This window comes from Vulpes lagopus, chromosome 7 (assembly GCF_018345385.1).
Source record: "Vulpes lagopus strain Blue_001 chromosome 7, ASM1834538v1, whole genome shotgun sequence".
Classification (NCBI taxonomy): Eukaryota; Metazoa; Chordata; class Mammalia; order Carnivora; family Canidae; genus Vulpes; species Vulpes lagopus.
In genome coordinates, this window is record NC_054830.1 from 116,644,379 (window position 1) to 116,771,910 (window position 127,532).

Genomic DNA, 127,532 nt, shown 5'->3' on the forward strand with positions numbered 1-127,532 from the left:
AAATTCTGTGTCTCCATACCTGAATTAATAGTGATTTAACAAAATCAATTTTCTGGTTTTGATCAACTACCCTAGTTATATACGATAGGATCATTGTGGAAGCTGAGTAAAGAGTGCATGGGAACTCTCTGTATGGTTTTTACAAATTCTTGTGAGTCTGAGATAATTTCAAAGCATAAACACATTAACAGAAGAGTGAGCATGTGTATATGTGCGTATGTGTGTGTGTGCAAACTGCCCAAGACTTGCCACAGGAGACATATCTTAAAGAATAAATGGCATACTTTCTCTTTGTGCTGCCAGAGAGCAGAAAGGACTCCCTTCTATTTAATAGCTGCTTGTCTTTTGTCCATTTTAAAAATTAATCACCAATTAAGTGTAGCAGAATATGCCAGCCCCAAATATGTCACTTTGGCGTAAGGATTATTTTGAGCTAAAGGCAATTGAGAAGATGTGGATATAAGAAAAGCTATCTGCCTTCCTACTATTTGCCTAAAACAAGAAATCCGTTTTTAGAGGTGTCCCCATCTCCCATATCTACCAAGGGACAGAAGTTAGTCATCATAGACAACTCTATACCCTTATTAGCTCAGAGGAATCTAGATAACAAACCTTGCTTAAACTAGCCCTTATCTACCATTGATTTCTTCATATATTCCCTCCCCCAACCTGCAACTCCTATAAACTTTAAGTCCTTCTGTTTGTTTTGCCAATTATTAAATTAAATTAAAATTATTATTATTAATCCAATATTATGCCAATTAGAATTATTATTATTATCCTTCCGTTAAGATGCTATAAGGCCCAAGTTCTACACACTGTTTTGAGTTACTCATCACTGGCTACTCCCATTGTATACATGATGCATGTGTTAATAAACTTCTGTTTGTTTTTCTCTTGTTAATCATTCCTTTGTCAGTCTAATTTACAGGGGTCCAGAAGAAGAACCTATGAAGAAACATGAAAAAAGTTAAAAATTCCCTTCCTTACCCTCATCTTTTTCTTATTTATTTGAAGAAGCTCTGTATACATTCTGAATGCAACTCTTCAGATTTATGTATTTCATCTTCTATCAATGTAATTCAGTTGGTTAAGCATCTGCCTCCGGCTCGAGGGGTGATCTCAGGGTCCTGGGATCGAGCCCTGCATTGGGCTCTCTGCTCAGCAGGGAGTCTGCTTCTCACTTGCCCTCTGTATGCTCTCTATCTCAACTAAATAAATAAAAAATAAAATCTTAAAAGCAAAAACATAAACTTAACATTCATCACCTAAAATAAGTATCTCGTAACTAATATATGCTCAAGAAACATTTGATGAATAAAAGCAAGAGTGTATGGGGATGCCTGGGTGGGTCAGCAGTTGAGTGTCTGCCTTTGGCTCAGGGTGTGATTCCACAGTCCTGGGATTGAGTCCCACATTGGGCTTCATGCATGGAGCCCGCTTCTCCCTTTGCCCATGTCTGTGCCTCTCTCTGTGTCTGTCATGAATAAATAAATTAAAATATTTTTTAAAAAGCAAGAGTGTATGAATGAAAGCAAAGGCCAAATAAAAGACAACAACGACACTTGATCTTACTGCTTTTCATATATATATATTCAGTTGCCCACATGTATTCCCCATTCTCCAGTCATTAAAGCATAAAGTAAAGGTCTGTGAAAAAAGCAAGTCTAGTTCACTTGTAATTAACCCTTTTTAAAAAATGAATTACAAGGATGCCTGGATGGCTCAGTGGTTGAGTGCCTGCCTTCGGCTCAGGGCCTCATCCCCGGATCTGGGATGGAGTCCCATATCGGGCTCCCTGCACGGAGCCTGCTTCTCCCTCTGCCTGTGTCTCTGCCTCTCTCTCTCTTTGTGTATCTCATGAATAAATAAATCTTTGTGAAAAAAAAAAAGAATTACAGATTTAATGTGTGATAATTGGTTGGAATATTTTAAGGTCTTTGTGAAAAGAATGTTGTTATCTGAAGAGAAAATTTTTTGTCTAATTTATATTTGACAAAGAGTCTAGTCCTCATTTGTGGTTAAAGCTCTTTGTCTTGTGATTTTATTTTCTTGCTATTTAAGAGTTAAATTTTTCCCCTATGTAAAAATGGCCTTTATTGGGGGCACTTGGGTGGCTCAGTCAGTTAAGCATCCAACTCTTCATTTTAGCTCAGGTCAGTTATCTCAGGGTTGTAAGATTAAGTCCCACATGGAGCCCTGAGTCAGGCTTGTTGCTGGGCATGAAGCCTGCTTAAGATTCTCTTCTGGGCAGCCCAGGTGGCTCAGCGGTTTAGTACCACCCTCAGCCCAGGGCCTGATCCTAGAGACCCAGGATCGAGTCCCATGTCAGGCCCCGTATGGAGCCTGCTTCTCCCTCTCCCTTTGCCTCTGCCTCTCTCTCTGTGTCTCTCATGAATAAGTAAATAAAATCTTTAAATATATATATTTTCTTCCTTGCAGGGCACCTGGGTGGCTCAGTGTTTGAGCATCTGCCTTTGGCTCGAGTTGTGATCCTGGGGTCCTGGAATCAAGTCCAGCATCAGGCTCCTTGCAGGGAGCCTGCTTCTCCCTCTGCCTATGTCTCTGCCTCTCTCTCTATGTCTCATGAATAAATAAATAAAATCTTTAAAAAAAAAATTCTTGCTTGCTTTCTGCCCCTCCCCCAACTATCTCTCTTAAAAAACAAAACAAAACAAACAAAAAGCCTTCTTTTCCACTATGGTCAAGAAGTCCAGAGTCCATTATTAACCCAGACAAATCATTTACAATGAAGTTATATATTTATAATAAAGATGTTGACATAATATTACCTTCTGGCAGTGCTAGAGGCAAAGTTATATTAAGGATGACCATATATTCTTCCAAGATTACTTTCCTGGAAGGTAAAATATTGCTTAGCAATAGTTTATTCAAAAGATAATGGTGCAGGGATGCCTGAGTGGCTCAGTGGTTGAGCGTCTGCCATCGGCTCAGGGTGTCATCCTGGAGTCCCGGATGGAGTCCCACATTGGGCTTCCCCACAGGAAGCCTGCTTCTCCCTCTGCTTGTGTCTCTGCCTCTATGTGTCTCTCAGGAATGAATAAAAATCTGATAGATAGATGATACATAGATAGATAGATAGATAGATAGATAGATAGATAGATAGATGATAGATAGATGATAGATAGATAGATAGATAGATAGATAGATAGATAGATAGATAAATGATAGATGATAGATAGATAATGCCGTGGAAGCCCAGAGCAAGGGAGGGATTACTTCCAACACGAGAGAGGTAAGAGTGAAGGCTTTGTGGACAAAATGCAGTTGAGCTGGACTTTGAATGGATGGATAGATCAGGACATGGTTATATTAGACAGGTTGGGAGGCGGCAGGGTGGGGGGTGGAGAAGCTATATCCAGGACAAAGCATGAGCCATTCCCAGCGAACGTGGAGGGAGGTGACTTCAGAGAAAGGACAGTGGGTGCAAGTGTGTGGGTGGTAGCACAGGTGTCATGGGCAATAAGATAACCACCATCCCTCCTTCCATTGTCCTGGATGCCAGACCTCCTGCTAATGAAGATGACCTGGTTTGGATCGTGATGGTCCTTATCTAACATTGTGCTCTGGTCTTTGAATCATTAACATGTTGTTGATGTGTCTGTAGTAGAGTAGACATATCAGAAAGCTATTCCAACTCTTTAAAAAGTATACATTTCCAGGGGCACCTGGGTGACTCAATTGGTTAAGCATTTCCCTTTGGTTCGGGTCCTGATCTCAGGGTGCTGGGATTGAGCCCCACATTGGGCTCTCTGCTCATCAGGGAGTCTGCTTCTCTGTGTGCTAGCTCTCTCTCGCGCTCTCTCTCTCTCTCTCTCAAATAAATTTTTTTAAAAAGTGTACCGTTCTAGCATCATTGAGTACATTCACACTGCTGTGAAGCCATCACCACCATTCATCTCCAGACCTCTGTGAATGACTTTTGAGCGGGAGAATGAAGGAATCACAGAGCGCATTAGCAAAATTACTCTAGAAGCAGCTTGCGGGACCGCCTGAGTTGTCCTCACCTATTTATGCAGAAGGTGAGAAAGGGGAGACGGAACAGGAGGTTGTCGGAAGGAACTTGGTGCAAGGACAGCGACCCCTGGAGGGCGGGCAAGATGGCAGAGGAGCGCGAGTCCTCAACTCACAGGCTCCCACCAACGTGCCTAGATAACTGTCAAGGCCTCCTGAACGCCCAGGAATTCGCCCTGAGATTTAAAGAGAGAACAGCCGGGACTCTACAGAGAGAAGAGCTTTGGCTTCCAACAAGGTAGGAAGGTGGAAGGAAGGAAAGGAAGGGAAGGAGGAAAGAGGAAAGAGGAAAGAGGGAGAGGGAGAGCCTCCAGGCTCCCGGGGTCCCCAGGAGGGGAGGGGCGCCCGGGGAGAGCTCCCCCCACCCCGTGGCCGACCTCGGGGAGGGGCTGGAGCGCCGCAGCCCCGGGGGCATCTGGAGGAGGGGGGGGCAGGCGGCGGCTGCGGGGGAGGCGGGGAGGGCCCAGGGCAGCGCGGCCTCTCCTGCCGCCGGGCGCCCGGAGCTGTGCGGAGCAGCGCCCCCGCCGCCCCGGGAGCACCTCAGCCAGGGCGGGGGAGGGGGGGCGGAGCCTGCGGTGCTGCCCGCGGAGCTGACTCCAGGGCTGGAGAGCTGGCCGCCGCCATCCTGCTGGTTCCTCCTCGTTCCCCTGAGCCCGGGAGGGGGGGGGGCAGGGGGACAGAGGCCTCGCGGGGGAGCAGCGCCGGCGGAGCCCGGCACCTGGCGGGGGGCGGGGCGTCTCCCCCAGGTGCACACACCTGAGAGTCAGCGGCAGGCCCCGCCCCTGGAAGACCAGCTGGAAGGACAGGGAAGAGCAAGTTCTGGACCACGTGGCGCTGGAAAGCTCCAGGACCAAGAGAAAATCGAGGGAACATAGATGGTCCCCCCTCTTTTTTTGAGAACTTTTTCCTTTTTCCATTCAACTTGTTTTTATATCAGACTAAAAACTGCCAATATTTTTTCTCTTTTTCCACCTTAACTACCATATGTTACCAGCTCTTCATTTTTAAGTTTCTTCTCTTTTGACTTTCATATTTCTACAATTACATGTCTTAGATATATTTTTTCACTTCTGGATTCCCTTCAACATACTTAATTTGGAGAGATATATGAGATTTGGGTTTTTGGTTTGTGTTTTTTGTTTTCTCTGCCTCTTTTTGTTCTACAATGACGGAAGTTAATACCTTCTAAAACATGACCAGCATGCAGCCAGAACCAAGTGGAATACCTTGCTGGTTCATTCTGTGAGATTATATTCTCTCTTCATTCCCATTCCTCCCCCCCTTTTATCTTGTATATGTTTTGGTGGTCAGTGTTGGGGCTTTCTACAAGTATTGCTGGTTTATATAAATTTGGGAATGAGCATCTTCTAACAGAATAAAATACACTCAGAACCAAGAGGATCTGAATTGGCTCTCTGACATCAAATTGAAATCCGTATCTTGGGGCAGTCCCGGTGGCGCAGCAGTTTAGTGCCGCCTGCAGCCCACGGCATGATCCTGGAGACCCTGGATCGAGTCCCACCTCAAGCTCTCTGCATGGAGCCTGTTTCTCACTCTGCCTGTGTCTCTGCTTCTCTCTCTGTGTGTGTCTCTATGAATAAATAAATAAAATCTTTTTTAAAAAATCTGTATTTTGTAACTGTAGCAGAGAGTACTGTTTTTGATTCTTTCTTTTGTGGTGAATTCTTCCTTCTAGTCATTTTGTTCAGTGCAGAGTGGCTATATGAATAAGCTGAGTCAAGAATATCAACCACAACCTAAGTAAATTTCACCCTAGATGATTCTGACGAGGTCAGAGACCAGAAAATGAAAAGGAAGATCAGAACAAAATAAAACAAAAGGACCACTAAAGTGAAAAACAAATTTTAAAACAAAATAGTGAAAAATAAAAGGCCAAAAATTCCAAAGAGAAAAAAAGAAAAAGGAGGGGAAAAAGTAAAGAGGAAAAAGAGAAAAAAGGAAAAGGAAAAAATGGGGGGACTGGGAGATGGTAGTGATAAGAAGTGGTAGTGGAGGGAGAATGTAGTCTACCTGAGGTGTCCTAGAGGGTGATCCTCTTGGTTCTGAGTGTATTTGCATATTTTCAGACCACAATGCTTTGAAACTAGAACTCAATCACAAGAAGAAATCTGGAAGAAACCCAAACACATGGAGGTTAAAGAGCATCCTACTAAAAGATGAATGGCTCAACCAGGAAATTAGAGAAGAATTAAAAAGATTCATGGAAACTAATGAAAATGAAGATATAACCATTCAAAATCTTTGAGATACAGCAAAAGCAGTCCTAAGAGGGAAATACATCACAATACAAGCATCCCTCAAAAAATTGGGAAAAACTCAGATACACAAGCTAACCTCACACCTAAAGGAACTGGAGAAAGAACAGCAAGTAAAACCTACACCAAGCAGCAGAAGAAGAGAGATAATTAAAGATTTGAGCAGAATTCTATGAAATAGAGACCAGAAGAACTGTAGAACAAATCAACGAAACCACGAGTTGGTTCTTTGAAAGAATTAATAAGAAAGATAAACCATTAGCCAGCCTTATTACAAAGAAAAAAGACTCAATAAAATCATGAATGAAAGAGGAGAGATCACAACCAATACCAAGGAAATACAATGATTTTAAGCACGAATTATGAGCAGCTATATGTCAACAAATTAGGCAATCTAGAAGAAAAGGATGCATTTCTGGAAAACCACAAATTACCAAAACTGGAACAAAAAGAAATAGAAAACCTGAACAGGCCAATAACCAGCTAGGAAATTGAAGCAGTCATCAAAAACCTCCCAAGACATAAAAGTTCAAGGCCAGATGGCTTCTCAGGGGAATTCCATCAAACATTTAAAGAAGAAATACTACTACTACTAAATAATACTAGCCTACTAAAGCTTTTCCAAAGGATAGGAAGAGATGGAATACTTCCAAACTCATTTTATGAGGCCAGCATTACCTTGATTCCAAAACCAGACAAAGACCCCGCCAAAAAGAATTATAGACCAATATCCCTGTTGAACACGGATGCAAAAATTCTCAACAAGATACTAGCCGATAGGATCCAACAATACATTAAGAAAATTATTCACCATGACCAAGTAGGATTTATCCCTGGGATGCAAGGTTGGTTCAACACTTGTAAAACAATCAATGTAATAGATCACATCAGCAAGAGAAAAAACAAGAACCTTATGATCCTCTCAATAAATGCAGAGAAAGCATTTGACAAAATACAGCATCCATTCTTGATCAAACTGTTCAGAGTGTAGGGAGAGAGGGAACATTCTTCAGTATCTTAAAAGCTATCTATGAAAAGCCCACAGCAAATATCATTCTCAATGCGGAAACACTGAGAGCCTTTCCCCTAAGATCAGGAACAAGACAGGGATGTCCACTCTCACCACTGCTATTCAACATAGTGCTAGAGGTCCTAGCCTTAGCAATCAGACAACACAAATAAGTAAAAGGCATTCAAATTGGCAAAGAAGTCAAATTCTCCCTCTTCATAGATGATATGATACTGAACATAGAAAACCCCAAAGACTCCAACCCAAGATTGGTAGAACTCATACAGCAATTCGGCAGTGTGGCAGGACACAAAATCAATGCCCAGAAATCAGTGGCATTTCTATACACTAACAATGAGACTGAAGAAAGAGAAATTAAGGAGTCAATCCCATTTACAATTGCACCCCAAACCATACAATACCTAGGAGTAAACCTCACCAAAGACATAAAAAATCTATACCCTAAACACTACAGAACACTACTGAAAGAAATTGAGGAAGACACAAAGAGATGGAAAAATATTCCATGGATTGGAAGAATTAATATTGTGAAAATATCTATGACCCAGGGCAATATACACGTGCAATGCAATCCCTATCAAAACACCATGGACTTTCTTCACAGAGTTGGAGCAAATAATCTTAAGATTTGTGTGGAATCGGAAAAGACCCCAAATAGCCAGGGGAATATTGAAAAAGAACCCCAAAGCCAGGGGCATCACAATGCCAGATTTCAAGCTGTACTACAAAGCTGTGATCATCAACAGTGTGGTACTGGCACAAAAACAGACACATAGATCAATGGAAAGGACCCAGAAATGGACCCTGAACTCTATGGTCAACTAATATTCAACAAAATAGGAAAGACACTCCACTGGAAAAAGGACAGTCTCTTCAATAAATGGTGCTGGAAAAACTGGACAGCCACATGCAGAAGAATGAAACTGGACCATTCTCTTACACCATACACAAAGATAAACTCAAAATGGTTGAAAATTTTAAATGTGGGAACCCTGGGTGGCACAGCGGTTTAGCGCCTGCTTTTGGCCCAGGGCGCGATCCTGGAGACCCGGGATCAGATCCCACGTCGGGCTCCCGGTGCATGGAACCTTCTTCTCCCTCTGCCTATGTCTCTGCCTCTCTCTCTCTCTCTGTGTGTGACTATCATAAATAAATAAAAATTTTTAAAAAATTAAAAAAAAAGAAAATTTTAAATGTGAGACAAAAATCCATCAAAATCCTAGAGGAGAACACAGGCATCACCCTTTTTGAACTTGGCCACAGCAATATCTTGCAAGGTAAACCTATGAAGGCAAGCGGAACAAACACAAAAATGAACTATTGGGACTTAATCAAGATAAAAAGCTTCTGCACAGCAAAAGAAACAGTCAATAAAACTAAAAGACAACCTACAGAATGAGAGAAGATATTTGCAAATGACATATCAGATAAAGGCTAGTATCCAAGATCGGTAAAGAACTGATTAAATTCAACACCCAAAAACAGACAATCCAACCATGAAATGGGCAAAAGACATGAACAGAAATTTCCCCCAAAGAAGACATACACATGGCCAACAAGCACATGAGAAAATGCTCTGCATCACTTGCCATCAGGGAAATACAAATCAAAACCACAATGAGACACCACCTCACACCAGTGAGAATGGGGAAAATTAACAAGACAGGAAACAACAAATGTTGGAGAGGATGTGGCGAAAGGGGAACCCTCTTGCACTGTTGGTGGGAATGGGAACTGGTGCAGCCACTCTGGAATACTGTGGAGATTCCTCAATGAGTTAAAAATAGAACTACCCTACGACCCAGCAATTGCACTGCTGGGGATTTACCCCAAAGATACAGATGCAGTGAAACTCTGGGACACCTGCACCCCAATCTTTATAACAGCAATGTCCACAATAGCCAAACTGTAGAAGGAGCCTCAATGTCCATCGACAGATGAATGGATAAAGAAGATGTGGTCTCTATATACAATGGAATATTACTCAGCTATTAGAAATGACAAATAACTACCATTTGCTTCTAAATGGATGGAACTGGAGGGTATTATGCTGAGTGAAGTAAGTCAATCGGAGAAGGACAATCATTATATGGTTTCATTCATATGGGGAATATAAGAAATAGTGAAAGGGATTATAGGAGAAAGGAGGGGAAATGAGTGGAAAAAATTAGAGAAGTTGACAAAACATGAGAGACTCCTAACTCTGGGAAATGAACAAAGGGGTAGTGGAAGGGGAGGCGGGCGGGGGGATGGGGTAACTGGCTGATGGGCAATGAGGAGGGCACTCGACGGGATGAGCACTGGGTGTTATATGTTGGCAAATTGAACTTCAAATAAAAAAATATATATATATATGTATATTTCATATATAAAGGAGAGTGACTCCTCACTGGGAAGGAAAGAAAAGCTAGCTGTGTCTATACCACTATCCACCTACAAGAACAGATGTAACTCAGCGGTTTGGTCAGGAAGGTAGCAGAGTCCAAAGTGACTTCTGAGACCCAGAAAACTGAGAATATAGGTATGCTATTGATTGATGATATTTATCAATATTAAATAATTTCAGGAATAGGCAATTCAGGAGAAAAAAGTAGTTCCAAAAAGAAAAGAGCAGGGTGGATAAGGAGCTCCTCTGTTGAATCTCAAACTCTTGGTGAGATGATTATTTGAGACATGCAGCTTGGAGTGGAAATCACAGTTTAGCCTGTTAAAAAGATTAGAGATGTGAATTTTTTGGTTTTCTCTGAGGTGAGAATATTTGAAGCCAAAATAACACATAAAAAAATGTTCCTTTTCTTGAAAAAAAAAAGAAAAATAGAAAAATGTTCCTATTCTCATTTTCTGGGATTTTCTATTTCCTGAATTCACTATATTATTCTTCCCAGAAAAAGCTACTTTGTAACTAAGTCAGCCATAGCACGGCTAAAATTTAACTGGCAACCTAAATTTTGCCCATCCACATGACCTCAGAATAATAGGTACAGGGTACTTAGTGTCATGCTATGGACTTTACAGGTAATCTAATAGACTATTTACAACAACCCTCTGAACCAGCTGTCGCTAGGCCCATTTTCCAGTTGGGAAAGCAAAAGAGAGGTGTTCGGGATGTGGAGCTTGCCTTAAGCCACACAGTAAGTAGTGGCATCAGATTTTGGCCCAGGTCAGTCTAACTATAAATCCCTATAAAGTGCTTCAAAGAAGCACTTCCCTGATTGATTTTATTTTATTTTATTTATAAAGATTTTATGTGAGAGAGAGAGAGAGAGAGAGAGAGAGAGAATGAGAGCATAAGCAGGGCAGAAAGGGGGAAGCAGACTCCCCACTGAGCAGGGGGCCTGACTCAGGGCTCTATCCTAGGATCCCCATCAGAGGACCCCAGGATCATGACCTGAGCTGAGGGTGGACGCTCAACCGACTGGGCCACCCAGGCTCCCCTTTGATTATTTTCAATTTGTGACTAGAACACATATGTTTTCCTGTTTAAATGTGTATCCACTCCCTTGTTTTCTCTTTTTCTACTTTCTTTTTTTTTTTGCGGGACTTAATTCCAGGGCCCTGGGATCACCCCCTGAGCCAAAGGCAGATGCTCAACCACTGAGCCACCCAGGTGTCCCTCTACTTTCAATTTTTTACATATCAGATAAAATTCCTCTCTGACTCTATCAGAAAGTGCTAGATACTAATGGTGGTGGTTCTAAGGGTTCAAGCTTCCCTTTGTTGATAAAAAACTGTTTGGAAATTTGTTACAGAGACTCTGAAGAATTTTTCTCTCAAACTTCTCTAATATCGGGATCCCTGGGTGGCGCAGCGGTTTGGCGCCTGCCTTTGGCCCAGGGCGCGATCCTGGAGACCCGGGATCGAATCCCACATCAGGCTCCCGGTGCATGGAGCCTGCTTCTCCCTCCGCCTGTGTCTCTGCCTCTCTCTCTCTCTCTGTGACTATCATAAATAAATAAAAAATTAAAAAAAAAAACAAAAAAAAAACTTCTCTAATATCATAGTATTACCAACAGGTAAGGACAAAACTTTCATTCATGAAATAAACTTTTTTTTTCTTGAGCAATGCAACAGAGACCTCTTCTGGTCAAGAAGCAGAAGTCTTAGGTAGAGAACCAACTGGGAAAAAGCGTGGAAAGATGAAGTATGAAACAGGTTTTGTGTAAGAGTTGACATTGACTTTGGGTGTGGAACTACAACAAGCAGAATACAGAGGGGTAATGTGTACAAATGTGGAAGTGTTCCTTCTTTTCTGATGATAAAATACACATTTTATCATCAGAAAGGTAGATAATTTATAAAGGTACAAGTATGTAAATAAGAATCATTTATAATCTTACCATCCAGAAATTATACTATATACACATTCTGATGCACTGGCTTTTTGCATTGTTTTCTGGTGACATTCTTTTTTGTCCACAAAACGGTGTAAATTCTGATTTTTCATTCAGGGTTTTATCACATCTATTTTTCCATATATCTTTTTTCTTAAGTAGGCTCCACTGGGTTTGGAGTCCAACACACAGGGCTTGAACTCAAGACCGTGATATTAAAACCTGAGCTGAGATCAAGAGTTAGAAGCTTAACCAATTGAGCTACTCAGGTGCCTCTTTCCCTATTCTTAAAAGATGTGGGACGCCTGAGTGGCTCATTGGTTGAGTGTCTGCCTTTGTCTCAGGTCCTGATCCCAGGATGCTGGGATCAAGTCCCACATGGGGCTCCTTGCAGGGAGCCTGCTTCTTCCTCCACTATGTCTCTGCCTTCTCTGTGTCTCTCATGAATATAGAAAATCTTTCAAAAAAAGAAAAAGATGTATTCTGATAGCCAAGCTTCTCTTGAGAAATCATGTAAAAGCCTGAGAAGTTTTAATGAACACTTTTCATATGGTCTCCATATTGCCAGGGCCCTCGTTAATGCACTGAAGTGCACACAGCATGGTGAGTCGATTTGCTGACTACATTCCAGCTGCTGCTCATCTTGTCGGCCAGACTCCCCTTCTCCACCTTGGTGGCAGACTCCCCTTGGTGGCACCTCAGCCTCTCAGGAAGCTAACTAGTAAAGATCAAATATGATCACCAATGTTCACAGAATGTGAAAGACCTATCAAATGGCTTTTTTGACCTTGGGAATCCCAGAGATTTTCAGACCCAAATTGGAGATGCTCCGGCCCAGGGTGTCACGTCAGCAAACCAAAGCTCAGATAACTGCCATGTCCCTGAAAATGCCCTGCCTCATCAGAAATGCAGTATATCCAGCCAGCCAATACCCAATGCTAGCCAACTATGGTGTACTTCCTTCCTTGTTTCTTATTCTTTATCCTATAAAAGTTTCTTGCCTTCCATCGGATTCTGCATTTCTTCTAGTGGAGGCAGCCCACTTAAAGTGTTTGTTTGTAACACCTAAAGTTTGTATCACCTTAATTGTCTAATAATTTTTAACACCTTGTGTGTGTATGTATATACTTATATATATGTATATATATATATATTACTTTATTTATACTTTAGCGATCTCTAGGTTGATGTCAGATAGACATCTCTGTCCATTTTTATTTTTATTTTTTTTAAAATTTTTATTTATTATTTATGATAGTCACACACAGAGAGAGAGAGGCAGAGACACAGGCAGAGGGAGAAGCAGGCTCCATGCACCGGGAGCCCGACGTGGGATTCGATCCCGGGTTTCCAGGATCGCGCCCTGGGCCAAAGGCAGGCGCCAAACCGCTGCGCCACCCAGGGATCCCTCTGTCCATTTTTATAAGAGTTTCCTTACTGTGGTAATCTGAACACTTGGCTGGGTGGAGTGTGGCTTAGATCTACTATGATCTTTTTTTTTTAAATTGTGGTAAAGGCCTCCTGACTGGCTCAGTCAGTAGAGCTGTGACTTTTGATCCTGGGTTGTGAGTTCGGGCCCCATATTCATTGTAGAGATTACTTAAAAATCAAAAAAAATTTTTTCAGATTTAAATTGCAGTAAAATATACATGGCATAAAGTTTACTTTACCCTCTGTTTTTTTAAAAGATTTATTTATTTATGATAGACATAGAGAGAGAGAGAGAGAGAGAGAGAGAGAGAGGGAGAGAGGCAGAGACACAGGAGGAGGGAGAAGCAGGCTCCACGCTGGGAGCCTGACGTGGGACTCGATCCCGGGACTCCAGGATCGCGCCCTGGGCCAAAGGCAGGCGCCAAACCGCTGAGCCACCCAGGGATCCCCTACTTTACCCTCTTTGAATGTACAATTCAGTGGCAGTAAGTACATTTACCTTGTCATATGACTGTCCATCTCCAGAACTTTTTCATCATTTCAAAATGAAACTGTACCCATGAAATAGCAACCCTATTCTCTCTTCCTCTGTAGCCTTCAGTAACTACTACTCTTTCGCTAGGAATTTGACTATCTTATATAAAAGAAATCATACAATTTTTGTACTTTTATGTCTGGCTTATTCATTTAGCATAATATTTTCAAGATTCCTCCATGTTGTAGCATGTATCAGAATTTCAGTATATTTTATGGCTGAATAGTATTCCATTGCATGTGTATACCACATCGTGTTTATGTATTCATCTGTCAGTGGACACTTGAGTTTTTTCCACATTTTGACTATTGTGAATAATGCTGTCAAGAACATTGACACACACACACACACAAAAAGAACACTGACACAAAAATATCTGTTTGAGGGACAGCTAGGTGGCTCAGTGGTTGAGCATCTGCCTTTGGCTCAGGTCGTGATCCCAGGGTCCAGGATTAGGTCCCAGCAGGAAGCCTGCTTCTCCCTCTGCCTATGTCTCTGCCTCTCTCTCTCTCATAAATAAAGTCTTTAAAAAAGTGTTTGTGGGCAGCCTGGGTGGCTCAGCGGTTTAGTGCTGCCCTCAGCCCAGGGCCTGATCCTGGAGACTGGGATTGAGTCCCATGTCAGGCTCCCTGCATGGAGCCTGCTTCTCCCTCTGCCTGTGTTTCTGCCTCTCTCTCTCTCTCTCTCTCTCTCTCTCTCATGAATAAATAAAATCTTTTTTTAAAAAAAGTATCTGAGTCCCTGCTTTCAATTCTTTTTATTTTTTAAGTAATCTCTACAGTCAGTATGGAGCTTAAACCCACGATAATCCCGAGATCAAGAACTGGATGTTGTACCAACTGAGCCAGGGAGGCACCCCCTTGACCCAGCCTCCCACCTTCAATTATTTTGGGCATATACCTGGAAGTGGAATTGCTGGATCCTAAGGTAATTGCTCAAGAAACCACGACAGCCTCTTCTACAGTGCTGCCCCATTTTACATATGGTCATTTTTTTTGGTTGTTAAATTATGCTCATCCATTCTTTGCTGCAGGAGATTGATACTTGGATACACTGAACCAATACAAAAAGTAGACTTTAGCTGAAATCATGCAGTGAGTGTATCATAGAGGTATATGCCAAACACTTAAAATTACCATGTTGAATAGTTGCCGGGACTCACCAGCTATGGTAGGGGAGGTGTGTTGGTGAGGTGGGGCAGAAAGATGATGTTGGGGCAGTCAGAGAAGGAGTAGAAATAATTCCACATCCTGCCACTCATTCTCAGTTTGGCTCATCTGACACTGAGCTTTGGAGGTGATGAGCAACAAAGGAGGGAGGAGAAGACAAAGAGCAGCACAGTGATGATAGATGGTTGGTGTGGATCCATCAGTTAAATGTCTTAACTAATTGGTGTGAAATTTCAGTGAGAGTCTGTCTTGTCCCCTACTTCATCTCCAATGTTCTTGGAGCCCGTTTCCTTTCAAAAACTTTAATAATGTACAAAGAGTACAACTGACTCATAGCCTTTAAAAAAGTTGAATCTGGAGGTGAAATACAATTGTACAACGGCCTTAAATTTGTGGGGAGAGAAAGAGACTGAGATCAAAATACTTTGCCACTTTATTCTTCCATCCTTAGACCAGTCGCCTCCTGAAGCCATGGGAAATCACAGTGCTTTGGTATCTGGAGAGCGGTGAATGCAGAGGCATATCTGCAATTTTTATTTCTGGTGGGCCTTTGTTCAAGACAACTTTTCGATCTTCCCCGTGGCAAAGCCTTTCACTGTGATTCAAAAACAGAGAGTCTTCTAAAGGGCCAGCATGGATCCCACGCACTTCTGCATGCTAAGGGGTTGGGAAAGAAAAATTCTCTGTAAATCACACCAAACAGTACTTGACTAGATGAGGGTGGAGGTTCCCCAATAGCTTTTCCTAACTACCCCTGTTGAGAAGGAAGGTCTAGGGGCATCTGGGTGGCTCAGTCAGTTAAAGCATCCAATCTGATTTTTGGTTTTGTCTCGGGTCACAGTCTCAGGGTCAAATCCCCGCAACAGGTTCTATTACTCAGCACACAGCTCAAAGTCTGCTTGTGCTCCCTCTGCCTCATCCCTGAGCACATACCACATCCGTTAACTCTCTCTTTCTAATAAATAAATAAATAAATAAATAAATAAATAAATAAATAAATAAATATTTTTTTAAAAAAAGGAAAGATAAGAGAGGTCTAGTGGAGAGAACAATATAACATTCCTTTTTTTTTTTTTAAAGCTTTATTTATTGATTGATTCATTATAGACACACACAGAGAGAGAGACACACACACATACACAGGAGGAGGGAGAAGCAGGCTCCATGCCGGGAGCCCAATGTGGAACTCGATCCCAGGACTCCAGGATCATGCCCTGGGCCAAAGGCAGGCGCTAAACCGCTGAGCCATCCAGGGATCCCAACATTCCTTTTTTGATTTTTATTTTTAGATGTTTGTTTCTTATCTGAGAGAGCGAGCTCAAGAGAGCAGAAGCAAAGGGAGAGGGAGAAGCAGGCGCCCCGCTGACAGGGAGCCCAACATGGGGCTCGATCCCAGGACCCCGGGATCATGACCTGAACCACAGGCAGAAACTTAACCATCTGAGCCACTCAGGAGCCCCAACAGCCCCCCCCCTTTTTTTTAAAAGCAATGGTCTATGGCTTGCTTCTAGACCACCAGGAAGAGCGACATGGACTACTAATTAATCATGTACTTCACTGCTTATGTGACCTTGTACAAGTCACTTACCCCGCTGTGAGACTCAATTTTCCAGAATATAAAATGGGTGTTAGTCAAGGATTGAGTGTTAAATAAAACATTACATGTGAATGAAAAGATTTTGCCAACTATGAAATATAAGATCAATATTAGCTCTGCTGCCACGGCAACTGGGCCAGGAGAAAGAGCAGCTACCTGAGCTACTGTCTTGTCTGTTTCTGGTTCTTGGGTTCTGCTGAATTGCACTAGGTAGGGGGGTGGGGGGTGTTGGGGAGGTTGGGGTGCAGCCCCATCTCCACTATGCTGTGTTCTCACTGTGATGTTGTTGCATAGTTACATCCTCTCCGGTAGAAAAATGAAGATAAGTAAAAGGAAGGAAAGCACAGCTAGTATTCACCCAGTGTACATTCCTTTCATTCAGTTCTCACTTAATTTTCATTTGTATCCTGTCAGAGAGAACTTTCTCTACACCAGTCACTAATTTTATTTTTTAAATTGTTAGGAACACTGTCAACTAAATTGTGCGAATGAAATAGCTATGAGAAAATTATGCCAGATTATAGCTCTCAAGAGTGAGGTCAAGATACATACAAGACAGTTTTTTGTTGTTGACTTCAGCTCAGAGTTTATGCCATGTAGTTCTGGCAAATGAAAAAGAAAAAGTCAATGCTAATATTGTCACCATGGTAAAGCTATTTAGGACAGGCAAAACGACTTGACAAGCCACTGAATTACAAGAAATACAACCCAATATTAAGCCTGCAGAAGTCTTCATAACCAGATAAATGTGATGTTTTGAATCTTGACTTACTCCATTTTATATTCGTTTTCAAAGTATCAGATAAAAGTACATACAAAATAATCATCTCAGGGCAAATAACAGCTTCATTTACTATATTGTGTTTCTGTAGTTTCTAAGAAAATAAAGCCATGGGATGTCTGGGTGGTTCAGTGGTTGAGCATCTGCCTTCGGCCCAGATCGTGATCCTGGGGTCCTGAGATGAGTCCTGCAGGGGGCCTGCTTCTCTCTCTGCCTATGTCTCTGCCTCTTTCTGTGTCTCTCATGAATAAAAAAATAAAATCTTAAAAAAAAAAGCAATATTTTTGTGATATATTCTGTATATCATATATATTCATATTATATTAATATTCCTATTATATTAGTATTCATATATTAATATTCATAATAGACATGATATGATACTCTGTCTTTGTAAAGTATATTCAACCTTAATTGCTTAGCTGCTAGAAATTTGCATATTTATGGAAACCCATTTCTTTCTAGGAATCCTAATTTGAAATCTCCTGCTATAGTCTATTACAATGGATTCTCTTCTCCTTTATTTTTTTTTATTTATATATTCATGATAGACACACAGAATGAGAGAGAGAGAGTCACAGACACAGGCAGAGGGAGAAGCAGGCTCCACGCCAGGGGACTCGATCCCAGGACTTCAGGACCACACCCTGGCCCAAAGGCAGGGGCTACACCGCTGAGCCACCCAGGGATCCCCTCTCTTCTCCTTTAAAGAAACAACTTACCTTTTCACAAGTGATCCCATCTGTCTGAATTTGGAAAATGTTTTGAAAATACTGACTGAATAGCAATGCTTAATGGGAAGCAAGTCTTATCTGTAAATCTAGCCAAACTATTCCCATAGTTTTTAACCTGTATATGCAGTATAGCTTTAAAAATGCATGCTCTAAAAAAAAAAATAAAAATAAAAATAAAAAATAAAAAAAAAAATGCATGCTCTGTACTACAACTTGAATGTTAATGGCACATTTTGTTAATATTAATTAATTCTTTTGTTAAAGATTTATTTATTTTAGAGAGAGAGGGAGAAAGCATACACTAGCAGGGAGAGGGGCAGAGGGAGAAAGAGGGAGGGATAGAGAGAGAGTCTTAAGTAGGCTGCATGCTTAACTCGGAGCCCAATTTGGGGCTCTACCCCGAGATCATGACCTGAGCCAAAATCCAGAGTCAGATGCTTCCTACGTGCCCCATTAAGTTAATTCTGTGAGTTGGTATTATGCAGAGAGAAAGGTAGGCAGAGATTTCTGAAATAAATATTTTATCTATTTCAAGATTGTCTTTAGGTAATTTGAATAGCTACTGCTATTTAATTCTTCCTTGCAAGTTTACGTAAAAGTGCATCAAATAGTTTATAGTTTTTGTTAGACAAAAGAATGGTGGTTGCCAGGGCCTGGAGGGAAAGAGAAATGGGGAGACATAGGTCAAAGGGCACAAACTTTCAGTTCTAAGACCAAGGTTTTTGTTTGTTTGTTTGTTTAAAGATTTTTTTTTATTCATTCATGAGAGACACAGAGAAGAGAGAGGCAGAGACACAGGCAGAGGGAGAAGCAGGCCTCATGCAGGGAGCCTGATGCGGTTCTCGATACCAGGACTCCAGGATCAGGCCCTGGGCTGAAGGCAGACGCTCAACCGCTGAGCCACCCAGGTGCCCCTAAGACCAAGTTCTGAAGATCTAGTGTTCAGCTTGTTAACTATAGTTAATAATACAGTAGTGTATACTTGAAAGTTGAGGAGAGTAGATCTTAAGGTCACCAGAAGAAAAAACGAGTTAACTATGAGAGGTGATGGATGTGTTAATTATCTTGATCCTGTTAATTATTCTACAGGGTGTATGTTTATCAAGTCATCACTTCGTTCACTTTAAATGCCTATGTTTATTATTCCTAATAAAGCTAGAAAAATATAAACTTAAAAATAGCCTTTGTACAGTTATCTATGCTTATTCAGAGATATATTAAATTATACCATTTAACTATGAATTTTTTATGATGAACATTTATAGGAAAATACCTTCAGATTCATATTCCTGAATATCATGTTTTCTTTCCAAGGCATAATGTAATGTCGTGGGATCATCCCTTGCTTTAATGAAAACCGTGGCAAATGAACCTCAGTAGACCTGAAAATGAGGAAGGAAGGATATATATCTGTTGAGTTAAATACAGTCATTTTAGCGTTGTTCGTGTGTTGTGTCCATGTTTGGACCCCCATGACTGTAGGACAGGGAGCTATGTCATTGTTTGATGCTCATCTAATAATGAACCCATTAAAACTCTAAGTATCACCAAGATCAAGAGTCAGGCTGGATATATCTGTCCCTGTAACTTCATGCCATCCTTTACAAATTGCTCATGATGTTCACTTAACCTGATCCTAAGGAAGAAGGCAGCACACCATGATTTGCCCCAGGCCTACCCGTGGCCTGAGGAAGTCTCTGGCCAGCCACAAACAACAGCTTCTGAATTTAATAGTTGCTTTACACTCAGGAAAGAATTGCTTTTTCTGCACACATATTGTTTCCCTCTGGAACATAAACCTTTCTATATAGATGCCAAGGGAAGCACAAAATGTTTGTCCTCATCTGTATAGCTCCCAGATGGCTAACGAAACAAAACAAAACACTGGGACCCCTAGGTGGCTCAGTGCTTGAGCATCTGCCTTCAGCTCAGGGTGTGATCCCAGGGTCCTGGGATCGAGTCCCACATTGGGCTCCCTGCATGGAGCCTGCTTCTCCCTATGCCTATGTCTCTGCCTCTCTCTCTCTCTCTCTCTCTTCATCTCTCATGAATAAATAATAAAATAAAATCTTAAAAAACAAAAAAATGAAACAAAACACAACCCTCCCTCACCCCAAACCCAGAACCCTCAAGTCCTCACTTATTAGAAGGCTTATGTGAACTCTCATCAGTACAGCTGTTGGCAAGTTTAGGTAGGATAGGACAAGTGTCTTTCCCTGAAGCCATCACTGCCAGTAGGGACAGAATTCTCATCCAGAACTTCATGAACTCACTCATCTAATTGTTGCCTCAGACAGAACACTGGCTAACTTCATAGCAACCCATAGCAGTTACATCAGCAGTTGATTAAGAATGTGGAGTTTAAAAAAAAGAAAAAGAAAAAGAATGTGGAGCTTAAAGGGTGTCTGGCAGGCTCATTTGAAAGAGCATGGGACTCTTGATCCAGGGTCATGAGTCCAAGCCCCACGTGGGCTGTAGACATTAAATAAATAAAACTTACAAAAACAATTTTTTTTAAATGTGGAGATTAGAGCTGTTTTTAGTGTTTTTTATACCCCTAGGATTAAAATATCATTCTTCTCGTGGACAACTTAAAAAATGGGGGCACCTGGGTGGTGCAGTCAGTTAAATGTCTGGCTCTGTCTGGCTAAGGGCATGATCCCGAGATCTGGGATTGAGATCCGCATCAGGCTCCTTGTATGGAGCCTGCTTCTCCCTCTGCCTGTCTCTGCCTCTCTCTCTCTCTCTCTCTCTGTGTCTTTCATGAATAAATCTTAAAAAAAAAAGAAAGAGAAGAAAGAAAGAAAGAAAGAAAGAAAGAAAGAAAGAAAGAAAGAAAGAAAGAAAGGAGCTAAGTAGCAAGAATTATTGCCAGATAGTTTGGTGAGACTATGGAGTATATACCTAACAATAGTTTGGATAAGCATTTCTTTTTGTCAAGTGATCTCCTCACCCAATGTGGGGCTTGAACTCATGATCATGGATCATGGATCAAGATTGCATGTTGTACCAACTGAGCCAGCCAGGAATCCCTGGATAGACATTTCTAGATTTGGATAGGCAGAAAGGTTTACAGAAGAGTAATTTTAGTAGACAAAAACATAAGGAACCTTGTAAGTTGAAGTATTGGGGAGGACTCCAGGTTCTGGCCTGTGCCCCAATGGGACTCTCAATCCACTCAGACCAAGTTACCTTGCTTCTGGAGCATGTCTTTGAGCAGAAGACTGTGAACCCCCAAACTCTGCAATCTTAAGAGGACATGCCACCTCCTTCAGCAGAATGCAGAGGTTTGACATCAGTCATGTGAATCACTGTTCAGCAAAAATATAGAAAAGTGTACAAAGATGTGGAGAAATTCCTTCAGGGGATCTGGCCATACACCACTTACAGGGAGCTGATGGTGAGCGTGCAAGGCAGCAACAGGTCACCTACCAGTGCTTGAACTAAGGAGCAGATAGGTAGATCCTTAGCTGAGGAAGGGGCTAAGGTGCCATTTCAAAGAGGAAAGATCACAGTAGATTCTTTTTCCTACATCTACTCTTAGTCCTGGTGTGACCTGGAGGTTGAAGGTCGCCCAATGAGGCTGCTAAAGCCATCAGCCAACAGCAGTACCCATGTTTTGGTGCTTCTTTCCAGAGGATGCCCTGGGGTGACTTCACAGGGCTCTGTAAGGTGACTTTGTTCCCCACCTTAAAATTCTCACCTTGATACTTGCCCTGAATTGGATTTCTTCTGTGAGGTTAAGACAGTTCTTTCACACTCATGATTAAAGCTATCTGGAACATATCGAAAATCCTACTGAACATTTTGCATCAATCCCCTCAGCATATGGTTTCAATGAGTATTTGTAGAATTCCAGGAAGTTAGAGTTTCTATTCACTGGTACCAGTGAACACCATCTGATGCCCTTCTCTGGGTCATTCAGGAAGATTCTGCAAAATTATTATTTGTTAATATATTCGAGAGAGCCAGTGTGAACTTGAGCCCCTGGGGGTGGAGGGGTAGCGGGAGAGGGAGAAGCAGCCTCCCCACTGAGCAGGGAGCCTGAATGAGGCTCAATCCCAGGCCCCTGGATTATGACCTGAGCAAAAAGCAGACGCTTAACCAACTGAGCCACCCAGGTGCCCCTGCCACTTTAAATGCCACACATTCATGTAAATTCTGCTAATTTTTCTAGTGAAAGTGATGGGCATTAACATCTGAGGCTACTTCATTTTCACCAAATGGTCCATCCTGGTTCATTTTCACCAGTAGCTGTTCCATAACCATTTGGAAACCATGGATTTCTGGATTGTGTTAGGATTACATCCTAATGTTAAACAGAAACCAACACAAGGTGTTTTTCAGCAATCTATAACGTATCATTAACACATCTTGTATTCTTTTCTTAAAAAAAGATTTTACTTATTCATGAGAGACACAGAGAGAGAGGCAGAGACATAGGCAGAGGGAGAAGCAGGCCCCCTGCAGGGAGCCTGATGTGAGACTCAATTCCCGGACTGAGATCACGTCCTGAGCCTAACGTTCAACCACTGTGCCACCCAGATGTCCCAACACATCTTGTATTCCTATCCTGTACTTTTACCAAACAGTAATAAAATTTTGAAAATATCTAAATAACAAACATTAAACAAAATAATTCTGCAGAGGGGCACCTGGGTAGCTCAGTGGGTTAAGTGTCTGTCTGCTTTCGGCTCAGGTTATGATCCCAGGGGTTCTGGGATTGAGTACCTCATTTGGGGGGGAGGGGCGGGGGGGATTTGTGTGTGTGTGTGGGGGGGTCCCTGCTCTGCAGGGAGTCTGCATCTCCCTCTCCCTCTGTCCCTCCCACCCCTGCTTGTGTTTCTCTCAAATAAATAAAATCTTAAAAAAATAAAGTGGCAATTAAAGGAATGTTATCTTTCCCAATGTATTACACTTTTAAAATCACCCTTTGTGGGATCCCTGGGTGGCGCAGTGGTTTGGCGCTTGCCTTTGGCCCAGGGCGCGATCCTGGAGACCCGGGATCGAATCCCACGTCGGGCTCCCGGTGCATGGAGCCTGCTTCTCCCTCTGCCTGTGTCTCTGCCTCTCTCTCTCTCTCTCTCTCTCTCTCTCTGTGACTATCATAAATAAATAAAAATTAAAAAAAAAAAATCACCCTTTGTGAATAATTTCAGTAACAATATTCAGCTACCTATTCAAAATATTTTTCTTCCCTTGGTTATAGCAATTTTATACAAGAATATCTGAGATTAAAAAAACAGTCACTGGAGGGATGCCTGTCTGGCTCAGAGAAGCATGAGATTTGTATTCTCTGGGTCTGGAATTCAAGCCCAGGATGGGTGTAGAGAATACTTAAATAAATAAATGTTAAAAAAAAAAAAAAAAAAAAAAAAGTCACTTGAAGCTCATTAAGGACTGCCCAAAATCCAATTTTATTTGTGCATTCTTTAAGAATAAAAAGCAACCAAAAGCCATTTTCTTCTTATTTTCCCACTTACACCCTTAGATCCAACTTCAATGACTATATATTCCAGGAACTACAGAAAGACTTTAAGTGTGGTCTGTAAAGAATTTATAATTGCTTCCTACATATTTTTGCTTAACCTATTTTATAAACTATAGTGAACTCTCAGAGCATCTTCACTACCTTTCTGTCCTTCAATAAAAACGAGTAATTTGACACTTCAGGCAGATGTAACATTTTTAATACCCAACTTCCTTAACATAAGGTAAAACAAACAGTCTTAGGCAGGCAACCACTGTCAAGTTTTTTAACGTCCATGGTAATTGCACAGGTATGGATCACATTCAACATTTAGTATATGATCGAATAATTAAAAAGAAGTAACAAACAAAGTTAAGAGCCAAAACTTCTTTGAAAAGCTTCCAATGTTAATTTACTTCTGGCTAAGTGGTAAGAGCCATCAGTATAAAACTATTTTAATTTTTAGTCTCTGTCCTTAAAACTGCCTAAAAGTTCTTATTAGAACACAGAAAAACTAAATTTGAGCACATCTGTAATCTTAACAACTTATGTGTCTTATTAGGATCTTTTAATGGAATGTTTTGAAACCAATCATAATTCACTTGCGAGGATTAATCAGAAAAAGGGAATAAATTTTTGAATGGCATGTCATAATGACCTAGACAGAAATAATTATCAACTAGTAATAACTAACACATGCACAGACTGAGAAATTAAATTCTCTGCTATATTATAAAGTATTTTGTGAGACATGAGAAATATTTCTATCAGTAACATTCATCGCCCCACAAATTCAACTTTAAACAAGACAACAGTTCTTTCTCTCCAGATTTTTATGTTTATCAGTGCAAAGTAAAACAAAGCAATCTCAGTAGAAATGGCTTATTACAAGTAATTCTAGAAAGGCTTATTCCTCCAAATATACTAAAAGATGTCCAAATCATTAGAATGATCAACCTCAATGGCTTCTTCTGGGTCCAATTTTGTCTCCCCGTGGCCTTCCTGAGGCTCGTCCAGAGAGGCCAGGGCCTCATTCGTATCACTCGCGAAAGTTTCTCGTGATGTATCATCATCTTCTTGAAAATTTAGATTTTTAATAGCTTGTTTCATCTTTTTTCCCAACACTTGTGTTCTCCGCTTTCTAGCAGCCTTTTTATTTTCATACTCCTTTTGATTTTCAATGTAGAAAATGTCCTACAATAAAGAAAGGATTTGAAGTAAAAACTACCATTTACTTAAGATTTATTAGAAGGCAGGTCCTAGATTTATGTTCATCATCTCCATTTCTCACAAAAAAACAAATATTAGACTCCTAATAAGACACTGAATCCAAGACAGCAGTTAAGTCTCCACTGCAAATAGAAGATGAAGCTGTAATTCAAACTCAACCTCATGTCAGTTCCAGGGCCCATGCTTATTCAAGCATAACCCATCTCTATATATCCAGGTTTCCTAAATGGGAAGATACAGTAGAGAAATCATGTCGCTCAGGATTTAAATAAAATATAATTTGTCACAACAAAATGAAGTCTTTGGTTTACTAACTTTGAAATGTCATCATAAGCATACATGACTGCACATGCTAAGAAACCAAGCCATGCCTGAAGAGTGTGACTAAGTATGATCACATAACCTACACAATGAAAAAAAATCCATCCCTGAAAAAAAATTACTGTAATTAACATGAAGACTGTAAATCTGTCAAAAACTTATACGAGGAGGCATAAAAATAATATAGTCAGCATTGGGATATATCCCAGGATGTAGAAAATGGATTTTATAGAAGAAAAATGAAATTGTTAGTATAGTATTTGCACCTTGGCAATCTGAAATCTCCAGCTCGATCACTGCTGTGGCAGTCTGCTATGTGCACTGCAGGATGCTTAGCAGCATACTTGGCCTCTATCTATTAGCATAGACCCCTCCCCCCCCAACTGTGACAACCAAATACATCTCCAGGCATTGCCAAATGTCCTCCAAGAGGCAAATCACCAGTGGACGAGAGATGCTCAAGAAAATGCATTTCAGTAAACTACTACATGGAAAAACGTAAAATGACATCTGGGAACCTTGATATGACAGAAGTGTAATTTCAGACGGTACAAAAAGAAAAGGAGGCCAGGAATCTAGAGAGAAGGCCAAAATGACTATGCTAGGGCAGAGAAGGTTCAAAGGCTTATAACAGAGGCCAGGAGAGACAGAACACACTTCTGACAGTCTCTGATCTTCTGGGAAGGGACTATTAAAAGCTATAACGAGGTCAGTCCCTCTGATATTCTTAAAGTGCACAAATCACAAATCCTTCTTGTTTATAAAAAGCAATGTGGAGGGATCCCTGGGTGGCGCAGCGGTTTGGCGCCTGCCTTTGGCCCAGGGCACCATCCTGGAGATCCGGGATTGAATCCCATGTCGGGCTCCCCGTTCATGGAGCCTGCTTCTCTCTGCCTGTGTCTCTGCCTCTCTCTCTCTGTGTGACTATCATAAATAAATAAAAAAAGTTTTTTTTAAATCCATATTTAAAAAAAAAAAGCAATGTGGAGAATGGTGAAATAAAGGGGCCCTCCCCTATAATTTATGCTAAATAGTTACAAGCAATGTACAGAATCAGCAGAGGAAGGAGTAAGAACACTGAAACTAAGAGGACAAGGGAAAGTTTCAGAAGATGAATGCTTTGATAGAAGGAGGAATAGAAGTATTTGCTAAAAAAATGACAAGGCTGGGGGTGGAGAAGGAGGGTACATGTGTAAGTGGAAGAAGGACAAAAAAAGGGACTTCAGGGATCCCTGGGTGGCGCAGCGGTTTAGCGCCTGCCTTTAGCCCAGGGCGCGATCCTGGAGACCCGGGATTGAATCCCACGTCAGGCTCCCGGTGCATGGAGCCTGCTTCTCCCTCTGCCTGTGTCTCTGCCTCTCTCTCTCTCTGTGACTATCATAAATAAATAAAAATTAAAAAAAAAAAAAAAAAGGGACTTCAGGTAGGTATCATTTACTGAATGAGCACATTTATATGCCAAGCATTGCACTAAAGATTCTTCATTCTCACCAGAACCTTATGAAGTGGGTATTACCCTTCTTCACAGATGAGGAAAGCGAGAGTGCCTGCTTCAGCAGTGCGTACACTATAATGGGACAAGGAAAGTAAGGCACAAGATTGCAGAGCTAACGCGTGAAAAGTAAAAAGTGTAAGCTCATATATTAGTTCTCCAAATTCACATTCTTAAAGCCTACTGTGTTGCCTTCACAGAAGTATAACAGTGCACAATTTTTTCAACACAGTCTACTTACCCTAACAGAGGAGAGATCCAAAAGAAGCTGCAAGGGGAAGTATTTCCATCTCATGGGGAAGCACATCCAAACATCTCGATAAGAACAATTCTAAGTAGTACAATCCTTGGCAATACTAAGCAGAATTATAATGTTTCTCTTTTCCCTCTAAAGACATCAAGCTCTATTAAAAAGGAGTGGCTTTCCATAGGTTCTCAATCTGCTCCAGGGGATTAGAGTTTCCTCTAATAACAAAAGTACTCAATCCATGCACATGAAGAAAATTTGGAAAAACACAGAAAAATCTTATAAGCCAAAACATTTATAATCCCCTGGAACAGATTTACGTATCAATTAATTGTCCCATGCTTCCTTTTTGTTCTAAATTTGTACTTTGCCTTTTTAAAAAATTTGACATTATTTCATTTTTCTCTTTTTCTTAAAAGTGCTTCACAAAAGTAGAGGCTACAACATAGTCATTTTTAAAATGTCCCCCTTGGTCAACACTCCTATATTACTAGATTTCCAAAAGTTTGTTTGTTGTTATAATGCAAAGTTTCTGGTAGCTTAACATAAACTACTAACATTAAAACCTTTGGGACACCTGAGTGGCTCAGCGGTTGAGCATTAGCCTTCAGCTCAGGGTGTGATCCTGGGTCCAAAGATCAAGTCCCACATCAGGCTCCCTACTGGGAGCCTGCTTCTCCCTCTGCCTATGTTTCTGCTTCTCTGTGTCTCTCATGAATAAATAAGTAAAATCTTAAAACAAAAAAATACCCAAATTTTGAAAGTTAGAGAATTCTTTTTATCACATCATGCTATTTCTCTGAAAAGCATGATATTTTACTATTAATAATATTTAATATTACCTAGAATAATGCTCCTTTTCAGTGTACACTTTTTGTTAGGGATTATACCAGGTGAAGAAGGAGAAGTAAGCAGTAAACTCTGTTCTACTCAATAGGTGTGTCCCCACAGAAAATTACATTGTTACATATTTATCAAAGTCATTGTTCCAATGAGGAAAAAAGGGCAGTTGTGGACTAGAGATTTCAAATGTGCAATAACAGTAACATTTCCTGTAGGAATTTCAATAAAGATTTAAAAAAATAACTAGAAGTGGACAGCCTGAAAACTCGAGGGAAAAGAACCTAACATTCAGCAGCTGCAAAATAAACTCACACAGAATGTAAGCTCAAGAGAAGTGGCTTTTATTTATTTGTCTTCATTAGCCTTATAAATGGCTAAACTACATTCTCTGTCCTATACTACCTACTTTTATAACACAGAGAATAAAGCTGCTCACAGTATCTGTGTTGTCTTCGTACCACCTCTTTCCTATGCAAGAAGCAAGTTCTCAATCTTGATTGTATCTGCTAAACGCAATCATGTTCCTTAATTCACAAATTCAAAGATAAATTCTGAGCTGTGAAAATCTCACACTGTAAAAGAACTCCCATATTGGACCTTCTAGTAATGCAAAAATGATTAATATTGTCCAATCTAGCTTCTAGCTTCCTTTTTTTAGCTTCTAGTTTCTAAGAACTACTGGAGACAGAGGAATGAATAAAACAAATTCATGAGGAGACAATGACCAGAATGTGGTACATTCTATTAGGTAACCATCTCAGACTCTTCAAAAGGTCTAAATCATTACAGAAAATGGGGAATTAAAAAGCTCAAATAAGATACAACAAATGAAATGTGGAAATCTAGATAGTATCTGGGTTTGGAGGAGGCAAAAAGGTAGACAACACTTTCTTGGGACAACTCAGGAAACTGGAATAAGGTCAAGGTATTAGATGATACTATGAAATTGGTTTTTTTTCTCTTAGGTGAAGCTATGTAGGAAATTGTCCTTATTGTAAACAGATACTTATTGAAATAATTAGGGCCGAGTGACATGATGTTTGCTACTTATTACCAAATGGTACAGAAAAACAACTCTAAGGTAAGAATCTCAAAATACTAACAACCCCTAAATCTAAGTGCATGAAGTCATCCTATTATTCTTTCATCTATTCTGCATGTTTGAAATTTTTCATTAATAAGAGAATGTAGGAGGGTAGTAAAAATAATGGTGGGCTAAAAGACCAGGAAAATGGACATAAAGGAAATTGTGACCTTGGCTTGTAAAGGGAACAAAGAGGAGGCATACGTTTTACTTGAAATGAGACAATGACAGAATTGGTCAATTTAAGGCAGAACACGTGATGGGGATTTAATAGAATATGAAGCAGAAATGAAATTATGGGAAAAAAAAGAAATGAAATTATGATAGATCTTAGAAGTCAAGGATACTATAATTTTTACCTTAATTTGTTCCTCGCTAATACTAGGAGTATTTTTCAGGAGATTCAGGAAAACTCCACCTGGTGTTCTTCTTCGACTACCATTCTACGAAAAGAAACAGAAAAGGATACTGTATAGACTCTTCCTATGAATAGTCTAAAAGCATCTTTTAAACAGATAGGTACCTAAAGAAATAATAAGATCTACCCTGATACCACAGTTTAACTGCAAAATCCTCCTCTCTTCTCCATCCCTCCACATGATCTTTTTTTTTTTTGTGATCTATCTTTTAACATGGTATTTATCACTTTCTAAAACACCTGAAGATATATTTATTCTTTATATATTGTCTCCTTCCCACTGCCAACTACAATGTAAGATTGTTGTTGTCCAGAACAGTGCATAGCACACAGCAATAAATAATCATACAAGAAAAATGTCCATTAAAAGAAAGTGAATTTGGACTTGTACCATTCCAACACTAGCTCACTACAAGAGAAACTTTTATCATTACAGTATTAAGATACTAACGAATCTATAACTTTCTGTTCAACTAAACAAAAAGCTAAGTACCTTAGCTGTGACAAAGGTGCCAGGACATTCATGATTATTGTAATTTGTTTTGTTGTCAACTTCTGTTTTGAATTTTTTAAAGATTTGTTTATTTGACAGAGAGAGAGAGAGAAAGAGAGCGAGCAAGCGAGCACAGCAGGGGGAGAGGCAGAGAGAGAGGGAGAAGCAGGTCCCTGCTTAGCAGATAGTCCAATGTAGTTCCCCCACGGGCAGGAAGTGGGGGAACAAGCAAAATAAGTGAAAGGGTTTAACAGTTACAAACTTCTAGTGACAAGAGTTCCGGGATGATGACCTGAGCCCAAAGCAGAGGCTTAACCAACTGAGCCACCCAGGCAACCCTGTTTTGACTTCTACAGAATCTATGTTCACAAGCTATTTCCTCAGCCAGTGCTATCAATTCTAACTGGTTTCTTTTCTCTTCATTTCCATAGCATAATATTGATTTATTACTCTCATGTGATGTTACTATTCAGATTCATGAGGAGCAAAGAAGATGCCATTCAAACTTCATCCTCACCTTGTGGTGAAAGCTGAATTAAATGAGATCTCCAAAACCACTGTATGGGATAAAATACCACTGCCTGTGATCTGGCCCTAACCAAAGTAGTGCTCTTTCTGCCATTCTCAAACAGTGAAGTGTTTCTTGCTTCACATCTTTCAGAGTGACTAGTATAAAGACAAGAAAAAACAAATGTTAAAAAAAAAAAAAAAAGAAAAAACAAATGTTGGTGAGAATATGGAGAAAAGGGAATTTTGGTGCATTGCTGGTGGGACCGTAAACTGGATAGCCATTATGGAAAACAGTATGAAGTTTCCTCAAAAAATTCAAAATAGAAATACCATATGATTCAGCAATCCACTGCTGGGTATTCACCCAAAGAAAGCATAAACACTGATTTGAAAAAACATATGCACCCCTATATTTACTGCAGTATTATTTAAAATAGCCAAAATATGGAAGCAACTTAAATGTCCAATGACGGACAAAGATTATAGAGATATATATACACACACACACATATCACATTATAAAGGTCATATATATGTATGATGAACTACCACTCAGCTATAAAAAAGGATGAAGTCTTGCCATTTACAACAACATGGATGGGCGTAGAGAATATTATACTAAGTGAAATAAGTCAGAAAAGAGTAAGCCAAATGCCAGATGAATTCACATATATGGAACCTAAAAACCCAAACAAACTTGCTTACCAAAAATCCAAAAACAGAGTCATTAAATACAGAGAATAAACTGGTGGTTTCCAGACGGGCAGGAAGTGGGGGAACAAGCAAAATAAGTGAAAGGGTTTAACAGGTACAAACTTCTAGTGACAAAATAAAGTCACAGGGATGGAAAATACAGCATAGGGAATATAGTCAATAATATTGTAATAACTTTTGGGGCGTCTGCCTGAGGCTCAGGTCATGATCTCAGGGTCCTAGGATTCACGCTCCCTCCTCAGCAGAGTCTGCTTCTCTCCCTCAGCTCCTCCCCACCACTCATGCTCTCTCTCCCTCTCAAATAAAGAAATAAAAATTTTTAAAAAAATCGTAGTCACTCTGTATGGAGACAGCTGATAACTATACTCATTGTGGTGAGCTTTTCTGTAAGGTGTATAATTATCAAATCACAGTTATACAGCTAAAATTTTACGTCAACCATACTTCAGTTAAAACATCGGAAAGGAAAATGGCAAAGTGTAAAGGAAAACAAACACTAAAGTGTTTCTCAAGCCTTTTGTTTACTGTAGCTTCCCCTACCCCAGGAGCCTTTGCAGATTTTTTCCTATGCACCCCACCATTTCCTATCCACTCTATCACCCATTAAACTTTAATACTCACAGATACACTGTGTATATATATATCTGTGCTTTATACATATACATGTGGGTTTTTGTGTGTGTGGTTTTTTTTTTTTGGTCCCAGAGCCAATTTTTAAGAATCCATGAATTAAACAAACCAAAAGCAACATGTGGGTTCGTCATGTAACTACGGGCTGGGCACACTGTGCTAAGTAGGTCATGCACATCATCCTGCTCAATCCTTATAACATAGGATTAGTCCCCAGTTTGCACCTTTGAACAAGACGCTCTCTGAGAAGCCAAATAATTTAGCCAAATCTCATACCTAGTAAGTTGCGAGCCAGAATTCAAAAGAAGGTATTGCAAACTCCAAAACCTGATTATGAAGGTATTATTAAAATTTTAGTTTTCAAGTCCCCTCCAGACTGTTTTCCTCAAATTTGAGCCTGTACTCTCAATGAATTCTATAAGAGATCTGCTGTTGACTGTATACTAATGGGACAAATTTATGTATGGCTTTTGTAAGGTAAGTAATAATTGGAAAAACAAACTATATAGAATTTTTAAATTCAGTTTTCTGAAATCTGAACCACACTGTAACACACTGATAAATAAGAGATCCTACAGAGACAAGTTATTTTGTTTAAAAAAAAAAAACACATAGAACACAATATAAAATGGGAACAACAAAGCAGTAAATCTTACCATTATAAAAAGGCCACCATTTTGTTCAACTTCAGCAGTTTCCATCAGAAGTTCAATCGCCTTTTTGTTCCCAATTATCCTCACTACTCGTGCTATCAGATCTTTCTTTGGTTCCTGCAACCTGATAAAGAGCAATTCCAGTAAAGCAATGTTAATCTCTTTATTTGTTGTATAAAGTTGAAGAAATGTACCTTTGTCTTCAGTTTAGTCCCTAAGTGGAATCAAAATCCTATTCTGGTAACATCTGCTTTGAAATCTTTAGTATTTAACCTTAGAATCACTGACATGACAAGACCTCTACCCTCAGTCACCAAGGAGACAGTGAACTCAAGGTTCCATCTCAAGTCTCACAACTGGCCTTTTCATTTTGCCGTAATGGATTATGATGAATTTCAAAACGAATGTGCACATCCAGAAAGGGAAATGCAGGCCTAAAAGCAAAAGAAGTTAAGTCCACTCTTGTCAAAACAGGCAACAAACATACATTATTTCAATTATTAGGCCTAGAAGTTGATTCTCCTAACTCCAGAGACGTGTGGGAGCTTTAAAGTGGATATGATCTTTCTCAGGCTCTCTGCTACAGAACAAACTATCATTTAATTTATTGATGACGTGACGTCTGGGTGGCTCAGCGGTTTAGCACCTGCCTTTGGCCCACAGCGTGATCCTGGAGTCCCGGGATTGAGTCCTGCGTCGGGGTCCCTGCATGGAGCCTGCTTCTCCCTCTGCCTATGTCTCTGTGTCTCTCTCTCTGTCTCTCATGAATAAATAAATAAAATCTTTAAAAAAAAAAATAATTTACTGATGACTTACTGTAGGATCAGCACAATCCTAAAAACTTTGCATGCATTATCTCAGTTAATTGTCTCAACAGAAGTAGGTACTTATTTTCATCTTACCATTGAGAGGTAAACACACAGAAAGCATAAGTAACACTTCTAACGTACAGTCCACATTTCACAGAAATGAGGGATAATTAATATGGAAGCTGTACCAGTTCTCCAACTAGACCTAGCTTCCTTGCTCCTTTTCAACAAAAGGCAGTGCATTATTTGGAAAACAGCACTAGACTAGGAACAAAATGAGGTTTAGTTCCAAATAGGACTTAAAATTGTGACTTTGGACAAGCTGTATTTTTTTTTTTTTAAAGATTATACTCACTTATTCATGAGAGACACACAGAGAGAGGCAGAAACACAGGCAGAGGGAGAGGCAGGCTCCCCACAGGGAGCCCGATGCGGGACTTGATCCCAGTACTCCAGGATCAGGCCCTGAGCCGAAGGCAGACACTCAACAGCTGAGCCACCCAGGCATCCCTGGACAAGCCATATTAACTATGGGGTCATAGTTTCCATATCTGTAAAGTGAACATTTTGGTTTACAAAATCTCTAAATTCCTTTCCAACACTCAAATTCCAAACTCACTGTGTAGGTTAAAAGTCCAGTCCTACCATTGACAGGCTGGCCTGAAAACTAAATACTTGTTTCCATACCAGCAATATTACTCTTGAACCATATATGTTTTCAAATCTGTGATACTGTTCATTAATGACTTAGAGCTAAGAAAAAGTTAAAATTGTACTTGTTAAAAGAAAATAAAAAAGAAGTATCAATTTACCATGTACCAAGAAATTCAACTTCTAGGTACTTATCCAGGAAAATTTAAAATACTGCATGTCAAAGCTCATAGAACATTATTCATAATAGTCAAAAGGTGGAATAGTAATATGGACATTTTTATATGTATATAAATAACAATAGTAAGTAATGATGTCTACTACAAAATGGACAAATCTCAAAAACATTTCACACACTGACCACATACTGTATGATTCCATTATTACAAAATACCCAGAAAATGCAAATTCATCTCAAGAGAAAGTAGGTTGGCAGTTATCTGGGATAGAAACAAAGAATAACTTTAAATGGGAATACGGTCAGGATGGATCTATTAAGGTGATGGAAATGTTTTTAAAAGTGGTCTATGGTGATGGTTTTAAAACTGATAAATTTACTACACAATCAATACCCAAAGTGGGTCACTTTATCATGTGTACAAGATGCCTCAATAAAGTTATAAATGTCCATGAATGTTTGAAATCACTAAAAACAAACAAAACCCAAAACCCATGATTGAAAAAGATATGCTTTGATCTAAAGAGCTCCAAAGCACTAAATGGCAAGAGTCACCAAAGTTCATTAAAAGCAAAAAAAAAAAAAAAAAAATCATAAAAGCCTTCAAAATTCATTATTTTATTAGATTATTATTATTAAATTGGGAGACCCAATTTAAGGAAATACAGATACATTCCTATAACCAAGTAGGCCCATTCCTAAAATTAAAAAAACTCAAAAAGAAACATCACCCTTCATGCATTTGGAATTATTTTATTTCCTATAAGCGGAAGACAGTTAATCAAGTGCTCATTTGTAGGCCAAATTTTAATGCTCACCTGAAAGAAATTTCATCAGCCACTTTCTCTTGCGCATCATCCTCTGTGATCTCATACCGGCCTTTATAGTTCATTTCTAGTCTGTCCCCTAGTCTGTCTTTGACAGGTCGTTTCCGTTTGAGATGACCTTGCCCATTTTCCTCTTCCTTTGATCCCATTTTTTTGCCACCATGCATATATTCATCCAGCTCTTTGTCTAACTCTTTTGTATGTTCTTGAGATTCCCTCTTAAGTTTCTTAGCAAGCAAATAATTGTAAGTCTCAGATTGTCTGCTTTTGTCAATAGTACCCTCCATTCCCAAGATACCAAGTTCAGTAGCCACTGCATCTTGATTCTGTTCTTGTAGCACAGCACCCCATATATTGTTAACTTTCTTTCCTCCAGGAACAAGAGGTTTCTGGCTGCTCTGGCCAAACTGAAAAGGCTCTGGCTTTGGAGGAGGGTTAAAACATTTCTGTCGCTTGCGCTTCCAAAGGGAGCTATCATCATCTGAATCAGAAAAACTCTCTTCACTTGAATCCACGCTTTTAACAGTTCGATAATGTGATACTGGTACACATGGTGTTGCAGTACCCTGGAAGGGTCTCACGGTGCTGTCTCCACCTAGTGTTTTCTGTAAATGAAAGGAAATACAGTAAATTCCAAGAAACACATTAACTCCACCTACCACGTGCTATTTTATTTAAAAAAAAAAAAAAATTATTTAAGGATTCATCTGGACCACCAAAGCAGAACAATCCTCAATGAATCCCTGAAACCAATCCAGTCCCTACTTTTCTTTTTTTTTTTTTTTAAAGATTTTTTTTTTTATTTATTTATTCTTGAGAGATAGAAGGAGAGACAGAGCCAGAGACACAGGCAGAGGGAGAAGCAGGCTCCATGCACCGGGAGCCCGACGTGGGATTCGATCCCGGGTCTCCAGGATCGCGCCCTGGGCCAAAGGCAGGCGCCAAACCGCTGCGCCACCCAGGGATCCCCAGTCCCTACTTTTCTAAAGTTCCACATGGAATTTGCCATTTCAAAACCACAAATTCTTATTTCTAAAGTGAATACAGAACTTAGTTCTAAAGCCTCTTTCTAAAAACTTACCAAAGGTCTTAATTCCCACGTCAGAATATTTTCAGTTATTGTCAGAATATTTGAAAACGACATGCACAGTAGCTGTTAGTAGCAGTTGTGAAAATTAAAAAAGGAACGTCACTAAATAGGAGTCAATGGGCTGGAAGGAGGAGTTCTCCTGCGCTATCAAAGGAAAAGACCTGGCATTGCATCTCCGGCAGGAAGAAGCCCATACCTTCCTAACACAGCAAGAGGAAGATTTTCTTCCAGTCTGACAACAGCCCAACCAATGAGACTGTCCCAACACAGCCAATGAAAGGGCACCATACTTTAAACTCTCAGTTTACTCCAATGAACTTTTTTTTTTTTTACAGCCCCTCTCAATTCCTCCCCTTCTTCTATAAAAGAGCATTCTTCATCGTTTCCCATTTGTCTATGGTTTTGCCCTAGCTTGCTAGTTCAAAGCTGCGATTCTCTGTTGTTCCAGAATAAACCCTATTTTGCTAAGGTAACTGACAAGTTTTATTTTAAAGGTTAACCCAGTATGTTTCCTTTCTTTCCAAACATGCCTTTCTTGCATCTGGACACATCCCACTTCCTTTACACAGTTTAGTGACCACACTCTTTTGAGAGTAGATACAAAACTATGGGTAAAAACCCCTAACATACTACTTTTAAACCTGCGCAGTCCATAGCATTAAGTTTACCAAGTCATGGGTCAATTTATGGAAAAGACTGAAAACCCAAACTGAAACCTTCCTATCAATTTCCTAAGACGAACACGTTGGGGGGCGTCTGGGTGGCACAGTCAGTTAGGCAGACAACTCTAGGTTTGGGCTCAGGTTATGATCTCAGGGTCATGAAATCAAACCCTACCTTGGGCTCTCCACCTTAGCGCCGAGTGGGCTTGGGATTCTCTCTGCCTCCCCTATCTCTCTGTTCCTTAAGGAAATAAAATCGGGATCCCTGGGTGGTGCAGTGGTTTGGCGCCTGCCTTTGGCCCAGGGCGTGATCCTGGAGACCTGGGATCGAGTCCCACGGGCTCCCGGTGCATGGAGCCTGCTTCTCCCTCTGCCTGTGTCTCTGCCTCTCTCTCTCTGTGACTATCATAAATCAATAAAAAATAAATAAATAAGCTTAAAAAAATTTTTTAAATAAAAAAAAAAGAAATAAAATCTTTTAAAAAGGGGGGGGGGGAGAAAAGGTACATCTTTTCTTCGTTGTACCAAACGAAGTGTTTGCTATGCTCCTATTATGTGCTGGACACGGAGGCAGAAGGGGGTGATTTAAGTCCATAAAGAGGCAGTCATCCTCTTTAAGTCATCTTAAAGAGGCATTTAAGAGTTGCCAGGCATTCCTGTTCACTGTACGGCTCACGGCATCCCTACAGACACCCTATCAGTGGCGGACTCATCACTCCTCTTCATACAAATTGGGGCCCGAGGCTCCATCACCTGCCACTGGTCACAGGGCGGCGGCGCCAGTTTTCGAACGCCGGCAGCCGGCACGAGGCCCGCACGAGGCCCGCCCTGGGCGTCCGCCCCTCCGCAGGGCCATCAAGACAAACCCCCCTTCTGGAAAACCGGGAAGGGAATACGAAACCCGGTGCCACATTATTGCACGGCGAAGCCAGGTCTGATGGGATCCTGGAAAACCAGGCCCCCAAGCAAACGAGGAACTCCATCCCCGGCTTTCCGGTCTCCCTACCGGCTCAGGGCGGGAAGGGGCGCCCGCGGCGTTTCTGCCCGCCGTCCCCCAGGTTCTGCGGTTGCAGCAAACCTGCGAGGCCGGAACCACCTACCGACCCAGCCCACGGCAGGGGCAGCCCGGAGGCCCAGAAAACCCGGAGCCGCACACAGTCACGGGCGGAGAGACGGCCGCACGCCTCGCGAGAGGCCGGGTCCGGGTTCCGACGGGCCTGCGCCCCCCCCCCGCCCCCGGCGCCGAGGCCCGCGCGCCCCGCCCGGCCGGGGACTCCCGCCGCCCGCCGCCCGCCGCTCACCGCTCCCGGCCCCGAACTGCCCGCCGCCGGGCCGTCCGCACTCACCGGCACCTGCAGCGGCCGGTCGCTCGGTGCGACCGTCATGTCGGAGTCCGAGTCGGAAAGCTGCCCATCTTCCATGTCGCCGGCGTCCTGCGCCATCTTCCCGCGGCGTGGCGCGGCGGGGCGGGGCGGGGCGGGGCGCGGCGGGGCGCGGCGGGAGAGCACTTCCGGCGGGGCGGCGGGCGGGGCGGCGGCAGCGGCTGCTCGGGCGCCCCCGCGCGGGGCCGCGGCGCCAGCCTGCGCCCGCCTCGGGGGCCGCGCAGCATCCTTGCGAGCTGCGCGCCGCGTGCACGGCTCCGGGAAAACCAGTCTCCTGTTTCCCCAGCGCTTGGGTGCGTTTTCTCCCGAACTTTGTTTTTTTCCGAGCCGACCGAAAGCGGTGCATGGAGAGCGGGCGTCGGGGATTCCTCCCTCGGCTTCCCATATCCTCAGCGAGATGCTCCGCACGGGCTTTCTTGCCTGGCGTTCTTGCTTCTGCACAATCCACTCTACGCGTAGCTTCTTGCAGAGCCTTTCAGACAGCAGCCGAGGTGGTTGCCCTGCTCGGACCTCCCGGGGACTTCGCGCCGCTCGGTAACTCCTGCCTTCCGAGTTCTCCGCAAGGCGCCTGCAGCCGTCCCCTCGTGTCGAGCTCGGCTGCAGGCCGCCCCGGTGCTCACGCCGTCCCCCAGGCATCCTTGGTCCTTCCAGCTTCAAGGCTTCTGCGGTTGCTTTTCCTCTGCAACCTCCTCTGGACGACCCTCGACACCCCAGTCTTTGCGCAGGTTGTTCCCTTACGTGATTCCGTTTCCATTGAATGCCACCTTCTTGGCGAGGCCTCTTTCGACCCCCCTCACCGAAACCAGATCCTCTACTGTCCGTCCTGAACGCTTATTTTTCTTCATGGCATCCATAGTCATATGCATATTTGTTTTATTTGTCTTCTTTCTCCACTGGAATGTCTGTCTTATTTATTGGTGTTTGTCTCCAGTGTTGAGCTCGCTGACTCATTAAATATAACAGGTGATGAAGAAATATTTATGGATTTTTTTTTTTTTTACCTAAAGGGTATTATTTGTACTTTTTACTATTCTGTAATCTGATTTTTTTTTTTTTTAAAGAAGCAATAGAGGTGCCTGGCTGGCTCAGTCAATAGAGCATGAGACTGGATCTTGGAATTGTGAGTTCCCACCCCACTTTGGGGAGGTAGAGCGTATTTATTTAAAAAAAATTTTTTTTTGGAAAAACTTTAAAGAGAAAAAATTTATCCTGGACACCTTTCTGTACCAAAATAGAAAGATCTAGCTTCTTTTTTATGACTACCTCGCATTCAGTTGCATAGTCGTACCGTCATTTATTTAGTCTCTGATGGTGTCCACTTAGGCTGTAGCCAATTTTGCAGTTAACACATATTTTTTTTTTTACAAACTTGCTTTGTTATTTTCTTTTTTTTTCTTTTTTTTTAAATTTTTATTTATTTATGATAGTCACAGAGAGAGAGAGAGAGAGGCAGAGACACAGGCAGAGGGAGAAGCAGGCTCCATGCACGGAGCATGTACGGAGCCTGACGTGGGATTCGATCCCGGGTCTCCAGGATCGCGCCCTGGGCCAAAGGCAGGCGCCAAACCGCTGCGCCACCCAGGGATCCCGTGCTTTGTTATTTTCTTGTGATAAGTTTTTAGACTGCATAAAAATGAATGAATATAGATTTTTGAAATGTGAGTGTAAGATCTAAGACCTAGTCCAGGGCAGCCCGGGTGGCTCAGCGGTTTAGCGCCGCCCTCAGCCCAGGGTGTGATCCTGGAGGCCCGGGATGGAGTCCCATGTCTGGCTCCCTGCGTGGAGCCTGCTTCTCCCTCTGCCTGTGTCTCTGCCTCTCTTCCTCTCTGTGTCTCTCATGAATAAATAAATAAAATCAAAAAAAAAAATAAGACCTAGTCCAGTCCTTTTTTGACAATGAAAAGAGATTACACAGCTCAAGTATTTAAAAGACTCCAGGTCTCCTAACTCTTAGACAACTTTATTGTTTTATCTTTCCTACATAGACTTACAATCCCCCTAGACTTTATCATGTGTGGTGTGAGGTAGGAGTAAAATTTCATGGTATAATTAACATTTTACTACGTTGGATGCAACCAAATATTACAAAATGCAGAGAACAGCTCCCCATCCGCAAGAATTTCTCCATTGTTTTCCTCTAGAACTTTTAGAGTTTTGTTCTTACTTTTAGGTCCTTGGTCCATTTCGAGTTCATTATTGTAGATAATATGAAGTGAAAGTCAAGTTCATTTTTAGGGGCTTGATTATCCAATAGTCTAGTACCCTTTGTTGAAAATGATGGGGGAACAGAGAAGTAGCTGAGGACAAAGCACATTGACAAATCCTTGAAACAGGGAGAGTGACATTCCTCTACAGACTCAACTGCCTCAATGTTCATACTTTGCTAAGGGCAAAAGGCAATCTTAGCCTGACTCTCAGGAGCCTGTAAGCCTACTTTAACATACAAAAATTCCTTTAGAAAATTTCTTTTATCTCTAGAGCCCCAAGATATGTGTTGGCAATCATCCCCCAAGCGCATGGCCCACTGATAGACATCTGAAGGGTTTCATGACTCAGGTTTTATTAGACCGTCATAAGTGATCTTTTCACAACAATAGCTAGCCCCCTAAAGGTCCTGGAAACCTTGCTTCCAAAATTCCTTAGAGGGTACACTATCCCCAAACCCCTCCCGGCTCCCAGGTATAATCAGTGACCCCTCACAGGCCTGGGGCAGCCACTCTTCCTGCTAATGGAATTATAGGTACAAAACTTCATCAAAAAGACCATACTTTACTCATTGAATTTCTTTTACACCTTTATTGAAAATTGACTATGCATGTAAGAGTCTTTCTGGGTTCCATATTCTGTTCCACTAATGTTTATGTCTATCTTTATACCAATGTGATACTATCCAATTACTTAGGTTTATAATTATTGTACAATTGTATAATAATTGTTAAAATAAGGTAATGTAAATTTGTTCCTTTTCCCAAAAATTGTTTTGGCTATTCTAGATCCTTTGCATTTCCATTTAAACTTTAGAACTTCTAGCTAATTCTGGTGTTTGATTGGGATTGCATTGAATCTATCATTTATTTCAGACACTGGGGAGACTATCTCTTAGCCTGATGGTATTAAAAGCTGGAATAGGAGGCTCTCTGGTAGCTCAGTTAGTTGAGAAACCAACTCTTGGTTTCAGCGCAGGTCAGAATCTCAGGGTTGTGGGATCAAGCCCGAAGGCGGGTTCTGTGCTCAGTGTGGAGTCAGTTTGGGATTCTTACTCTCCCTCTGTCCCTTCTCTCTCTCGAATAAATAAAATCTTCTAAGAAAATTTTTTTAAAAAGCTAGAACCATATATTGTTTACTAATAACTCTTCTGATTCTGGGCTCATTAAACAACCAGATAGGTAGTTTGTATCCTGGGAGAGAATACAGTGATTATAGGATGTGAATTGTTGGTCCTTTCTGAAGATAATTTTCCCTATTAAATGATATGCCAGCGTTGTAGTTGTGGCATCATTTCTTTGTGAGCTTGATTAATGAGTTTGCCCAGAGCAATAGTGTCACTCACCCGTGTGCTCTGACAAATCAGGTTTTGCATTTGCAAAAATGAAAATGTATCCTGGGTGGTGGTGATTTCTCTAATTTATTGCTGCCTTGGGGCAAGCATGCATGTTCAGGTCACATCATCTGCCTTCTGGCTAGCTATCTTTGAAGAATGAAGACTTCTAGCGTTCATTGAGGACATCACATCATAAGCACTATTCATTTGTTACAATGCTGTGACTCCAGAGTCCTTGCTTTAATCACCATGCTACTGTGCCTTTGATAAGCCATTTGGAAGCAAGATTGGCTATTTGCAGACTCTGCCACTTCTAATACAGAATACTTTCAAGGTGCCCCGAGTTCAGTCAGTACATCGACATTTCTATAGGGCTTTGCAGTTTTTATATACGCTTTTATGTATGATTCATTCAATTCTCTTTCATATATGAAATGTGCTCTCATGAATCATTTAATTCTATCTCTTCCTGCTCTGCCTCGTCAAAATTCATTGCTTATAATTTTTCCTGATCTCCTATTGGGCAGGGCTAAGTCAGTTTTGAAAAATGGAGGTAGAAGAGTGAGATGTAATCTCCACTCAATGTAGGCAATTACTCATGTCTATTTTCCTAGAACTAATTTAGAGAGACAGCCCTGAACTTCTCTAGTTGACATAGTGAAGAGAAAGAATCTAACATTCCTCAAGAGCACTATGCATTGCTTCTAAAATTCAGTGTATCTGTAAATGTCTTCTGAATTAAATGGAAGAGAGGAGAAAGAAGACTGTGGTGTTAAGATACATGTATAAGGAATCTTGCTAGCAGCCAGAAAGGGAGAAGAATTAAATTCTCGGTTAAATGTCTGAGGGGAAAAAAACAAAAAACAAAAAAAACAAACTGTCGAGAATTAGAACAAAGGAAATTAGTGCTTCAGTCCTAGGAGTAGATGAAGATAGTAGCTGGGCTATTGATAGATTACCAGTGCTGGACAAAGTATCCATGTGTATTCCTCCTAAGGTGTGTTCACAGGTTTCTTATTCATTCATTCATGTCACACGAGCCTGCTACAATGCTGGTAATTGTGGAGCTATGCAAAGATGAACAGGTAAAAATTTAATATTTATAAACAAAAGCATCGTTCCTGTATATCCAGCACTTACTATAGTTTCTGGTAGGTGTTTGATACATGCCAGAGTATTTGTTAAATCATTTGAGCCATAAAGATGGAACAGATAAAGCTTTAACTTGAATGCAGAGGTGGAAGGAAGAGTTTCACAGGTTGAGAGAATAGCAAAGGGCAAAAACAGTGGGAAGAAAACAGGCTTTGCATAGTAACTTAGTATGTCTGGCTGCATTGTGGAAGGCCACTAGCAGGAGAAACATTTTCAGAAGGTATGCTGGAAATCACTGAGAGACCTATGAACTCAGTTGCTTCGAGAGTGGCGTATATATGTATTTTTTGAAGATTAATTTATTTGAGGGGGCTGAGGAGAGGCAGAGGGAGAGGGAGAGTGAGTCTCAAGCAGACCTCACATTATGTGCAGAGCCAGACATGGGGACCCGTCGCACAGTTCTGGATCCCAAAACCAAGAGTCTGAGGCTCAACCAACTGTGCCACCCAGGAGTCCCAAGAGTGTGTATACATATATATTTTTAAAGATTTATTTATTTGAGAGAAAGGGAGAGAGCGCACACTTGTGCACTTGGGGGGGAGGGGCAGAGGGAGAGAGAAAATCAAAGCTGACTCCCTATCCACTCCCCCCAACACACACACAGTGGGCAGCCCCACATGGGGGTAGATCTCAGGGCTCAGAGAACTAAGGCAAAATGGAGAGTTGGATGCTCAACTGACTGAGCCACTCAGGCACCGCAAGAGTATGTGTGTGTGTATATATATATGTGTATATATATATATATATATATATATATATATAATTTATTTATTTATTTATTTTGATGAAGAGAAAGTAGGGAGAGGGGCAGGGGGAGAGAATGTCAGAAGACTTCATACTGAGCAGGGGAGCCCAAGGCAGAGCTGGATTTCAGGACTCTGAGCTGAAGACCTGAGCTGAAATTAAGAGTAGGATACTTAACAACTCAACCACCCAGGCGCCCCCAAGAGTGCATATATATTTTTAACTTACGTCCAAGTCATTCTGCTAGAGATGTTAATATTTCCCTTATATAGTGTAGGCCTAGTTACTGTGGAACAAGATGGGAGATGGGATGGTTACGCCTGGTGGCGGTGGTGAGGGGGGAGGGAGTGAAAATGCTATGGCAGGAAAAATCAAAGACATGGAAAATGAAGGGAATTGATCAAAACTGTATTTATTCTTCAAAAGCAAGGATATACTCTGGCAGGAAATTTATTTATTTATTTTTTAATTTTTATTATTTATGATAGTCACAGAGAGAGAGAGAGAGAGGCAGAGGGAGAAGCAGGCTCCATGCACCGGGAGCCCGACGTGGGATTCGATCCCGGGTCTCCAGGATCGCGCCCTGGGCCAAAGGCAAGCGCCAAACCGCTGCGCCACCCAGGGATCCCTGGCAGGAAATTTAGAAGGAAGTATCATCATTTAACATTTTTCATTAATCAGAAAACTCAAAATTGTAATTTTTAAAAAAGATTTTATTTATTTATTCATGAGAGACACACACAGAGAGAGAGAGAGAGAGAGGCAGGGACACAGGCAGAGGGAGAAGCAGGCGCCCTGCAAGGAACCTGATGTGGGGCTGGATCCCGGGACCGCGCCCTGGGCCAAAGGCCGCCGCTCAACCGCGGAGCCGCCCAGGCATCTCACCGAAATCGTAGCTTAACAAAGCACTGAAAACAACCCTATCCCCCCTCCACCAGGAAGCGGCCTTCGGCTGCTCCTCGTTAAAGAGCCGCGTCATCATCACTTGGGAGCTGGTAGTAAAGGGCCATTCTCAGACCCCAGGCCCGAGCCACCGAACCAGAATGTGTGCATAACGCGATGGAATGACGGAAAGGTGAGCACTCGCACGAGGCAGCCCGGGAGCCCTGCTCTAAGCCTGGGTACTTTAGAGCCGGTATTAGGCTGCAAGGAGCCTCCAGCCGGAGCCGCGGTTCGCGGCGTCCCTCAGCAGACGGCAGCCGCCCTCCCGCTGGCTCCCAGCGCACCCGCCCCGCTCCCGGCGAGGGCGAGCTCGAGCTCTGCGCGCCCCCGGAAGACCCGGGCGGGGGCGGGGGGCGTGCTCGGGGGGCGGGGCCCGGCCTGCCCAATGCGCTCTCCCGGGAGGGGGGCGGGGCGCTATTTCTGCAGTCCCGGGGCGCGGGCGCGCCGCGCGTGCCCCGGGCCCAGCATGTGGCGCGTTCCCCGCCAGCTGTGTGTGCGCGTTGCAGGGGGAGGCAAGCTCTCGGGCGCTCGCCACAGACCCGCTGCCTTCATGTCCACTCTGCTCATCAATCAGGCCCAGTATGCTTGGCTGAAGGAGCTGGGGCTCCGCGAGGAAAACGAGGGCGTGTATAATGGCAGCTGGGGAGGCCGCGGAGAGGTATGCGGGCGCCCTGGAGATCCGTGCGGGCTCCTGCGCTCCCGGAGGCCGCGCGGGCACTGCCGCCCCCTCCCGCTGCTGGGACCGCGGTGCGGGGTGGGCAGGTCTGAGGCCCCGGAGTGAACATGCGCACGTGAGGGGCCTTGCGGAATACGCCCAGATCGTGAGGCCTTTGTGTGTTCTGGACAATCCGTGCCGTGGAGCTGGTGGGGCTTGAACTCCCGCACGCGCTTACAGCCTATGGCGGCGTTGCGCGGTGGGTGGGAGACAGGCTACAGGCTTAGCCTTGGGAAATTGCCTCAATTTTGTGCTGGACTCCGGCTCTTCTGATGTCACGTGCGCCGCAGGCAGTGTTCTTAGTGTTACACTGTCCTTGCTGTTGGAGTTCGCAAGCCGGGACTCGCTGACATCCAGTTAAATCTGCTGGGCTCCGAGCTTCCTTGAGGACAGGATTTTCAGCGTTTATTTCCAGAGCCAGACAGCATGACTGGCACGCAGAGAAAGCTCAGTGCAATGTTTTATTAGGGAATAGGATGGAAAGGTAAGGTTTTTGGGGGAGCTGCATGACTGAGAAAGCTTTTATAAGAAGATGTTACATAAAAAAAGAAAAAGAAAAGGTTACATAACACGCCACAAAGTTTGTTGCATACACCGAACTTGCCTTGTTAGAAGAAACACTTGTTCCTCCAGGTTATTGCTGACTGTGGGAGATGTAGGTGTTTGCAGTTATTCTCCAAATTACCCTCCCCTTCTGTTGGCAGTTTGATCCTGTTTTTCCTGTGGCATTTTATCATTAGGGTCCTGGATAAAATACTTCCTCCTGAAAATTTTTTTAGCGACGCCTTGATTTTTTTCCTTTCTAATCTCTGCAGCTTGTGTCGAGATACAGAGTTGTCCACTCTTCTTCACCTTCTGACTAGGACAGAGTAAGAGAAGATTAAGTGAAACTCTTCAGTTTAGTCTCTTATGAATGGAGAAAGAGGCGACGTAATGGGTTATATTAGACTTTTGCTCCCACGCCCCATATTTAGTTGGCAAGACTGTGTTTTGCAAAAAGTGGTTCTGAATGTTTAGGTCAGAAATGAAAGACCACTCTCTAAGTGACCTATTTGTAATAGAAGCTAATGTAAAAATTCCAAGTTTGGATACGGTGTCTTAAGTTTTTTTTCTTCCTCCTTTACCGTCCCCTGTTTTTTGGTCTGTTCCCCCTGTTTGGAAGGGATTACATTTTCTATAGATGGCATTTTCTTTTTGTTTGAAGGTTATCACGACCTATTGTCCGGCTAACAACGAACCGATAGCAAGAGTCCGACAGGTAAGTTTTTTTTGTCTTGTTAATACAAACTGCCCACTTGTGCCAGTGATGAAAAGCAGTATGGAGTCTCACAGTCCAAGAATAAAGTGTTTCGTTTTCATGTGACATTTAAGAATGTCTCGGAGACTGCCCAGTCTTTGGGTTTGGGTGCTCTAAAAAAGGTGACAGAAAAGTCATTGGGAGGGGGGCTCCATTTAAGGCCATATCTCTGAATCACCTGTTTTTGAATGAAGATTCTATTCTAACCTGTGAAGTCTGGGTTGGAGCCCAGGGTTCTGATTTTCTAACGTCTCAGGTATTGTCCCCAGATGAGGCTGATGGAGCTTGCTTCTAGAAGCAACGTTTAAGAAGCACAGCCGGATTCTAAGCTGTCTTACCGAGTTCACAGTCTATGAAGGCATAGGCTGTGAAAATCATTCTAGAAACTACGAATCCGACGGTCACCTGGAGATACTCCCATTCTTTTCCACAAATCTCGTTTGTTCTCAGAGGGGATCATCCCTTCCCATTATTTTTCTTTGTCTCCCGTCTAATTCCTACTTTAGGCCAGTGTGGCTGACTATGAAGAAACAGTGAAGAAAGCCAGGGAAGCCTGGAAAGTCTGGGCAGAGGTGAGTGCGAAGGTCACAGCATGGTGACCTATGGTAATTGCAAGGGAGATAGAGAAAAATTTTACAAGAGCAGTCAGTGCTCCCCTGCAAGGGGAGTTGCTTGGAGCTATGATAATCTCTGAGCCGTAGCCCTAGGATAGTGCATTTTCCATATTTGGCTTTCAATTAATGGGTGATTTTAAGTGGATTAAAAGTCTTTGAAGAAGCATAAACCTCAGCTCTGAACACTATTTTCCAGTTGAAGTAAGTTTCTAATTGGACTAAAAGAAAGGACTGTGTATGCTAGAAACCCCATTTTGCTGCTTCTCCCATCTCCTTCTAGCCAACTGTATGCTCTGAACACTATTTTCTAGTTGAAGTAAGTTTCTTTCTTTCTTTTTTTTTTTTTTGAAGTAAGTTTCTAATTGGACTAAAAGAAAGGACTGTGTGTGCTAGAAACCCCATTTTGCTGCTTCTCCCATCTCCTTCTAGCCAACTGTATGTAGGGGTGAGGGGTGGGAGCATCTCAGCAGTAGGTGGATAGCCCTAGTTCAAAGGGCAGGGGCTTGAGTTCCTGCTGTCTGATCTGGCGTTAGAGTGGGTGGTGCCTCCTTCTTCTGTCTCCACCTGGGGTAATGTGATCTTCTGTAGGAGCTGTGACTGGAGCTGAGCTGGGCCACAGGGAGCTGTCACTAGGTGAGGGCCAGGCTCTGGAAGAGAAGAGAGGGAAGAAATGGGGTAGCCCGCATTTCCCTTCTTCCCTCCCCCACTCTGAATATTCCATTCTATCTATCACTGAAGATTATAGGCCTGAGGCTAGAGGAACATCCTGGACTGTTTAACCCAGTTCTACCCTTGGGTAAATTACTTCCCTTCTGTGTGCTCTGTCTTGTAAATAGAGGAGATGGCCTGCCTGCCCCCTGGGGTTATGGTGAGCATTAAATGAATTAATCCTTGGAATTGCTAGCTGCAGAACCTGGCCTTTGCGGACGTCTTACCAGGGCCACAGAACCACGTGTTACTGGTTTCCAGACTGCTGAGTCAATGTTTTTTTCTGAATCAAAGAATGCTAGGGTGAATTGGACAGGGGCAGGCTCTCCCAGAGAGCCCTGAGTTGAATGTACCTTAGTTGTCAGCTGAGGGACCGCCTCTGTGCAAACATCTTTCCTGTACTTTAAGCCTGATTGTTGGTGTAGGGTTCCATTATGCACAATGAAAAATATCCTTGAGTGTTAAAACACCACTTCCAAAAGTATATGGTATAATAAGTAAAGTTCACTCTACGTAGAGAAAAGTGTCCAAAGCAGTGTCATTTATTGTTTGCAAAATAATTTTTGTTTTTTTTTTTATCCTAAAAGTGTAATACATATTTGGGGTACCTGGGTGGCTCCGTCAGTTAAGTGGCTACCTTCTGCTCGGGTTGTGATCTCAGGTCATGATCTCGGGGTTGGCTCCCTGCTTAGCAGGGATCTGCTGCTTCCTCTGTTTCTCCTACCACCCCATCATGCACTCTCTCAAATAAATATATAAAACCTTTAAAAAAAATTAACACAGGGTGCCTGGGTAGCTCAGTTGGTTAAGTGTCTGCCTTTGGCTCATGTCATGATCTCAGGGTCCTAGGCATTGGGAATCCCTGCTCAGCGGTGGATCTACTTCTCCCTCTGCCCTTCCCGCCTGCTCATGCGCTCTCTCTCTCACTCTCTCTCAACTAAAATCTTTAAGAAAGATTAATATATATTCTTTTTTATTTTATTTTTTTTTCAATTTTTATTTATTATTTATGATAGTCACACAGAAAGAGAGGCAGAGACACAGGCAGAGGGAGAAGCAGGCTCCATGCACCGGGAGCCCGACGTGGGATTCGATCCCGGGTCTCCAGGATCATGCCCTGAGCCAAAGGCAGGCGCCAAATCGCTGCGCCACCCAGGGATCCTATATTCTTTTTTTAAAAAAAATATTTATTCATGAGAGACACAGAGAGAGAGAGACTCCATGCAGGGAGCCTGATGTGGGACTCGATCACAGGACTCCACGATCATGCCCTGGGCGGAAGGCAGGCACTAAAATGCTGAGCCACCCAAGAGTAATGTATATTCTTTAATAAGAATTGGATGAGACACTAATATAATCACATTGGATCCCCTTATATCTTCTTTTATAGAGAATGGTTATTAGAGTTGGAGTTTGTGCATTTCCTTCCAGTCTTTTTTGTTTCATAGTTGGTGGTTATTATACGTGGCATGTGTAAAATTTTGACACCCATCGTGGCATTGCCTACCAGCCTAAAGTTGTGTAATTTTAAAATTGTTTTCCTATATATAAGCTATTCCAAAAAAATTAGACTTAATTTTTTAGAGTAGTTTCAGGTTTATAGGAGAGAAAAAAAACTTTGGCTTTTCACTTCCGAGTTCTGTAGCTGGTTTAATAATTGACATAAAACAGATGAACAAGAGAAAAACATTTGAATTTCTCATGTGGGGCACGGAAGAGTGGCAGTGAGGAAAGATCCAAGACCCAAGGGCAGCCAGACATCTAAGCTTGTATGTATCCAGAGCTCTGGGGCTTCTTGGAGAGGAAGGCAGTTCATAGGAAGGTGAGAGGAGCAAATGTTTGGTACACAAATGTGTTCCCTGCCATGCCAGTAGGTCATCCTTATAAAAGCGATCTGTGGTAAGAACTCGCTTCTTGGCACAGACCCCCTTCTTTCAGGCAGTTAGGGAGAGGTAAAAAGCTTTTCCTGAGTCTGTTGGGCCTTGGTTGCCTTCAGCTCAGAATGATCCTAATGCTTAATGCCCAAGTGGCACATTCTGGCTTAGCCTGAGCCCATTCAGCAGAGAGATGAGTGGAAAACAGGGAGTTCTGTCCTTCTTATCACACTTTGCACGTTTCCTTAACCACTGTCTTACATTGGTGCCCTACATTGCTTACAATTGGAGAGCCAATGCTGATCAACTGTTATTAACTAAAGCCCATAATTTGCATTAGGATTCACTGTTTGCATATAGGGTTTTGAATGCCAGTAAAACGTGATCAGAAACATGTATGTATGTGTGTGTGCATTTACCCAGGTGTGTGTGATTCAGGGTCTTTCCTAAACTCCTAAACTGACTTTTTTTTTTTTTTTTTAAGATTTTATTTATTTATTCATGAGAGAGAGACACAGAGGCAGAGACACAGAGGAAGAAGCAGGCTTCATGCAGGGAGCCTGATGTGGGACTGGATCTCGGGACTCCAGGATCATGCCCTGGGCTGAAGGCAGATGCTAAACTGCTGAGCCACCCAAGGATCCCCCTAAACTGGCTTTTTTTTTTTTTTCTTTTTCTTTTTAGACTGGCTTTTAAATCAGTCTTGTCTGACGCCCTGCTGGGAGCCTGCTGCTCCCTCTCTGTGTCTCTGCCTTCCTGTGTCTCTCATGAATAAATAAATAAGATAATCAATCAGTCTTGGCTGTGCCCTAGGGGCTGGCAGCTGACACTGATACCTTTCCTTAGTAGTGTGCAGTACTCTTCTTGTTACTGCTATTTTCATGTTTAGGGTTTCACATGGCCATCCTCTCTCAGTGAACAGTGCCCGCCCCTGCACCTAACATGCTTGCTTCTACTTCCCAGACTGCTCAGATCTCCCAGTAGAGTGACATTGCTAAGTGGGAGCAGGTTGTTGTCCTGGGTGATGGTTGGGGATCCCACTTGTTAGAATTTGAGTTAAGCAATTGAGTTCAAAGTTGAGGGTAGTGGCAGAGCCTTTCCTAACTGCATCTGGGGCTCCTGCCAACGGGGCAGTCACTTAGAGGCTGCTGGTGCCTCACACAAGGAGAGAGCAAAGCTCATCCCCTCCTGGTCTACACACTTAACCCTCCTGGGTCCTTAATTCCAGTGGGGCTGCTTCTGCTTCCCCCTGATAGTTTTGGATGGCCTCGCCTGTGTTAGGACAAACCACTGTTTCATTGACTTCTTTTGTGAGAGGCCTGAAATTTTTTTTTTTAAGATTTTATTTATTTATTCATGATAGAGAGAGAGAGAGAGAGAGAGGCAGAGACACAGGCAGAGGGAGAAGCAGGCTCCATGCAGGGAGCCCGACATGGGATTCGATCCCGGGTCTCCAGGATCGCGCCCTGGGCCAAAGGCAGGAGCTAAACCGCTGCGCCACCCAGGGATCCCAAGGCCTGAAATTTTTCAAAGGGAACATTTTTCTTTAAGGAAAAAGTATAAAAATATAGGAAGCTTCCTATGTGAAAAATATATAGCTGATTTCTTTCTCCTAACTAAACCTGACCACAGAGAACCTGGTCGGGATTACTGGCTCTGCTGCTCTCTCTCAGGAACTGGTTTCAGCCCAGAATGCCACCTGTTTATGCTCCTCTGCATCCACGTGTGTCTTCATTTTCCCCCTGTCCATCTCTGGGGAGGAAGAGCTGGAGTGATGACAGGCACCATCTCTAACCGAAAAAAGGAATAACATTTACATGGAAGCTCTATAATATATGGTAGCTCTTTGGTGATCAGGGAAGGAATCTCTGAGGAGGTAGCACATGAACCCAGAATAAATAATAAGAGCCATCCATCTAATGGCACCTGGGTGGCTCAGTGGTTGAGCGTCTGCCTTTGGCTCAGGCCATGATCCCGGGGTCCTGGGATCAAGTCCTGCATTGGGCTTCCATCAGGGAGCCTGCTTTTCCCTCTGCCTAGGTCTCTGCCTTTGTCTTTCATGAATAAATTTTTAAAAATATTTAAGGGGATCCCTGGGTGGCGCAGCGGTTTGGCGCCTGCCTTTGCCACAGGGCGTGATCCTGGAGACCCGGGATCGAATCCCACGTTGGGCTCCCGGTGCATGAAGCCTGCTTCTCTGCCTCTCTCTCTCTCTCTGTGACTATAATAAATAAATAAAAATTAAAAAAAAAAAAAAAACCTAAACTTTAAAAAAAAATAAATAAAAATATTTAAGTTTAACATGGTAGCACTTTTTTTTTTATTATATTTTTTAAATTTTTCTTTATTTATGATAGTCATAGAGAGAGAGGGAGAGAGGCAGAGACACAGGCAGAGGGAGAAGCAGGCTCCATGCACCGGGAACCCGACGTGGGATTCGATCCCGGGTCTCCAGGATCGCGCCCTGGGCCAAAGGCAGGCGCCAAACCGCTGCGCCACCCAGGGATCCCCATGGTAGCACTTTAACACAGGTTTCCTTGTATTATTACCCCAAAAGCTCAGCTAATAATTCCCTCAGTGCTGATAATTCCTTCTTGTGGCTGTTGGGGATGCTCGTTCTAAGTATGTACTTCACAGGTACAGTGTGCAGGGATGAGGTCTCCTGTTGTCCACCTCAGGAGGACATGAGGTTATATATACCTGTCATGCTGAGATCAGTCAAGCTCACCTGGGAGATGGGTTATCATGTTGCCCACTCTGCCCCCATTTCCCTCTCCCCAGACCCAATCCTGCTTTCTCAATTCTTGCTACTCTGTCCCATCATTGGGAGGCTAGAACAAAAATGAAGAGGCCACATTTGAATGGTCTTGGATGGAATCCAGCTCAAAGGTTTCATGGGTGATGATTTTGCTATATACCCAGGGTTGAGGATCTCTCAATTACCAATTGTCAGTTACCAAGTCTTGAATATTTTAAATTGCAGTTATCTCTGTTGCTATTTCTGTAATTGGGACAAGTCACCATCTTTTTCTTGCCTAATAGTCTTCCTATGTGAATCTTGTCTCACTCTGTTCTATTTCCTAGACCACAACTGGAGGGCTTTTTTTTTTTTTTTTTAATACAATTGTTTTAAGTGAGCTCCAACCTCAAGATCAAGAGTTGCATGCTGTGTAGACTGAGCCAGCCAGGTGCCCCTGGAGTGGTATTTTACAATGCACTGTGATTTTCCCCCCTACCTTTTAATACCCTCTAGTGATTTCCCCACTATTTTTTTTTAATTAATTAATTAATTAATTAATTAATTTATTTATTTGACAGAGCACAAGCAGGGAGAGCAGTAGAGAGAGAGGGAGAAGCAGGTTCTGCACTGGAGCAGGGAGCCCAATGGGGGACTTGATCCCAGGACACCTGAGCCACTCAGGCACCCTCCACACTATTTTTTGGAGGATTCTTTATAAGGTCCTTTGCACTGTGACTCCAAATTTTCTCCCCTGCCTCTTTTAACCCCTTTAAATTTTTCAAAAGTCCCCATATTCTCTTTTGTTTTTTGGCCTTTGCACGTGCTCAGTCCTGTTGCCCATAATTTCTGTCTACCTTCTCTACCTCTTTACCTGGCAAACACCAATCATGCTTGAGGTCTTCAGTCTCAATTTTAAACTTCTTCAGAAAGCCTCCTTCCTCCCTACTTGCTTAACCCCAAGTAACACTAAATTAACACGGCTAGCTGCTCCCCTTGTACAGTCTGGCTTCTCCAGCCTGGCACTTAGCACATGAGACTGAAATCACCTATTTCTTGTCTTCACCACTCCTGGAGTGTTGGTTCTGGTGGGCTTGAATTGTAGCTGTCTTCTCTAGTATCCCTGGGGAAGAACAGAATATCTGGCACTATAGGAAGTGTGCAATAATTACTGGTTAGAGACTGAATAATATATACAAGAATATGATGTAAAGGGCTATGTGTATTGAACATTCTGAGTTGAAATTAACCAGTTTGCTAAACTTACAAACCTGTGGGCTAAATTCATTTGGAACAGTAGTAAACTCATTCCATGCTTAGGAAATGTATAGGATCTGTGCTGATTCATGTAACAATCAGTTTTTGATATTTTCAAAAGAGTGCATGTATTGTTAAAATGGCAAATATTGGCAGCCCGGGTGGCTCAGCGGTTTAGTGCCTGCCTTCAGCCCAGGGTCTGATCCTGGAGACCCGGGATCGAGTCCCACGTCGGGCTCCCTGCATGGAGTCTGCTTCTCCCTCTGCCTGTGTCTCTGCCTCTCTCTCTCTGTGTCTCTCATGAATAAATAAATAAAGTCTTTTAAAAAAAAAAAGGCAAATATTGTAGACTTATTAAATGTGAGGAACAAAAGTCTTATAATTCCATCCCACCACCTAAAAAAATCCCATTCCCCAGAAATGACCATTCTTAACATCTTGTGTATTTCTTCAAACATAAGCAAAAATTTAGTTATTGTATGCATATTTTGCTATTTTCTGTTACAACTCTGGAAAGTTTTTGCTTGTAAGTCTACCTTGTAGAGTGTAAATAATCCCGTGTTATAGCTTTTGTGTAATTAACCAGTCCTGTGTTGATAGACATAAAGATGGTTTGTTTTTCTCCACCAGAAACAGCACTGCAGTAAGTGTTGTACCTGTATGTCTGTAACGTGTGTATTTGCTTGATATCCAGAAATGGAATTACCTAGTCAAAGAGAAGGAATGGGTTAAATGTTACAGTATGCCGGGTTACTTTCCAGAAAAGCTCTATCACAACACCATCTATTTGGAAAGAAGAGAGTGAGGATGAGCCCTGAGTTCTGGGTCAGGCTCTGGGAAGCCACCCTGGAACAGAGCTTTGATAGCACTCTCTGAGGAGCCAGTGGAGTACTGGGGCCAGCCTGGGGAAAATGGTCCTTTTAGTTGCCTTTGAAGGAGAGCCAGAGTTAATTGGGAAGAGCTGGGGGAAGAGGAGTGATGGTCACATTGAGGAAGTAATGTCTCCATATGTAAATCATGTCTCAAACTCCACGTGGCCCAACCTGTACTCTTTACCTTCACAAACCCGACACTTATTTTTTTTTTTTTAGAGGTTTATTTATTTATTTGAGAGTGAGCCAACATGAGTTGGGGGGGGAGGGGCAAAGGGAGAGGGAGAAGCCAACTCCTCTCTCAGCAGGGAGCCCAATATGGGGCTTGATCCCAGGATTCTGGAACCATGACCTGAGTCGGAGGCACTCAACTGACTGAGCCACCCAAGTGTCCCAACCTTTGATACTTCTGAGTCTTCTTCATCTGGGGAATTGTACTTCCATCTACCTAGCTGTTCAAGCCAGAGATCTAGGCATCATCCATGGCTCTACATCCCTCATTTCCCACACCTATTCCATTAGTGTGTCCTGTCTGTTCTATTTCCTAAATAATCCTGATTCTACTTTATGTCTCCCTTGCTTCAGTTTTATATTTCTTTTTTCTTTTTTTAAGATTTTATTTATTTATTAGAGAGAGAGAGAGAGGTGTGGTGGTGGGGGGGGGGGAGGCAGAGAGAGAAGCAGGCTCCATGCAGGGAGCCTGACCTGGGACTCGATCCCAGGTCTCCAGGATCAGGCCCTGGGCTGAAGGCATCGCTAAACTGCTGAGCCACCCAGGCTGCCCCCAGTTTTACTATCAAGTTAGTATAATCTTTGGCCTAGGCTACTAGAGTGTGTTCTTAATTGATCTTCTACTTTTCCCCTCCTGTATCTGTTCCATCTATCCCACATTGATTTTTCTTTTTAAAATTTTTATTTAAAGAGAGAAAGAGAGGGGCTGGGGAGCAGAGGGAGAGGGACAAGCAGATTCTGTGCTGAGTGTGGAGCCTGACTTAGGGCTCAATCCCACAACCCTGAGACCATGACCTGAGTGGGAATTGAGAGTCAGACTCAGGGGCACCTGGGTGGCTCAATGGTTGAGCATCTTCCTCTGACTCAGGTTGTGATCCCAGGGTCCTGGGATCAAGTCCTGCATCAGGCTCTCCGGGGGGAGCCTGCTTCTCCCTCTGCCTATGTCTCTGCCTCTCTCTGTGTGTCTCTAATGAATGAATAAATAAAATCTTAAAAAAAAAAAAAGGAGTCAGACTCAGATAATCAACCCACTGAGCCACCCAGGTACCCCCTAACAGCGATCTTAAAAAGGCAAAGTGGGGCACCTGCATGGCTCGCTCAGTAGAGTATGTGACTCTTGATCTTGGGGTCTTGAGTTCAAGCCCCACTTTGTTGGCATAAAGCTTACTTAATTAAAACAGTTTTTTTTTGGGGGGGGGGGGAAGGTAAAGCAAATAATTTTCCCCTTGAAAACCATTAAAGACTTCCCATTGCGCTTAGAATAAGATTCAGTAAGATTATTAGCTCCATGAATGCTTCCCTTATTTTAGTCCAGGTGCCTGGCATTATTCCTGTTACATACTAGGTGCTCAGAAAATAGTGAGTAAATCGTAATTTGAAAAAAAAAGTCATAATTTGAATGGCTTATGGAATGCCATTTCATCAGCTGAGTAGTATTTGGGCATGCAGTCATTTTGACACATAAGAAAACATCACTGGAAATCTTAAAGGTTTACAGATATTTAAGGTATCTTAAGCTTTTTCTAGAGTCCTTGCAAAGATTGTGTTCATTCTCTGAATTTCTCTCTGTCCTTGGCACAGACCCTTGCTTTCCAAGAACCTGTCACCTGGATGATGTTTCCTGGGTCTCTGGTATTAGTTTTAGGGACGTGCTATAATCACAGTCTTGATGTGATCAAAAAATCATCTGATGGGCTGGGACTTAATTCTCTTAGAGCACGATTGTCTACTGTTGTGTTACAGACATGTTTACGCTTTGAATTAGACACTGAGATTCCATTTTCTTCTTAGGTTCCTGCTCCGAAGCGAGGAGAAGTAGTGAGGCAGATTGGGGATGCTTTGAGGGAGAAGATCCAAATACTAGGAAATTTGGTAACGTATTTCGATAGTAAATACATGTTCCTTTGAGTGGGGAATAAGGCTTGTTGTGTTTAAGATTGTAAGATTGTGATGCTTAAGGAGAACAGTCATAATATTTATAAAAAACATCTCTTTAGAGGAAAAGTAAAGACAAATCTTGGGTTTTTATTTATTTTTATTTATTTTTATTTTTTTAAATCTTGGGTTTTTAAATTAATATAACAGACTCTCTGAAATTTACCCCTTCATGAAATTAACATGAAATACTGTTTGGTACCCACCCTGCCCCATAAACTTAGTATTTAAAATATGAATTGCGTTGCAAAAATGCTTCTTGTTTTTTTGTACTTTTTTAGGTGTCTTTGGAGATGGGGAAAATCTTAGTGGAAGGTGTGGGAGAAGTTCAAGAGTACGTGGATGTTTGTGATTATGCTGTTGGCTTATCGCGGATGATTGGGGGACCCATCTTGCCTTCTGAAAGTAAGCAATGAAGTCAATTAAGCTAAGAATTTTGTGCTCTTAGGCAGAGCTCAAAAAAATGCTGTAGCTGTGAATTAGTTGGCAGAAGAGCAACTGCATGTAGCATGGAAATATACAAAAATGTCTTTCATGTCTGTACCAACAAATATAAATTCAAATAGGTTTTTACCTATTTGACGTTTTTACGTCAGATCAAAGTACTTTTTTTTTTTAGATCAAAGTACTTCTTAAATTTTTCTATTTTTATTTTATTTTTTATTTTTAATTTTTATTTATTTATTTTAAAAGATTTTATTTATTTATTCATTAGAGAGAGAAGAGGCAGACATAAGCAGAGGGAAAAGCAGGCTCCATGCAGGGAGGCCGATGTGGGATTCGATCCTGGGACCCCAGGATCACGCCCTAAGCCGAAGGCAGACACCCAACCACTGAGCCACCCAGGCGTCCCAAATTTTTCTATTTTTAAAGATAATACTCCAGGGGATGCCTGGGTGGCTGAGTCGGTTAAGTGTCTGCCTTTGACTCAGGTCATGATCTCAGGGTCCTGGGATTGAGTCCTACATCAGGTTCTGCTCAGTGGGGAGTCTGCTTCTCACCCTGCTCGTGCTCTCTCTCTCTCTCTCTCTCTCTGATTCTCTCAAATAAATAAAACCTTTTAAAAAATAAATAATTTATTTAAGAAATAACGATAAAACTCTGCTTTGGCAAGTCCATTGGTGAGATAGCCACTCTTTTGTGTGAACTTTTTTGGTAATGTGTATCACCAATCCATCAGGATAACAATCAGAAAATAAATCCAAAGGGCCAGAAATGTTTAATACCAATTTCAAGAATCTAATTCAAATAAATACTCTTGAAATGTGAAAAAGGTTTATATGTAAAGCTGTTCCTTGGCACCCCTGGTTGGCTCAGCAGATGAGTGTCTCTGCCTTCCTCTCAGGGCGTGGTCCTGGAGTCCCGGGATCGAGTCCCACATCAGGCTTCCCTCAAGGAGCCTGCTTCTCCCTCTGCGTATGTCTGTGCCCCTCTCTCTCTGTCTCTGATGAATGGATGGATGGAATCTTTAAAAAAATAATAATTTATCCAAAAGGGGAAAAGAAAGCTATTCCTTGTAGTAACAATAGGACACATTTGAAATGACCTAAATGCTTTATATGACAAATGTTAAGCTCATTTTGGTAGTCTATTAGCATATATTAAAACTCATACTTAGGAAAATTGCTTTCTCCTAACCCCACACTTACAGAAAAGTTGTATTTACTTTTAAATTATTTTAATGTTTTTTTTTTTTTTAAATTTTTATTTATTTATGATAGTCACAGAGAGAGAGAGAGAGAGAGAGGCAGAGACACAGGCAGAGGAAGAAGCAGGCTCCATGCACCGGGAGCCCGATGTGGGATTCGATCCCGGGTCTCCAGGATCGCGCCCTGGGCCAAAGGCAGGCGCCAAACCGCTGCGCCACCCAGGGATCCATAATGTTTTTGTTTTTAAGAGGTGATAAATTTATATCATGAAATTGAAAAGGAATGAAAGGGTAAAGGATAAAAAAAGTTTCCTTCCTACCTCCCTGGATACTCCCTAAGTATTCCATAGAAGTAGTGAATGTTTCTTGGTAGAAACCAAGAAACATTTATTTTTTATTTTTTTAGAACTTTTGTCTTGTGCAGGCAAATATGTCTTTTAGGAACACAAACATTAGCAAGCTAAATGTTCTGTTCTTTTTACTTAATGTGTAAAAAGAAACTGTCATTTATTATTTCAGCAAGGGGCTTCCTTCATCTTTTTTTATAGCTGCCTTTGGGTGTCAGGACACTAATTTTTTTTTTTTTTAAAGATTTTATTTATTCATGAGAGACACAGAGAGGCAGAGACCTAAGCAGAGGGAGAAGCGGGCTCCCTGCAGGGAGCCTGATGCAGAACTCCATCCTAGGACTCTGGGATCACGACCTGAGTCTAAGGCAGACAGACACTCAACCACTGAGCCACCCAAGTGCCCCAGGACACTAATGTTTTTAGCCAGTTCCCAAGTGATAAATATGTAGGGTATTTCCAATTTTTTTTGCTGTTACTTAATGTTGCAAGGGCTGACTTTGTACTTGGCAGAGGTTTCAAAAGTGAGGATACAGGTTTATATGATTTGTAATGTTTGCAGTTTTGAGCAAAATAGGTGACTGAATGCCTGCATAGAAAGTACCAAGTAGGGCAGCTCCGGTGGTGCAGCGGTTTGGCGCCGCTTGCAGCCTGGGGTATGATCCTGGAGACCTGGGATCGAGTCCCACATCGGGCTCCCTGCATGGATCCTGCTTCTCCCTCTGTCTGTGTCTCTGCCTCTCTCTCTCTGTGTCTATGAATAAATAAATAAAATCTTAAAAAAAAAAAGAGTACCAAGTAGTGGAAGTCAGCCAAAGCAGTAATAGTGGTTGTATGTGGCAGAATTATTGATGGTTATTAATCTATTTTTCTCTATTTTCTAAAATTTCCATGATTGGGATTCTGTTACATTTATAACCAGGAAAAGGAATAATTTTTTTTGTAAAGATCACATTTTTCCGTTTTTTTTTTTTTAAACAATTTTTATTTATTTATTCATGAGAGACAGAGAGAGAGAGAGAGAGAGAGGCAGAGACAGGGGGAGAAACGGGCTCCATGCAGGGAGCCTGATGCGGGACTCAATCCCGGTTCCCAGGATCATGCCCTGGGCCAAAGGCAGACACTCAGTTGCTGAACCACCCAGGCGTTCTGTGTTTTCTTGTTTTTGTTTTTGGGGTTGTTTTTTTTTTTGGCGGGGGGAGCATATTTGGCGCATTTACTTTAGGAAAGAATTGGGATTTTTTGTTTTTTAAACTACAGTTAATGTCCTTAATTAGGTATGTAATAGTGATTCCTATTATTCAAGATGATTTTTATGTTGCTGATCATTTTCAATAGGCTTTTCTAGTTAAAAAAGTAAATTGCCAGTTTGGCGAAGTGCATGTGTACATACAAGGAACTTCTTTGATTACACCTATTGTGATGTCTGCCTCACCAATTAAAATCTGTCTCAGTTGCTTGCACATTCTTTAGAAGAGTAGGTTATTTGTTTATGCAGAGCCTTTGTGGATAACTTTAATTTCATTAATATAATAAATGCTTACTGTGTACCAGATGCCAGGAGAACTAGTAGGTGGTACTTGATCAGTAAGGAATTATCCCCATCCTGAAAGAATTAATTAATTGATAGGTTGATTCATTCATTCATTGAGAGAGCACAAGCATGCATACGAGTGGGGTGGGGTGGGGAGATGGGAGAGGGAGATAATTTTTTTTTTTAAAGATTTTATTTATTTATTCATGAGAGGCACAGAGAGAGGCAGAGACATAGGCAGAGGGAGAAGCAGGCTCCTTGCAGGGAGCCCAATGTGGGACTCGATCCCAGGATGCCGGGATCACGACCTGAGCCAGAGGTAGATGCTCAACCACTGAGTCATCCAGGTGGCTGTCCTGAAGGAATTTAAAAGCTTAAAGATTCATTATGTTTTAGAGTGGGAGGGAAGTGAGAGACATGTAATAGGACAATAGTAACAGTATGGTAAGTACTGGGGGCACAGGGCAGGGTGGTGACCCTGAGCCAGCCTTGTGAGGCAGTCAGGAGACACCCCTAGGAGACAGTAATCCAAGGTCAGGCCTTAAGGAAGGAGAGGGTGAGGTGCTTGGTCACCGAGAAGAAGCTTGTGTGATTTAAGGTGGGAAAACACCGCTTATTTAGGCAACTGCCTTGCTTTAGCATAGCTTGAGGGCAGAGGGGAGACACAAGGTGAAAATGGAGTCCTGGCAAGGAACCGGACTTTGTCCTGAGGGCATCTACAGTAGTGATCCAGTAGCGATCCAGACACCACAGAGTCCACAGAGTGGTAAGCCAGGGACAGAGGTCATTGAACTGCGCTGGCCACCCTGGGGAGGACAACAAGGGGAGGGCAGGAGAGGAGGAGGCAGGCCTGCCAGGAAGAGGCTGTGTCAGCACATCATCTCCAGGGGCCTGGGAAGGGGGGGTAGCTCCCGATGGGTTCCCTTTCCCCACAGCCTGAGTATGGACAGACAGATGGACACCTGGGAGCTCCACCTTCCCAGGTGGTCTATGGTTTTTCTTTTTTAAAATATTTTATTTATTCTTTTTTTTTAAATTTTATTTATTCATAGAGATGCAGAGAGAGAGAGAGAGGCAGAGACACAGGCAGAGGGAGAAGCAGGCTCCACGCAGACAGCCAGACGTGGTACTCGATCCAGGGTCTCCAGGATCACGCCCTTGGCTGCAGGCGGCGCTAAACCGCTGCGCCACCAGGGCTGCCCTTATTTATTTATTCATGAGAGACACAGAGAGAGAGAGAGAGGCAAAGACACAGAGGGAGAAACAGGCTCCATTTAGGGAGGTCGATGTGGGACTCGATCCTGGGTCTCTAAGATCACGCCCTGGACTGAAGGTGGTGCTAAACTGCTGAGCCACCTGGGCTGCCCTGGTCTGTGGTTTTAACTCAGTTCGAGTGGTCACCTTCCTTGCTCCAGCTGCCTTCAATTAAAATACACCCCTGTAGGATGGTGGGTGACGTTACATTTAAAATTTATATATAAGTTACATATTTTTCTTTGTATTTCTCATTTTCCAATATAAATATAAAGACTTGTGCAGTTCATTTAACATACATGTAATTCTTAGAGCTGTTCTTTTTTTCTTTCACATGAGCCATCTTGGCTTCACTTTGGAGAAGTTGGCCAAGGGCTTTACAGGCATTGTAAAAGAACAGGTGTCACAGGTCCTGTGTTGTGCCCTTTGCAGTCACATCATCCAGGGCACCTCTCCTCACCTCTTTGAAGTTTCCTTGTCTCCCAGATGGTGCTGATGCTGGCCTGATCACAAGCAGGATCAGAGGTGTGATGGTATCAGGACAGTGTATAACCTAGTATAGTAATAACAGCTTCATTGTATACTAATTAATATACCACTATCCAGCAGCTGTGTAAAATGATCCAATGCAAGACATCTGGATTCCCACTTAGCCTGATGCACCTTTGTTCTCAAAATGAATGATGTCAGACTGTAATGATTACCATCAAATGCATTAAGATACTTGTTTAAGCAAGTTCCACACCTTCCCCTGTCCTCAGGACCTGGCCATGCGCTCATTGAGCAGTGGAATCCTGTGGGCCTGGTTGGTATCATCACTGCGTTCAACTTCCCTGTGGCTGTGTATGGCTGGAACAATGCCATCGCAATGATCTGTGGGAACGTATGCCTTTGGTAAGAACTCCCTTTCTTACTCAGTGTTAAGGTGATAAAAGTAGCCATTTTCAGGTATTACTAAAAGTATTTTTCTTTCTTTCTTTCTTTTTTTTTTTTTTTTTTTTTACTAAAAGTATTTTCAATGTATTGAAATGTTTTCTAATATCCTACACTTTATTTTTTAATTTTAATTGAGTTAATTAACATAATGCATTATTAGTTTCAGAGGTACAGATCAGTGACTCCTCAGTATTTTTTTTTTTTATATAAAGATTTTATTTATTCATGAGAGACAGAGAGAGAGACAGGCAGAGACACCGGCAGAGGGAGAAGCAGGGCTCCATGCAGGGAGCCTGACACGGGACTTGATCCTAGGTCTCCAGGATCACACCCTGGGCTGAAGGCGGCGCTAAACTGCTGAGCCACCCGGGCTGCCCTCATCAGTCTTATATAACACCCAGTGCCCATTACATCACATGCCCTCCTTAATGTCCATCACCCAGTTAACCCCGTCCCTCCAACTCCGTCCCCTCCAGCTACCCTCAGTTTGTTTCCTATGATTAAGAGTCTCTCCCTTGCTGATTTCATCTTGTTTGAACATATAAGTCATACTGCTAGTTGTAGAGTGCTGATTTTTTATTACTATGTATTATGCTATTGGTATAATTAATTTTTTTGCCTTATTTTTTTTTTTTGACAAAGGCTTGTCCTTATTCTGGTTTCCAGCTCTTTCCACCCCAAGTGGCGATACTGCAAGAGTTGGTGTTGGCTCTGCAGATGTAAGGGCTTAACCCTTCACAAGGTTTTTCCTCTTCAGATGTCGGCCAAGAGCATCCCCAGGTCATCAGGATATCTGCAGTTCTGGCCTGCCATGTATCAATTAGGAGGTCCCCATGAGGCCTCAGTTTGAGTAATTCACTAGAATGACTTACAGAACTCAAGAAAGTGCTTTATTTAATGATTACAGTTTTATTTTAAAAGTCTCATACTCTACCAGCTGAGCCAGTCAGGCACTTGAATACAGTTCTATTTTAAAGAATACGCATATGGTAAGGGGTAGAAGGTCCCAGATGCAGAGCTTCCATGCCTTTTCCCAGTTTAGTTGGGGCATGTCACCCCACCTACCAGGAGGCTGTACTCAGCTTTGGTGAGTACAGTTTTTTATTGGAGTTTCCTTAAATAGTCACAGTTGATGAAATCATTGAACAGGTGATTGGACTCTCAGCCATGCTCCATTCCCGGTAGGTAGGTGGAGTGGGGGGACATAGGTGGGGTTCCAACCCTCTAATCACACTGTTGGTTTTTATGGAGATCAGTGACCAGTCTAGCAAACTGCACAGGTCACCTTGTTAGCATAACAGAGACACTTCTATCCCTCAGGAAATTCCAAGGGGTTCCGATTATTTCAGAAACTGGGAACAAAAACCCAGGTGTATTCTTTATGCCACACTCTTCAAACAAAACTCAGTTTAAAAGTTAGAAAAAAAGGGGATCCCTGGGTGGCGCAGCGGTTTGGCGCCTGCCTTTGGCCCAGGGCGTGATCCTGGAGACCCAGGATCGAATCCCACATCGGGCTCCCGGTGCATGGAGCCTGCTTCTCCCTCTGCCTGTGTCTCTGCCTCTCTCTCTCTCTCTGTGACTATCATAAATAAATAAAAATTAAAAAAAAAAAAAAGTTAGAAAAAAAGAACTTGGGAAGAGTTACAACCTTCTTTGTGAAATTTGACTCCCCCCTACCTTCAATAAAAATTTCTTTTTTAAACATTTTTTTTTTAATTTTTTTTATTTATTTATGATAGTCACAGAGAGAGAGAGAGAGAGGCAGAGACACAGGCGGAGGGAGAAGCAGGCTCCATGCACCGGGAGCCTGATGTGGGATTCGATCCCGGGTCTCCAGGATCGCGCCCTGGGCCAAAGGCAGGCGCCAAACCGCTGCACCACCCAGGGATCCCCTTCAATAAAAATTTCATAGTGAATTCCCAAGTTATTGATTCTGCAGCCCTTGGCTGCAGTTAAAGAAATTAATTTTAATGTCTTTTTTTTTTTAAGATTTTATTTATTTATTCATGAGAGACAGAGAGAGAGGCAGAGACATAGGCAGAGGAAGAAGCTCCCCTTAGGGAACCTGATGTGAGACTCGATCCCAGGACCCTGGGATCATGACCTGGGCTGAATGCAGATGCTCAACCACTGAGCCACCCAGGCATCCCAACTTTAACACCTTTATAAAATGCATGATAGAAGTTGATTAGGAAAATGTCTATTTCATAGATTACAAAACGCTTGTTTTTAGCTTCCCTGGTGAGTAGAGGAAGTGAGATCAGGAAAGCCAGGAGAACTGTCTTTGCCCATTTGGCATCTGTCTCACTGGCTCTTCACTTAACCGTAATGTTGTGTTCAACTGAGTATATTCAAAGACTGTCTATAAAAGCCTGGCATCATTGGGAGGTGAATGATTGGCACCATGTTGCCAGAGGGCCCCATGCTTTCCAGTGTTTTAATTCATAAAGATGGGTCATATGGTTTTTCTCAGCCCTCTGAGCCTTCTGAGGAACTTCTGAAGTTCACGTTGATAGATTTCCATTTCCATAATTGACAAAGGTTAATGTAATGGTTCCTGTGTTTAGTCTGGGAAGCAGGTTCAAAATTGTGTCATTTTCTTTTCTTCTTTTTTTTTTTTTTTTTTTTTTTTTTAAGATTTTATTTATTTGAGAGAGCGAGAAAGCTAGAGCAGGGGCAGAGGCAGAGGGAGAAGCAGGCTCCCCACTGAGCAGAGAGCCCAAAGATATGATGATATGGGGATGCAGGGGATGCTGGACTCCTCCCAGGACCCTGAGATTATAACCTGAGACAAAGGCAGACACTTAACTGACTGAGTCACCCAGGCTCCCCTGTTTGGTGTCATTTTTATGTTTTGCAAAGTTTTGTAGTCCCTTGGGTCCCAGACACAAAGCTTTAGAAGGACAGATTTTGATTTCAGTTACTAGGTTTTGTGGTCTAATTGGACAGAACTCATCACAAAGAGTTTTGCTTCTTCTTGACAGGAAAAGGTATTTATGATTTCTACCAAATTAAGTTGTCCTTTTTTTTTTTTAACCCTTTTAAGGAAAGGAGCTCCAACAACTTCCCTCATTAGTGTAGCTGTCACAAAGTAAGTATGTGGCTTTCTTTTTCTTGAGTCTTGAATAATCTCAGAGGGTGATTGATAGGCACTGATTTGTAATCCTGTGTGGAAGGGTCATATTTACTTAAGCATGGAACTTGGATAGCCTCTTTCTCCTTTGATTGTAATAACATTTTGATAATCATTTTACAGTATATGGAGTTCTTTCAGAGCTGTATCATTGAACTCTTTGGAAACATTCTAGTATTGATTAACATGTTGAAATTGAGCTCTTATAAACCTTTATTTCACTTGGGAAAGAAAAATCCAGTGGAAAGGAAATTGTGCAGTTTAGGGGCTGTATTTAGTAATTGCTGAACATGTTCATGGTTTTGATTTCTACTTTCATTGCTTTCATTTAATAGGTGGTTGACAAAACAGAAAGAAATGGTTATTATACTGTTCTACTAATTCTAACAATGTCTAAAATGTATATCATTTTTTGGTTATGAAATTATTTTTTTAATTCATTTTTGAGAACTTGACAACACTGATTAGGTCATAAAATTTGTGTTCCTGATGTGTCATTGGAATTTGGAATCTGTATAGAAAGAGGATGTCTTTCCATGTACAGGGATGTGTGTTGACCTTCCTTGATGGTCCATTGGTTGCATGGTCTGCATTCTCTGATTGAAGAATTGCTAGTAGAAAGCATGTGGGGGAAAAAAAAAAAAAAAAAGAAAGCATGTGGAGTCTCTGTGGAAGAGGGTCCTTAATGTTTAGAAACTTAGGGATAGTGGCTTAGCAATTGCAACATAGGCTAAAACAGAGTAGTGTGGGTTAGTATTTACTTGAAGGGACTATGTGCTATTGAGGAAACTATCCTCCAAGGCAAGATAATTAAATTGGCTAATTAAATAATTATTGACCTATAATAATTAAAATGTATGATTATACTTATAGTTATTACCGACAACTGTAATCTGCAAAACACATGAGACAGAACACATCTATAAAAATGATGAGGTTCCCAGGCAGCTTAAAAAACAAAAACCCTAAAACAGTTACTGTCGATATAGTGAACAGACTTGACAGTTCTTATTAAGCAGCTGGTTTAAAATACGTACTTTGATAATAGTTTCAGATGTTCTAAGTGATTGCTGCTTTGAGCTTATTTATGTATTTGTTCTAAACAGTTTGAAGGATTTGAAATGTTCATATGGGAACATGGCTGGTTCTTTAGATAATTGAGAATGTTATCTGATTTTATTACAGAAGACAATAAGCAAAATGATGCTAGGTTTTGCTGGAATTAACCAAGGGTGCCTTCTTCTTGCCCAGCAGTTCTTAAATTCAGCTAAATGTTCAGATTTGTAGATGACGACAGGCCACACACTGCACCTATTTCTAGTCAGCAGGATGTAGAAAAGGTTGTATTTTGGGAGGAGGAGAGCATCCAGTATTTATCTTCTTCTGTGTCTTCGTAGCAATTCATGCAAGAGCAGGGAGATGAGATCTGCTTTGGACAGTTGTAGCAGTTGCCCTGGTATAAAAGCCTGCTGACCCATAGGAACCAGAATGTCTTGGAACAATTCTATCAGCAGAGCTTTTAGCTACCCACAAGGGACATGAAGTTACCAGAGTCCCTGTGCTCAGGGAAGACCAGAAAGCCTGAGCTTCCCATTTACAATCCTCATGATGATACCCTGGTCTAGGTGGAGTCAACCAGTTCAGGGGTCATTTCTAGAAGAAGTCCTGTTGTGTCTGTGTAGCACTGTTAACTTTCTAACACATACTAGGTAACTAGGGCAGCAAAACAACAGAGTTAACCCAAAGTCAGGAGCTCCATGCAGTATGGAAAAGGGTTTTGCAAACCTAAGGCACAAAGCAAAATCCCTACCCTTGAAGAACAATCCATCTCCTTGTGCAGACAGTATATATACCCCGAGTCCCTGGGAGAAATTGGACTGCCTGACGTCTGGTCTCAGACATGACAGTGGCACATGTGATCCTTCATGGCCTGAAAAAAAAGAACAGCACTATAAAGGACGTGTTTGGGGGACAGTTGGAGAATTTACATATAGCAATGGTATCTTTTTTTATGGAAGTGGGTTTAGGGTTTGGATTATTTTTTGAAATTTAAGTTGCATTAGAGTAGCTAGAGGGTTAGAATGATTGATGAAAAGAGCCTTGGCTCTATTTAGGTCCAAGTGCCTCAGGAAGGTCAGAATGAATGAAAGAACCCTGTGTCAGAGAAGCCAGAATTACTGAAGTGGTTTTGTACAACTATCAGATTTAAGTGGCCTTGAACTGTATTTATCATTGTAACTCAAGTAGCATAAGTCATAGGATAACACTGAAGAAGCAGCTTTGCTTGCCCACAGTGATGTAGCCTGGAGGGCGCTGATACTTCTGGACTAAATAATTTTTTTTCTTTTTTAAAAGAACAACAGTATTTTTAAAAATTTTTGAGTATGGTAGACATGTAATGTTACATTAGTTTCAAATGTATAAAATAATTATTGGACAAATATGTACATTGCTGTGCTCACCACAAGTGTAGCTCCCGACTGTCACCATACAATGCTATTACAATGTCATTGGCTATATGCCTTACGTTGTGCCTTTTATTCTCATCACTTACTTGCTCCATAACTGGAAGCCTGTACTCCCACTCCCCTTCACCCATTTTACCCATCTTCCCATCCCCAACCTGGGCAACCATCAATTTGTGGACTAAAGAATTTGGTGCAAAGCCAGTGGACACTGGTCTTGAACATGCTTAGGTTCTGCTGGCAGGTCCAGCTCCCTTTGCTCTAGCTCCTCAGCAACTACTCTAACTTGGGGGCCAGTTTCCTGTTTCATCCTTGACCACATCCCTGGCTGGTGTCTCTTTGCAGAGATGTGTTGAAACTACTCATTTGCTGATGGAGACTACCTTTCCTGTTCTTCATTTTTCTAGATTTTATTCCTTTTTATTTCTTACCCTCATTTTAATGGATTTGTGGCAGGAGACCCAAAAAAATGCTCTGTGATCAGTCTATCATCTTGAACCCAGCCTGGTGTTCATAGTTTGGCAGAAAATCTTTGAAAACAACGAACACTTGAACTACCTGACCAGTGTGTTGTGTCTTTTATTTTTACAAGTATTTTTCTTTTTTTTTTTTCTTTTGAGAGAGAGAGGTGAATCTTAAGCAGGCTCTACACCCAGTGCAGAGCCTGATGTAGCGCTGTATCTCACGACTCTGAACTCATGAGCTGAGCTGAAATCAAGAGTTAGACGCTCAACTGACTGAGCCATCCAGGAGCCCCATGTATTTTTCTCCTTAAGATTTTAAGGAAATAATTGTGCTTTTAAGTGTTGGGAAATCTTATCTCTTAATATGTGAGGTTGGAATCCTGGCCTGCCTGTTTGGGGTGGTGAGTGGAGGTTGGGGGAGAGAGTTGAAAAAGGGAAGTCAAGTGGTTGGAAATTATTCCTAGTTTAAAAAAAAAAACAAAAAAACCTCTTAGAAATTAAATTGTTCCCTTTTTAATAATTGCTTTTTTTCCTTTGTAGAATAATAGCCAAGGTTCTGGAGGACAACAAGCTGCCTGGTGCTATTTGTTCCTTGACCTGTGGTGGAGCAGACATTGGGTAGGTCAGTGGGCCCAGAGTAGCTCTCTGTTGAAAGACTCCAGATTGATTGATTAGAATCTTTTTTTTTTTTTTTTTAATTAATTTATCTGAGAGGGGAGAGATAGTGAGGGAGAGCATGAGGGAGAAGCAGGCTTCCTGCTGAGCAGGGAGCTTGATGTGGGACTCAATCCCAGGACCCTGGGATCATGACCTGAGCTGAAGGCAGATGCTTTAATCACTTGAGCCACTCAGGCACCCCTAGAATCTTACTTATTCTAGAATAGTAGAATAATGAAACCCTATATAGCTGAGGAGGTAAGAGTAGTTTTTGTTAATCATTATTATTTTTTATTTCATTGGGCTTTGCCTTTATGACTACATAGCCTTTTTTGGGAAGATGAGTAAGAATTGTCTTTTTAATTGTCCAGAGCTACTTTTATGAGGTGTTGATAGCCTAAAATAAGAAGCCACTGTATAAATATATAAAGCAAGTAGAATTACAGTTTGGTGTCTCCCTCTGTTCCCCATCCTATTATCTAGGCTCTTCAGCTGAACAAAAAGGGGACCTCTGGGAATACAGCCTCTTTTTTAAAATGTATTGTTTTTAGAAAATTGCTGCATAACTCACATACCATAAAATTCTCTTCTTAAAAAAGTATAGTTGAATGGTTCTTAGAATATTCATAGTGTTGTGCAACCATCACCATTATTGTTTCAAGAATATTTTCATTACACCAAAAGGGAACTTTCATACCCATCAGCACTTAGCATCCATTCCCTTCTCATCTACTCATCTCCAGCCATTCATCTACTCATCTCCAGAGATGTGCCTGTTTGAGACATTTCTTTTTTCTTTTCTTTTTTTTTTTTTTTTTAAGATTTTATTTATTTATTCATGAGAGACACAGAGAGAGAGGGGCAGAGACACAGGCGGAGGGAGAAGCAGGCTCCATGCGGAGAGCCTGATGTGGGACTGGATCCCGGGTCTCCAGGATCAGGCCCCGGGCTGAAGGCAGCGCAAAACCGCTGAGCCACCCGGGCTGCCCACATTTCTTTTTTCTTTGCTTTAAAATTTTTTTTTTTTTATTCTTAAGATGTTATTTATTTTTTCATGAGAGACACAGAGAGACAGAGACATGGGCAGAGGGAGAAAGCTCCCTGTAGGGAGCCTAATATGGGACTTGATCCCGGGATCCTGACCTGAGCCAAAGGCAGATAGTCAGTCGATCACTGAACCACTCAGATGTCCTGAAAATCTAGTTCATTTTCATGAAGACCTTCCCTTGCACTGTTGGGACAGACTTTTTTTGTTTCTGAATAAGTGCTTGTCTATGATGAGGAATCATGTTCCAGTAGCTGCTACCACTTGCTGGGTTTCTCTGCCTTGGGTGACGCTGATTGTTCCCCTGCAGCACAGCAATGGCCAAAGATGAGCGGGTGAACCTGCTGTCCTTCACTGGGAGCACGCAGGTGGGAAGACAGGTGGCCCTTATGGTGCAGGAGAGGTTTGGTAAGTGTTGACTTGCTCATGAGGACCACTCTTCCCTCAGGTGTGGCTATGAAATGCCTTTTTTTCCCCCCTTGATCCTTTCTGCAGATACACCAGCCATGTTGTTTATTTGACTATCCCAGTGAAAAAAGGAGAAGTATAGTTATTAATAATAAGGAGATTGCAAATTTAGTAGCATAATTTGGAAAAGGATGCCATTTTCCCCATGAATGACCAAAGTGAAATCCTTTCAATTGTATTTCTTTATTTTTATCAGAAGTGTTTGACAAATGAAAAACAGAAAACTCACACTTTAAGCAGGACCAGGGATTGATAAGACCTAGAGTGAGTATGGAATGGAATGCTTAAATAGGCTCATCTCCTTTTACATTTTATATATGTAAAACTGGCAAGGATTGTATGCACACAGCTTTGTGTGCTCCACTCTATGGCTTACTAAAGAGGTTTTCAGGAATAATATTCACCGTCAAATTTTGGTTCTTGTGCTGAAGTTTAACCCTAGCGTAAGATGAGGCTTGACTTCTAAATCTTCCAGCTGTTTGGCTATAAAGGTGTTGCATGCATTTATTTGTTTGTTTTATTTAATTTTATTTATTTTATTTTATTTATTTATTTTTTTAAGATTTTATTTATTTATTCGTGAGAGACAGAGAGAAAGGCAGAAACACAGGCAGAGGGAGAAACAGGCTCCATGCATGGAGCCCGACATAGGACTCGATCCCAGGTCTCTAGGATCAGGCTCTGGGCTGAAGGCAGCATCCCATTTTTAGTTTTTGAAAAACTTAATATTGTTACAGCCTAAGAGCAATACCGCTTAGATAATCTACGGATTCATTGCAGTCCCTTTTAAAATGTCAGCTAGCTTCTTTGCAGAAATTCACAGAAATTAGATGAAATGTGAAGGACCTCAAGCAGCTGAAAACATTTTCAAAAAGAATAAATTTGGAGGACCCATACTTCCTGATGTCACAACTTAATATAAAAATTCAGTAATTGAGACAATGTTCTGGCATAAGGACAGACATAAAGATCATTGGAAGAACAGTGAGAGTCCAGAAATAAATCCATAGTTATGGTCATTTGATTTTTTAAAAAATATTTATTTATTCATGAGAGACACCAAGAGGCAGAGGGAGAAGCAGGCTCCGTGCAGGGAGCCCAATGTGGGACTCAATCCCAGGACTCCAGGGTCACAACCTGAGCTGAAGGCCTACACTCAACTGCTGAGCCACCCAGCTGTCCCATGGTCATTTGACTTTTAGTAAGGGTGCTAGGACATTTCAATGGAGAAAGAGTCATCTTTTCAACAAAGGGTACTGGGACAACTAGATAAATCTATGTACATAGGTATGAAAAGATCCCTACTTCATCCTATACCCACAATATAATGTTCTGAAGACCTGAATATAAGAGCCAGAACTATCAAACTCATAGAAGAAAACAGGGATAGGTTTTTGTGACCTTGGATTAGGCAGTGGTGTCTTAGATATGACACAGGCAACAAAAGATACAGTAGGCTTCATCAAAAATAAAAATTTTTGTGCTTCCACAAATACTTACCAAAAAGTAGAAAGAACAACATACAGAATGGGAAAAAGTATTTGCAGATCCTTTATCTGAGGAGACATTCGTTTCTAGAATAAATAATTCTTAAAAATTCAACAATAAAAAAAAAGCCCCATTAAAAAATGGGCAAAGTTTGTGAATAGATAGTTCCTTTGAAGATCCACAGCTGGCCCAGGAAGCATGTGCCAGGGTGCTCTAGGTCGTTAGCACTGCTGTCTCCACTAGCAGGTTCATCTCTTCCTTCTCTTTTCCCCTTCTTACTCAAGCTGTAGTTTGTTATTCTCACTGAAGTAGTACTGTTTTGTAGCAGGATTACAGTCTTTAGAAACATGTATCCATCTTTCAGTTACAGGTTCTTGGAGAAGGTTGGTGGTTATGAGTATAGTTAGGGTGCACATAGAGAATTAGAAGGTTATGAAATATATAGGTCCCTTCTCTGCGGTGTGTCCCTGGAAGCCAGGCAGCAGGAGCCCATGTTCGGTGTAGAATCTGCTGCTCTATTCCTTTTCTTAGCTTTTCTTAGCATAGAGAAGAGAAGAGCAGCTTCTTCTGCTGAAGCCAGCAAGCTGGCTTAAATGCCTGTAGTAGCAAAGACTACAACTGATAGTAGCAGTGACTTCTGGTAATAACAGCCCCATCTCCTTATAATGTCCCCTGGATCTTTCACTCTTTCAGAGCATTGGAGAGAAAACATATTCTCCCTGCTGTCACATGTTCTCCTGATATCACAAATAAAAAAATTTATTCATGTAGAAGCTGATTTTAAAGGGAATTTAAGGAAAAATATTCAAAAGGTCCAAAGTAAACACAAGCTCTAAAATTGAGACAAATCTCTGCTCTTTCTGTTAAGGTGTGTAAATTAAGAGTGGTGTTCATAGCCTCTGTGTAACTTTCCTGGAATGCAGGTTGGCGGTGTATAGCAAGAGCTACCCTATGGCCCTACTGAAATAGATAATCGAGGTAGATAGATGATCAGTAACCAATAAATCCAACACTAGAGAGTAGGTAAGTAAAATTTGGTAGATCATCATGTTGAAATAGTTATATACAGTGATTTTTTTTAATTTAAATTCAATTTGCCAACATACAATGTAACATCCAGTGCTCATCACATCACATGCCCTCCCTAATGTTCATCACCCAGTTACCCTATCCCTGCCCCTACCTCCTTCAACAACTCTCAATTTGTTTCCTAGAGGCAAGAGTCTCTCATGATTTGTCTTTGAGTGATTTTTTTTTAATAGCTCTTAACTTATGGAAAAGGTGTTAAGAGCAAATTAGTTCCTATGATGTCAAGTAAATATAAAGGAACAGCAAAGAGATTTGAAGGTGTTGTATCAAATTATAAGGAGAGATTTCATGGTGACTTAGGAGCTGTAGCTTTTTGCCTGTTTGATAATTTCTGATTTAAAAAATATTTTTTTTCCTACAATGAGCACATAATTTCTTAACTTTTTTTTGTTGTGGTAAAAGAAATGTGTATATATATAATATATATATATTATATATATAAAGAGTAACAAAATTTATTCTTTCAACCATTTTAAATTTACACTTCTGTGGGATTAAGTACATTTTTTCTTTTTTAAGATTTTATTTATTTATTCATGGGAGACAGAGAGAGAAAGAGGCAGACACAGGCAGAGGGAGAAGCAGGCTCTCCACAGGAGCCTGATGTGGGACTGGATCCCGGACCTGGGATCAGGCCCTGAGTCAAAGGCAGATGCTCAACCGCTGAACCACCCAGGTATCCCTGCATTTTCATTGTTGTGCAACCATCACCATCATCCCTCTCTAGAACTTTTTTGTTTTCCCAATTTTATCCCCATTAAACACGAACTCCCCATTTCTGCCATCCTCCAGCCCTTGGCAACCATCATTCTCCTTTCTTTCTTTCTTTTTTTTTTTTAAGGTTTTATTTATTCATGAGAAACACAGAGAGGAGAGAGAGAGAGGGGGCAGAGACACAGGCAGAGGGAGAAGCAGGCTCCATGCAGGGAGCCCGATGTGGGACTCGATCCCGGGTCTCCAGGATCACACCCTGGGCTGAAGGCGGTGCTAAACCGCTGAGCCACCTGGGCTGCCCTCTCCTTTCTTTCTTTGTGGATTTGACTAGTCTAAGAACCTCCAATTAGTAATGTCATCAGTGAGTAGTGATTTATGCTTTTGTGACTGGCTTACTTTACATAGCATGTTATAAGGGTTGTGGCATATGTTGGAATCTTCGTCCATTTTAGAGATGGATAGTATTGTGTTTATTTGTTCATTTATTGATGGACCTTGGATTGCTTCCACCTTTTAGCTATTGGTTAAGTACCCAGAAGTGGATTGCTAGATTATATGGTGATTCTATGTTTAGTATCTTGGCAGGTGACACAATTTCCCACAGTTAAAGAGTTTCAGGAGGTATAACATCATGGTGAGAGAAAAGTTAGTGAGACTAACAGAAGGAATTTCTATATATCCTTTAATGAAATTCACCTAATTGCTTACATGTTGCCCCATTCATCATTTTCTCTCCCTAGCAACATGCACGCATGTACATAAACAGTGAGTGCATATTGGTTTTTTAACCTTCGAAGAAATGTTGAAGACACTAAATATCTTGGTCTGTTTCTTCAGAATTAGGACATTGGGCCAAATAACTATGGTATAGTTATGAAAATCAAGAAGTTTGACATTGATGGAATGTTCATGCTACACTTTGAATCTGAAAATTAATTTAAAATAATTGAAGTGGGCTGTGATTTGAGGCTGTGTCTTGCAATGTGCATTAAATACTGACATGGGCATTAATGTGTGTTTATGTGTTTTTAAAGGGAGAAGCTTGTTAGAACTTGGAGGAAACAACGCCATTATTGGTAACGCCATTTGTTTTCTGCTCAGAATAGCTTTGGTAGCCACAGGGAACCTACAGAATTCACATAGACACTCCTCCCTCCTCTGCTGTATGTGTCTAAGACATAATCTTAGCTTTCAGGATTTACTTGCGAGACAGGACACAAAGGTTTGAAGGCAGAGATGACTAGAAAGGACAGGTGTTCCTGTTGGGAAATGCTACCTGGGGCTTAGAGCCCATGTCTGAGACTTCCTAGTGTGGCATGATTTCTTATTTTTCCTTCTGCTTTCTGAAAACTGGCCACATATTTCTCTGGAGTAAATAACTCGCTTTTTTTTTTTAAAGATTTTATTTATTTGAGAGTGAGAGTGAGCAAGACAGCACAAGCAGGGGGAGGAGCAGAAGGAAAAGATAGAACAAGAGAGGTAGACTCCCCGCTGAGCAGGGGTCCAATGCAGGACCCCATCCCAGGACTCCAGGATCACGACCTGAGCCAAAGGAGGACACTTACCGGTTGAGCCACTTAGGCACCCCTAAATAACTTAGATAAACATCTTAGATGACCTGCTGATTCCTTTTATTTCAAAAAAGTTAGCCTATCCATTGTGAAATGCTGAGTGCTTTTATATTGGGAAGGAGCTTTTAAAGCATTTGATCGTTTACCTGTAGGCTTGGAGTTGACTTGATTTTCTTTTTTGGTTGTTAGGTGCAAAAGGAAATAGGCTACCAGCCTATTTTGGATAATGAACATCAGTAGGATGAGGCTTGATAGAAGCAATGAATTTTGTGCTAAAAAAGCAAAATTTGGTAATTTGTATATTGCCATCATTCTCCTCCTGTGTAAATGCCTGTATATTTATGGTGTACATCAGAAATTTAAAAAGTGTGGTGATGGGTTTATTTTGGTTGAACTCCTCTAGTTAAAGAGCATTCATTTAAACATACAATTAGCATTTAGTGAGCACTGGGTATTCACAGATACTGTGCTCAGCTGTTTCATCTGGGTTATTTCCTTTAATTCCTACAGTAATTCCACGAGGTACATACGATTATTAATCTCATTTGACTCTGTCTTGGGGTAAAGACCATAGAGCTCATCATTCTGCTCTTAGGCCATCCTTCCTGTAAAGAAAGTTGGCTTCTGATGTGAAGCATGCTTGTATGGGGTTAATGCTCCTACACCTCTGACTGAGCTTTCTGACAGCATCACTTAGTACCGGTTAGCTTATCTGTTTGGCGACACTGATGGGTATCTGTTTTGTTTTTCTAAGCTTTTGAGGATGCGGACCTCAGCTTAGTTGTTCCATCAGTCCTCTTCGCAGCTGTGGGGACAGCTGGCCAGAGGTGTACCACTGCGAGGCGCCTGGTGAGTGTGTCTGTGTGGGCGCATGACATTCCATGAATTGTCTTCAAACCCTGCTTAGTAACAAGTTGTACTGTTAGGAAGTGGCGTGGAAGTACAGCTAGAAAAATGCATTCTGTAGACATGGTTGGCACATCTGTGCTCCTGTTAGTCTCTTCCTTGCTCGAAGCAGATGGTGCTGATCATCCAGGGACTCTGCATCACTCTCCACCCCAAACTGAAAGTGGACTCACGCTAATTGATTGGAGTTTGACTGAGAGATGAGACCCATTGTCAGTGTTAAACCTGGAAGTCCAATGTTAATTAAAGAATAAAATCAGGTCAAAGTTTGAAGAATTCAAAAATTATTTGCTGAAAGATAGATAGCCTTGGCTTTTTCATAAAAACACTTTAAATAGTAAAGTATTATAAAGATTTTGATTTTGGGCCTGTAAGTCTGGTATTAGATCTAGACTTAGTATGGCAGGGTTTATTTATTTTTTAATTTTTTTTATTTATTTATTTATTTATTTATTTATTTTTTTATGATAGGCACACAGTGAGAGAGAGAGAGAGGCAGAGACACAGGCAGAGGGAGAAGCAGGCTCCATGCACCAGGAGCCTGATGTGGGATTCGATCCCGGGTCTCCAGGATCGCGCCCTGGGCCAAAGGCAGGCGCCAAACCACTGCGCCACCCAGGGATCCCCTGTTTTTTAATTTTTAAAAAATATTTTATTTTATTATTTATTCATGAGAGACACACACAGAGAGGCAGAGACACAGGCAGAGGGAGAAGCAGGCTCCATGCAGGGAGCCCGACATGGGACTCGATCCCAGGTCTCCTCCAGGATCATGCCCTGGTCTGAAGGCGGCGCTAAACTGCTAAGCCACCAGAGCTGCCCTGGCATGGTTTCTTGAAAAGCAAGTGACTTTATATTTGTTGTCTCTGTATGAATATATGGCCGGCACACTCATATATAGGACAGGTCAGTATTAAGTGCATATAGGGAGATGTGGTTTAGCATCCATGTGTGGAATTTGGAAAATTTAATCTCCAGACTTAGATTTGAGCTGGATTTCAGTTTTATGTAGGATACAACCCTGATTTTCATGACTCTCATAGTACTGAAAACCATACTACAACCAAACAAATTTTGATTAGGTACAAGATGTGGCTCCATTTTACCTTTTTTTCTTGAGAGAGAGAGAGAGCAAAGTGAGGAGGAGCGAGAGAGGGAGTAATAATATCTACCTAAGCAAGTTCCACACCCAGCAGGAGCCCGACCAGGGGCTCAACCTCATGACCCTGAGATTATGACCTGAGCCAAAATCAAGAGTCCGGTCACTTAACTGAATGAGCCACCTAGGCACCCCTACATTTGGCATTTAAAAAATTACTCTTGTTAAGTTTTCCTCCTTAATTAAAAAAAAGTTTTGCAATTAATTACAGAGGAGTTGGCTTTGTATTTTTATTCTCTCCCATAATGAGTAGGAACCAATTCTTTATAGGGTTGATATAATGTAAATTAATTACAATAAAAGACATCTGTAAAGTAAGTCTCTTTTTTCTATAACTTTTCATATTGATTTTACCCCTGTATTTGGCAGTAGTTGATAATCTGTATTTCCTTTGTTGTTCCATAGTTGAAGTTTTAAAAAAACTCTGAGATACTATGTTCATAGAATATTTTATAACTTATTAAATTTGTTTGCTTTAAACATTTACTGCACTAATGCTGAGAAGGAAATCAGTATTCCAAAAAATAATTTAATCACATGGTAAAGTTTGAAATGAAATGGAAGTCAGCATTTGTATATTCAGCCAAGTTTTATTTTTCCTTTGTATGTTGGGGCAAGTGTACATAATCATGCTTTATATTTAGTCTTAAATGTTAGAGGATGCTGTTACCCACTGCCCACATTGGTTTCCATAGGGACAATTAGTGACATGTAGAAAAATCCTTTCCAGTATAGTGGACCTCTCCAAGACTGTCAGTCCATTTGCTACATGAAGACCAACCCAGAGAATGGATGGTTTGACAAGTTCATCTGCATCAGCAGGAATGTAGCATGGAGCTTACCATCCTACCTAGAGTGAGGTTGAGGCCTCCCTCCGGAACCCTGCTTGGCCTGAGGCTAAGGGCGTGCTGTTACACAGCTGTGCTGGGCTGACCATACATTGTGTGTTCACTGTGACTGGGACAGAGAAACTTGAGGTTCTCTGGTACCTAACATGTCAAAAGCTCTAGAATAAAAACAGGCCTGAATGATGTGTGAGGCTTGGCCAGATAGGTTCTTAGAAACTTGATGAAGACATGGCTTATAATTTTTCTCTAACCTTCACTGAGTGGAAATTATTATCTTAATGTAGTTAATATTAAAATTAGAAGTTACAGAATACTTATATTTGCTTATGTTTTCAGAGATCATAATATTTAAAAACCATTATGAGTTGTAAATCAGTACTATTAAGGAAAATTGCACATTGTTACAAATTTGTATGTTTGACTCTTCCCTTGAATGTTTCTTTTTTCATGTAGTTTTTACACGAAAGCATTCATGATGAAGTTGTAAATAGGCTTAAAAAGGCCTACGCACAGATCCGTGTGGGGAACCCATGGGACTGTGAGTATCTGTCTGGCTCGTTTCAAAATGTTCTGATCTTTCTGTTTTTTATTTCCTGAGAGGCAGGAGGGCATAAGAAGCAGAGTTATTGGGCACTGGGGATATCAGGTCTGCTCCTAAGCTTAGGATCCTGAGTGCTTTTTTTTTTTTTTTTTTTTTAAGAATTTATGTATTCATGAGAGACATGGAGACATAGGCAGAGGGAGAAGCAGGCTTCCTGAGGGACTCAATCCTGGGACCCTGGGATCATGCCCTGAGCCAAAGGCAGATGCTCAACCACTGAGCCACCCAAGTGTCTTAAGATCCTGAGTGCTTGATGTCAGCTGGTGGGTGAGCTTAGGAGGTGATGTTCAAATAGGATGAGTTGACAAGCTTTTCTCTCTTCACTCTTTATGATGCTCGTGTAAGCCATCACCCTTCTCGTGGAAGGGTGCACGAGTCACCTGACTTGCTAGCTTCCACTTCTGCTTTCCAAAGAAGCCAGGATGATTTTTTTTTTTTAATGTAATTAGATTAAAAATAATTCACTTTCTTGCTCCCTCCACTCCAGTGACTCTTAATTGCTCTTAAGTGGAGACCTGGATTCTTTCCCAGTCCCTCTGGATCTGGCTCACAGTCTTTCATGCTGTGACCTCTTCCTCCTCTGCTTAACCCACCCCTGACTTCCTGTGTACCCCTTGCTACCCCCTGCTCCCTGAGCTCTCCATCTTTCTCACAGAGCTCCATGTGTCCCAGGCTCCATTCTGCTACCTTTTCCATTGGAAATGCCCTTCACCCCACTTTTCCCAGACAGGAAAAGCTGTCTGAGAGCAGAATCCTTCTCCCTGGGAGAAGCGGGCTCCCCATTTACCTACCACTGGTGCTCTAAGATACCATGTCCTCAGTGAGGCATACCTGACTCTCCCTTCTTCCACTGTCCCCTAGCCACCTCTCAGGTTCTGAATTCCAGCGGTCATATAGGGCAGCATCTGTCTTTTCCTGTTAAATTCCACACCAGCTCCTGAGCCTGTGGAGATTGTAGATAATGATCTCATGGTCATGAATAAATGGATCTTACTTTTTTTTTTTTTTAAGATATTATTTATTTATTCACAGAGAGAAGGGCAGAGACATAGGCAGAAGGAGAAGCAGGCTCCCCATGGGGAGCCCAAAGCAGGACTCCATCTCAGGACCCCAGGATTATGCCCTGAGCCGAAGGCAGATGCTCAACCACTGAGCCCCCCAGGCATTCCAGATCTTACATTTTTACCTTTTTTTTTATTTTTATTTTTTTTATTTATGATAGTCACAGAGAGAGAGAGAGAGGCAGAGACACAGGCGGAGGAAGAAGCAGGCTCCATGCACCGGGAGCCCGATGTGGGATTCGATCCCGGGTCTCCAGGATCGCGCCCTGGGCCAAAGGCAGGCGCCAAACCGCTGAGCCACCCAGGGATCCCCAGATCTTACATTTTTAATACAGTGCCACGATTGATTGACAGCTATTCCTTTAACCCAGGCGTTGACAGATTTGGCCCACCACCTATTAATGTAGAGCAACTTTACCAGGACACAGCCCCACCCCCTGGTTTCTTTTTTTTTTTTTTTCTTTTTTTAATTTTTATTTATTTATGATAGTCACACAGAGAGAGAGGGAGAGAGGCAGAGACATAGGCAGAGGGAGAAGCAGGCTCCATGTACCGGGAGCCCGACGTGGGATTCGATCCCTAGTCTCCAGGATCGTGCCCTGGGCCAAAGGCAGGCGCTAAACCGCTGCACCACCCAGGGATCCCCACCCCCTGGTTTCCATGTCTTCTGTGGCTCCTTTTGCTCCCCTTGAAGAGATGAATTGCTCCCCTCAAGGTGATGAGTCCTTGCCACCAGCATTTTCACTGAATGCTGAGCATTCAGTATTTCCTGTCCTACTGGGAAAGGTTGATGACTCCTGCTCTACCCTGGGAACACTGTATGAAGAGTTGGGGGTGTTCATCGGGAGAACTGTTCAGACAATAAAATGATGCCATTCAGGGTGAGATGAAGACCATGCCTTTTTCTCTGCAGCTGATGTTCTCTATGGGCCACTCCACACCAAACAGGCAGTGAGCATGTTTCTTGCAGCAGTGGAGGATGCAAAGAAAGAAGGTGGCACCGTGGTCTATGGTGGCAAGGTAATGACACCTGAGCTCCCTAGTGATGGATTTTGCTTCCTTTTCTTAGGCACAAGTAGGGCTCCGGGCAGATTGGTGCAGGGTCTCCTACTACTGTCTTCTCTCTATCCCGTTTATAAGGGGAAATAACTTTTGGTGAGGGACAGCATAAAATGCATGGAACACTCCTGGAAGGACACACAGGAACCTCCAAGCCATGGTTGCTTTTGAACAGAGTCCCTAGGAATTTGTATGGAAGGGAGACCTCCTTTTCCTGGGACAGTACAAGACTTTGTATTCAGTGGTCACAATCTGAACTTAGTGATTACTTTTTAAAGGCAGGGAATCAAAAACAGGGTACTCGGTAGTTTTGCAATAGGCATTTTTGCCACCAGCATTTTCACCGAAAACATTGTTGCATAACTAATTGGTTCTAAAGGCAATTTTGGCATAAAGGGTAATGAAAATAACTGGTTGGCCAGTGTGTTGGTGTAATCAGTGGGTTGACAGTTGGGTTTTGTTTCTCCATTGATGTAGTACTCCCATTTTTATATTATATAAATCTTGGTGCTCATCATGGTCTCCCCGATGGTGCAGAGTTTTGAACTCATTTCCCACAGAACTGTGAACTTTGCATTTCCCATAGAACTTTAAAATATCTGTCAATGGGCACATGGCAACATGCCAAGCACAAACCACAGGGGTAGAATACAAAGCTCAGAAGTACGCATCCTAGTATTTGGAAACTGATGATTCTTAACAAAGGAAGAAATTTTAGGAAAAAGGAAAAGTATGTCAAATGAACAGACAAATCAACCAGCAAGAAAATGTATAATTCTATAAAAGAATGATTTTGAAGACAAGTAATTAGGTACAATCCACTAAATCAGTTATTTGCACAGTATGACTTACCTACCACATGCGAGTTTTTTGTTTTTTGTTTTTTTTTAGATTTTATTTATTTGAGAGAAATGGAGCATTAGTAGGGGGAGGGGTAGAGGGCAGGGGAGAAGCAGGCTCCCTACTGAGCAAGAAGCCCTATGTGGGGCTTGATCCCAGGACCCTGAGATCATTACCTGAGCTGAAGGCAGGTGCTTAACTGACTGAGCCACCCAGGCACCTCACCTACACGTTTTTAAATGGATTCAAACATTTTGTATTTTGCAATAAAGTCTTTTTAATTTTGTTGTTCATCTTTCCTGTTGTCGTTTTGAGTGAGTGTCCCTCCTGTGTTTTTTATGGTTTTGTCTTTTATGGCAAAACTACCATTTAGCCAATTAGTTCTGTGGTGAAAATGGTTTTTAGTATGTATATTTTTTCATGTCCAGGATTTTTGCTATAATACCTTTCCTGTAAACAATTTCTTCTGATATAGAGCCAAGGCATTTTCATCTGTGGTAGGACTTGACAAGTGATTATTATCTACAATTTATTTTCACTTCCTTTAAAATTCTGAGAACTGAGTCTCTTGAAAAGCTGACAACAGAATCCTTCTCCCTGGTTTTCTTTTTTTTTCTCCCTGGTTTTACACTGACACACACACACATATCTAGTTGGATAGAGGTGTGTATATATATTTGTGTATTTTTGTTACTTATATTGAATTTTTCTAAGTAGCCCAAGTTAATATTTAAAATAGTTCTTTTTTTCCCCTGTGTAATATTTACTTACATTATGTAATGCAATGTGGTATTATGGTAATAGATAACAGCTGCCATGCACAGGATTGGGAGAGTTGATCCAGGTGACTCTTGGTAAGCACATAGCTCAAAGGCTGAGAGTCAAAATGATACAGGCATATTGGAGACTCTGCCACTAGCCAGAGCAGGTAGCCATGGGCATCAGGAGTTTTTTTATAGAAGAAGCAGGTGTTAGTTTAAGTGGACATGAACCAGTGATTTGTTTACATGGAGGTTAATTAGAGTATGTACAGTATATTCTTGGGCTTTTTAATTTTTGTGCAATATGTATTGCTTTGCTAGGACTGCCCTAACAAAATAGCACAGACTGGGTCATTCTTTCCTGTATTAATTTGTTTATTTTTATTTTTGAGAGAGCAGGGGGAGGGGCAGTGGAAGAGGCAGAGGGACAAACAGAGTCCATGTTGAGTGCGGAGCCCAAAGCAGGGCTTGATCCTATGACCCTGAGACCCTGAGCTAAGCTGAAATGGAGTCTGATGCTTAACCTACTGAGCCACACAGACGACTCACTAAGTCATTTAAACAATAGAAGTGTACTTTTTTCACAGTTCTTGGGACTGAGTCTAAAGTCAGAGTGCTAGCAGGGTTAGGTGATGAGGCCTCTGTTGTTGGCATACAGACAGCCAGCTTCTTGGTGTCTTCGTGTGGCTTTTGAGTGTGATGAGAACAGGTTTCTAGTGTTCCTTTTTTTGTATAGACCTGAGTTCTATCAGATTTGGGCCCCACCTGTGTGACCTCATTTAACTTGAATTATTTCTTTAAAGGTTCTGTCCCCAAGTTCAGTCACACTGTGAGGGTTAAGGCTTCATTCACCATACTACTCTGAAGGTAAAGGGGATACAATATAGTCTTTAAACACAGACAGTAGAGATGACATTTTTTACATTGTATAAACATTTTTTAAAAGCCACCTGTAACAGTGTTTTTTCCATGTAACTTGGTCATGTCAGTATCCCAGCTTTTGTCCCTTCACTTGTTTTTCTATTTTTCTCTGACCAACTAAGTTTCAACAGGAGGCAGAGAAAGTTTTTGTAAATGATGGGGAGTTATTTTGGGGAAATAATTCATCTGTCTAAATGGTGTTTATTATTTTTTTTTCTCATAAGTTTAGGGAAAGGTTGTGTTCTCTGACCCAAAGTACCAGAAAACAAAATGCCTTCATTCTTATTTTATTTTTCTACTGAAGGTCATGGATCGCCCTGGCAATTACGTAGAACCAACAGTTGTGACAGGTCTGGCCCACAATGCGTCCATTGCACACACAGAGACTTTTGCTCCAATTCTTTATGTATTTAAATTCAAGGTAAAAATGGATTGTTTCCCTTTTCTCTAGTTGAATGTTGAAACAAATGAAAAGACTAAAGAAAATGAAGGTATATGAAATTTCACTCAGCCTTTAGAAAGGTTTTAGAAAGTCACTCTGACAGTACGGATTTTTTTTTTTTTTTTTTTAAGATTTTAATTTATTCATCAGAGACATAGGCAGAGGGAGAAGCAGGCTCCATGCAGGGAGCCTGATGTGGGACTAGCCCTGAGCCAAAGGTAGACGCTCTACCTCTGAGCCACCCAAGAGTCCCTGACAGTAGGAATTTGAAGGTGAAAGATCAACTATGATGATGTGAATTGAACACTCTGTACCACAGAGCATGTCAAACTAGCTGCTGGGGAAACCAAGACAGGCTGAGGACCAGAGCTGGAATTGATGGAGGATGGCTCTCCTTCATATGTCACCTGTTCTGAGCTGTGCAACCCATATGGTCACGTTCCACACAAAAGGCACCAGAGTTTGATCGCCTGAGTGCTGAGTATCAGCAGATAAATGAGAAGATACAGGAGCAGTCTAAAGACACATTTCTAACCTGTATCAGGGGACAGCCTGTGGAGCTTTTAGCAGATAGAAATAGCTAGATGGTCTCTTTCCCCACTGTGAGACAAGCCCTAGCCATATCAGAAAATATTGAGTGATAGAATCAAGGTTTGGATGTGCCAGGATTAGCAGTTAAAAAATACTGAGAATTACATCCTTTTGCAACTATATGAATGCTTTTTAAAAATCTTGATTTAAATTGTCTTATCATTGTTACACATAATGTGACTAGAGAGGATAATTTCATGTTTTGTACTGTGTGTATGTGAGTGAATTCTTGAGCAAATTATTTAGTGTACCTTGACCAATATGTAAGTTGGGGATAATATAAAACCTGTATCATTGGATGAGAACTAAATACTTAAATGCATGCAAAGTCCCTAGGTCATGGGATTGCACATAATAGGAGTTCAGTAAATATTAGCTCTTAAATGTAGTACCTCGAATGGATGCATGTACCATCTGTTTTTCAGAGTGCAATAAAGGAAAACTCCACAAAGCTGTGTATATTAGAGAAACAGAATTAGATTCTGAGTTTTTAGTTTACTTTTGTGCACTGAAATTATACTGGTACATCTCGTGAAATGTACCATCATGAACTTTGACCCAAACACCGCATCATCTAACAGCTTCCACCATTTATCATTTTAGAATGAAGAAGAAGTCTTTGCATGGAATAATGAAGTAAAACAAGGACTTTCAAGTAGCATCTTTACCAAGGATTTGGGCAGAATCTTCCGCTGGCTTGGGTATAACTTTATCTATTTTGAGAATTTACATAAGCCTGATTTATGTCGTGAATGGGCTTACAAGAAAGAAAATAAAACCATCATAATTGCAAATCCTCTTTTGAGCATTGAGAGTTTTAGAGGTTTTGTTTGGATTTTTTTTGTTTTTTTTTCTTAATTTCCTAAACGTTGCTCTCAACTCTGTTTCCCATCTTACATGCAGACCGAAAGGATCCGACTGTGGCATTGTAAATGTCAATATCCCAACGAGTGGGGCTGAAATCGGAGGTGCATTTGGTATGTAGAGAATCCTTGTCCACATTGGGGGCAGTGTGTTAGATGGTCAGGCTGCCATAACAAAATACCATGGGTTGGGTGGCTTAAAACAACAAGAATTTATATCCTCACGATTCTGGAGGCTGCAAGTCCAGGGTCAAGGTGTGGGCAGTTGTTGGGTTTCTCCTGAGGCCTCTTTTTCATGGCTTATAATCCTTCCGTGGCTTTCTCTCTGTGCATGCGTACATCCCTGGTGCCTCTTCCTCTTTTAGGAGGACACCAGGCTGCACCTTTATGGCTTCTTTTCTTTCTTTTTTTTGGCTTATGACCTCGTTCAACTTTAATTACCTTCTTAAAGGTCCTCTTGCCAAATACAGCCGTATCCTAAGTATTGGAAGTTAGATTTTCAACATAGGAATTTTGGGAAGGGACACAATTCAGACAATAAAAGCAGTAGTAGCTTTTGGAAAAGTTCGACCAAGAACCTGAAATAACCTGGTAAGAACCTGGTCTAACATGCTTTTTCTTTTTTTTAAGATTTTATTTATTTATTTATGAGAGACACAGAGAAAGAGGCAGAGACACAGGCAGAGGGAGGAGTAGGCTCCATGCAGGGAGCCTGATGTGAGATTCGATCCCGAGACTCTAGGATCACGCCCTAGGCCGAAGGCAGGCACTAAACCGCTGAGCCACCCAGGGATCCCTGGTCTAACATGCTTGAGAGGAGCTTTATTTGCCATATTCAGAGTTACTGTTCAAGATCCAACTTTTTATTCTCAGATGCAGCATCATGTTGGAGCTGGGGCCCTTGACCTAAAATATATGACCCCTTGAAATGGTAGCATCTCTTTTTTGTAGAGAGGGTCATGACTCAAAGAACGTTAAGAACCCCTGGTTCGTTGGTTTGTTTTTAAAGATTTTATTTATCTGAAAGAGAGCACATGTGAGCACGAGTGGGGGGAGGGGCAGAGGCAGAAGCTGACTTGGTGCAGAGCGTGGATCCCAACTTGGAGCTCCATCTCATGACCCTGAGATCACAACCTGAGCCAAAATCAAGAGTTGGGTGCTTAACGGACTGTAGGACCCAGGTACCCCTAAAAACTCCTGGCTTTAGGCATAAGCCAGATTTTGTCACAAAAAATTCTAGTTTTTAAAACCAGAAGGAATATAAGTGTTAAACGTTAGCTTTTTTATTTTTATTTATTTATTTTTTTAACATTAGCTTTTTTAGATAAAATGCTAAGTTGTTTTTTTCACTGGGTTCTGCTTATATTTTCTCTTAATAAGCCTTGAGTTCTCAATGCTTAAATTGAGGAATAGTTTTTTTTTTTTTTAATTTTTATTTATTTATGATAGTCAGAGAGAGAGAGAGAGAGAGAGAGGCAGAGACACAGGCAGAGGGAGAAGCAGGCTCCATGCACCGGGAGCCTGACGTGGGATTCGATCCCGGGTCTCCAGGATTGCGCCCTGGGCCAAAGGCAGGCGCCAAACCGCTGCGCCACCCAGGGATCCCTAGTTTTTGTTTTTAAAGCCATCCTGGGATCCCTGGGTGGCTCAGCGGTTTAGCGCCTGTCTCCTACCCAGGGCATGATCCTGCAGTCCCAGAATCGAGTCCCGCATTGGGATCCCTGCATGGAGCCTGCTTCTCCCTCTGCCTGTCTCTCTCTCTCTCTCTCTGTCTCTCATGAATAAATAAATAAAATCTTAAAAGAAAAAAAAAAAAGCCATCCCAACCAACAATTGTGTATTAAGATTACTACTAAAAATTAGTGAAAATATAGTAGAAACAGATTATCTTGTTTATACTCATATACTTATGTAGGTATAGAGGAGAACACACATGCATTAATACCTCCAACAGTTTAAGTAATTAGAGGCATTTTTAATGTTTTAAACCAGTGTTTACTGCCCTTAGCATTCAGTCTGCCGATTTTGACAAAAGGTTCCTCCTTTCCTTCAGGCTCACCCCTGCCCTCCGCTGTTTAGTGGCCTGCTTGCACCTGTGTGCTCTCTCCCCTCCGGGGGCCTTTAGTCCTTGTTTTTGGCCCATACTTTTTCGTCCGCCTGACTCGTCTTTATTTGAGCCTCCACAAGTTAATTTGTAAATGGGAAAGTGGCTTCTCCCACTTTTCTCTTGTGGCTTCATTCCTAGAGGCAACTACTTTGAGATGGCTAAGAAAAAAACAGTAAATTTAGCTTTGAATTTACTTTAGTTTTTTTTTTTTAATATTTATTTATTTATTTATGATAGACATAGAGAGAGAGAGAGAGAGAGAGAGAGAGAGAGGCAGAGAGGCAGAGAGGCAGAGACCCAGGAGGAGGGAGAAGCAGGCTCCATGCAGGGAGCCCGACGTGGGGCTCGATCCCGGGACTCCAGGATCACGCTCTGGGCCAAAAGGCAGGCGCTAAACTGCTGAGCCATGCAGGGATCCCCTGTTTTTTTTTTTTTTAATTTATTTGTTTTACATAATCTCTCCATCCAACAGGGGGCTGGAACTCATAATCCCGAGGTCTAGAGCTACATGCTCCACTGACTGAGCCAGCCAGGTGTTCACTGCTTACTCTTTTCTCAATTTTAGACATTATTTGTTGACTCTCTGTTAGCTTAGCTGAACCTTCTTAAACTTCCCTCTTCTTTCTACATGTGTACCATGATGTTAACTGCTCTATGTGAAGTTAAAAGGAAACCAGAGAAACCAGCCAAGCTTCTAAGTGTCTCCCCCTTGAAGTCATAGGACATGCTAAATTCTTCCAGCGGTAGATTGGGACAATGTACATGGAATGTCATCTACCAGGGTGACTGGTCACCTGGCTTATTCCAAAACTCCAGAATCCCTGAAGAAAAGCAGGTGTTTAACATAAACCACACTGTGCAAAAGCAGTTGAGGCCCAGTGAGAACAAGTATCATGTAGGGGAAATTTTATGTCCCTGTAGGGGGAGCTACTTAGTACCCGAGTGCCCACATGCAGCAGCATTGCAAGCAGACCTGCGCTGCCTTTGCTGTACAGTTTGCAATAATTTTTCCTCAGACTTTTGAAAGTTGTTACTCACATTATGGTTTCTGGTATTGTGGTTGAAGAGCTCAGTCCACTTTGATTTCCGATCTCTCTTTTCTTTCCTATTTCAAAAAATTTGGGGTCTGCTATTTATGTCAACAAAGATCTTTGTAAACATTTTTCTTGGACAGTGGGCCAGGGATTAGCTTTAGAGTATTGGGACTCATAATTTTCAATGCTGGGGTGTTTTTGCTAGTTCTGTGTTGGTAGTTTTTTTTTGACAATTTTATTCCCTTCACTTTTTCTCTACTTGTTTTTTTGTTTTGTTTTGTTTTTTTAAGATTTTATTATTTATTTAGAGAGGTGGGAGGGGAGATGGAGAGGGAGAGTGAGAATCTCAGATTCTATGCTGAGACCACTGTGGGGCTTGATCTCAAGATCCTGAGATTATGACCTGAGCTGAAATCAAGAGTCAGAAGCTTAACTTACTGAGCCACCCAGGTGCCCCCCCCCTTTATTTTAAAGTAATCTCTGCACCCTACATGCAGCTTGAACTTAAAACCCTGAGATCAAGAGTTGTATGCTTTGCCAACTGAGCCAGCCAGGCACCCCAATATTTTTCTTTTTAATTACTATTCTAGTAAACTATTCTGTTGTTTGAGTGTTATCTCTTAAAGAATTGTCTATTTGTTCTCTTTCATTTGTTTTGTTTTGTTTTGTTTTGTTTTGAACATGGGAAATTTCCTTTTTTTAAGATTTTTATTTATTTTCATTATTGCAATTTTTTATTGCAATTTTTTTAAAGATCGGTTTATTTGAGAGAGCGAATGTGTGTGTACACTAGGTGAGAGAAAATCTCAAGCAGACTCCCCACTGAGCACAGAGCCCAACACAGGGCCCAGTCTCTCTACCCTAAGTTCATGACCTGAGCCGAAATCAAGAGTCGAATGCTTAACTAAGCCACCCAGGTGCCCCTAGGATTTTATTTTTAAGTTATCTCTACCCCCAATGTGGGGTTTGAACTCACGATCCCAAGATATCCGGAGTTGCACACCTCAGTGACTGAGCCAACCAGGCACCTGCTCAGATTATTCTTCTAGCTCTTCTATTAAGTGTTTTCTCTTCTGCTGTTACCAAAAACACTACCAAGTCTCATTTCTTGTGCTCTGATGGCACACCTCTACATAGTATCCTTTTCTTGTTTTATGGAATCATTACTTTCTTAATGATATAATGACATTAATATAAAAATTCAGAATATTATAAAAGCAGTATGTGTGTATATATTTATTTATTTATTTATTTATTTGAAAATTATATATAGCTAAGCTTAAATGAGAAAATAAAATTATATTTCCACCATCTGGAAGTTTCCCGTCTTAATATCTGGTCTCATGGTAAGGTTGGTTTTCTTTTATTTCTGGCAAATTTGTTCCCTCTTTATTCCTTATGTGTTTTTTTTTTCCTTTTTTTCTCAGTTCTTTTTTCCTGTTTATCTGGTCTCTGTCTTTTGTATGTAGAGGAGATAACTCTGAGATAAATGTAAATCCATTGGTCAGGTAGCTCTAATGTCCTTTTGGTGTGTTTCTTTTCATGCTGCCAAGTAGGAGCTGCGCACAGAGAAACTCCTCACGAGATGTGAGCTTCTTGTGTATTTCTCTAGGAGGAGAAAAGCATACTGGTGGTGGTCGGGAGTCTGGGAGTGATGCCTGGAAACAGTACATGAGAAGATCCACTTGGTAAGAAAAGGCTTTGGGAGGTTGGGATTGAGCTTCCCAACCATTGGGAACAGGCTTTTACACTGTTCTACCTTATGCCCTGTCTTTATAGGGTTTCACTTCATTTTGGTTCTTTAATGAGCACAGCTGTCCCCTCCTGGGACATCCCTTCTGTACTGTTAGTTCTCCCTCCTTCTTGTCCCACCTCAGCCAGTGCCCAGGGCTCAGCTGGGAAACTGTCCCATTGGTGGTTTCTGGAGACGCCAGAGGAGCAGGACATTGGAAGATCAACCAGTAGGAGAAAGTAGAGGAAGCTGTCCTTGTAGTTTTCTCATTGGGTGCAACCAACACCCTTGCAGGCTGTAGGAGTAGTAGCAGACTGGACAGAAGCAGACTGGACACGTGTGGGGCCCCTGCAGGCCAGAATAATGAGCATGATACTTGAGGGTGTTTTAGCATGTTCACCCAGCACACGGCTAGCTGCCACAGGAGCCTGCTTCAGGGAGGATTTTACTAGGAGTTGCTCCTTTTACTTGTATGCTTTTTAAAAGATTTTACTTATTTTTAGAGAAAGAGGAGGGGGCAGTGCATGATTGGGGAGAGGGGCAGAGAGATGGAGAGAGAGAGAATCTCCAGTAGACTGTGCTGAGCCTGGAGCCTAATGCAGGGGTCGATCTCCCAACCCCAAGATCACAACCTGCACCGAAATCAACAGTGGTTGCTTAACCAACTGAACCACCCATGTTCCCCCCTCCTCTGGCTTAGACAGAGAGAGATTTACCCAAGTGCATTAAAACGATATGTGAGTCAGGCCCGTGGGATATGATGTTGTAGAAAGAACATAGGTCCAAGATCCCAGAACGCTCATCTTAGTCTCATTTATTGCTTCTCACTAACCCTATAGCCTCAGGTAGATTCTCAGCCTTAGTCCCTTAGAGCCTCAGTGAAGTGATATGTGTCAGGAATTTCTGAGGTGCTTTTGTCCGTATTTGAAGTCCCAGACGCATGCATGTTCTCCTGGTTCCCATTCTTTGTTGTGGGGGTTTGTTTGTTTTTTCCTGGTTCCCATTCTTTGAAGTCATGTACATTACTTTTCTTGTGTACTTGAGATCTAGAGTAGATCCCCCTATTCTTGTGCCTTGAAGACTGTTAATAACATTTGATAGGCATATTATAGATTTCTATGTTTCTCCTTTGTTTTTTTCTTTTATGAAACTGTATCTGTACTAACCATGTTTTGTATCTTAATTTTTTCTTCTTCACCAACTTTTATCTTGGACATTTTACCTTGTTAATATATACAGATATGCTAGATTTTCTTAATGGCATAAATTTTTCTATATTACATATGTACTACCCTTCATTTAATTTGTTCATTTTTTTTCCCCTCTAGTACTATCAACTACAGTAAGGACCTTCCTCTGGCTCAAGGAATCAAGTTTCAATAAAGGTGACGGTAAATCAGCATTACTTCAAGTCTTCTAAGCATTCTTGCAGTTCTTTGTTCTGAAGAAGAAGAAGAAATTAAGATTTGCCCTGAATAAATGCATCATTTTGATTATGACAGTGACTAGTCTCTTAACCCTGAGGCCCCAGCTAAATCAAGAGACTTACTTTTTAGAAATAAAACTGAATTGTCACAAATAGCCATATTTAGTAAAAGATGTGATGAATTTTTATGTTACTAGTAGTTGGTGAGTTTAAGGATTTTTTATTTTAATTTAGAAAAAAAATAGTAGATGCAATAGTTAGGAAATAGGAAAATAGAAGTCTTCTCAGTACATGCAGGAACATGCATGTAAGATCGCTATAGTGAATGTTGACTCACACTAGCCTCTAGTGTTGGAAAGAATAGTGTTTGCAGGGAGTGTGCTTGTGTTCCTTGCAGGTGGAGGAGCACAGCACAGCTCCACGTAGGATGGCTTGCTCTGTATGCAATGACTAGGGATCTTTATCACCATTACAGTTTCTCTTGCCCACATTGCCTTGTATCACCACAAAAAAAGATAGACCTGGTGGACATGGGTTTTGGTCCTGCTATAGAACCTATACCCGCCAAGGACTCTGCCTATGTCTATGGGTTTCTTATGCAACCTTAGAACATTTTCTTTATAGCTATTATGTTTGTGCAGTTGCACTTGGATTTGTTCTGGGAGAATGACCACCGTGTGTGTGGCAGCATGTGGTTGTAGTAAAAGGAGGAAAGTTCATTTGTTTGTGGTGAAGAATCTGCCTCCTCCTCTTGGGAAACAGCTTTTGGAGTGGTTCAGCCCAAGCTTTCCTATTGAGCTCCCATTGGTTCTTGAAGGCCTCTTCCTGGCAGTCTGTATGCCCTGCTGGGTTGGAACTGGGCAGAAGCCTTCCAAGAAGATGACATTTATAGATAATCTGATACATTGGGATGTATGGGGAGATTTGGATGACTGGCAAAGAGTGGGTTGAGTTATGACGGAAGTAAGCAAATGAGAAAACTAAGCAATTAAAAATTTATCACGGTGGGAGAGATGTTCATACTATGGCCCATGGCATAGTTGGGACTAGTGTTTACCAAGGCATGTTGTTGTCAACCTTGAGTATTAATTAAGCAAAATGCTGATGATACATACCTGTTGAAAGCATGTTGGCAGGAAGAAGTCAGGGTTACATCAAAGAGGTGGATAGTTGCTGTTCTCTAGTGGAAAATTACCAATGCCTTAAGGTGCAGAAGTAAGAAATAGTTAACAAAATGTTTATGGATATAGGTAAATGCTCAAAGAAGCATGGTCTTGGGGGGCAGCGCAAATGGAAGATCAGGTATGGAGATGAGAGGAATTGCTGTTTCTCAGAACATGTCTTAGAGAACTGTTTGATTCTTTTGGTCAGTAGAATGTATAACTTCGATAAAAATTAAAACTCATAAAAAAGAAAATGTTCTTGGAGAATGAAGTACTTGGAATCCTGCATTTCTAGATCCCCTCCCTCCACCCAGCACACACATGCACACTTGGATCTTCCTTATGGACCTAAGTAACCTTGAAACAGCTCATGAAATGATCCTCCTGAAAACCAAATTTTCCCTGTATTTTAAAATTCAAAACAGACTGGATTATGCTGTATTGAGATACTTGTACTTTTTAAAGTGGTTGCTTAAGACAATCATGCAATTTGGGCATTAATTTTTAAAATCTTGCTATGGCTTTGTTTAGTTTTTTGTTTTTAGGTCACAATGTTTAAGTATTTTAGTCCTCTTAGGGACTGACTGTATTACGATCTGAAGAAGTAAAACACAATTTAAAACTCTTTCAGGAATCACGTACTGACAGGCCATTATTATTTTGTGAAAATGTGCAAGGTGATTTTTTTATTGAAATATTTTCCTATACCCTGGGTTTTTCCTAGCGTATTATTTTTAAACAAGTGTTCTAAATCAGTGTTCTAACTTAAATTTTTTTACATTCGTAATTTCTGTCTTTTAGGTTTCTAAGGAGGCTCTCTGTCCTCCTGTGTATCTGCTAAAGCCATGATGCGGTGGCCAATTTTCTAGCATGCTAGGGCGGCTTTTTTGGGGGGGAAACTAATTCATAATTTTTCTACATATGTTTCTAACAATTTTGAGCACATATTTTTGTCATAATGCTTATTAAAAAATTTTACACTTAAATTGTCCTTCTTTGTTCTTTTTTAGTGACACAATAAAAGTTGCTAATTATTAGGGTTTTTTTTTTTTTTAAGATTTTATTTATTTATTCATGAGAGAGGCAGAGACATAGGCAGAGGGAGAAGTAGGTTCCCGGTGCGAAGCCTGATCGGGACTCAATCCCAGGACCCTGGGGATCACCACCTGAGCCAAAGGCAGATGCTCAACCACTGAGACACTCAGGTGTCTCGCTTATTAGTATTTTTAACTAAGGAATTTGAAATGTACATTTGTGTTTGTTGTTGTGGTCATGTATTCTAAGGTGATAGGAGCCCTGTACTGCTTCGTGATTACTGTTTCCATTTTGTCCCTCTTGACTGCTTGCATCTGGTACTGGAGCCGTACTGCCATTTCTCAGCCCCCATTGTGGATAAGAGCTGTGGTTAGCATGCCAATGTCCACCACTGCAGTGAACCCTATGAGTCTTAGCATGTTGCTGGGCTTTTCCTGTCCTTGGACAGAGCTTCCCAAATGGCTGATCCTAGGATCTTGACTCTTACAGTTCCATAGTCAGGCATCAGAAGACTTGGTTGTCCTGGCCTTCATTTTGGGAGGCAGGCACTCCTCACAAAGACCTCACACAATGAAGATGAAGTAAGTTTTCTCAAAGGAAATAGGGATGCTGTTTTTTCTCTCCTGGGGGATGCCTGGGTGGATCAGTGGTTGAGTGTCTTCTGCCTTCGGCTCTGTATGTGTCTCATGAATAAATAAATCTTTAAAAAAATTTTTTCCCCCATTCCTTTCTTCCCTGCTGTGCAACCACATATGGTTCTGGTGGCATTCTTTGTCCCTGGGAACGCTGAAGGAACTCGGGAGTCTGCGCGACCTTGCTCTTCTGTACTTCAGATCTTTCTCCTGTTGCCTTTGCTGTAACTTTATCTGCCTAGTTGCTGTCAACATTTGCGCTGGTAACTGCAATTTCTATCCTTTTCATACTTCTCCCCTCTTGTACCTAATTACTCATGTTTGGTTTCGTTCGAGATGTTTATAGGCCTTAAAGGTTGTTTGTTTTAAGATTTTATTTATTCATGAGAGACACAGAGAGGCAGAGACCTAGGCAGAGGGAGAAGCAGGCTCCCTGCAGGGATCCTGATACAGGACTCCATCCCAAGACCCTGGGATCAGGACCTGAGCCAAAGGCAGATGCTCAATCACTGAGCTACCCAGGTGCCCCGACCCTAAAGGTTTTTAAGAGAATGTATCAAGACATTAGGTGCCAAGACATTATTTTTCATCCCAGAAATTGTTGATACATGTGATGTACTGAACTTTTCATGCAATCCAATATTGATTTTTTTTTTTTTTTAAGATTTCAGATATTCTGTACACTCAGTGTGGGGGTCAAACTTGACAACCACAAGATCAAGAGTCACATGCTCTACCGACTGAGCCAGCTAAGTGCCCCAAATCTATTCATATTTTATAGTTCTTCCAATTTAAGTTTAGAAAGTTAGGTTATAATTTTTTCCTCTGGGGTAGCCCTGGTGGCTCAGTGGTTTAGTGCCGCCTTCAGCCCAGGACGGGATCCTGGAGACCCGGAATCAAGTCCCACGTCAGGCACCCTGCATGGAGCCTGCTTCTACCTCTGCCTGTGTCTCTGCCTCCCTCTCTGTGTCTCTTGTGAATAAATAAATAAAATATTTTTAAAATAATAATAATAATTTTTTCCTCTGCTTTTTTTTAAAGCGTAGTTTTTATTTATTTATTTTTTAAGATTTTTTTAATTTATGCACGAGAGACACACAGAGGCAGAGACACAGGCAAAGGGAGAAGCAGGCTCCATGCAGGAAGCCCGATGTGGGACTCGATCCTGGGACTCCAGGATCATGCCCTGAGCCAAAGACAGATGCTCAACCACTGAGCCACCCAGGCGTCCCTAAAGCGTAGTTTTTAAAAAAGAACTACTTGTACACAGTTAAAAATACAATGGGCCTAGAATGCTTAAAATATACTTTCTGTTCCTGTTTCCTTCTCATCTGCCTGCCACTTACAGTAGCAACCCCCTCACCTTTTCTGTTTTTGCTGATCACCTTGGTCCTAAGTCATGAGCTCCATTGCTGTTTTCACTGTATCATTTTAAATATTGCCTGCAGAGTTCTCATTGCGGTGGGTGAGGATTAACTTTCTTATTAGCACTTCTCCAAACATAAAACCTCTTTCCCTCCATTCTTCTCATCTGTTCATACCACAGCATCTCGTTAAATCTGTAGTCATGACTTAATTAATACTATGCAAAAGGCAACAAATACTGCCTTAAAATCATGACTGCTTTCTTTTCTTTTTTCCTGGAGTTTGTAATTACCCTTATTGCTTAATTTGCCTCTATTTTTTTTCTGAATTGTGATAAAATACAACATAAATTTCATTTTAATTTAATTTTTAAATTTTTTTCTTCAGATTTTATTCATGAGAGAGACATAGAGGTAGAGACACAGGCAGAGGGAGAAGCAGGCTCTATGCAGGGAGCCCAACGTGGGACTCGATCCCGGGACTCCAGGATCAGGCCCTGGGCCGAAGGCAGGCACTAAACCGCTGAGCCACCCAGGGATCCCTTTGCAGTGTCTTCTAAAGGAAAGGGCTTTGTCCCCACTTTGAATGGAAGATTCAGTGTCAGGTTCTGGATTTAAAATATAGGTAGTATATACTTTTTTCCATTGGAAAGGCCCATGGGTTGCCTGGGTGGCTCAGCAATTGGGCGTCTGCCTTTTAGCTCAGGGTGAGATCCTGGAGTCCCAGGATCAAGTCTCACATTGGGCTCCCTGCATGGAGCCTGCTTCTCCCTCTGCCTGTGTCTTTGCCTCTGTGTCTCTCATGAATAAATAAATAAAATCTTAAAAAAAAAAAAAGGCCCATAAGTTTTTTTGTGGCATTGGCCTTAATGGTCTTTAAACCATTTGTCCCTTGAGTATATGTTATGATTTGATCAAATTGATTTCCCCTTCAAATATTTAGTACTCCTCTCTTTTCTTCCCCCTAGCCCAGATTTGATGATCAAATTTCCCTTTCCTCACTGATGCCTTTTATAACACGATGCATTCTTGCTGATATTAAGATCTGTTTGTAGGTTGTATATTCTGGTCGGATATGTGGTTAGGTATACACACATACATGTGTATTGGACTGATTTAATTCTTGTGGCCTTTATTTACTTTAAGAGGGGGAGAGAGTGGAAGGGGGGGGGCAAAGGGAGAGGGAGAGAGAATCTCAAGCAGGCTCCCCACCCAGTGCAGAGACCAAGGTGAGGCATGATCTATCTGAAATCAAGACAAACACTTAATTGACTGAGATACCCAGGTGCCCAATTCTTGCTATAGACTTTAAATTCCTGTTATTTAAAATTTTTTGTTTATTTTTATAGTCTTATATATATTACCCATGTGACCTTCAGAAAGCAGCTAACCTATTTGAACTTTATTAACTAATAAATAATTTGGGATCTACCACTTTGGCTGCTTTGTTGGAAGCTGCAGGAAAACAATTTGGCCTTTAGCAAAAATTGGAAAGAATGGTGGTTACACTCCCTTTGCTCCTGCAGATTTGTTCTCCCACATTTTCCCCAGTGTGTCTTTCCGGGCTGACCTCTGTGGATTCCTTCACCCAGGCTCTCTTTGTGTTCTGGTTTTTGAGTGTGTTCAGCCAGTGGTAGAAATCAAAGCACAGAGGTCAGAGTATCCATGTCCTCACTCCCTGCCTGCCAGCCTTTGGTAGTATCAGTGGTTTTCATCTTTTTTCTATGACTACAGAGCTTGTCAGGTGTCCTCTCTGCTGTGGTTACCCAAGATTCTCCCAACACCATTCTGTTTCCTTGCCCTTCATTCTCCAAGTGCAAATGGTGTTGTGTTAATGCTTCTTGAGTTTTCTCACCTTCCCCAATTCCTTATCCTCCAGACCTAGCTATAAAGTAGGTAATAAGGAACTATCTGGTTGTTCTGCTAAAATAAATGAACTTCAACTATTTTTAAGCCTTTCATCATTTTCTTGACTGAAAATTAAAATCTTGAAGCAGCAGACATTTGGCCTAGCATGGATCCTTTGCCTGTCAGGTATTTTTATTTTACCTGCCTCTTGCGTTGAGGAAGAGCAGGACAACTGTATTAATAGCTCTAATGCTGAAATCAAGGGAGCATAATTTCCTGGGTTTGGAAATAGTATCCTGGTAAAGAAATGTGGGTGCTGGTCTGCCAAAACAATACATTCCACTCGATAGGGTGGTAATAATACCTGCCACAATTGTAAAGGAGAAAAAGAAAAATTATAAAAGTAACTCTGGCACATGGTAAGGACTCAGTAGATACTGACTATTGTTATTAGAATGCTACCCATATTTTCCTAAAAGAAATGTAGAAACATATTTCAGGTTTTGAAAAGGGAAGTTGTGGGCGATTTTCATTGGCATTGCATTACATTTATAGATAAATTAGGAAAGAACTAATTCATAGTACTCAGATTTTTTTTGATCTAGTTATATATATGTTGATTTGTTCAAGTATTTATGATTATAGCAAAATTTTGTAGATTCATGTAGTATCCTTTAAGTTTATTCCTATAGGAATGTCTGGGTGGCTCAGTGGTTGAGCGTCTGCCTTTGGCTCAGGTCATGATCCTGGAGACCTGGGATCGAGTCCCACATCAGGCTCCCTGCTTGGAGCCTGCTTCTTCCTCTGCCTATGTCTCTGCCTCTCTGTGTCTCTCATGAATAAATAAATAAAATCTTTAAGAAAAATTTATTCCTATATATTTTAAGATTTTAGTTGTAAATGAGATCATACCCTTCCTTAAGTGTAAGTTATCACATAGATTGTATACCTTCTAAAGTGGATTAGGTTTGAAAATGGAAGCACTCGGGGCACCTGGGTGGCTCAATCGATTGTCTGTCTGCCTTAGGCTTAGGTCGTGATCCCGGAGTCCTGGGATTGAGCCCCGCATCTGCCTTCCTGCCTGGCGGGGAGTCTGCTTCTCCTCCTCCTGCTTGTGCTCTCTCTCAAATAAATAAATCTTAAAAAGAAAAAAAGAAAATGGAAGCACAATCCTGTAACTACTCTCCATTTGCTCTTGGTTGATCCAAGGTCTTCTAGCCTTTCAATTCTATAGCTGGTGAAGCTTGGCCAGGATTCAGATGTTACGGAGTTGTCCTTACGGTGATGAGCTGTAGGTGGCACTGCGGGTCAGAGCAAGTGCCTCAGTTTGGCAGAGAAGGGAGTTGTGTTGACTGTGGTATCAAGGAGGTCACCATGGAAAAGGTTTTCTGCTCAGCAGACAGATGCCCTGCATTTATGAGCTGCTTTGCATTCCAGCACCATTGGTAACCTGCGTTTCCCCTCTCTGGGCTGCTAACTACACAGATTACCTGAGCTTCAGCTGATTACTTATTTAGCTTTGGGCTGTAATTGCGGATGAGTGTCTTTTGTTTTATTAAGTTAAGAAACATTATCAAGTTGTTTCTTTTCCATCCCCCCCCCCCCCCCACCAGCCCTCATGGAGCGTATGTGTGAGGTTACTTCACTTGGGACAACCTCAGAGGATATTTTATTGTTTAACTTAGACTTTTATGAAACTATATTCCAGGCACTTCTCAAAGCACTTAACAAATAGAAACCCACTTAATCCTCATAATAAGTTGTGAAGTAGGTAATATGATCATTCTCGTCTTATTAACAAGGAAGCTGAGATACAGAGAGCTTGAGTAACTTTTCCCAAGTCAGCCTGCTGATAAACAATGGGGCTAACATCTGAACTCAAGCAGTCTGGCTCCAGGGTTAGTGCTCTGGTGATGAGTCACCTAAAATTAGTGCTCTCCTTCTTTGCCTACCTCTCTTTTCATTGCTGTCCTTTAACTTTTTTCTTCTATAATGTTCTTTATTTTTTATTTTAATATAAGAACAAACTTAAAAATTGGAGAGTAGTGCAAAGAACTTCTTTCCCCTTCACTATATGAGTATGTTGTTGACCTTTCCCATCACCCTAAAAATCCTTGAGTGTATTTTCCACAAACAAGGACATTTTCCTACATAACTGTTGTATACCTTTGAAATCAGGGAATTATTGATATGTTACTTTTTTTTCTTTTTAAGATTTCATCCATTTATTTGAGAGAGTGACAGAGAGAACAGGAGTAGGGGCAGAGGGGGAGGGAGAAGCAGAGCCCCTCCTCCACTGAGCAGGGAGCATGACTCGGGACTCCATCCCAGGACTCTCCAGGATCATGTTCCAAGCTGAAGGTAGATGCTTAACTGACTAAGCCACAGGCATCCCAATACATCTTATTCTCAGATCCTATTCAATTTAAGCCTCTTGTATCAGTAATATCCTTTATACCAAAAGGAGCTGTGCTGGTTTATCTACTTCGTTTTTTTCCTAGCTTTTATGACTGTAACACTTTAGAAATCACAGGCCATTTACTTGGTAGAATGCACCTGAACTTGATGTTTCCTCATGAGTAGATTCAGGCTTAAAATTTTTATTTTAAGCAGTATAATCACAGAAGGGACGCTGTGTTTGCCTCACTGCATCTTACCAGGTGGTGCATGGTTGCGATTTGTCCACTCCTGAGGGCATTAATGTCGCTGTCATAGGGTGGTGTCTGCTGGCTTTCTCCACTGTAAAGCATTTTTTCCCCTTTGTAAATCAATATCTTTAGTGGGGACATACTTTGAAACTACATCTGTAGCCTGTTTTCCCTCAGACTTTTTAATATTTATATTTGTATGTTCTTATGTTTTCCTATTTTAGCTAGTAAGTTACATGTTCAAAATAAATTTCAATGTCTGGGGGTGCCTGGGTGGTTCAGGCAGTTAAGCATCTGCCTTCAGCTTAGGACATGATCCCAGGATCTTGAGATTGAGCCCCGAGTTAGGCTTGCTCTTCAGGGGGGGGTCTGCTCCTCCCTCTCCCTCTGCCCATTCACTGGCTTGTGCATGTGCTCTATCTCTCTATTTCTCTCTCTCTCTCTCTCTCTCTCACCTGCTTACTCTCTCTCTCAAGTAAAAATCTTTAAAAAAAAATTTGATATCTGATTTGGTCAGCAGGATTTCCCATGAAATTGACTTTTGTGTTCTTTTGATACATTCTCATTTTTCTTTTGAGTGCTTCCTTTCTTTTTGGAGCACGATGTTCCAAATTCTTATACTTATCTGCCCCAGTCCTGGAATCAGCCATTTTGTGTGAAGAGCCCTGATTCCTGTTAGTCAAGAGTCCCATTTGGAGGCCAACACATGTCAACATGGAGATTTCAGTGCTGGTAGGTCCTTACAGTGGACAGAGTTGGGAAATGCACACAACACACAACCTTTCTCCATAGGGACAACCTTGAGGCCACATCAGAACTTTATGTCTGGTCCAACATCTCAGTGCTTGTTCAGTGTTTGCCCTTTGATGATTTGCTTCTCTTGTCTCTGATAGACAGAAACCTGCCTCCCAGTACCCTCAATCCTTGTTCTTGTTGGTTTAACCCATCTCCCATTCTCCCAAGAACACCCTGCACACTCATCCTGGTTCGCAGGGTGCTGGTCTCACCTCCCACATGGACATCTTCCTCACCCAGCTCAGCCTCAGATACCCATCCACACAGCTCCTCCCATGTGGGGGCATCCTTACCCATCTAACGGCTTTAGAATCACACTGTCGAGGAATAGAGACAAAGAGGACCTGACCTTTCCTTACATAGGCAGTTTTGAGTCAGATTTCAAATGATCTCTTAAGTGTCCCCCCACCCCACCTGTCTGCCTGCCAGCCATGGAGCAGAGATGCCTGGAGCTTCAGCTGGATTTACAGGGAGGCATGGGTTTGGGAGGTGGAATGCCCATGTCCTAGCACAGCTCCATTTCCAGTGGGGTGAAGGCTCTCAGAAAACCTCTGACCTCTCTGGCCCTAAGTCTTTTGTGTTTGAAGTGAATGCCTTGGACCAAATCTGTCAAAAGCTGTTTGCCCCATGGGCCAAAATTGGCCAAGGTGCCTGTTTTGTTAGGGATTTAGCTTTTATAATTTTTTTTAGAAAGATTTTATTTATTCATGAGAGAGAGAGAGAGAGAGAGGCAGAGACATGGGCAGAGGGAGAAGCAGGCTCCCCACAGGGAGCCCGATGTGGGACTCAATCCCAAGACTCTGGGATTGACACTCAACCACTGAGCCACCCAGATGCCCCTGGGATTTAGCTTTTATAAAAATCAAAATTTCTTACAGCATAGGTGGGACCACTCTAATTAGCCATGGTTGGCTACAGCTCTGATCGAACCCAGCTTCACACGTTGCCTTCCAGCTCAAGGGCTCAGTGGCTTTACTCTTTCAGCTCTAATGAATGAGGCAAACTTCAAAAAGCCCTTCTTGGCAAAGCACAGGTTTTCTACCAAGAGTGGAACCGTTCGTAAGCTTAAGTTGGGACTCTGGTATTATGTAGGATATTTTAGCTGCTCGAACCGAGACTACAAAGAACAGCTAAACAAAATAGATTGTCTCTCAGTCTAAGAGTTAAAGGGTAAACACTCTGGAGTAGGTCACTGACCCACGATGTCCAGGCTTCAGGCTTTTTTTTTTGTTTCACCTAGTGGAAGGTGGATCATTGCTACTGCACATTTCAGCTGGAATATAGTCGGGAAGGCCCTCTTCCATTAAGGCGTGGAACCCACAAATTGCACATGTCACCTCTGCTCCCATTACAGAAGTGGCACTTAATCAGACAGCATGCATGAGCAATGAGAGGTTGAGAAACAAAACTTCAAATCCTTTTTTTTTTTTTTTAAGTGATCGCTACAATGTGGGGCTTTAATTTACGGCCCTGAGATCAAAAGTTGCATGCTCTACTGACAGACATCCAGGTATCCCCACACTTTTGTTCTTGGGAGCCATGTATCCAGTCCAAACTTGGGTGTTGCATTATGTTGAGAAGACAGAAGGGATATTGGAAAATTAGTAGCTTCCATCTGTATTTTATTAAAAATACTCCCCTCTGCCCACTATCTGGAATATCCTTTGTTGCGTGTCATTTTTCTTCTTTGGATAATCTGCCAATTAAGAATGTATTTAGATTCTGTCTTCATCCCTAAGTGCTTTCCATCATTTTTCCCTTAGTAAAAAATAGAGGTGGTAAGCTTCCCAAAGCAGCTGATCAGGGAACTTTGGAAGTTGGTTAGGGAAGAGTAGGGGATAGAATAGAGAAGTTTGGGCAGATGGGACAGCAGAGGCATGGTTGGCAGAAGTGGATGGAAGACCGTGTGGAAAACAAATCCTGGGAGAAGGTAGTGTTGGTAAAAAAAGAAGTGGGAAATAGAAGAGAACCTAGGAACCAAGATGTGTTCCACCAATGTGGCCTCTTTGCTCCATTTTCTGCTCTGTGGCTCAGTGGATTCTTAATCTGGCGCATTGAGACTTTCAGAAGGGCTGGATTCTATTCCCAGCTGTGGGCCATGGGATGCTGGAAAATCCACATCTCTCCTGAGACCCACAATCCTCTATAAGCTGGCCATGGTCTTCTGCCTCTGCTTCTCTTTCTTTCTTTCTTTTTTTTTTTTTAATTTTTATTTATTTATGATAGTCATACAGAGAGAGAGAGAGAGAGAGGCAGAGACACAGGCAGAGGGAGAAGCAGGCTCCATGCACCGGGAGCCTGATGTGGGATTCGATCCTGGGTCTCCAGGATCGCGCCCTGGGCCAAAGGCAGGCGCCAAACCGCTGCGCCACCCAGGGATCCCTGCCTCTGCTTCTCTTCCCAGCACTCCCTTAAAAAAAAACACGCAATGTCAAGTAGGAAAATTTTGTGTGCAAAGTCTAATAGAAAGATGGTATTGATAGAAGTAGTAGAACTCTGCGTTCTGTGTGGAACTCCTCTAGGCCTGGCTGATCGAGGAGCGTGGATTTAGTTAAGATGGGATCACAGGCAGGTCTGGACCCATCGAGGTCACCCTAATTGAAAGGTCATTCTTTCACCAGATAGGGCCTAGGGGAGAGCACATGGTCTGGGTGGCTAGGGCCCTGTCTGTCAGGTTCAGGACCCGGGCTTCAGAGTACTTATCTGGAGAAGGGGAAAAGATGAGCACATCTCTGGTGTATAGTCAGGAACATTTGAGGCTGGGCCATGGAGTTGTGGTAGGATCTCCAGAGTCACCTCTGATGAGTGCAGGGACACAAGGAATGTGGCTGGAGCTCGTCCGGTGTTGGCTTGCTCTGGGCCAAGTAGCCATAAAACTGATTGTCTCTGCTTTTGACCTTGTTTTGAGCTGGTGAACTTGTATTCGCTTGGTTGGCTTTCAACTGAAAATTTCCTGAGGGGAATCAGGAGATATTTTGTATTTAATAGAGTGTCATGAGTGTGCTGTCAACCTGAGGACATTCAGCTGTGAGCTAGGAAGGTAAGTGAGCTTTGCTGGAAGCTCAAGCAGTGCATGTGAGGGAAGCTTTGCCTCATTCTTTTCAGAGCCTGAGTGTTACACTGTCTTACCTTTCCTGGGGATAGTATAAGAAGAACTGTGTCTCAGATCTATCTCATATTTTGTACTGCAGCTTGCAGAATCAGGTATTCATTTCATATTACCTCCCTCAGTAGTAACAGCTTTAATTTTAAAAGATAATAAGCTATTTTAGAAATAATCAAGATGATGCATTAATTTTTTTTTTCCTTGCCTTGAAGCAGTGACCTGTTCTACCTTAGAAAATTAGGCATAATCATTGTAGTGTTTCCCTGGTGTTTTGTTTGTTTGTTTTATTTATTTAAGATTTTATTTATTTATTCATGAGAGACACAGAGAGAAGCAGAGACATAGGCAGAAGGAGAAGCAGGCTCCCTTCAGGGTGCCTGATGACAGGACTCCATCCCAGGACCCTGGGATCACACCCTGTGCCGAAGGCAGATGCTCAACTGCTAAGCCACCCAGGTGCTCTGTTCCCTGGTGTTTTAAATCTTGACTCCAGATACCCAAGAGCAGAGTGATCAAATGATTTTAATGTCTTAAAATGGATAAGAACCTTTAAAGAAAGAGTATCAGGACATTTTCTACAGCTTCTGGGCTGTAGATTCTGAGTCAAATGACTTAGTGAATTTTCATTCTCATAGTTTGCTCTGTGCAAGGAGTCAGATAAAGATAAGACTTTTTTCAGCTCTGCCTCCCTCTGCCATTTCCCTCAGCTGCCAAGTGAATGACAGATCATTCTAGTTTTTTCTGTGAGCTCAGGTAAGCTGGGGGCCTTCCAGCCTCATTTCCCCATTTGTATTTCTTGACCTCTACATGTTTAACAATGACTTTCTCATGATCATACCACCTCCTTTCCTCCTTGAGGGATTTCGTTTTATTCTTGCTCATAGAGAGCACAGAGCCACGCTGGCTGCAGGTGGTTTGGCCTTCCTGGGAGCTCTCTCCACTGGGGCGTTCCAGAACTTCCACACCACAAGAGGGCAGATGCCCCATCATTGAGATTTCAGGGCTTATATGCGGCTGAGACAAAGTGGCTGCGAGTCATCACCATCTCGCGTCTTTATAAATAACCTCATCACTGTGTCATTTCCTGTCTCCCCCAACAAGATGCTTCTCTGTACCATGATTTTCTGAAGTGGGCAAAAGCCTAATTGTTCCCACAGAGTTGCCTAAATGACTTGGAGGACTTGAATTTTTAGTAGCTTCCAGAATGAAAAGGGGCTTTCTAACTGGAAAAGCTCTTCCTCCAGCGAAGACTCCCTGGCTGACCTCTGTTTACCATCAAGCAGCAAAGTGGCAGGCTCACTGGGACTCAGACTCAAATAATCACTACAGGAAACTTGCTTTAGGATTCTTCTTGGGCTTACAAAGTCTACTTCTGGCTCATTGTTATTTCTTTTTTCTTGTGAGTATCCCTTAACAATAAGGAAGGTAATGGAAAATTTTTATGAGCATCTTGACCCCAAAGTCAAATTTGCTTCTCTCTCTTTTTGCCTCTGAGTTACCTCCTTATTTTCAACTAAGTTGCCTCCTTATTTTCAACTATCTGTTTCCCTCAGTAAACGAAAGCTCTCTGAGGTCAAGACCTTGTCTAGCTTATTCAAGACCTTGCCTGCATCTGGCTCTCCTGCATCTAACAAGATTCATGGCACAGAATATGGAATTGGTAAATGTTTTTTTGAATAAGCAAATAAATGGATATTTTGGCTTTTTTTGTATGTGTAGGGGAAGAAAAAATATTTATCTTCTTAGGTTCATTAATTGGGACCTGTGAATTACACTGACAGATTGACAAGAGAAAAGGAGTACAAATTATATTTATTATTAATCTTTTAATTTTTATGTGTACAGATGCCTTCAAAAAGTGAAGTAAAGACCCAAAGAAGCAATTGAACTTGAGGACTACATAATATTTTAACAAAGGGTAGTAAATTGTAGAAAAATGACAAGGCAAAGGAAAAGGGGTTTGGGCTTTTTGGGGTGGGTAGATTATGGAAAGGAATATATGGAGGAAACTAATGGAAGATAAAGTTATCTAGTAAAATTTACTTTGTGTAGACCCACCTCAGACTCTTTCCACATCTGGTGATAAAGTTTATTCTCTTCCATGTACAAGAGAGGGGCATACCTTTACAAGGGACGTTTATTTTTATTTATTTCTTTTTTTTTTAAAGATTTATTTATTTATTTATTTATTTATTTATTTATTTATTTATGATAGACATAGAGAGAGAGAGAGAGGCAGAGACACAGGAGGAGGGAGAAGCAGGTTCCATGCCAGGAGCCCTACGTGGGACTCGATCCCGGGACTCCAGGATCGCGCCCTGGGCCAAAGGCAGGAGCTAAACCACTGAGCCACCCAGGGATCCCCCTACAAGGGAAGTTTAAACGTTTAGGCAGATTGGGGGAAGGCAGAGAGCCTTCCCTCTGTCTATTTCTTCTCTGTTGCAGTCAGCTCCAAATAATTTTTTATGCTCAAGGGGCATATTTGAGGGTAGCGTATTCTCTTTTGTGTGTTTGGTAAAGTTTGGTTGGGTAGAGAAGGCTTATTGCTTACTCCACCATTCATTCTTTCCCTCTTAGAGTGGGTAGGTGGCTTCCTAGAATAAAGACAGCATCTTCCTGGCTCTTTGCTGTGAGGTGTGGCCTGTAAAAAATAGGCTGGGTTTCTGAGGACTTTTAGGAGCAGATTACCACCTCTGGATTGCCAGCCCTTGGGTTTTTCTGAGACAGAGATAACCTTCTATCTTGTTTATATTTTTGTAATTTTGGTGATTTGTTTGTTCCATGTAATCACACCTAATTATAACAGATACATCGGTTGATTGAACATTTGCATTTTTGAGGACCAGGGTGAGATTGGGATTAAAAATCTAAATCTAGCCTGTATGACCATAGAAAACTATGCCAGTGTCACATGTCCAGAATCATATGAAAGCCTTAGCTGAGGTTCTTTTCTTAGCCATTTATTCCATAGCTGTCTGCTCACAAATGTGGAGCCTTTCCCCTCTTGTCTTACACACTGACATAGAAATATTAACAAATCAGTACATTAAAACATTCATATACGGGTGCCTGGGTGGCTCAAAAGCATCTGCTTTTGGCTCAGGTCATGATCCTAGGATCCTGGGATCAAGCCCTGTGTTGGGGCTCCCTGCTCACTGGGGGGTCTGTTTCCCTCTCTCCCTTGTCTTCTCCCTGAACCCGGCTTGTGCGTTCTCTCTCTCACAAAAAAACAAATAAAATCTTAAACAAAAACAAGCAAAAAAGCCCCACGTTAATATATTCAATATGTCCTGGTAGGCTGAAAGTATCTGTGTGCCTACAACTGATAACAAAGCAGGAAGTTTGCTGTCCCCACCTTGGTTTGTTTTTTTGTTTTGTTTTGTTTTTACTCTTAGACATAAAGAAAAGGCAACCAATTATAATTTTGTTGTAAGATTTTCCCCTATTACTACTATGATCATTTTTTAAAAGTAGGCTTCGTGCTCAACATGAGGCTTAAACTCAAAACCTCATGACTGAGAGTTGCATAAGCCAACCAACCATCCCTCCTCTATTATTTTTATGTCACTGGAGCCAGTTTCTTTTTCCTGTTTCCTTTAAAGGATTTAAATTTCTTTATTACCTTGTTTAACTTCCCTCATATGAATAAGCACTTCCTTGACAGTGGCACCTTTATTCCTTAAACCAGTTCTTTCCTATACGTGTTGGTTGTCTAAACCTTGTTTCACTTACCTTCTTAATCACAAAAGAGCAGGGAAATGCTGTCTTTTTCAAAGGAGTGGTGGCTGTGGGTGACGTGTAGATGGTGGGGTGGGGGCAGTTTATGAGCTGTAACTCAAGTGTGTGAGCCATGGCTTTATGAGAAAATTTTTTGCCTTCATTTGTAAGTGAATAGTACTTTTGTTTTTCTATAGAAATTTTCATTAAGCTTAGGTAATTATGAAATTAGGCACTTGATACACGTTGGTGGGTTTTTTTTTTTTTTAGATGTATTTATTTATTTATTTATTTATTCATGAGAGACACAGAGAGAGGCAGAGACACAGGCAGAAGGAGAAGCAGGCTCCCGGTGGGGAGCCTGATGCAGGACTCAATCCCAGGACCCCGGGATTACACCCCGAGCCAAAGGCAGATGCTCAACCACTGAGCTACCCAGGTGTCCCAGAACTTGATAAAGTTCTCATTGGAGTCATAGGGCAGTAAAATAAGACATTTTGCTCTCAACTGTACCTGTCCTTTGAATTAGTAGGGGTCAAAAAGCAGAAGGTCCCATCAGGTTGGGCCATTTAGGGAACTTCACTGGTGTAGGCAGTGCCTCTGCTGACTGCACAGTCCAAAGTGTTAGGTGTCCTGTGGAACCCTCAGGTTGAAAAAACACCCATTATGTTGAATCCTATGAAATTGTCATTTTGTTTTTAAGTTAAAAAAATGGTAAACTATTGGCAGTTTATTTGGGTCAACATCCAGATGAGGTTTTAGTTTTCATGCTCTTTTTTTTCAAAGAAAGTTCATTTTGGAATTGTGACCATGAATGTTAAGAGAAACAAAATATTATATATAAAGTAATGACTGAAAATGGATATATTTATTCATTTTTTAAGATTTTATTTATTCATGAGAGACAGAGAGAGAGGGAGAGAGAGGCAGAGACACAAGCAGAGGAAGAAGCAGGCTCCTCGCAGGGAGCCCAATGCAGGACTCAATCCTGGGACCCTAGGATCACACCCTGAGCCTACGGTAAATGCTCAACTACTGAGCCACCCAGACATCCGAAAATGGATTTTTTTTAATTGAATAATTTATAAATAAGGAAATAAAGCTCAAGGAGCTGTGATCATTTGTCTGCATGTACAGAGCTGGGAACCAGAAGGAGTCATTATGTGAACCTGAATCTTGCTGAACCTGAAACCTATGATCTTTTCTTGAACATTCACTGCTCCTTCACTTGTATTCAGTGTTAGTAACCTCCTTGGTCAAGTTTAGAAGAAGATAATCACTGCAGAAATGAACCTTCTTTTGTTGTGGAGCTATTGAAGAGCCTTGAGCTTCTATATAATTATGTGGCTACTTGAAATTAAAAAAGCATTTCAGTATGTTAACATTAAGAGCCATCTCTTAAAAATGTACAAATACATTATTTTCTTATGGAAGCAAGGCATTGGGAAAACAAACAAACAAACTGAAAAGTACACATAGGCAGAAGAGAAAAAAAAACTGGCAGCCATGATTTAACCAACTGGAGACAAACACTGTTAACCCTTGTATGTTTGTCCTTAGTCTCTCTGTGCTCATTTAGCTATGGTGCACCCACTCTGTGCCAGGCACTGTACTAAGTGCTGGGTATTTAGGACAACAAGCAGACATACATAGTCTTTGCCCTCACTAGAGGAGGCCAAAGTCAATAAACAAGTAAACCAACAAATACAATGACCACACACTGAAATATTTGAAACAAAATGCCATTAAAAAAAAGAGGGTAAAATTCTGGAGTGAGAGAGGAATGAGGACTATCCTAATTTAGACAGGGAGGTCAGGAATGGCCTTGTTGAGAAGACATTCCAACAGAGATGAGAATGATTGAGTTCTCATGAGAATGAATGAGACCAGTGATATAAATCGCTGAGTGTCCAGACAAAGGTATAGTCAGGGCAGTGAGGGGGATCAGAACATGCCACCCCAAAAAAGCCTACTTTGGCATATTGAATATTTAGAGCTAAGTGCACTTGAGAAACAGCACATGCAAGAGGGGCTCTCTGACCTCTCACTTTGTGCCTAAAAGTAGAATCTAGATTTCCTGTAAGAAAGGTACCCTCCCCTACTGGGAAGAGGAGCTTTTTTTTTTATTTTTTATTTTTATTTATTTATTTATTTATTTATTTATTTATTTATTTTTATTTATTTATTTATTTATTTGAGAGAGAGAAAGAGAGAGCACAAGGAGGGTGAGCAGGAGGGAGAGGGAGAAGCAGACTCCTTACTGAGCAAGGAGCCCAATGTAGGGCTCTATCCTAGGTCCCTGGGATCATGACCTGAGCCGAAGGCAGAGCTCAATGAACTGAGCCTCTCAGGCACCCTGAGGAACACATTTTTATCACCACACACAGGGAGTTAACCTGAGATGAGTCTGCACAGAAATACCTTATGAAAAAACCCTTATTTGGTGTTTCCCCCATGTGTATACTAGGCACCTTGCCACACTTCACTGCTTTCAACCCCAAGCCACCTTTCCTTTGTCTTGTCAGATCTCTACAATTTATTACTCTTTGCTCAAGTGGTATACAAACCCTCGAGTCTAACTGCCTCTTCAGGATTTTCACTTCTGAGTAGGAAACTACCCACGCCTTGGAGAAATATTAACATCAAAAAAATGTATATGCTTCTTCTCCCGTCAGTTCAATTCCTAAGGCCCTAGCCACAGAACCTGAGAGGGTGGAGGAAGAGTTTCTCCTCCCCTCCAGCAGGAAGGAGGCTGGCACATTTGACAGACTTGCCAGGAGGAGGAGCAGGAGGCCGAGGTGGCTGGCTTAGAGTAAGACAGGGAACATGGACAAGACCTGTGGCCACATTTTCAGAGGGCATGGAAGAGAGCTAGGATTGTATTCCATGTATTTATTAATAATACATGTAATTTTAGAAACAAAAAATGGAATAATTCTGTGTACATGGTCATCGTCACTCGTTTTTCTTCGTTATCAATACCTAGATTTTGGGTGCATAGTCTCAGATGCACGAGTGTCCTTACCTGGGTAACCCTGCCTGTTCCTTGCTTTCCCATTGCCTTTGTGAGAGAAAGCTAAGCTCTCTCTCTCCTACTGACATAATATAAATTAGGAAAAGGAAAAACTGCCACTTCCTTGTATATACAACTATAAACAAGGTCCCAGGACTGATTAAAACCCACAAATGGGCCTTTTCCTTCCAGGAAAATTGGTTGTTGTTGCTTACCTGTCTCCTGCCCTCTCTGGAGCCCAGGCAGAGGAGACAAGTCAAATTTGTACACAGTGCTAATGTCATTAAATTGTAACACCTTAAAATTGTATTCTCTACTCAATTTCTTCCAAACCTCACAAAACTCGGTATTTAACCAGAGCTGTTCTCTGATTTCTCCAAGAAATTCTTAATGCTCCTCTGCCCTTCTGTGGGGCATTTGGAGAGATTGTGTTTTGTTTTGTTTTAATTTTTTTTTTTTATATTGGAGTTCAGTTTGCCAACGTAAAGCATAACACCCAGTGCTCATCTTGCCAAGTGCACCCCTCAGTGCCCATCACCCAGTCACCCCAACCCACCGCCCACCTCCCCTTCCACTACCCCTTGTTCATTTCTGAGAGTTAGGTGTCTCTCATGTTTTGTCACCCTCACTGATATTTTCACTCATTTTCTCTCCTTTCCCCTTTATTCCCTTTCACTAATTTTTATATTCCCCAAATGAATGAGACCATATAATGTTTGTCCTTTTCCAATTGACTTATTTCACTCAGCATAATACCCTCCAGGTCCATCCACGTTGAAGCAAATGGTGGGTATTTGTTGTTTCTAATGGCTGAGTAGAGATTGTTTTTAATTACTGTACTTTTTTTGGCCACCATTAGTATTTTCCCCTGATAGTCACTGAATGGCCACAGGTAGCATGACACATGCCAGTGGGGGGACATGAGTTGTTTCTGGTTGCCAACACAACAGATCACCCTATCTGGTCCTGACAGATCCACCTTAATAGGCTCAAGTGAAAAAGACAGTATCTTGAGAGACAAGTACAACAAGCAAACATGGTTTGCATATGTTTGGCGGTACATGATGACACACTTACTCAAGACAGGGGCCATCTTATGCTTGGGTGCTTTCCCAGAGTTTGCATGGACTCCAGAGAAGAGGAATTTCTTTTCCTTTTCAGGTTTGTACACTGAAAAACTTAGCTTGGTAAGAATGGTAAAAAAAAAAAACAACCTCCACAACCTCACACACCCAATCTGAGGGAAAAACCACCTTCATTCCCCCAGCCAGCTGGAATTCCCCACTCAATCCACTTTTTGGTAAAACTCAAATATAAGATGTGATGACTGGTTCCAGTTCTCATCCCATGTGCCTAGAACATTCCATGATTATTGTTTGTGTATGTGTGGGAGAGGAAAATTCAGACAGTCTGATATTTAGGAGATTTGAGACCATTATAGTTGGCAGTCATTTTCTAAATTATCATGAGGAAGAAAAAATCTAACACAAATAGGTTATTGCTGTTAATGGATTTTCTTCAAATGCAACCTAATTTGGTCCTCTGTCACCTGGAAAGGGAGGAAGACCAGCAAAATGAGTTTTTAAAAATTTTTTTATTTTTAAAGATTTTAAAAATTTATTCATGAGAGTCACAGAGAAGCAGAGACATGGGCAAAGGGAGAAGCAGGCCCCCACAGGGACCCCCATGCAGGACTCCATCCTCTCTCTCATAAATAAATTAATAAAATCTTTAAAAAAGAAAAGTCTATACAACTCATTCATTATTGCATATAGTCTTAGGATCATAGTGCTAAGTGGGTTTTGAAAGGCACTTGAGCAAAACGCTCTGCTCTTAAGCAAAGGCAGGTTGTTCCAACAAGATCAAAATCAAATATATTTCAAAATTTCTGGGGAAGGTTTGCATAACCTGAGGCTAAATGTAAATTCCTCGGCTTTTTTTTTTTTTTAAGGTTTTTATTATCTATTCAAAAGAGACACGGAGGCAGAGACATAGGCAGAAAGAGAAGCAGGCTCCCTGCAGAGAGCCTGATGTGAGACTTGATCCCAGGACCCTGAGATCATGCCCTAGGCAAGGAAGATGCTGAACCACTGAGCCAGCTAGGGGCCCCGGCTTTTGTTACATTTAACAAAAAATGCAAACTGAGTTAAAGAATCGTATTCATCTTGTCCATACAAAAGTCTGTGCTATGTTTGATGGTTAATGAGCTGTGATATAACATATAGCCTATGATAATGTTAGTTTGAGGAGTCTTTGGAATTAGTGTTTTGTTTTATTTTGTTTCCTACTAGTTGTAAGATTTTTCCAAGTATTATACTCTTGATTTAGGACAAGTTCATGCACGGAGTGGTAAAAAGAGACTGGGATTCTGAATTAGGATACCCAGTGCAGGTGATTTTCCCTGCAATTTAATCCCATGGGCAAGTTACTTAGCTTGGACTTTGCCTTCCTCATCTGTAAAATGGCAATACTAATCTGTGCATCAGTTTTTTTAACCAGTTTTTTTTTCTTAGCTTAAAGGCAGATTGTATATAAAAGGGCTTTGTGACCAGTTCCTATTGCTATTCTATAAAGAGGAGTGTTCATGTGATTTGTCTCTCATAAAGAGAAACTGCAGATTCGTTAATTCTGTTCAATTATGAGGTTGTCCTCTCCAACACAAATGATCCTTAAATAAGCTAAAAAATAAAAAAGGGGGAATCCCTGGGTGGCTCAGTGGTTTGGCGCCTGCCTTCAGCCCAGGGCGTGATCCTGGAGTCCCCAGGGTCGGTCTCCCAGTTTGGAGCCTGCTTCTCCATCTGCCTGTGTCTCTGCCTCTCTCTCTCTCTCTCATGAATAAATGAATAAAATCTTTAAAAAAGAAAAAAAAAGGGTGAAGTATGTGTGCCACATTCCTGGTAGGTGAGGCTCAGGCTCTCTTCCCATTATGCCATCAACACAGCAGCACTGAGTACTTGGTGATACTGTTACTGCATCATTGTGTTCATATCTCATTAAGTCCTCCCCACAAATCTGCAGAATTGTGAGTCATTATCCCCATTGTAGGTGATATGACTAATGCTTAGGAAGATAGGGAACTTTGCCAAACCTCACGATAAGTAAGCAGAAAAAAAATTTTAGTCTAAAGATTTGGGATCCAGAATCCATTCTCTCAACACTTGACAGCTTTGCCTTTGAGCTCACAAGTCAGTAGATTTAGTAATATTGTCTCCATTAGTGCATCTCTTCTCCCAGAACTCGTGGGAATATCAAGAATATCAAGGTACTATGGCTGGGGTAGGTCTGACCTAAAAGTGGAAAATTCTTGTTATTCTAATAGATGAACAACACAAATTTTTATGAACTTGATGTTTAAGAGGAGAACATTTTTCTTCTACTCTCTTATGTTCAGTAACTGTGGCATGTGAATTAAATTGACAAAGCAGATTAACAAGAAAAATATACAGATATTCTATCATATTACATATTACAATATATACAATTATATTGTAATTATACTGTGTTAATAATTTTACACGTATGAATGATTTTACAGAAAAGAAATGAAAACTCCAAAGAAGCAGTTAGACTAGAGGCTTGCATACCTAACTTAGGAGAAAAGGCAGTTGTGGGAAAATAAATGACTTTTTGGAAACATAAAGAGACCCATAGGAAATTAGATAGGGATGTGCTATTCTGTGAGAATGTCTATTTGGGTGTGATAATTTAGAAATCTTCTCAGGGAGGGTATTTATGACAAACTGAGTTCTATTGGGAAGTGCCGCTTTTAGGTAGAGCAGGGATTTTAGGGACTCCAATTCCTTCACCTCCAAATGGTTCTTATGTCCAAATGACATTTTAGGATGGCATTTTTTTTAAAGATTTTATTTATTCATGAAAGCCACAGAGGCAGAGACCTAGGCAGAGGGATAAGCAGACTCCAGGATCACGCCCTGAGCTAAAGGCGGACATTCAACTGCTGAGCCACCCAGGCATCCCTAGGATGGCATATTGTAATTTCTTTTAGTCTGTCTGGGAACTAAGTTCTCAAGTTATCCAAAGGATGTGATATTTTGAGTTACTATCACTTAGTGCAATCTATGAAGACAATCTTACTCCCTTTGCAGCTGGTAAGCAAATCCTTTGTAGTGAAGCCTTCATCTTTGTGGAGGCAGTGCATGGAGAAGTCCCCTCAGGGACAGAAGGAGGGTCTCCATGCTGGTCTCCATGCTGGCTGGCTGGAGAGGCTGCTCTCTGTGGTGCATGCTCATGGAAGTCCACATGGTGTGAACAAGGCAAGGACCTTGGCGAAAGGCAGACTCTCAGTGGTTAAAGGCAGCAAGAGGGAGAGCACTGTGATAGCCCAAGGCCGGACAGATGATAATGCTCTTCCTGGGCCTCTCACATCACAGGTAAATCTGGATATTGAGGAACTATATAGGCTCTTTTGAGGAAACTGAAGAAGACAATGGTGTCCAGGTCACCAGCACCCACAGACACAGAACTGGTGACACAAGTGCTACAAGTAAGAAATGGGGGCAGTAAACCTATCGAACAAAAAAATACATTCTTTTAGAGCAAAAACAAAAGAAAAACACAACAAATACATATAATGGTCAATTGTATGTGTCATTTTGAATGGGCTAAGAGCTGCCCAGATACCTGGTGTGTCTGTGATGGTGTCTTGGGAAAAGGTGAGCATTTGAATCAGTAGATTCAAGTAAAGATCACCCTCACCAGGGGATCCCTGGGTGGCTTAGCGGTTTAGCGTCTGCCTTTGGCCCAGGGTGTGATCCTGGAGTCCCAGGATCGAATCCCACATCCAGCTCCCTGCATGGAGCCTGCTTCTCCCTCTGCCTGTGTCTCTGCCTTTCTCTGTGTGTCACTCATGAATAAGTAAATTAAAAATCTTAAAAAAAAAAAAAAAAAGATCACCCTCACCAATGTGGGTGGACATCCAACTCTGGAGGGCCACGTAGAACAAAAAGGTGGAGAAGGAACAAATTTAGTCTCTTTTCGAGCTGTGGCAGCCATCTTCTCCTAGCCTTGGCCTTCAGAGCTCCAGATTTCCAGGCCTTTTAAATCAGACTGAAGCAGACCACAGGCTTTTCTGGTTTTCCAGCTTGCAGATGGCATATTGTGAGACTTCACAATCTCCATAATTGTGTGAGCCAATTCCTGTAATAAATGTCTACTTCTATATCTTTATATATCCTATTGTTTCTGTTTCTATGGAAAATTCTAATATACTATGCCATATAGGATGCCTTAATAAATTACAAAATGAACAATATCACCCAGAGTATGTTATCTGACCACACTTGTTAATAAAATTAGAAATCAGTATCAGAAGAACAACTTAAACATTTCATATGTTGGAAACCAAATAACAGTACTAAATAAATCTTAAATTTAAAAATAAGTCAAATATAGAGGAAAGATAAATACTGTATGATTTCACTCCTATGTGCAATTTAGGAAACATAACAGATAAAGAGGGGGGGAGGCAAACCATAAGAGATTCTCAATGATAGAGTACAAACCAAGGGTTGATGGAAGGCGGTGGGTGGGGGATGGGCTGGATGGCTGACAAGTATTAAGGAGGGCACTTGTGATGAGTATTGGGTATTGTATGTAAGTGACAAATCACTGAATTGTACTCCAGAAACCAGTATTACACTGTGTTATTAACTAGAATTTAAAAATCTGGAAGAAAAAAACCCTTAGAATATATTAAATAAAAATTAAAAAAAAACAATTTAGAATAATTGGAATCAAATGACATGAGAGATGAGGTAGCTGCAGATAAGGACTTTCATAGACTGCAGTCAGTATGACACATCTCCAAGATGCAAGAAAACCAAAATTGTTATGAATGTCTGCGCATGAGAATCGGCCTACTGCTAGAGAATTCTGAGGCCTTGCTTTCTGTATTTTACCACCAGTAATGTTGCAAAGTCTTTACTGGGTAAGTACACACCTAGCTACTGGGAATAGCCACACTTCTCTGGAAGGATATGTTGTTGGTCTATTATCACCTGGGTGACCAGAAGTCCTGGAACTCCTGGGCCAGTTCCAGTTCACACCTGCTGTCCTGGTGAAACCACCTTTCACTCTCAGAAGTTTCATGGTGTGAATGATGGCTGTGATCTGGAGATGTTGACATTTTTGTATTAATGCATTTGTAAAATCATTATTAGGGTTTTCTTTTGGTGATTGTCTTGTGTAATTGCTCCATTATTACCATTTTGACTGATTTGTTCCTCTCTTAATTCTTGGTTATCAAGCTTTTTTCTCCCCCATGAAAAAGTTGGAAAGGCTGAGGGTGGGCAGGCCTTGGAGGACTTTGTCCCCTCACATGGAGTATGGTCAAAAAAGCTTGAGTCCTATTTCTCTGAGGCCCCTCTGTTATGAGGCCTCAGAGAGGCCTATTTCTATGGATTCTCATTTCTGTTCAGAAGAGCACACATCTCAGGATTCCTAACACTTAAATTCCATCAAGAAATTGCTTTGATGCAGATGGAGCACATTTAAATTTACATTTCACCACCACCTTATTTGTATTTCCCGAGGAATAGAAAGTAGAACAAGTTGATGTGATTCACTAGGCCCTGAGAGCCTTCCCTTTTGGGGAATCAACAATGTGGTATTTCAAGGACCTCTGCCTTTGGGAACACAAACATTTCCTTACCTCTGGAGACGCTCTCAGCTCGTGATTTATTTTCGACATGCACTAGTGAGTTTACATCAGTGGTAATTTGTGGTTTGAAATGTGCTCCAATCTCCCTCAATGAACATTTTTATTCATGATCTGTACCGATGGTGATTTAGGTCTGTCTTGCCATTAATAAATCAAGAATAGGCATAACCAGTGTCTTATATAACCCTAAAGGCAAGTCCTAAGTCACATCTGCAGTGCCAAAAAGGAATGTGGGATGGCCTAAAGGAATTAAAGGACTGACCTGTACTGAATGCAATGTTGGCTGCTGCTTCCTACTTCTTAGAACCCATGGACTTAGATTTTTCTTGCACTGAATGCTCCTTTACATTCCTAAAGGACCTTGTGGTGTACAACCAGGGTCAATTTGGATTTAATATATTACTCTGGAGTAACTGGGTAGCACTAGAGTTCCACACCCAGTGCTGGACATTTTAATTCAGGAAATTTGGTAAAGATCTCAGGATTGTTCAACAAACATCTACTTCCCAAGGGTTCTGTTACAGGCATTCCTGGGACCACACTGTTTCAGTTGGGGGGAGGGTGCAGTGCTGTTAAAATCACTGAGTTAATCCCTGGGGAGGTTCATTGTTACTTTTTTAAAAAATATAATTTTTTTTTTTAAAGATTTCATTTATTTATTCATGAGAGAGACAGAGAGACGCAGAGAGAGAAGCAGGCTCCATGCAGGGAGCCCGATAATGGTACTCGATCCCGGGACCCCAGCATCATGCCCTGGGCCAAAGGCAGGAGCTAAACCTCTGGGCCACCCAGGTGTCAGTTCATTGTTACTTTGGAACAGCCAAATCAAGAAATTCCTCCTGGGAATGGGGCCTATGGTCTCAGCATCATCACATTCAGGAAGATGTATTGAAGCAGGCCCATGTTTTCTCCCGGACTGAAGTTAGGTGAGCAGGGTTCCTGTGTCAGCCTGAAAGGTATTTTCCTTCATACTTAGGAAAATGAGCAGCTAATGCTTCAAGGGTTTCAACCTGGGGCAGTATTTGTGTCCTAGCTGATTAAATTAGGGTCTCATCAGGGAATTACAGTGTCTAGCTATACTGTTTGAAGGTATGTTCATTACTGGTGTCAAGTACCAAATATAAGTAATAAATAATATCATCAAACATGAAATAAGGAAGTGTTTCTAAGATCCTAATACAGTCATGAAAATCCTATATCTGAGAGAAAGAACTAACTTCCACACTCATTCCTTTCCTCAAACTAGTACAGGCGTGAATGAAAAACATTCACAGGATAAGCTCTTTGAAAGGAAGCCAAACCATCTACCTCACGTCCTTTTGCTTTGTTCTGGTTGCTTGGCCTCCAGAAAATTATTTAACCTCACTGTCTGAGATCCTATTGGGGAAGTTGGAGGCAGAGGATGGAAGTGACGTATTTTGTCCTTTATAAACGTCATGGGTTGATTTATTAATATTTACCCACATGTCAGGAAGTCTTTCGTATGTAAAAAGCCTGATGGTACCTAAACAAAAGACTGTAAAAATATTGATTTAGATATAGAGACGCCTGTTTTTCCAGGAAGGTCTTGTTCCTGGTTCTCTGTGTACACCTCAGTAGCAGATGTGGGGTAACATGGGAATATTTACTTGGAACAGAACCAAACAGAAAGCTGGCAGCCTTTCACACAAACCTATTCAAGCCATTATGGGTATTTATCTCAGAGCTAATGCAGCTCCCTTAATGTCATCATCATATTGTAGTCCCAAGCCACTTTATAGTTTCAAGGGCTTTACAGGTGCCTTACTTCCTGTTCACCACCAGTTCCGCAGATGGTATTTAGAATTTCTTTTTTAAAGATTTTATTTATTTATTTATTCATGAGAGACACACGGAGGAGGCAGAGAAATAGGCAGAGGGAGAAGCAGGCTCCCTGCTTGGGACCTCAAGGCGGGACTTGATCCCAGGACCCCAGGACTTCGACCTGAGCCAAAGGCCAGTTGCTCAACCACTGAACCACCCAGGTGCCTCTGCTTAGAACTTTTAACCTTCACTTAGGTTCTCTGTAAAAATGGGAGACTAGTCCTTTTTTCTGGAGAGTGGGAGAGACTCTAGTTCTGATTGAACCAGTCAGTTCTTTCCTTCCCTGGCTAAGTCAGGGGAGTTTATGTTTCAAAGAATCCTCTTCTGGAACCTGACACGGCATTTGGATTCCCACCTAATTTAACATTCTGCCCCTTAAAAGGAGAAATGATTCAATGGCTTGAGTTGTTCCAAATGATCATCAAGTCCATCTCATTTTTAGAGACATGCTTTCATATCGTTTGTTCTTTGAAATGAATTCTTCCTGACATTGAAAGTACAAGGAAAAAACTCAGGGGCCTTGAGAGGGCACAAGCCCCTCAGAGAGTCCATAGAGTCCATGTTATTTTCTTCTGAAACTTCATTCAAAAGTCCATTGGTGCAGTAAGGTCAATACACTTAGAAGCCTTCAGGACAGACCTGCCTTTTTTTTTTTTTTTTTTTTAAAGATTTTATTTATTTATTCATGAGAGAGGCGGAGACATAGGCAGAGGGAGAAGCAGGCTCCCTCCAGGGAGCCCGATGCGGGACTCCATCCCAGGACCCCAAGATCATACCCTGAGCTGAAGGCAGATGCTCAACCGCTGAGCCACCCAGGTATTCCAGGACAGACTGGCCTTAAGCTGAATCTCCTGCTCTAGCATCACAGAGCAAAAAGGAAAGCACGAAAATCAAACACTACTCACTGGGCATACAAGAGTATGTAAAATGCAATTGAAAATCTGAGGGTTCTTCAAGAGTTAAACAGTTGAAAAGGCAGCAAGCAAAAGGATATGAATGCTGACCCAAAGCTTATCGACTTCTTTTTTTAGCAGAATTGCCTGTAGGATTTTGTTGATGAGCCCCTGGATGGAGACGACTTTACCAGGTCAGTGTTACATAGGGAGATGCAGGTAGAAACCACTTCATGTTTCATCGAGAGTTAATCCCTCTTCCTCCTAGTTATTTAGTTTTCTTCACTCTGGGGTGACTTCTGGATTTACACAGCATTTTATTCAGTGCGGCACACACTCGGCTTTGATTGTACAGTCAGTACTCTGCCTTCAATTTTCTTCTGTCAGTAAACTGCCTCTCTGGAACAACTGCCTGGCAAACAAATTGGGTCACGATATGGTTGTCTGTAAAGCTGACAGCACATCACAGCCTCCACGCAACGTTACACAGATCAACCGTGTCAGAGCCCCCGCGTTACCATGTGACTGTTGCTTTTCGCTTTTAGTTTAGCCAGAAATGGCTTAATTTCCCGCAGGCGAGTTTAACCCTTGAACGGAAATCCGCCACAGCCTTAAAAATTGGGGGATGTGTGGTGGAAGAAACGCAATTGCTCATTCACTGCTCTTCTCTCCTGAATAGTCAGCACAATTATTGAATGGCAAGCCATCTAGGGAATTTCTTTGCACCCCTTCCCCCTGCCGACAGCTGACTGGCTCTGACTTTCTAACTGAGCGTTCACTTAATAAATAGCATTTTAATGAGTCCAGTGCTGATGGGGAGGCAGACTGGATCCTGTAAGTACCTCACTTTTTTCTTGAAGGGTAGCTCTAAGGGCTAGAATCCTTGCTCTGTGTTCAATCTAAAATAACCCATTCAAATTTTGATCTTTAAAAACAGAGAATATTGGTTATCATTGAGTTTTGTTCTGGGCTCAACCACACAGACTTCCCTTCACCATGGGTGGCACAGCAGGGTGCCTAACCTGGCAGCAGCCTTAGATACAGCCTTACTCTACCCTGCAGGCCAGTAAAACTCTTAGCTTGGATCTCTTCCTGCACAGAGGGCAAAAAGATTTGCCTTCTTTGGAATAGATAGGTGTTCTCAATATTGACCTATTGAGTATTCCTTGCCCCTAATGTTTCTCCCTTATTCACCATCATGGTAATTCCACACCCTAGTGCTTCTGAATGAGGAGCTCACTTCACAGCAAAAGACTTTCAGCAAAGTCCTAGTGTTCCTTGAGTCCACTGGATTTAACCACATACTCCATGAGTCAGAAGCTGCTGGCTTGATAAGAAATGGCCTGGCCTTCCTGAAGGCCCTTGTTAGGCTCCCAGTTAGGAGAGACATCCTGAAAGCATGGGGTTTTTGTCTTACAGGATGTAGCAGATGCTATGCAGCAGAAATCCATGTATGTGTGTTTCCTCTAGCCTCCCAACCAAGGCTGGAGGTAAGAGTGGCTCCTTTCATTATTACAACTAAGAACTCACTTAAGGAATTCTTTTTTTAAAGATTTAGTTCATTTATTCATGAGAGATACACAGAGAGAGGCACAGATAAAGGCAGAGAGAGAAGCAGGCTCCTTGCAGGGAGCCTGATGTGGGACCCGATCCCTGGACCAGGATCATGCCCTTAGCCAAAGGCAGATGCCCAACTGTTGAGCCACCGAGGCATCCCCACTTATGAAATTCTTGCCTTTTTTATCTCTCCAATGTTGAGCTCTGCTGATTGGAGATTGTGGTTCCCAATGGACACCTGTTTCCATTAAATTTTTCATTGTTTCCGGGTGAACACTGCCAAATACCCACTTTGGTCTGCTGATACCATGGAACTAACGGGCAACCAACACACAACAACAAAAAAGGAAGAGAAAAAAGGGCTCTGAGAATTGCATTGAGATCCTTCTGGAATAGAGATTTGGATCACCTGATCACATAAAGAACAGTGAACAGCTGTGATTCTTTATGTGGGCAAAGATGAGATGGGTAGTGAAAGGTTATAAAAAAATATCTTTGTGATTAGTCATACAAATGAAGACTAGTAGTTATATTTGCTTTCTTGCTTTGCGAACATATCTGTATGGTCTTGGCACAAATGTGTGTATAGTTCAGTTTTCCTCTTTTCTCTCCTCCTTTAGTATTTCATTCAAGTTTTATTGGAGGCTAACTTGAGAATATGGTCATTAGGGAACAGGCTATTCTGATGGGGCTGTGCCCAAAGGTGAGGAATAATTAATAAAAACACTATTAATCACTTTGCATTACTTAAAAGGAACTCGTGATTGTTTAAAGGGAGCTTTGGATTCAGGAGCTTCCCGTCCTGGTGCACTTGCACACAGAAGTGCGTCCGTCCCCGCCAGTGAAGAGACCGGGAGACGGAGCCAGGCACCAGGGAGAGGGCGGAAGGCGGTGGCCGCAGTGCGCGCCCCGCGGTCCTGTCGGCCCTGTCGGCCCTGTCGGGGCGGGGATCGGGCGGCGCAGGTGCGCGACATCCTCGCCGCTTCGGGGGCACGGCCACGGCGCTCGCGACCCCCGGGCGGTGGGTAGGGCCGACGTGCCCCCGGCCCCAGCCCCTCGGCTCCGCCTGCGCCGCCGCCGGCCCACGCTGGTGGGGCACGGTCGGGGCCTGCACCGCCTTCCTGGGAGAAGCGACCCAAGAGGGCAGGTGGGGCCCGGGCAGGGGAGCGGGACCCCTCCGCGCGCCCACCCAGAGGAGGGCGGGGCCGCCTTTCCGGCCTGGTCCCCGAGGCTTGGAGGCGGGAGGCCCGGTCTCGCCCCACTGGGCGTCCCGCGGCTTGCAGGGAGGGCGGGGCCCCCTGCCCGGGAGGGGGCGCCGCGCCCCGCGCTCCGGGGGCCTGGGTGCGGGCGCGCACGACAGGGAGGGGGGCGGGGCCCCGGGCCGGCCCGCGGGGCGTCTGCGTGCTCGGCCCGGCGGGGCGGGGGGCGTCCGCCTTTGGCTGGGGTCCGCGCCTGGCGGGGAGTCTGCCCTCCCTCTCCCTGCTCTTGCTCCCTTTCTCTGTCCCTCTCAAATAAATACAAAAAAATCTTAGCGAAACAAAAACAAAAAAATCCTGTTTTTGTTCCTCCAGCCTCTCTGCAGGAGAGTGTGCTCCTAGGGGGCGCTAGCGAGAGCGCCGAGGCTGGAAGGAGGAAGCCCCTGCTCCTGAGACCTTGGCTGCTGCTTCTTTTTTTTTTTTTTGGTGTTCAATTTGCCAACATACAGCATAACACCCAGTGCTCATCCCGCCAAGTGCCCCCCTAGTGCCCGTCACCCAGTCACCCCCACCCCCCGCCCTCCTCCCCTTCCACCACCCCTAGTTCGTTTCCCGGAGTTAGGAGTCTTCATGTTCTGTCTCCCTTCTGATATTTCCCACTCATTTTCTCTCCTTTCCCCTTTATTCCCTTTCACTAATTTTTATATTCCCCAAATGCATGAGACCATATACTGTTTGTCCTTCTCCGATTGACTGACTTCACTCAGCATAATACCCTCCAGTTCCATCCACGTCGGAGCAAATGGGGGGTGTTTGTCGTTTCTAATGGCTGAGGAATATCTCACAGAGGAAGACATGGACATGGCCAACAAGCACATGAGAAAATGCTCTGCATCACTTGCCATCAGGGAAATACAAATCAAAACCACATGAGATCCCACCTCACATCAGTGAGAATGGGGAAAATTAACAAAGCAGGAAACCACAAACGTTGGAGAGGATGCGGAGAAAAGGGAACCCTCTTACACTGTTGGTGGGAATGTGAACTGGTGCGGCCACTCTGGAAAACTGTGTGGAGGTTCCTCAAAGAGTTAAAAATAGACCTGCCCTATGACCCAGCAATTGCACTGCTGGGGATTACCCCGAAGATTCAGATGCAATGAAACGCCGGGACACCTGCGCCCGATGTTTCTAGCAGCAATGTCCACAAGAGCCAAACTGTGGAAGGAGTCTCGGTGTCCATCCAAAGATGAACAGATAAAAAAGATGTGATATAGGGCAGCCCCCGTGGCGCAGCGGTTTAGCGCCGCCTGCAGCCCGAGGTGTGACCCTGGAGACCCGGGATCTAGTCCCATGTGGGGCTCCCCGCATGGAGCCTGCTTCTCCCTCTGCCTGTGTCTCTGCCTCTCTCTCTCTGAATAAATAAATAGATCTTAAAAAAAAAAAAAAAAAAGATGTGGTATATGAGACCTTGACTTCTCACCGTGCCAGGAGCACCTGGTTCTCACGCCCACACCCTGACGGTGCCGGGTGATTTCCGCAGCAGCCACGGGATCCACTTTGCACTTGCACTTGTGCCCCTCTGGGACAGGAGCGCCCCCCCGTGTGCCCCTTCCTCAGGAGGCTGGCTGCCATGGCTCCCTGGAGCCCCTCCTGGGCGTCCCAGCTTTACACTCAGCCACTCTTCTCTCGTTCCCCAAAGCCACAGTTGGCCACCCGCATGCTGTCTTCACGTTCTGTTACCAAGTTGACTGTTCTTCCAACCAGCCTCATAGCCCTCGGGGTAGGATGTTGTGCAGTGTGGGACGTTCATTTCTGTGCAAGATGGGGATTTGCAAAGAAGTGGAGGAGATGAGATTTGACTTCCCATCAGTGTCAAAAGTTGAGCAATAGCCGAAGTAAAACCAACGAATCACTAAGTATTATAAGGAAAAGTTTATTGTGCATCCACCAAAAAGGCCGTTTGGAAACCTGGAGCGCTCAGACCGAACCTGGAATGAGGCTCAGGTGTGTATTGTAAAGTTTCTAGAGTTCTATAGTGAGAAGGCCGAGCGGGTTTATTCTCCACAGTGATTGGTTGTAATAGTAGAGTTTTCATAAGTGAGAGGGGAATTGGTCAGTGGTCAACCTCTTCCCAACCTTGGGAAACAGTTCAAGTTTTGCTTATGATTTTTCAGAGGCATATCCAAGAAATGACCCAGGTGAAGTCAGTCTTGCAAAATAAGCTCAGTTAAACATTGCTTGCATGACTAAACTGGTTTTGTTGACTCGGAATTTTCAGGGCTGGTCTCCATTTGTTTTTTTATTTTAACACTTGAAACAACCAAATAATGCTGACAAATCCTATGAACAATGGTTTTAAGACTCTGGAAATCAGGTAATGAAGAACAGTCATGCCTGAGAGAAGGGAGAGAATGCAGGTGAGTCCTACAATTGCTCCGGCTGACTGCCTGGAGAGAGTTTTCAGGCTGTGGTGGCGGGAGGGGAACCTAGGCAGAAATGAGCTGCCGAAATGGATCTGGGAGTCAGCCCAGGGAGCTAGAGTTCGCAGAGTGGAGCCCTGGTGGGAAGAGAATCTGACTCTCTTTTTAAAGATTTTATTTATTCATGAGAGATACAGAGAAAGAGGCAGAGACACAGGCAGAGGGAGAAGCAGGCTTTCTCTGGGAAGCCCAGTGTGAGACTCGATCCCAGGACCCTGAGATCACACCCTGAACCAGAGGCAGACGCTCAACCACTGAGCCACCCAGGTGCTCCAAGAGAATCTTTCTTTAAAAGACATTAAGAGAAAAAAAAGAGAAACCACAGTCTGGAAGAAAGTATTTGTAAATCATGTATCCCATAAAGGACTTGAATCCAAAATATGTAATGATACTTCAAAACTCAATAAGAAATGGTTCTGTAAAAACAGACAAAGGTTTTGAACAGACTCTTCACCAAGAAAGATACACAGATGGTGTCAAATAACACATGAAAAGATGTACATCTGTTGTCATTAGGAGAATGCATATCAGATCTGCAATGAGGTGCCACAGTACACTGATATTAGAAAGTCTGCCGTTTTATTTATTTATTTATAAATATATTTTATTTATTTATTTTTAAAGATTTTATTTATTTATTCATGAGAGACAGAGAGAGAGGGGCTGAGACAGGGACAGAGGGAGAAACAGGCTCCATGCAGGGAGCCTGATGTGGGACTTGATCCAGGGTCTCCAGGATCATGCCCTGGGCTAAAGGTGGCATTAAACCGCTGAGCCACCCGGGCTGCCCTAAGTCTGCAGTTTTATTTTTTTATTTTTTTTTTAAATTTTTTTTTAATTTTTATTTATTTATGATAGTCACAGAGAGAGAGAGAGAGAGAGGCAGAGGGAGAGGGAGAAGCAGGCTCCATTCACCGGGAGCCCGATGTGGGATTCGATCCCGGTTCTCCAGGATCGCGCCCTGGGCCAAAGGCAGGCACCAAACCGCTGCGCCACCCAGGGATCCCTAAGTCTGCAGTTTTAAAGACAGATTATGTCAAGTGTTGGTGAGGATGTAGAGGAATTGGCCCTTTCATACGCTGCTGGTGGGAATGTCAAATAGAATGCTTTGGGGAAAGTTTGGCAGTTTCTTCACAAATGAAGCCTATACCTTCTGTATGACCCAGCCATTCCACTGCCAGGTACTTACCCAAGAGAAAGAAAGTATTTGTCTATACAGAGGCTGGTACAGGAATATTCACAGCAGTTTTGTTGGTAATAAACAAAAACTAGAAACAACCCAAATAGTCCATCCACAGGCTGGTAAATAAACAATAGGTGGTGCATACATAATACCGATATTATTCAGCAATAAAAGAATGGATTATTGGGCAGCCCGGGTGGCTCAGCGGTTTAGGGCCGCCTTCAGCCCAGGACCTGATCCTGAAGTACCGGGATCGAGTCCCACGTCGGGCTCCCTGCATGGAGCCTGCTTCTCCCTCTGCCTGTGTCTCTGCCTCCCTCCCTCTCTCTCTCTCTCTGTGTCTCATGAATAAATAATAAAAATCTTTTTTAAAAAAATGGATTATTGAAACACGCAAAAAGTTGATAAATGTTAAAATATTCTGAATGAAAGAATACAGACAAAAGAGTACATACAGTATGGTTCACTTATAAAATTCTAGAAAATACAAACATACACTGAGACAGAAAGCCATCTGTGGGTACTTGGGGATGGGTGTTGTAGAGAGGGCACAACAGAGGGATTGCAGAGGAATTACTTTTAAGGGTGATGGATATGTCTATTATCTTTATTGTTGTGATGGTTTTACAAGTATATACTTATGTCAAAACTTAAATTCTACACTTCAAACATGCATAGTTTACTGTATGTAAATTATACCTCAATCAAGGTATTAAAAATTAGAAATAAATTGGAGTGTTGTGACAGTGATTCTAGTTAGATAAAACTGCACCCACATTCCTTGTGGCAGCAAACAAACCTGTTTATTTCCTGCTTCTACTGCCTTGGACTACACTCTGACTAGGGTAGCTCACCCTGAGGGCAAGGGTCTCTCCAGCTCTAGGTCCTGGGAAAGAATTTTGTTACTTCCTCCTGTGGCCCATGTATGTGCAGACAACAAGGAATAGAGTCCACACTCATAATCTGTAAATG

General features: G+C 42.0%; 3 protein-coding genes across 4 annotated transcripts; 1 reads left to right on the forward strand and 2 right to left on the reverse strand.

Annotated features, from left to right (window-relative positions):
- Window positions 1-15,207: 15,207 nt before the first annotated feature.
- TEX43 (testis expressed 43) lies at window positions 15,208-20,236 on the reverse strand. The gene is made up of 3 exons (XM_041764207.1): window positions 20,060-20,236; window positions 19,193-19,301; window positions 15,208-15,464 (listed from the first exon to the last, which is right to left on the reverse strand). Exons 1-3 carry the CDS (start codon window positions 20,194-20,196, stop codon window positions 15,255-15,257), a joined length of 456 nt encoding a protein of 151 aa, XP_041620141.1. The 5' UTR covers window positions 20,197-20,236; the 3' UTR covers window positions 15,208-15,254.
- A 3,076-nt stretch (window positions 20,237-23,312) lies between these two features.
- PHAX (phosphorylated adaptor for RNA export) lies at window positions 23,313-37,708 on the reverse strand. Of its 2 annotated transcripts, XM_041764205.1 has the most exons (5): window positions 37,588-37,708; window positions 34,481-35,094; window positions 32,028-32,148; window positions 28,966-29,049; window positions 23,313-24,583 (listed from the first exon to the last, which is right to left on the reverse strand). In XM_041764205.1, the coding sequence occupies exons 1-5, from the start codon at window positions 37,681-37,683 to the stop codon at window positions 24,314-24,316; spliced, it is 1,185 nt and encodes a 394-aa protein (XP_041620139.1). In that variant the 5' UTR covers window positions 37,684-37,708; the 3' UTR covers window positions 23,313-24,313. The 2 variants fall into 2 exon arrangements, with proteins under 2 accessions (XP_041620139.1, XP_041620140.1); XM_041764206.1 differs by lacking the exon at window positions 28,966-29,049.
- Window positions 37,709-44,437: 6,729 nt separating this feature from the next.
- On the forward strand, window positions 44,438-91,561 carry ALDH7A1 (aldehyde dehydrogenase 7 family member A1). Its single transcript, XM_041762175.1, has 18 exons — window positions 44,438-44,660; window positions 45,922-45,975; window positions 46,521-46,586; window positions 56,099-56,179; window positions 56,524-56,647; window positions 61,787-61,919; window positions 65,008-65,052; window positions 68,564-68,641; window positions 70,036-70,133; window positions 74,519-74,560; window positions 75,810-75,904; window positions 78,422-78,506; window positions 80,544-80,650; window positions 83,516-83,632; window positions 84,848-84,945; window positions 85,148-85,221; window positions 89,861-89,936; window positions 91,309-91,561. Exons 1-18 carry the CDS (start codon window positions 44,469-44,471, stop codon window positions 91,361-91,363), a joined length of 1,620 nt encoding a protein of 539 aa, XP_041618109.1. The 5' UTR covers window positions 44,438-44,468; the 3' UTR covers window positions 91,364-91,561.
- Window positions 91,562-127,532: the final 35,971 nt, after the last annotated feature.

What these genes read in the sequence shown, in the direction of transcription:
- PHAX (XM_041764205.1), bottom strand. Translation starts at nt 37,683, where the DNA reads ATGGCGCAGGACGCCGGCGACATGGAAGATGGGCAGCTTTCCGACTCG. An exon ending in ACCGGCCGCTGCAGGTGCCG is followed by an intron (nt 35,095 to 37,587) that starts GTGAGTGCGGAC and finishes TTTCATTTACAG; the next exon opens with AAAACACTAGGTGGAGACAG. An exon ending in TTAGCGAGGAACAAATTAAG is followed by an intron (nt 24,584 to 28,965) that starts GTAAAAATTATA and finishes TCTTTATTGTAG; the next exon opens with GACATTTTCTACATTGAAAA.
- ALDH7A1 (XM_041762175.1), top strand. Translation starts at nt 44,469, where the DNA reads ATGTGGCGCGTTCCCCGCCAGCTGTGTGTGCGCGTTGCAGGGGGAGGC. An exon ending in GTACCACTGCGAGGCGCCTG is followed by an intron (nt 75,905 to 78,421) that starts GTGAGTGTGTCT and finishes TTTTTCATGTAG; the next exon opens with TTTTTACACGAAAGCATTCA. An exon ending in TACATGAGAAGATCCACTTG is followed by an intron (nt 89,937 to 91,308) that starts GTAAGAAAAGGC and finishes TTTCCCCTCTAG; the next exon opens with TACTATCAACTACAGTAAGG.
- TEX43 (XM_041764207.1), bottom strand. Translation starts at nt 20,196, where the DNA reads ATGAGTGAGTTCATGAAGTTCTGGATGAGAATTCTGTCCCTACTGGCA. An exon ending in TCACATAAGCCTTCTAATAA is followed by an intron (nt 19,302 to 20,059) that starts GTGAGGACTTGA and finishes CCTCATTTTCAG; the next exon opens with GTCTACTGAGGTTCATTTGC. An exon ending in TCAGGAATATGAATCTGAAG is followed by an intron (nt 15,465 to 19,192) that starts GTATTTTCCTAT and finishes CCAACCCCTTAG; the next exon opens with CATGCAGAAGTGCGTGGGAT.